We start from the raw sequence: 114,547 nt of genomic DNA, 5'->3' as shown, positions 1-114,547 counted from the left end.
CTCAAACCCCGTAAAGTTATTTTAAAAGATACAAGAACTACTTATTTACAACAAAAATTTCATTTTTTAATGAGCACTAAGTAAAGAACAACCACACGGAATAAGGCAACAGAGTCTCTCAAATCTCTCTAATCTATTTTTACAGATACAAGAAATACTTATTTTACTCAAAAATTGTGTTTTTAATGTGTATGAAGTAAATAAAAACAACACGGAATCAGGCAACTGAGTCTCTCAAACCCCGTAAAGCTCTTTTAAAAGATCCACGAAATACTTATTTAAAACAAAATTGTTTTTTTTAATGAGCACTAAGTAAATAAAAACCACATGGAATCAGACAACAGAGTATATCAAACCCATTAAATCTATTTTAAAATATACAAGAACTAATTATTTAACACAAAATTTTATTTTTTAATGTGCAAAAAATAAAGAAAAACAACACAGAATCAGGCAACCGAGTCTCTCAAACCCCGTAAAGCTCTTTTAAAAGATACAAGAACTACTTATTTAAAAAAAAAATTTTTTTTTTAATGAGCACTAAGTAAAGAAAAACCACAAGCAATCAGGAAAAAGATTCTATAAAACCCATTAAATGTATTTTAACATATACAAAAACTAATTTTTTAAATCAAAAACTTCGTTTTTAATGAGAACTAAGTAAAGAAAAACCACACGGAGACAGGCAACTGAGTCTCTGAAACCCCTTAAAGCTCTTTTAAAAGATACAAAAACTACTTATTTAAAACAAAATACAGGTAAGCAAATTACATGGGAATTCCTATACACACAAGCAAATAACTGAGTTATTTTTACGTCACAATTTTCAACTTAAAACAATTTTAATTATAGCATCCCATTCCTCATACTTAAATTAGTCGTTACGCTTTCTTAACCACCGAAAATTTAACCTACGTAAATTAAGTTATAGACAATACTGGTTTAGAAAAACTAGAATAAAACAATCGATACAGTTTAAATTGCACGCTACCTTTGAATAGGCAATGTGATTATACCCACCTAACCAGATTATACCTACCAAACCAGATTATACCTACCAGAAACCGGTCCGGTACGGGGGCCTATGCAAATTCATTATACCTATTCTACTTATTTCATCTTCAACAGTGCACGTCCACGAAGATGAGCAGGATATTGACCACCTTCCACTATCGCTCTACTTTTCGATTAGAACAAATAGTACAGCCCTGGCAGATTCCCCTGCCTCTAAATGGTTTGTTCGGAGTAACTGGAAAAATGCTAATATGTCACTATATATTTCAACCCTGGCCATACTCCTTGGTTCTTTACGTGTACCCTTTCATTTACTCCAGCTAAGTTTTAGCTCTACAAAAAGCAATTATGAACAATTAAGAGTTAGAATGTTTTGGTATTAACACACACCTATTAGGCATCTGCTCTCCTCCCTAACAAGGAAAGAAACAGAGAGTGTAAGGCAGTGGCGGATCCAGGGGAGGGGCGAGGGGCCCTCCCCCCTAACGTAGTCTAAAGTAATGCAATTTGCTTAATTATCGCAAGATTGCGTTAATTAAACTTGCTATTTTTTCAATCCATTCATTGTTGTCAATTGCTGTCCACAAGTTATGCAAGCTGTCTATTGTTCATATATAAGGTTTTTATCAAAGAGTTAATCGTATAGACTTTGAAAAAAGCCTATTCGATTTCAATTGAAAATTCTAGATCCGTTTTTTAAAGTCAAGAACAATCGTACAGTAAGCAACCAAAATGAAAATTTTGGTTGCTTGATTCGGTTCTTAATCAAAATGGCTTGATTCGGTTCTCCCGTCCTCCTTGACTCAGGCAAAGTCCTTACCGTTTTTTTTGATACTGTAATTGCATCTGTTACGAAATTGAAATCAAGCTCTGTTGATGTTGAAGGAATTAGTGTTTATCATCTTAAAATAAATTGCCCGTCTTTCTTTTTTCATTTACTGCTTTTCCGAATGTGTATTTGTTGTTCTCTTGTTCCTGATAGCTTTTTGTGTGGAACTGTCACTTCTGTTCTTAAACGAGGTAAGAATCCATTGGCCAATCACGGTTGCTTGTAATTTTAGTAAAATTCTTGAATTTATCCTACTTCCTTTCATCAATTTGAATGCAAATATTGGGGAGAACCAGCTCGGTTTTCGGTCTGGTATCGGTTACCAGCACGCTCACCCTTCTCTTGCTTGCCTTCTTAAAGATGTTTCTGCTAATGGGTATGGTCTTCATATTTGTGCCCTTGATCTTTCTAAGGCTTTCGACAGTATTGTACATAGTCAGGCTCTTTGTTCTCTTTATAGTCATGGCATTAACCTTTGACTTATTTTTCTTCTTAAGTTTTGGTATAGTAAATCTTATCTTCAATTTAATACTAATGGTGTTCTTTCTTCTTTTATTGTCCCTGTTCATCGGGATGTGCGGCAAAGAGGAGTTTTATCTCCAAGTATTCTTAAATTTTGTATTTCTGGTATCCTTGAAAATATTTCTTCTATGTGTTTTGTTGGGTTAACTGATATTTCCTACCTTGCTTATGCTGATGATATTCTTCTAATTAGCCGGTCTAAATTCAGACTATCCCAGATGATTCATAAAGATTCTTATTCTTTTACTAAAATCGGTCTTTCGCTTAACATTGGTAAATATGAGTATCTTGCTTTTAATTTTTATCCCCTCCTAAACCTCTTAAGTTCTAAAATTTTTTTCATCCCTCATGTAGACTCGATGCGGTGGTTGGGTATTACACTTACCAAAAATTTAAAAACTCGTCGGGAGTGTGCTGTCCGGGATGCCAAAGCAAAGATCCAGATTGGTTACTCAAAAGTTCTAGCCAATCGAGGCAAATATAATCGCATTGCCCTTGGAAAGCTTTATTTACTTTTTCTGATCATTCTGTTTTTTTACCTTTCTGGCCTCTATCCTATTTTTAGGACTAAGGATTTTAGTGATATTCGAGTGGTCTATTTCCGTTTTTGTAAATATCTTGTCTTTCTTCTTCTTCTACATAGGAATTGAAAAATAATGAGTAAGTTTTGCCTTCCTAATATTACCGAGAAGCTGACGGGTATGCCCGACATACTTTCGGGAACCCTGTATAGCCGTTTGTCACCTCACCATGGTTTGATTTGATTATCTTACTAATTTTTATCTATTTAATGTTTTTGTTGTTTAATTGTTACTGGTGATTTATTGTTTTTTTTGTTTTTTTTGTGCTCCACTATTTATCTTGTGATGTAAGTGGGTTATAAATAAATATATGAAACAAAGTTGGACAGGTGCTGTTAATATTAGTGTTTTGAGTATCGTGTTCAACATGGGTCGGGTCTTTCAGAACCCATATTCAACCATGCTATTCAGGCGCGTTACAATTCGAAGAAACCGCATACAACATGGTTGGAACTCGTTAGATGAAAATGTTTTAAAGTTTTGCTGGGTTAAACACAGAGAATCTAAAAACTATTTTTGTTGAACCCGCTTCAAACCCGGACCCGAAAACACAAGTCTTTAGAGGTCCTGGTACAATGTGGTACGTTTGAAATTTTTGGTACAATCCAAATTTTAAGGTCATTCACATCTCGTGAACAACGTTATTGGTGAAGTTGGTTTCAAAGATCTGTGCAAAATCATCAAGAAGTAGACATTCTCGATAATAGTTGATGAAAACACAGACCTGAGTAACCAAAAGAGCCTGGTTGTAGATGTTCGCCATCTTGATCTGAATGGTGTTGATCGAGAAGACAGTTTCCCTGTAAGAAACTCCTTCTTATGACTTATAGAAGTTCAGTAATGTACAGCTGAAGATATTTACCGGGCCATAACTAAACTACTTTTTTAGGAAATTGGAGCTCCAAAGGCAAACCTAATAGGATTTGTTGCAGACAATGTGTCGGTTATGATGAGGCAACGAGGTAATGTTTAGGCGAAACTGTCAGTAGACTGCTCAAGTTTATTTGTACTTGGTTGTTCATGCCATTCTATTCACATACGTGCTAGTACTGCCGGCAAACAATTGCCAAAGGAAATAGTAGTTTTTTTGTCAAGAAGTATACAGCTATATTTGTCACAGCCCAAAACGGGCCAGTGAGACTATGGAATTGCAAAAGTAAATGGAATTGAAAGAACATCGAATTTTGAGACATATAACAACTCGATGGTTGTCTAGACAAGCATTTGTAGCTCGATATTTGGAAGAGTGGGATTGCTTGACTATATTTTCCGTGCAGAAAGCCTTAAAGAGACCAACAAGTCGGGAAAGGCCACTGCCATACTAAAAGATCTTCTGTCAGCGGTTTTCAAGGCTGACTTTGCCTTCCTGGTGTATATTTTGAAGTATATTAAAGACATAAACAAGCAATTTCAGGCAGAGGACACCCAGATTCATCTTGTCTATAATCGTTTTTCTGAACTTGAACTTTGAACTTGAACTTTGACTTTATTCAATATAAACACACAAATAAAACACAACTCCAGGGACTGATCAATGATCCCTTGGGCCTAAATGTAGTCCCTGGAGAACTCGAATATTCATGCAAATACTATCACTAATTATTGACAAACAATAAATTGAAAAACAACCTAACTTTGATAAAAAAACGACTGATCAATGATCCCTAGGGCCTAAATGTAGTCCCTGGAGAACTCGAATATTGATACAAATACTATCACTAATTACTGACTAGCAACAAATTGACAAACAAACCAACTTTGAAAAAAAAGAAAGAAGAAAAAAACAACGAAAAAGGCCCTGTAAACTACATGAAAAAGAAAGAATCATCCTAAAAACTATTCATCTTTACTAGTAAAAAAAAGATTTTTCTTATAATAATATTTAAATGGTGGAACTGAAATAAAATCCTTTATCTCAAGCGGAATATTTTTCTATAATTTCACGCCAACGTATATGATAGAAAAAGATGCTCTTTGCGTGTGACAAATATCCGAGATAAGAGAAAAATGTGTAGATGACGACGTTGGATAAGCATGATAATATGACAATAAATGAAAAAGGACAAGTTGTGTTAGTCCTGGGGGTGCTAGACTATTCAAGTATTTATGCATGAAAACAGCAGTTTGGAGCTGACAAATTTGTCTCACTGTTAGCGATTGAGATTTAAGAAAAACTTCTTTAGTATTAAGTCTATTAAAATAAATTGACTTTACAGCTCTATTTTGTAAGATTTGGATTCTCTTTAAATTATAAGAAGAAGAATTAGCCCAAACGTAACAACTGTAATGGATATAAGGATAAACAAGAGTAAAATAAAAGGTTCGCAAAGCTTTTTGCGGAAGGGGATTTTTAAGTCTATACAAACTCCCAGCTCCTCTGGCAATTTTTATAGATAATGAATTTACATGTTCTTTCCATGACAATAATTCATCAATGATTACACCTAAATATTTAAATTTTGAAACCCTATATATTAAACATCCATCAGCTGTTAAAGATAGTTCAGTGTTTACCTTTTTAATAGTAAAAAAATCATGTAATTTGTTTTTTTAATATTAATCAATAAACGGTTACTCCTCGTATATTTTGTTAGATTATTCAACGCCCTCTCGATGGTCTTAAAAAGGCTTTCAACACTTAAAGCTCGGAATAATAAAACTGTATCATCTGCGAATGATATTGTCAAACAATCTTTCATCAAATTTCCTATATCCGCGGTATAAATGAGGTAAAGGAGTGGCCCTAAAATCAACACCTGTGAAATTTCGTAAATTATTAGGTGCTCTGGTGATCTCTTTGGTCCAACTATAACGACCCGTGACCTATCTGATAGATATGACTCAATCCAACTAACTATAATTCTCAATCCAACTAATTTATAATTCTTTAACTTTCTAACTAAAAGATTATGGTTTACTGTGTGAAGCGCTTTCAACAGGTCAACGAATAAAACTGGGTTATAGAAACCCTTATCTAGAAAATCTTTCACTTAACAAATAAAATGAGTAATAGCATGACCTGTCGAATGCCCCTTCCAAAATCCATAATGGCTAGGTGGTATTATTCATTTTCTTTCGCAAATTTACTAATTTTATCATGCAGCATTTTTTCAAAAATCTTCAAAATAACTGTAGAATTGAAATAGGGTGGTAATTATTTATCTCTTCCTTATTTCCATGCTTACATAAAGGTATAATACGGCTTTTATTTAGACCTTTTGGAACGATTCCCTTTTGAAAAGACAAATTGATTAAGAAAATCAAAATATGAGATATCACCGGCAAAACATGTTTTAGAACCTGTTTCGGCACATGATCGATTCCAGGAGCCTCTGATGGTCCCAAAGAATTCACTATCTTCTCCAAATCATTTGTGAAAACTGGTTCAAAAACAAAAATACTTCCATCACTATCAAAATTTGAAGAAATTTTACTTCCGTCTTCTATGTCAATATCATTATCAAATAGTGATGAAATGTTTTTACTAATTTCAGTAAAAAATTTACAAACACTATCAGCTATAGATTGATAATTTCCTATTCTTTCCCAATTTAGGTTAACTACCTTCTTAGGGGTCTCATTATCTTTATGTTCATTTGGCCTCAAAATTCGGTTAATTATTTTCCACGTCAGAAACATATCATTCTTCGCAAGTTGAAAAATAATAAAAAAATAATTCGTTTCAGTATCTTGTTTTTTCTTATTGACAACATTTTGATAATTAACATAAATATTTCGATTTTCATTTGACGGTTTCTTCAACACTCTACTATAAAAGCTTGTTTCTTAATTATATCATATTTTGTAATTCCTTTGTTAACCACTGAGGTTTAAAATTTTTTTTCTTACTAGATCTATTTTCATGTGGTCCTTCAATCTTACAACACTTGTGCATTGCTTAGCGATTCTTATCAGAAAACAAAACATAACTTACTTCAAGATCAATCTGACTCTAAACAACACTCTATTCTAGTTTTTTCTAAATGATCTTTTAATTTATTTAAATTTGGTTCAATGAAAACAAATATTTATCTTCAATTTTATGCTGGTCATTTGGATATGATGATAAATCGCTAAACGAAACTGTTACAAATGCAAGGAGATGATCCGAACCTGTCACAATTAGCACATTTGATGATTTCAGCCAGTCACAAATATCTTCACTAATTAATGTATTATCAATAAGCGTGACTGTGCGTTCTGTAATTCGTGTGGGGATGTTAATCGACGGGAAAAAATTAAATGATAGCATAGTTGTTAAAAATTCCGCATTCATATTATTTCCTAGCTCCAATAAATTATAGTTGAACTCTGCCATTAGCATACACGGCTTTTTACACGACCCTAAATTCTGACAACGATTCTCAAAATGCTGAGACGTTTCCGTGGGGTTAGAACTAGGTGTCTTGTAAATAATAGCAATCAAAATTTCAGCATCATACTTTTTTACATTAACAACAAAAGACTCAAACCGACCTTCAACCGAGACACCTAAAGTATCTTCTATAGTTACAGAAATATCATTCCGCATGTAAATTCCTAATCCACCTTTCCGCATCTACGTTGTATTTTTATAATAAAAAGAACAACCTTCTTGTGAATACAAACTTAAAGGCGAAATTTCACTCAAGAAAGTCTCAGTTAGGGATATTACATCAAAACAAAGATTACTTTCATTAACTTTGGTAAGTAGTGTATCAAACGCAATTTCAAGCCCCAATCAATTATACGTGGCTATGATACAATCACTCGATGATTTAATTTGCTTCAGATCACAGGGATCAATATACTTAGAAACCGGAATATTCAGGTCTGAACTCACTTTTTCATTCCCACCATCACGTTCACAAAGGCCTCGTTCACATACATTAGCTAAATTAAAGTAATTTCCTGCAAGATCAGATAGTCTATTAGTCAGCAGACACATTTTGAAACAAAAGGTTGACCTTACTGTCACCAAAGCAGTTTAGTCACTCTCTTGTCTATTAGCCAGAACCCTGGCTTCTTGAAGACGGCTCAGCGATACAACTTCTGATAGGTCCTTAATTCTAACTACTTGATCGCCAGACTTTGCAAGGATACGGCTCTGCACTGACCAAGCATTTCTCATACCCACTGCATCCCTAGCAGCATTTACAACTTCGTGTCAAGGACGAGTAAGGCTTTCACTTACAAAACATTTCGATCCCTTCAGCTTGCTCCGATTTTTCAATACTTCTCTTGCAACTGTTGGGTTTTTAAATCCGACTTCAACTAGGGGGGGGGGGGTTCAGCTCCTACTGGGATTTCCAAAAAAACTAACATCCACAATATTAGACTCGGACACCGATCGTAGACCTAGTTTGTTTGTTATTAAGTCTAGCACATTATTTTTGGGATGCCTTGTTGTTGCATTCAGACCAGGTAGGTGGTAAATAACTACGTAGGAAGACTTACAGGCTTGTTGTATTTCATCGAAGTCATACTGCAGGTTTGACAATACTTGTGCTAAGAAATCGACTTTAGACTCCAGCCCTCCGATTCTGTCCACTAATTGTTCGTGGCTACTTTTAAGTTCCAACAGAACGGATGAATAAACAGTTTGTGTTATTTTCTCAAGATCATCTTGTGAGAGTTTAACCTTACCGAGCTCCTTTGCTACTCCCGACTTCATTTTTTTTTCTTTTCTTTCTTCCTGTTTTCCCTTCCTTCTCTTTTCTTTTACTATAATCCTTATTATAGCCAAACTGGCCTACCGCACTTGAATATCGTATGAAATTATCGCAATTTAAGAAAGCCAAAAGTTCAATTAATGCATTGGACAGAAACTCCAGTCAATTCAGTTTATCCAGTGACGTCACACATTCCACTAGGTTACAAATACTGAATAAATATTTTAATAAATTATAAGACGTAAAAGTGTTCTAACTATTTCGTAACTACTGAAAGAATTCAGTGTCTATTTAAATCCGAATCAAATCCTTTACCAGCAACTGGTTCAAAACTGGGATTAATCCTTTTTAAAAGAATAGATAGATCTTAACTGTTCAAAGACTGAATCAATACAAAGCAGTAGCACCCCACTTTTGTTGCCTAGTTATACCAAAGAAAGTGATTCCCGGCTCTTAAACCCACTTGACACCAACTACTACGTCAATGTCAAGGACGTGGAATGTGGGAGCCGAGTGGGAGTGATTTTGCCAAAGAAAAGGTATCTCTATCTGCTACAGTTGAGTTTAAAATAGAGCGTAGGAAATTTTTGATCGTGCTCTGGGATAAGATGAGGAAGCGTTTTTTCAACTCCCGGTACTCATCGGTAAAAAAAAAAAAACTTCCATAGGCTTCATCCACGCTATACTATGGGACTAGAGTAAAATCAGCCAAACCTGGCACCAATTCTGGCTTGTTTCCAAACTTACTGAGTGACAATGACCTGGAAGATATCGTCCAAGAGTGGAAGAGATTACCCATTTGCTCTGAGCTTGGTACTTTGATTGACTCAGATCCAGCCGTGTTTTGGACTCGGGTTTACAGGCAAAAAGATGTTAATAAGTCAAAGTGTTTTCCTCTGCTTGGGGGTTTAAGTCTACTTGTTCTCCCATACAGTTCCGCTGCTGCTGAGCAAACTTTCTCAGATGAATAAAATCAGCATTAGAATCGTCTCGGTTTCACCACCATGAACGGGCTTCTCAGTGCAAAACAGATCGTCTCAAAGAATTGGATACCACCCTTGAAAACGGTTCTGCATTCAAAGGTTAAGAACTGTGGAAGAGGATATGAAAAGGTTGGGCTACAAGAAGAAACAGCAGAAAAAATGACTAACTAGCACAAATGTTCCTCTTACATCTTTTTTGTAGTGTTTCAGTTTTATTACCTTTATACTTTTCAACCTGATTTCTTGTGCAATATAGTCGGAATACTTCTGTTAGATTAATTTAGTTCTGATTAGTACTATCAACCAAGAACCTATGTAGGATGACCAGTGAATTATGTGGTCAACGCGTAACTCAACGGTGGGTAGCCTAGTCCGCAGACCCATAAGAATCTGTGGTGTTAGCCACTTTCATGGCGTGATGGTTGATATGTTTTGTTTGTAGCTTCTGGCGCTCGTTACTCATCCTATAGTTGGATAATAAGCTGTTTACACTACATTATTGGCCTTCTAACTTTATCCATTATTCGCCTTAATGCCCAAAACTTCGAAAGAAAGGATTAACCCCACCGATCAGATTCGAGAAAACTTTCAGAAAATTTTACTAAAACCTTCTTCTAAAATGCTTTTAGCGGTTTGATTGTGCCTTTTTTGTTAAGCTGAGAAAGTCTACAAAAGCATTCTTCACATTTCAAACTATGAGGTTGCTTCTGCCTTGGGTTTTTTTTTTCTTGCTCTTGCCCTAGAACTTTTTTTCTCTCAGTTTTCAACGAAATCAATTGACCATAACTGCCGGTGAGTGTCGCAAAGCAACGCGAGCTTCGAATTTTTAACCTACTGTTCAGATGGTACAAATTTATCTCTTGTGGTACAACTTTGGTCGGAAAAATTGCACAATTTATCTCAAAGCATTGGCAACCCTAATCAGGAGGGGCCCTTCCCTAGCGCATTATTTCAGAAGAAACAGAAGAAGTTACTTAACCAATGTAATTTGTATAGGCTATCTTATAATGGACAGTAAAATTGTCGGATATATAAATAAGGTAATATCTTCATATAAAATTGTCTCAAATTTTAGGCCATGGATTTTCATGTTAGTATGGCTAGCCTATTTTGCTTTTTCAGACCAGTAGGGACTTGTTCAGTTTTTATGTTGGAAGAGCCATTTTCCTTTGTCACACCTGTAGGCACTTGTTTGGTTGGCCCTTGCTTGCCTAAATTCAGTATAGCCCAATAAAGAAATTTACACAGTACTTCAAGAATCTGCCACGAAGCCTTGTTTCACATTGCCAGAAATCAGGGATGTAATTTGCTATGGGGTAGGGGGGGCAACTGCCCCTTCTAGACCCTGGTTTGCCACCCCAGCTGCAATTTAGTTTCTGAAAAAAAAAACTTGTCAAAACTAAGATAGCCTAAGCCTGCATAGGCTAGCCTAATTCAGGCATCCAGAGAAACAGGCCAGTTTTTTATAATATGTCTTTGCCCATGTGGTACTAGGCTATATGACTCCTTTTCACTTGATTTTGGAAAATTGGCTCCAGCTTTGCCCCCCCCCCTAGTTGTTGACAAAACTACACCACTGCCAGGAAGTGCCATGGTCTCCAGTGCTTAAACTGAATTTACAGCTCAAGTTACCACTAGGCTATTCTACTGTCATCTAGCTTATGTAGTTTTAGAGTTTGTGTAGCCTAACAGTTATCTTAGGCTTAGTCTTAGGTCCTCCTGAGCCACCTGTGGTGCATAGGGCATAAATGAAGCCTTGGTAAATGTCATACATTGGTACTACAGCAAGTACATCCTCCCACTAGGGTTGTAGTGATGTGTGATCACTATGTAGATCACAATTGTATGTGCATCTGAGCATGATTCTCATTCTTCCCCTCTGTTGATGCCCACATGGCTGCCATTGTTGAACCTTGTTCAGGAGTCTGGAGTCCTCCATCTGAAGGACATGGCTAAGATAGTTCTATCTCTTCTTCTTAATCACTTAAGTAATAAGCAGCTAGCCAGTTCTTCTGTGGACCTCAATGTTGCTGACTTTTTTATGCCAACTGATATTCAACATGCATCTCAAGCACATATTTTTGAAAGCTGTGATTCTTTTCTCTGTCCTAACATCTAGTTTCCATTCATTAGCTAAGTAGAAGGTAACCATACCACCAGATGTACCTTTTTGTGGTCTTTCCAAATAAAAGGATAAAAGTCACTTCTGGTAAATTCAGTTCAACATAATTTAGCTAGGATGAAACTGAATACACCAGACAATGCCTTTTTTTTTGCTCTTTCATAGCTCAAGAATTTTTTAAGTGGCAAATTCCATTTTGAGCCCTTAATAGGGCCTCAAATAGGTAAAAAAAGTCCATAATGACTAAGAAGGTAACCATACCACCAGATGTACCTTTTTGTGGTCTTTCCAAATAAAAGGATAAAAGTCACTTCTGGTAAATTCAGTTCAACATAATTTAGCTAGGATGAAACTGAATACACCAGACAATGCCTTTTTTTTTGCTCTTTCATAGCTCAAGAATTTTTTAAGTGGCAAATTCCATTTTGAGCCCTTAATAGGGCCTCAAATAGGTAAAAACAGTCCATAATGACTAAATGTTTAAAAAACTAACTAATAAGAAGAAAATTGCTATTTGTAGCTGATTCAAGATTGATAATTATTTTTCCCTAAGTCTTAATAGTGAAACATTATTAATTTTTTTAAGAATTTCTAAAAAAGAGCCTAGAATCCATTGAAAATGACATCACAGCAAAATTGACATCAGTTTGGCAGGAGGGGGTCTCTAGCTGTATAAAAAAATTCTTGCTAATTTGTTTCAAAATAACATTTACTCTAAAGTATTTGAGGGCATCATAAACAATGCACTGGTCTCCCACATTGAGAAAAACCAATTGCTTAGCAAAAGACAACATGGTTTTCAAAAAGGGCACTCAGTTGATACTGATCTAATTGAGTCATATGATTTTGTGACTAGACTCTTGGATACTGGTCAGCCAGCGGATGTCATATTGCTCAACCAAGCCAAAGCCTTTAACAAAGTTCAACACCAACTACTAATTTTGAAATTAAAGGCATATAGAGTGCATGAAGATATAGTAGCTTGGATAGAAGCCTTTCTAACTGGCAGGACTCAGAGGGTGTTGGTGTACAACTGCAATGGCAATGCTGTCTATTCTGAACCACTACCAGTCACAAGTGGAGTACCACAGGGCACCATCCTGGGGCCCACATTATTCAGCATGTACATCAGTGCAAGCTCCTAGGACTGATGACTGCAAGCTCCTAGGACTGGCCCAAAACAACCTAAATCTATCAACTATACAAGAAGATCTGGACAGACTATCTAGATGGTCATTGGATTGGTGTCTACAGTTCAAAGTCTTAAAATGTAAAGTTCTACATCTTGGACGTACTAATCCAAAAAATGCATATTACATAGGAGACGCCCAGCTTGAGGCAGTCAGTGAGGAGAAGGACCTGGGAGTTATTGTTGACAGTGAGCTGAAGTTTCACTGCCCCACACGAGCTCAAGTGGCAAAAGCAAACCAAGCCCTTGGCCTCATAAAGCAAACATTTACCACCAGGAAGTTGGGAGTAATTACAAAATTGTACAAAGCCATGGTCTGTCCTCACCTGGAATTTGGCATGACCTTAGCCTCTCCATACTATAAGATGGATGTGAAAGTACTTGGGAGTGTCCAAAGAAGAGCAACTAAGCTTATCTCTGCATTCCAAGACAAATCTTATGAGGAACATCTCACCTTACTCAAACTCCCTACCTTAGTATACCATAGGAAAAGAGGAGACATAATAGCAACTCATAAAATGCTAGAAAATGACCTATTAAGTCATGTCTTTTCCCTGTCCTTCTCAACTACCACAAGAGGACACACCAAGAAGCTGCAGGCCCCCCATTTCATCAAGTGAGAGCACCAACAGTTCTTCTCAGTCTGTTCTGTCCCACTCTGGAACAGCCTATCCAAAGCCACCGTCCAATCTGAAACTCTAGATGCCTTCAAGAAAGGAGTTGATCAAGACTGGGCCAATTCTGAATGGAGGCTGAACTGGGATGTCAAATCATAACCTTGAAACACCAACAGCAAGATTTCTACAGGAGGCTCAACACCACCTTATCTCACTGGACATGTGATTTAAGGTAAAACTCATATAAATAATTATTACCATTCTAGAATCACTTACAAATGTTAATTTTTTCTCACTAGCCAGTTTATTTTAAAAACATACTGAAACTTTTGGTTACTATGGGCTGTTTTGAGCCATTTTAGCCCTTTAAGGACTCTAAAATGTAATTTCCCCCAAAAGCAATTACCAAATTATGAAAGAGCATAAAAAGGCATCAAATGATATATTCACTTTCATCCTAGTTAAATTATGTTGTAAACTGTAAATTTACCTCACTTCTTTTGCAAACTTTACTTTGAGCAAAAAGTTACCCTATTCTTCATTGGAAAATATAGTAAGAGTAAAGAGCTACATCTCTTCTGAAGAAAAAAAAACAATATAAAACAAAAAAAGAGTAGCATTCTTATGGGTAAAATTCTAGTTTAGGGGCTTTTTGCTATTTATAAAGCAGTTGAGTTGCAAGAATGAAATTCTTGCAGCATAGTGGTGATGTTTTGAAATAAATGATAAACTCTAAGGTTTGTTTTAGTTAAAGGACTTGGTGTATCATGCTAGTTTTTTTTAGATAGTCTAGTAAAAAATTGAATGCCTAAATTATATCAAGAGATTTTTGGTCCCCCCCCCCCCATTCCTGACCCAAAAATTCTAAAGTGTATTTTTGATCAAAATTCTTGTTTAGGGGATTTTCTATATTAGAAAGTTATTCAGTTTCTGGAATGAAACTTTTACCAATAGATTTGTAACTTATTTATGGCCAGTGAAGATGCTTTACAAAATTGTGTCTAAACAAATTTTGATGCATCTTTTAAAGGTTTCTTTCACCCCCTCCCTCTTCCCCCAACATACAACAAATAATAAGGTTTGTTCCAGTTCAATGACTTTTGCATTATTATATCAGCCTTTACACATAAGCTAATGAAAACTTTACATTTAAATTTAAAGCCTAATGTATGTCCAGGCAGGTGTTTTAGTTCTTCTATTCTATCCTTGCCCTAAAAAAAAATTCTAAACTCTATTTCTAGCAAAAAAACCTTGTTTAGGGGTATTTTAATATTATGGAAAGTAGTTGAGTCATTATAAAAGAACTTTCAGGAATTGACAGTGCCCTACCACCTAAATTATACCCAGTAAAGATGTTCTGACATCTCTGTCCCTCTCACCTATATTGTTACTTCAGGAGTACAACACTACCTTTTTTCATAGTAATTAAAAGGAAACTTTTTGAAAAAGAAGTTTCTCAAAGAAAAATAAAGATCCATATTGAAATCTAAGACCAGCAGAAATGAAGTCCTATAATAAACTTAAAAAAATAACAGAATTTACAATCAAAAAATTAATGAAACCGAAAACAAACATGAATTAAAAAAAATAATCACTTCAATCATAAACATGACAGATACTGATATAGATGAATAAATAAATTCTAAGAAGAGTAAAAATTTAAAAGGAACAAAAATTATAACAAAGTAGAGTTTGGCCACTGTCCCTATCCCCACCCATTAGCTGTAAGCTTTCTAAAGCCTATTGCATCATTTGGGTTTTATTGAAAACTATATGTATTTTGAACAGTTTTAATTTTCCAAAAAAAAAACCACAAAAACAAATATTATCCAACAGTTCATGGTAACAAACTGTAAGTAAGGTCTACTCAGCACAACAGTAAGATAACCACTTGCTTTCAGCATAGTTGAAAGGTCTAATGACTATGCCTCTGGGGATAATATGACCCCCCCCCCTCCCTCCCCACATACACACACAGAGTTCCTTGAGAAAGGGATGTAAGTTATGCATTTTGCCTATTCTTTACATATAGTATTTATTATTGAGAAACCTGCAGACATTTTTCCAGCAGATTTCCCATGGGAAGAATTTTCCAGTTTTTTTTTTAGAATTCTGTTTATCTGTGTTACTTTCCCTTTGGCAGCTCAATTTTATGCATGGAGAGAATGTTCCAGGGAAATTGTTAGGGGGAAATCTTTCCCAGGGGAGGTATTTACAGCATATATTTGGAAAATCATCAGAAGCTAAATGATTTTTTTTTTTTCAAGTGTAATAGAGAATTTTTTAGGGAGAATTGTCCAAGGAAAATTTTCCAGGAGAATTTTTAGCAAGAAGGGAATTGTCCACAGGAAGTTTTACATGGAAGGGATTTTTGTGTGGGGGGATTTTCCATGGAGAGGGAGGTAGTTATGGTTTGTAAACAATCCAAAATGAAATAGTTTTTTTTTTTTCAACTGAAAGTAAGGAGCAACATTAAAACACAAAATAAACAGAAATTATTCTGCATCTGAGGGGGCTGCCCCTTCCCAATCCCTTGCTCTTTTTGCTAAACTTTAAATTTTTTATCAAAATTCTTGCAGAAAAACAGCTGAAACACAAGGGCCTTTGAATTGGAATTAGTTTTTCTTCTTTTTTTTAAGCACTACAAAAATTTGGCTTCTGCCAAATTTGTCATATTTGTATTATTTTAAGTTTGGCTTGTTCATTTGTTCTAAGGTATACTCATATTCAGACTTTATTTTTCATATTCATCTTTATCAATATCTTTTATTTTAATGTTTGATCTAATTATTTATTTTAATTTCTATTTGTTAGAGGTTTTATTTATTCTTGAATAAGAATTTCTTGTTATTTTTTATTTGAATTATTATAGGACCTTATTCTGCTCCTTTTGAGTTTTAATGTGGCCCTTTACTTTTTTTTGAATGCCAAAGTCTTATTATCAGTTGAAATAATTAATTGCTCTCTTATTTTCTGGTTTTTGGCTTGATAGTTTATAGATTGAATTCTAATTTAAATTCTTCTGTTTCATAAGGTGATCTGAGTATTGGCTTTAATTGTATCCAATTTAAATGTTATATATATTAACTAAGATGTTGATTCAACTAGATAATATACTAAAAAAAAAATTCTTAGGAGAATGTTCAAAATATTACACATAAATGAAAAAAAAAACTTTATATAAGAAGCATCATTCAACTCTCTTTATTTCTGACTCTTTAAGCTCTTTTATTTGTGACTGATGTGAGCATTTACTTAAATTGATGTGGAAAAGATGTCATTCTGACAACCTGGAGATACATAATGTATTTGACTGAATTCAGCAATCCCTGAAAGTCCAAACATTATACCCTAGCCATTCTCAAGATAATTCACATTTGCCTTGTGACAATCTGCATGGAAATTGTGGCTTGATGAATTTTAACTTCCACTTAAATGTTCCCATGGAATTTTTTGTTTAATACTCATACTGTTCCTGAGATGCTGTATGTACTGTTTTGATAGCCTGGATTTGCATAATATCTTTTCATTCAGTTCAACATTTCCTAAAAATTTCAACTAAATACCATTAGCTATTCCTGAGATATTGTTGAAATGCTCTTTTGACAGCTGTAATGTACATAGTGTCCTTTGATTTAGTTATAGTGTCTTTTAGTTTATTTTAGTGCCTTTTAAGCTCAGAATCTTCATCAATATTCTCTGAAAGTTTCAATCTAATAGGCTACCCTTAACTGTTCCTGAGACATTGCAGACAAGCCATTTTAACAACCTGGATGCCCATGACATCTTTCAATTTAGTCCAACATCCTATTTTGACATTTTGAGTTTCAACATAACAATCTTAACCATTCCTGAGATGTTCCAACTATGTCCTTTCATCAGCCAGGATGTATGTAATGTCTAAGTTCAAATTTCACCGAAAGTTTCAACTTATTGCCCTTAATTGTTCTTAAAATATTGAAACTATGCTGTTTTGGCAATCTGGAGGCATGTAATGTATTTGATTTAGTTTAACATCCCTCTTATCATTCCCTGCAAGTTTCAACTTAATACCCATAGCCATTCCTAAAATTGATATAGATATGCCTTTTTGAAAACCTGGATGCTCTTAGTGTATTTTGATTTAGTGCAACATTCCCATCAATACTTTCTGAATATTTCAAGTTATTACCCTTATTAAACCTGAAGGTATTGCAGCTTTGCCCTTTTGAGCACCTGGATGGACAGAGTCTTTTGATTTTGTTTAACATCCCCTAAAGTTCTCATCTTAATAACCTTATCAGTTCCTGAGTTATTGTATACAAGCCCTTTGACAACCTCAATGCACTTACACTCTCTTAATTTAGTTCAATTGTGGTAGTAGTAGAGATAGTTGTCACAGTTGCAAACCACAGATGCAAGTAGTTGTAGCTTGCAATCACAAGTAGTTGGTGCTTATAGTTGCAAATAGTTGCATTTTAAGTCACAAGTAGTCAGAGTTACAGTCACTATAGTAGGCTAGTAGTTATAGTAGCCCTGAAAGTTTCAAATTAATTTTCTTAGCCATTACTCTTGGCTTTTTTGGACTCACCCAGGATCAAACGTTTCCCTCTTTCCCAATAATAAGCCTTATATTAACACATTGGGTAAATTATATCATTTACACCCCTTGCCCTGGGGGCTGGGAGGGGGGTTCATGTCATCTCTGGAAACATAGTTATTGGATCTCCTGACTATTTTCAACAAAATGGCCATCTCAAATTTTTTGATCAATGTTAAATGGAGAGATATTTAAAATTGTAAGAGGTGAGGGCTGTTTGCCCCCTGATCAGTTTTCAATAGACCATGAAAATTTCAACTTAATGCCCTCGGCTATTCCTAAGATATTTTGGATATGCCCTTTTGATAACCAGTTTGCACATAGTCATTTTTGATTTTGTTTAACATCCCTTTTTTCTGAAAGTTTCACCTTAATACCCTAAGGTTTTTTGGAGACCCAGGATCAAACATGCCCCCTATCCAAAAATTAAATCCTATATCTAAACTGTGAAGACCTTGCATAACTTATAAAGCATGTCCTAGAGGCTTTGAAGGGGGGGGGGGGCTCATATCATCACTAGTTTTATAGTTGTTTGACTATGTAGACTATTTTATACAAAACAACTATCTCAAAATTCTGATCACGTTTTTTTTTGGAAAAGGCAGCTAAAAATGGGTATGGAAGGAAGGTCGTTTGCTCTCCAACCACTTTTGACTCTTAAAAATTGTACTAGAACTTTCAGTTCCCTATCAGATGAGCACCCTCCAAAGTTTCTATGACTGTCCATATGAAGTGGAACAGAAAAAATTAATAAATAATACTTAGAAGCCTCTTTTGACCTGAATAAAATACTATTCAATAACAGATGAAATGTTACCAAAATTTGTTGTTACCAAAACTAATATTATTTGATAACATCTGGTGAATAAAGTGCTGCCTTTGGTAATCCCCTCCCCCAGAAAGTCATGGATGTTGGCCTGTCTATGGCCTTAATATTTTTAAAATATTTGTACTATTTTGTTGACTAATACTTGTAGATTCTTGATTGTAAAAAATTCCCAACCATTTTTTTATCAGTTATTATATTTTTATAAAAGATTGTAATCACAAAATATTTGGCTCATCTCTCACTAACACTTTCTTCATTACTAGTTTTAGAAAGAGATTGCTTTTATTTTTCAGTTTTTTATTTAGCAGAAAGAAAGAAGCCATACAGAATTCAAGAACAAAAACATGTTTCAATTATAGATTAAATAAAACACAATAAGCTTAAAATATAAATATCTGTATTTAAGAAAGCTTTGTTCTGATCCTCTTCAAGGCTTGGGCCCTGGGAACTCCCTACCTCACCCTACCTACCTCACCAATAAGCTTAAAATATAAATATCTGCATTTAAGAAAGTCTTGTTCTGATCCTCTTCAAGGCATCCCTTGTTATTCTGTTTTGAGATTTTTATTAGTTAAATTGGCTAATTATATCTCTTTTGTTCATTTTTATAACGTAAACCTGTTTTTTGATTTGCAGAACTACAAAAATACTGAAGCTACTAAAAGAGGTGTCAAAAGTGTATTATCTACCTACAAAAATCTTGCCCCCAAGATTCGTAACTATGGTAAGTTTGTCTTTAGCTTTATTAATTTGAAAATATTCTAAAATAAACACAGAACAATGTTTAATCGATCTAAACAACCCCATTCCACCCAATCCAGGGAGTACCTTCTTTTCTTTTTGCTCTACATGGTTGGGTGAAAAGGACTATCTTTGGCGATCTGTCCTCCTTCATCTGCAGAAGATGCTCTAGCTATCTTAACCTTTCTCTCTATAGCCCTAGAAAGCAAGACAGAACCACATATTTTGTACAGCTTACCATTTGAAATATGGTCAGTTGGATGGGCATTCAAAACAGTCTGTAGACGATTCCCCTGGAAAACATCTAATAAATTCTCCTCCATCTTTTGGAGCATTTCAGAACCACACTTCACCACTGTTATCTCTCTAGCTTCCAATATTCTAATCTTGGTTCACAGACTTATGTTAGTATTCTTCCAAACTTTTTTGTAACTTTGAAAAACCTCATGGGCTATGGCTATTCTACTCATAACATCTTCATTGTATCCACCATGTTACTAATAGTATTATCTAGGTAAGTGAAGCTATCCACTTGATTGCTCTTCTCTTTATCTGTACTTATTCCCAGTGTAAGCGAATAAGTCTTCTTAATATCAACTTTCAAGCCTATTCTTGCACCTTGAACTCTCAAACATCCAAAATGTCATTCATTTTGTTAACTCTTCATGTATGATGCTTAAATCATTAGCATATTCTAAGTCTAGGAGAGTTTTACTTTCCCATTTGATTCTATGTTCTACCTTGGCCTTTGTTGTGCTCCTTAGGACTAAGTCCATCATAATGATCCATGTAAATGGGGATAGAACAGAACCCTGCTTAACTCCTGGTTCAATACGAAACCAGCTACTAACCTCATTTCCTACCTTAACCATAGCAATGTTATTCTCGTCCATAGCACTAATCACTTTAATTTATTTTTTTGGCATACCATACAAGGATAGGACCTTTGCTAAAGCTCTTCTATTGGGGGGGTCTGATAGCTCTAGTACTTTTCACCAAGCACGGATCCCGAGCCTTAATTTGGGAAGGGCGGCAGTGCCAAAAGGAGAAAGTGTAACATCCCCCCCCTCTACAATTTTGTTTAAAATAATTGAATTAAGGCTGGGTTTATTATCGACGTAACGTAACGCTACGGGAGATGAACTGGATCACTGCTGCTTGTGCATGGCATTGGGAAACATTGTCAAGGTTGAGATTGCCGCTAAACGTCGTTATCCGTTGGTTCCTATAGAAATGAGACTGAAAAAAAACAACAAAAAAATACAGAAAAATCCTCTCAAAATACAAAATCTGAGAGCGCACCCATTGTTTCAATAACAATGTTTGAGGATGAGGGGATTATTTCTAATGTTCTTACAGGTACTGTTGGTAAAAGTATTCAAAAGCAAAGAAAAATGGGCAAGGAACAAGAAAAAGCCTAGTCAATTGGCTGGTAACAAAGACAAGTTTTTCTGAGGCTGCAAAACTTATTCCAATTAAGGTGAAAAGCGGACGCGACAAAAGATTGGAAGCAGTGGACAACAAATTCCTGAGCCACTTTGATTTTTTGTTCAAAATTTTTCCCTATGAGACTAGAAGAGAACTGAATCAGGTTCAAAATATTATGTAAAAAAAAAGGACAATGGTGCTAGTATACCTGGCCCTAGCAGCAGGAAATGTACCTTCCAGAGAATATTACCACGCAAAAAAACCTCTTTGAGGTACACCAGAAAGAATAGTTGGCCTTATGGTGCCCTGCAACGGGTTCTACCTGTGAGAAAAAATAAGTATAGCCAGATGTCATGTCAAGGGAGATCTGAAATATACTCAATTAACTATTGACATAGACTTGGCTGAAGAAATTGAGAAGCAAAATCTCCAACTCTCAGTTGGTATGAGGCAACACATGCTTCTTAAATCTCTTTATAGTAGGATGCAAAGCCATTCAGCATAAAGAAATGTATAACCTTGACCCTTATAATAGATGAAAAGCCGGTATCTTCGTCACAACTGTAAGCTATTTCAGTGCCACCAAATGAGGCAGACATCAGATTGTTGGCAGATGAATTAGTATCGTTGTCAGGGTACTTCATATAATGTTTTGTGGCTGCTAGCAAGGAGGCAGGCAAACATTTACAGCGTTGGCTCTCCCCAACAGTACAGAAGCATTTCACTCTTGCGTTTATAACGCATAATGTTTTTGAACAATTCTATTGCGTTGATATGTTTCATCGTTTTTATTTCAGAAAACGATTGATTTTTCAGTCCTTACTTCTCGTATATAGTACCCAATAGTATGATTAAGGAAGGATTCTAATAAAATTCGTTTGGTAGGGGTGGTCACCCCCATCCCCCTCCCCTTTGTATCTGTCCTTGCTTCTCACTTATTAATCTGAGAGTAAAAAATCAGTAGATGCAACATCTTCCCTTCATAAAACCACAATGTGATTCTCTTAAAACTTTATATACAACATCTCTAAATCTAAATTGTATCATTATATTAAGTATTTTGCTTCCCACATAAACCGAGCTAATGCCTCTATAATTGCCACACTCACTCTTATCATCTTTCTTTCAGAGGGGTTTAATTAAAGTTTTCCTAAAATCGTTAGGTACTTCCCCCTTTCAAAAAACATTCATAGTTTTCAGTAATACATCTCTAACTTCACAACCACCATATTAAAAAAATAACTTGTTTACCACATTATCAGCATTGGGGGCCTTGTTATTTTTAATCCCTTTAGTACTGTCTCTAATTCTTCCTTGCAAAATAAATGTTCTGTCTTTTCCCAAGTGTCATTAACTTTTTCATTCTTTTCTATATAATTTCCTGTAACTTTGGCAGGGTTTAGCACATTCTTAAAATGTTCTACCCATCTCTCTTTAACTATCTCTTAAAATTTGTCTATATCATAAACTGATGCATTATTTCTTTTTATTTTTTAGTGTTCAATAATGGAGTACAAAAGGAACTTCTATGCCTTGATGGCACTGTCCCTGTTGTCTATAAATGTAAGTATTTAACATTAATAGTTTATTAAAAGTTCCGTTGTTCGAAATAGAAACTTATTTTCTTGCAATAAACAAGCTTTGAGCAATAGCACAGTAAAGTTTTGAGGTGGGATGGCAAGTGCTTCCAACTTTTGTGTTTTGAAAGAGGAGTTCTCAAAAAGGAACTATATGTGTTTTGATCTTAAATGACCAAGCTACAATTCCATGGCTTATAAAATACCCTTAGAATGGCAATAATGATGGCGTGTGTATTAAGAGTGGGTTGAGCTCCTTTCGCAAGGGCACGATATTCGTGTTATCTCCTTTGACATTGCAAAAGCCTTTGATCGTGTATGGCACGAGGGACTTCTTTGTAAACTAAAAGCCTATGGAGTTCATGGTCGACTATTTGACGTGCTTGCTGACTTTCTTCGTTAATGATCGTTGCAAGTTGTCCTCGATAACTTCATATCAAAAGAACACCCAGTTTTATCAGGAGTACCACAAGGAAGTATTCTTGGGCCAACTCATTTCTTGGTGTTCATAAAAGACCTAGGGGAAAACCTTGTAAAAAAAAACTTACCACTTTGCTGATGACACGACAACAAAAGCATCAATCGCAAAAGACGAAGATCCCAGTGAACCCCACAAGGAGCTCCAGGCTGATCTGGAGGAAAATGAGGCGTGGGCAAATGCATGACTTGTAAGTTTTAATGCATCGAAAACGAAAGAACTCTTAATTTCTAAGGCGCGTAATATGAGGGCTCATCCTGATTTCTTCTTCAAAGGAGAGGTAATAACGCGAGTTGATAAACTGCGCCTACTTGGAGTTAATTTCTCTTCTCATCTCTCTTGAACTGAGCATCTCAGTAAAATTAGATCCTCTTGCAACAAGAAGTTGGGAGTTATCCTAAGATGCAAAATTCTTCTCCCTAATGATTCTATTCTGCCACTTTTCGATTCGTGCATCAGATCTGTCATGAAATATGTCGACCTGTCCTCTCTTCGCTGGTGCACCAAAAAGCCACATTGCTCCACTCCAACATATTCAAAATAGAGCAGTGCGTGCAGCAACCTCTGGCAACACGAAAGCTAAAACCCCACAGCTGATCCAGGAACGCTTCGATGTGGCGTCCATGTCGGCTTTTTATAAGTACTTTTATAACCCTCCATCGGAGGAGCAATCGAAGCTCGCTACTGATAAAGCAAAGTCCTTTGCGATCAACTCGCAGAAGTACAGCTCGTCAGGACTACCTTGAGCAAGGTACCCCCGCCAAGAATATCTAAAAACGAGTTCCGTCCGGCGATTGGCTTCCACAAGGAATAGATTGCCGGCAGAGGTAATCCCGGAAAATCCTTCCCTTGACGCGTTCAAGAGAAGGTACAACAAGTACCTCAGTGTTAGAAAATGAGGTAACTACCAGGACTAGCGGCAAATCATCATCTGTGATGGAGCCGTGAAGCCTGTAATAAAAAAAAAGTGTATGGCAATAATTTATTTTAGTTCTTGTTTTTTTTTTTTTTTTTTTTTTTTTGGTTCATTTGTATAGCTATTTTATGCTCCATAAAATGTACCATTTAATAAAAAAAAAAAAAAATGCTATCTTCATGTGAATTCTTTTTTATTATTCTTATTCCTTTTTATATTTAGTCGAACCTTGATTCTAACTTTTGAACATTATCAACTGAGACGAACTTAAAATTTTGTTCCTAAAAACAATATTTTGTTTGTTACGTATTTTTTACTTTAGCCCCCCCCCCTTACCTTCTGAAGCGGATTCAAGCGTACTTTTGGTGTTCCAAATCTGGACCGCATATTGGCACCAATATCCCCAGCATTGCCATGCATAATCTCAAGTGGTTTTGGATGCGCAAATTTAAGAGTCTCTGTAATAAATTATTAGAGAACATAATTGAGCTTATTCAAAGACTGTCAACGGTGCCGTAAGGATAGTCCGTTGCTACTGTTACTATCACTAGAAACAGCTCACTGCAGCACTAAGCCACCTGAGGCCAGCATAGCTAAGCATCTTCTGCCTCCACTCTAATCTGATCAAAGCTTCGCTCTTTACCCCCTCCCATGCCGTTCTAGTTTGTTTTAGATCCTTTCTCATTACCTTTTCCCACCCCATCGGGGTGGGGACCTACTTTTCGTTTGGTCACGATGGATGGCCAAACAGCACAATCCGTGGTAATTTTTCATCTTACATCTGTAAGACGTGGCCCAGCGATCTTAACCTTTCATTCATTTTCAAGCAGTTCGTGGTAACGAACAGCAAGTAAGGAGTGACGCTGCCCAATAGTAACCGAAACTCTAAAAACAGAAGTTTGAAAAAAATAGATACATTAAAAGAATTTTTTTTTTTTTTTTTATGTTTATTCCAAATCAAGAAGATTACCTTCAAAAGCTACAAGCCTGAGACAAGTTGACTGATTTTTGAAAAAGAGGGAAAACATTCCTCAAAAAGCCAAGGAATGTTATTGAAAATTGCACCGTCAGATTCAGTGTATCGTAGAACCTTACTGTAGAGTTTCAAGCTTCCTTCTTTAAAAATGTGAAATTTTGTATTTTTTGCCAGGAGAAAGATCACGGATACGCGTTTATTTGTTGTTTTTTTTTTTCTTTTTTTACCAGGGATGATCGTATCGAACAAATGGTCCTGTCAGATTGGGAGAGGGCTTATTTGGACGGAAATTAAAAGTTCTATGGTTCTTTTTAAGTAACCCAAAAAATTGCAGGCAACTATCCCCCCTCTCACGACCTTTTTTTCCTTAAGGTCGTCTTATCAAAATTTTGAGATGGCCATTTTGTGCAGTATACTTGAAATGGCCAATAACTATGTCTTTGAGGATAACATGACCCCCCCAAAGCCCCCGGAGGAAGGCCCACAAGCTATGAAATTTGACCATTGTTTACACATTATTTGTTATTGGAAGGTATACATTTTTTGGGGGAGGGATTTTCTGGGGATGAATTTTCTACGAGGAGAATTTTCCATTGAGATGAAGGTTTCCGAGGGTAAACTTTCCAGGGCAAATTTTACACTGGGGGAAATTTGCCAAAATTCATATACGAAATTCGTTTTATTTGTCTTACTTTCTCGATGGCGACTTCATTTTATATGTGGAAATGCTCTGGGGCATTGTCAGGCTGAAATTTTCAGTTGAGTTTGAGTTCACTGGGATATTTTTACGCGGAGGGATTTCCCACGGGATAAATTCTCCATGGGGGAAATATCACCAAGAGAAAATCGCCATGTCAAAATTTTTCATTGGGGAGAGAATTTCCGGGAGAATTTTCCTCCCAGGGGGATTTCACCATGAACTGAAAAACGATCAGAAATTAAATAAAAACACATTTTTTTTTCTACTGAAAGTAAGAAGGAACATTGAAACTTAAAACGAAAAGATTTGATTCCGTACGTAAGGGAATCACTGTACCCTCTCCTCTGTACCCTGCTCTTTACGCTAAAGTTCAACCTTTTGTCCAGACTTTTTTTCGGGTTGACGTTCCCTTTGTTCTAAAATTTTAAATGAGGTGGCTTCATGTCTGGAATTTTTTGGCAGGTCAACATGAAAAAAAGATCGTCTCGCACCATGAATCAATACAACCATATTTTTCTTCAAACTTTAAATTTTGATTGGATTTATAGGGGGCAACTATGTAGAGCTTGGGAGGGGGGTTGGTCAACCTCTTCATCACTTTTGACTCTTAAGAAAGGGCACTAGAACTTCCAATAACCAATCGAATGAGCTCCCTCTAGCGTTTCTATTTCTCTCATACGAAAGGCCTTGAAAAAATACATTGAAGCCATATCGATCTCTACTTAGGCAGCGGTATCGCGCTGTCTATGATACTACCCAGGTAAATGAAGCTATCCACTTGATCGAGTTTCTCGTTATCTAACATCTTCCCTGCACCCTCATTTGTTCCAGATCATAGCGACTTATTCTTCTTACATTAATTTTCAACCCTATTCTTGCCCCCTGGACCCTCAAAATTTACAGAAAATTCAACTAATTCGCTAAAAAAAAAATTATCTAGAACACTCAAATCATCTGCATAATACAAGTCTAATAAAGCTTTACCTTCCCATTTGAATCTATGTTTTCCCATAAACTGTTAGGACAAAATCCATAAAAAATCAGTGTAAATGGAAACAATTCTGCGTATATCCTGACTCCACACCGAACCAACTACTAACCTCGCTTCCTGTCTTAAGGACATCAATATTATTCTCCCACATTATGCTAATTGTTTTAATATGCTTATCTAGTATACCATATAAGGATAGGGCCCTCACTAATGTTTTATATTAGGTGTGTCAAATGCATGTTCATAATCTCTAAAACGGAGGACTAAAAGGGTATGATGATTAAGACGCTTCACAATCATTAATCTAAGAATGAAAATTTAGTGGACGTATCGTGTCTTCTTCCTAAAGCTGTATCTATAGCATCTCTAGGTCTACTAAGTAGGATCATGCTAATTAATTTACTTCTCACAGAAATCAAGCTACTGGTTCTGTAGTTACCAAACTCACTCGTAACACCTTTCTGTGGAAAGGTTCTACTGAAATTTTCCTAAAATCACAAGATTCTTCTCCTGTTTCAAAAATATCTTCATAATTGTTGGTAATTTATCCCCAATTTCGCAATCATCATGTTTCAAAAGCTCATTTACCATGCTATCAGCACTTGGGGCCTTATTATTTTTCAATCCTTATAGTAATGTCTCTAGCTTATGGTATGTTAAGGCTGTAAACGAATTTCAAAATTTTAAGCTAGCCAATTTTCATGCGCTATAAATTCGTCAAATTAACGCTCTAAATTGAAAATTATTCTTGTGGTATAGCGCTTGAACTTTCATTCTCAAGTTCTAAAGTTCTGATGAACTTTTCATTCATCTGAACGATGATGTATTTTAGAAATTAAACATTGTTTCTTTCTTTTGTAGACAATACTTACAATATTCCCATAAATATATGGTTGCTGGAGACGCATCCGTTGAATGCGCCTATGGTGTACGTTGCCCCAACCGCTAACATGACAATTAAAGTCTCGAAGCACGTTGATCAAAATGGACTCGTTTATTTACCTTATCTCCACAACTGGTCTCCTGCTGTAAGTCTTGATTATTTATTTTAATTTTTATTCTTTAGCTATTTGCACTCTTTTTTACAGGTATCTCGTTATTTAACCATATGTGGGTTGACTATTAACTATATTAGTTTCTTTTTTTTATGTCTTGAGTTTTATATATTGACTGCTGAGATTATATAACTAAGTGTAGGCTGATAACCCCTCTTGGGCTCTAGGACAAGGGTGCCCGCAGAAATTTTACAATGTGGTTGCACTTTGCTAATAATTTGGCAATTGGATAAGGTTAAAAGTTGTTTTTTTTACCTGGAAAATATTATCTTTTTTCCGAATACTACAATTTTTTCACGTTTTGTATGTCCATGGCCTTCTATAAAAGGGTTTAGAGCGAAAGTAGTCTCCAATAGGTGACCTTAATTGGTGCCTCTGCAAGTTTTATGGGAGTGGGATGTGGGGGACTTGGCTAAAACCTTGGTTATTAGGGAAGGGATTTTTACTTTTTTTTTTTGTAGTTTTGTCTACTCTTCTCAAATTTTTCAGTGAAATAAAACAAATATAATGACAAAAATACTGTTTTCAAAATAACAAATTTGCTTTTTTTGCAAAAGAAAGAAAATAAAGTTCACAAAATGAACAACAATTCGATCCAGTTGAAGATCCTTCTCAGGCCCAACGGCAATGTTGATGAGTATGAGGTAAACACATTTCTGGGGTTCCCTCCCGCAAAAAAGTATAGTCATGGGAGGGCGGAGGGGGGAGGTCGATCTTGAACAGACACTTACTTTGGGTTCCCTTCCTTCAAAAAGTATTGGTATTTTTTTTTTTGACATATTAGATCCATTTCAGGGCTGTGGACTCCCTTAGTCCCTTTCACTAAGAAACTCGATAACGTGATTTAATGGACCGTTTTGGTGGTGAGTCGTTATATGACGAGATAGTGTAGCTATACAGTTTGCCAAAATGTTTGTCTAGTCACAGGTTCAGTTGCACAATTCTGTAGCTCTGCAACCTGACTAACGAAGAAAAAGCGCATCGATGGTTTTGATTCTTACATAAAAATCGTCTTGTTGAGAGTATTTCCATTATCTTGTTTTTGCTTGCGCTCTCCAGCCACTGGACTTTTTAGTGTTTAAGAACGTATTAGTATGACATAATTAAAGTTGTTTGTAAAGTTGCTTTTCCATTTAATGGCAAACACTATTTTTTTTATTATGGAAGAATTGGTCTATATTTTTAGGGAATTTGTCTATGAATTTACAAAGTTGTTTTAATACAGTGCTTTGACACTAAAATCTTACAGTCTTACAAGTGGATGTTGGCCCTTGGGTTTCTGAATACCTCATTTATGCCTCAATATTGAAGAGACCCACGACAATTTTCAGATAGAAATACTATTTACTATTTCTTCTTTCTATTTTTAGAAGTCTGATTTGAATGAATTAATAGCTGTTATGATTGGAGTGTTTGGTGAACAGCCACCAGTTTATTCGAAGCCAAAAACGGAAGCGTTTGAACCACGTAAGTAAAGTATGAAACCCTTTTTCATGGATGGAAACCACTCAGCAGAGATTTGTTTCCCCAGGTGAAAATCGTATAGCACCAAAACAAAAAGCTCCTCTAAACTTTACGAAATCTCAGGTGGTGTTCTGAAAAAATAAATCTTGCCTTTTTCTACCATTCTAAGTAGTGTCAAAATAAAACAAAACGAAACTCTCCCAGGTCTGCAAGTAGACTTCTTAGATATCATGTACTGACGGACTCTTGAATTATCTCCTCGAGAGACTAAGGTCGAAATTTTGTATCTCTTTTAAATGTCCGTGAAGAAGCTCTGGAAAGAATGACCTCAAAGTCACAAGTTTTATTTTTTTTTTTGTTGTTTTGTTTTTTTTTTTTTTTTTTTTTTTTTTTTTGTCTGGTTTTGTAAGTGCCGTAGCAAGTGTATGTAAGTGTCATTCATCAACCAGACTGAGATCAGTCTGGCTGCAGTCCAACTCATAGGTGGGAGAGGGTCGACTTTTTCTGCTCTTCAAGCTTTCTCAAAGTTTTTTCATCTCAACCAAATTTGGCCGAAATCTCCAATTGGGAGATCAAACAGTTCGTGGTAACAAACTGTAAGTAAGGAGCGACCCGGCTCAATAGTAACTGAAACTCTAAAAAAAAGAATTTTAATACCAGTAAATTCATCAGAGGAATCATATTCGTATGATAATTTCAAATATATAAGTTTCATCAAGGGAAGTACCACCGATCATAAGTTACGCGCCTGAGAAAATCGGCATTACTTTCGAAAAAAGAGGGAAACAGCCCCTAAACGTCATAGAACTTTAATGAAAATCACACCTTCAAATTCAGCGTATCAGAGAACCCTACAATAGAAGTTTCAAGCTCCTATCCACAAAAATGTGGAATTTTGTATTTTTGCCAGAAAAAAGATCACGGATGCGTGTTTTTTTTTTCAGGGGTGATCGTATCGAAGCGGGAGTCCTAGAATATCGTGAGAGGTCTCATTTGAAGGGGAATTAGAAGTTCTAGTGCCCTTTTTAAGTGACCAAAAAAATTGGAGGGCAACTTGGCCTCCTCTCACGCTCATTTTTCTCCCGAAATCACCCAATCAAAATTTTGAGTTACACATTTTGTTCAGCATAGTCGAAAATCTTATAATTATGTCTTTGAGAATAACTTAATGCCCCACAGTTCCCGGGGGAGGCTGCAAGTTATGAAGTTTGCCTATTGTTTACATATAGTATTGGTTAATAGGAAGTATACAAGCAATATCAGGAGGGATTTTTTTCTGGTGGGGGGGGGGGGGGGGTCGGAGGTGGGGTTACGGGGGAGGATCTTTCCATGGAGGATGTTCCCTTGGATGAAAGAACGTTTCTATGAAGGGGGCGCCGGATTTCCCAGCATTATTTAAAAACGGTCAGAAATTAAACAAAAAAAAAACAAGTTTTTTCAACTGAAAGTAAGGAGCAACATTAGAACTTAAAACGAACAGAAATTATTACGTAAATGAAGGGGTTCGCCCCCTAGTCAATACCTCGCGCTTTACGCTAAAGTTTTTTTGAGTACTTTCAAAAGAGCTATATGTTCTAATTAACTGGCCTTTGTGATTCAGGGGTTTGTGATTCGAACAAAATTAGAACTTTAGCGTAACTTCTATATACGAATATAGAAGTTCGTTACGAACAAAATTTCGAGAAAGCCATTTAGCAAAAAAAAAGAAGTAAAATTAATATGCAAATTTCGTATAATATTGATCAGTCTAGCAGGAGGTATTGCATATTTTTAATCACAGACAGAAAAATTATATGCTGGATTAGCTTAGCTTGATTTTGTAAGTGATGACATTCAAGCTTTGCATATGAAATTTCGAAATATTGATTATTTATTGGCGTAACCAAGGATGGGAGGTAGGTAGGTCTCGCATCCTTAGGCCTCAAATTAATTGGCCTGTGCGTCTGAAAAAGGTTTTAGAAATTAGGTTTTAAAGAGGCTTTTCGACATTCTTGGACCTCTCCCGCAGACAGTTGTAGTATCCTTATGGGATTATCGTTTCTATACCTTTGATTTTAATCTTCTCAAGCAGGATAATTCTAAAAAAAAATCCTCAAAAGTTGTTTCAACGATTTACAAAAATAAATAATAAAAAGCCATAAAAAACTTCATTACATATATTATGGTATAAAGAAGAAGACAACCTATTTGACTTTATCATGGCGTCGACAATTCCCATGCAAATCTGCATAAAGTGGAGTCTGGAATGACTGAATATTTCAATGCTTTATAATAAACCGAATCTAATAAAGGTGTATTAGGATCTACTTAATGCATTCCAATAACTGGAAAAAAAAATATTGTGCTAAGGGTCAATTGAATAAAATTGATCTATCACTTTATAACTCCATTTTAAGAGCTTTATATGTGGTACGGATATTATTTGGTCATGGATTTGGTATAAAGAAAAAGCAATAATGGAAAACGGTTAATGGTTTTTAATTTGACAGTGACTGTCATTTCGCTCTCTTAGTAAATTTTTTTTACCCGTTTTCTGCATTTTCATTTTGTTTCAATTGTAAAAGGAAAGGCAGTATGATCTAAGAAATTATTTACTCTTACAGAATAATACTGATATTCTTTACATTGAATGAATAGCTACTCCAGGTAATATTGGTCACGCAATATCATATTTGAAACCCCTCAACGAAAGCATTTCGCAGGATCATTGTTATTTCTTTAGCTTACGTTCTTTGTTCTTTTTGGTGGGAGTTAAGAGGAACATAGCTCCAAAATTAAGACCTAAAAGACGGTCCTTTTTATTGTAAGAGCAGTCTTATTTTAAAAATAAATCAATGTATACATTATTGAGGCGTATCTTCACGGCTTATTTGCAATGACTATGATCGAAGTGCTTGCTACCCTACCTCTCCTGAACATCCTAAAGCCCCATTTTCGTTAGGTGTTTTACGGACAAAACTCCAAATGAATCAATCAACAAAAAAAAGTCGAATATTGTTTTGAAGAAAAAAGTTCTTGTGTTTTTTTTTTTTCAGTAGAAGATTAGCTTTCAATTATGTCCATACGACGCCAAAAGTACACCTTAAAATTTATAATACAAAATTGGAAAAGGGCTAATCGTTTCTAGTATTTGCACGAGTAACTTCCCATAATCAAGGAAGGGAAAATCTCTTCTTAAATCTCTGTAACTTTTTTTAAGCGCCAGCGTCGGATCTTAGTGAATTTAAACGTGGAAATCCGAAAATTTTGAAAATTTTCTCTTTTCATTTTTTTTTTTGCTTCCCCAGTTTTGCTTCCCCATCATTTTCCTGAATTCAGTTTTCAACCTTCCGAAGGTTTTGTCCCGCCATATCCTACTCAGTCATCGAGTATGCCCCCATATCCAGTCGCTGCGACGTCTCTGCCATATCCGACCAATTCACAATATTTCCCGAATGGAATGCAGCCAGAACAGGTAATTTTTTTTCTTACTGTTTATTTTAAAATGGTGACTCTTTTTTATTGCTATCTAACTAAATTCAACAAAAAGGATGCTTTATTTAAATTAGTGTTAGCTTATTGCATTTTTTTTTTGTGTGATAATTAACGAAATAACAATTTTAGTGATAACGCCATCAAATTCTCTCTGCTAGGTGATCGATGAATTGCTTCATATATTGTATCGCAGGTATAGGGTGATCTTTATAAGGGAATGTGTGCAATTTTTTGATCTCCCTAGTGATTCGTTTGCTTAACACTTGTCGCATTTGATTATTTTAAAATGTAAACGTCGGTCCTGTCTACTCTCTTTAAACGAGGAACATATAATTAACGAAATAACAATTTTAGTGATAACGCCATCAAATTCTCTCTGCTAGGTGAACTTTTATCTTGAAAACGGTTCCATATTTTCTTTTCAATTTTTTTTATGGTTAATTCTGTATAATAAAAAAATACCTAAAGGACGCCCCCAAAACACAAATTTAAAATTATTAAAAATGATAACTCGTGTGAACAAGATAAAATTGTTGTCCAGTCACCTGAACCATCAATGTTGACAAGACCGGACATGCGACAGCGATAATCAAAACGAGTCAAGGACGAAATTATTTTGTCTGGAGACAAAAAATAAAATATATTTATAGCAATTGCAAAAAAAAATCCTTAAAACCCTTAAGATATTCGAACGGTTTGTGAATCTGCCACGTTAACTGCAAAAAATTAAACTATGCTAAAAATAACTAAGGTTTAAATGCTAATTGTTTCGTAGCAAGGAATATAAAAAAATCCCTATAGGACGACCGAAAAAAACGCAAATTTACTACTATTAAAAATGATATTTCGTTCGAACGAAAAAAAATTTTGGTTCAATCACCTGAACTATCAAGCTTGATAAGATCAAGAGGACGACCAGAAAAATGTAAATTCACAATGACTGAAAATGAAGAACCTAGACCAGCGGTCGGCAAATTTATTAGCCAAAGAGCCAAATATGAACATTACAACAATTAAAAAAAATTGGGAGCCAAGTCTGCTTATTTAAATAATTTTTATTACACTAAATTTTATTACACTAAATAGGTTGTACAGTAAATAAAACTAAATTTAATAATTAATAGATATATATTAATGAGAATAATTTGCTTGCATCTCGTTGAAGGGTTTGAGTAAGTCAGGTTTGTATGTTGTTGTTTTTAAGTTTAGACATGATTCCAAGATCTCATCAAAAAGATAACTTCTCAGTTTACTCTTCATAATGTTCATGCTTGAAAAAGATTGTTCGTATGTATATGTAGAACCGAAAAAGAAAACAACAGGAAATGCGAGCTTTTTCAGCTGATCGTAAGAGCCAGGAATACTATTCCAAGTGTTGAAAATGATCATGTCTTCCTTCTCCAGGTGATTCAAAGCAGACGACCTGTGTTGTGAACTAAGGTTATATTTTTCTTCTCCAGTATTTCCAATTCAACACAAAGACGTTCGAATTTAGAAGGCCATATCTCCTTGTTTTTTAAATCAAGCAATTGTATTTCAAAGCTATCAATGTCAATTCCAAAAGGAGAAAATTCTAATCGGTTATTTTAGCATTTAGAGCATTTTTGACAAATGCTTGAGTTACTCTGCTGTTTTCAAATTCCTGAAACCCGGTGACTTCCCTCATTTGTAAAATTATTGTTTTGAAATAGTGTCTATCAATATAGGAACTATTTTCTTGGCGGTGCTTTAGCAACCTTGGAAAGTGAAACAACGTTTCCCTTTCAGAATCTTTAGCAAAAATGGATAATTTGTTTTCGAATGCTATTACTTCTTCTAACATCTTTAAAATTAAATTTCCTTTCCCTTGTAGTTTAGGGTTAAGCTGATTTAGAGGAGACGTAACGTATACTATGAAATAAAAGTTTTGGAACCACTGGTCGTCTGTTAGTTCTGGATAGTGAATGCCCTTGTCAAGGAAAAATGTTTTAATTTCTGGAAAAAGGGACGCAAAATATTTAAAAACGGTCCCACTTGATAACCAATGTACCTTGCTATGAAGGTGAAGTTCAGTGTACCAACTCTACATTTCAAATAAAAATTCTGTGAATTTACGATGACCATGAGCATTAGCTTAATTGGATTGGTAATGCTAGTCACTAATTCCACAAAGTTTACAGATTTCATCCAGAAATATTTGCGCACAAAGCACTTCTTGGTGAATGATACAATGGTAAACAAGTATCTCATGCTCATGATTAATTTTTTCTTTCAAAATAGCAACAAACCCTTTTCTTACGCTGGTCATACTTTTGGTCCCATCTGCTGAAATCAACACAATTTTATCGAGTGGAATAGGATGCTTATCCATACACTCAATTACAGTATTTGTCATATCTTCTTCACGCGACATAAATTTTACAAAAAGGAAAACTTGCCCTGTATCATTTATGTCTCAAGACTTGTCAACTGCTATTGATAAAGCCGAAACTAATTTCAGATCTTTGATATGCTGGGTGGTTATATTCGAACACACTTTAATTGTTCTATCTTTAATGGTTTTGACAAACAATGGAAACTATTTAATTCTTTCAGAATATCTTATTTGTTGTTAAAATCCCGAAATAGCTCTTTGGATGCATTCAAAAAAAAAAAAATTATCAATTCGCCGGCTGTGCACGGTTTCCCTCTCTTAGCAATCTCATGGCAATAACAAAACTTGCCATAATAATATTGCTGTAATATTACACCCATTTATTAAACACAGAAATTGACGACTCTTGACTCTTCTGAAGCTCCTTAACTGTTTTCTTCCTTGCATCACCGGTAGGATATTTAGTACTAAATGACGCTTGCTTTTTGTAAAGCGTCCCTCTAAATTTGACTTCTTGTTATATGTGATTTTCTCCTTACACATAAGATATGTTGTAAGTCCATTCAAGTTGTGAATAAACGCAAAATTCTTGGTCCACTCGTTTTTAAATTCATGGTTTTCATTTTCCGTTTTTCTTTGCTTTGTTTTCATAGCCTTGTTAGTTGAGGTACCTATAAAAATGTATTTTTTTCTAAAACCACCGGCACAAAATTATTTTACATATTAAATTAAAGAAAATAAAATTGAAAAAAATACAATTTTATTACTATATAAGCGTTCAGCGCACACATAGATTAACTCCATTTTTGAATAAAATATCTTAAATTTAAGTATTAAAGCATATGATATAGTCATAGCCTTTTATACTTATAATAATTTAAGATTTTTCAAAAAATGGAGTTAATAAGTTTGTGCAGTGAACAGCTCATATATAACTGCATAAGACAGGACAAAAAAAAATTAAACAAAAATCTATACATGTTCTCGATTTATAGAAGAATTTTCATTTATCAAAATAAGATGTAATTATTTCTTACCGAGTTTTTTTAAATGAAAATATTACTGCGCCTTCCGTAGATATTTGTGCCAGAGCCGCACTTAGGAGCCAAAGAGCCACATGTGGCTTTGGAGCCTTACTTTGCCAACCACTGACCTAGACCATCAAATGTAACCAGACCAATCCGAGCAGCTAAGGCAAATGGCATTTAAAAAATGTCAGAAGTAATGATAAACGAAAAGGAAGAACAAACAAATATCAGGTTAGAATACTTGCGACAATGACAATCACAATAAGTCAAAACGAAAGTCAAGATCAAAGAAATACGTGGTTTGACGATAAGCGACAGTGAGAATCACAACGAGTCAAACACGAAAGGGAAGAGAAAAGAAATATTTGGTTAGAAGATAACCGACAGCTATAATTACAACGAGTCAAAAACGAAAGTGAAGGACAAAGAAATATCCAGTCAAATATTTGAAATATTCAGGAAAATTGAGCCCTCTATTTTCTCGAGGAAAAAGTAGTAAACGAAGCTGATTCATTTGGAGATTGCTGCTTGCATTGTCAAATTGCAGTGCCACGATGAATAATACAATGGTTATGCTATTGCCTAATTATAGAATCAAATGTAGCAAACCCTGCCAAGTGCCGGCTACGGGCGAAGCCAGGGCTCACGGTACTATAAATATATACCTATTAGAGTTTGTGTCAATTCATAAAAACATTTTCTTTCGGAAGTAAACAGCGAAAACTTGATACAGACTGAATTATTACTTCGTATATTACTCAAGATAACTATCTAGATCTACAAAACTAGTTGAAATAAACTGACTCGTGACATTTTCCAGTATGTGTTGAATGCTAAAAACTAGTGATTTAGTAAAACTACAAAACCAACCTCAAAAAGTAGGATTTTCTCTTAGGAGGACAGTAGTAAGAGTACAATGCATTGAAAACTTACATTCAGACTTACACCTTAGGCATAGATATGTGTGTAAGTTTTCAATGCATTGTACGGTTACCAGGGTCATTTGCCAAGAGGTATCGTTTCTATAGAAGTTATAGCAATTTGAAATATCATGTGGAATTTGCTTGAAGGTATATACTGTGCATACGTGCCCGTACCAAACAGGTTGGTTATAATCTGTTCTGGTTAAAGTTTTTTCTGGCAAAATTACATTAATTTATATTTAATTATAAACAATTTTTTTTTTTTTTAGGTTAGGTCCGTGTCGGACCAACAGCAGTATAGTTTTATTTTTATTTAAATTAAATATTAGTAAGAGAATTGAATTCAAAGAGAATAGTTTTTATTTTCAAGGATATTAGTAGAGGAAAAAAATGAGGGGTTCATTTACATTATTGGAGATTAATGATGGAGCTAACAACAGTGATGTAATTAATTCTTTAGTTTAAGAGATTTGCGAATTTTTTGAGAAGAGGTCTTAGCGTAAAGGTATTGCGTCGGTTAAGAATGTAAGGTATGAAATTTGCCCATTGTTAGCATTATTTCATTGTACTTTCCAGGATGTGTCGAACTTTCTCTTTGGCGACTCAATTTTCCCCGGGGAGAGCTCCCAGCGGACTTGTCCGGGGGAAAGCGACCGCAGGGTGGCCCTCGGCGGGGGGGTTGTGGCGGGGGGAGCTGGGGTATTGTCGGCGGAAGAAAGGCGCCGCGGGGTAATTTTTAAGGGGAGCATAGTCCTGTGGGGAGGGGCAGAGTTCCAGGAACAAATTTCAGTGGAGGGGGGAGTTCGCCAATGATTTGAAAAACAATAAAGTACTAATATAAAAACAAACCTTTCTCAAGTGAAAGTAGGCTTAGGAGAATATCCCAGGCCTAATTGTGCGCCTGAAATTTTCCTGGGGAAATTTTAAGTGAAAATAGAATTTTTAAGGGGAATTTCCGGGGATGGGGACTTTCAAAGGGGGGGAGGGGACTTACCATGGAGGTATTTTTCGTGGGAGTATTTTTCATGGAAGAGGGGGGGGATTTCACGGCATTATCTGAAAAACTATCTGAAATCTAATAAAAAGTTTTTTCAACTGGTAGTAAAGAGCAAGATTAAAGCCTGATACGAACAGAAATCATTCCGTATATGAGGGGCTACCCCTCCTCAATACCTAGCTTTTTACGCTAAAGTGTGACACCCAAATTAATTAAGAACGACTCGCCTGAAACACAAGGCCCTGAAATTAGATTAACAAGCATTTTCGAACTACGAATGTTGCTCCTTAATTTTAGTTGAAAAAATTTCTCTGTATTTAATAGATTAACGGTTAACCAAAATATTCTAATTATGATGATAATTAAAAATTGTTTTCTTTTCAGTTTTTGCCAAAAACTTTTGCATTTTTCTGTTAACCAAATGGAAAATGAGGAAAAAATCAGTTGTCAAAATAATACCAAGAGAGCGTACATACATAGAGTTCGATGGGACTTTAGGTTTTAATTGACAATAGCTGAATTAATGTCGACTTAGTGTTTTACCCTCGGCAGCAGGGTTGAATGAAATTTTGCACGCTCCTGTTACCGCATAGATTAATCCCACTTGTTTATGGAATAGCAACATGGGTTTTGACAAAGAAAGAAATTGCATTCTAGTATAATTAGACGAAAGATATACTATTTTCAAATGTATTCCCTGATTAAGAGAGTTTTACGATGTTAAAAAACAAACTATTTCATCGCATGGAAAGTAAGGGGGAGGCAGGGCGAAATTCTTTGTCCATACTAATTTTTTCTGCTGTAAAAAAGGGGGGTTTCCAGGGGGGAGGGGTTCCGCCGGAAATTTTACCAGTTTTTTTTTTTCCGAAAACTTGACTTAACTTTTAAATTAAATTTTATTTACTTTGTCTTAGGGATTTGCTCCTCAAATATTTAAATTTAAAAATGAGTTTTATTTTATATTATTAAAGAGAATCTTTCAAGATTTTATCATCAAAAATGTGGAATTTTGTAGTTTTGACAGAGTAGAAGGATTTTGTACGGGAATTAATTTTACATGAGGAGGAGGGTTTCCAATTTTTTTTTTCCGGAAACGTGAGATAACTTTTAAATTAAATTTTATGTATTTTGTCTTAGGGATTTGCTCCTCAAATTTTTAAATTGAAAAATGAGTGTGCTGTTCTATTAGTAAAGAGAATCTTTCATGCTCTTATCATCAAAAATGTGGAATTTTGTAGTTTTGACAGAGTAGAAGGAGTTTGTACGGGAATTAATTTTACATGGGGAGGAGGGTTTCCAAATTTTTTTTCCGGAAACGTGAGCTAACTTTTAAATTAAATTTTAGGTCTTTTGTCTTAGGGATTTGCTCCTAAAATTTTTATATTGCTTTTCTTTTTGTCCTTGATTTGATAAAATTTTAAATTAAATTATTTTAAAATAAAAATTGTTTTATTTGTTTTAATGTACATATTATAATTTGTTTGTACGGTTAGTAATATTCAAGGAGGAGGTTTGTTTCCAGGTTTTTAATATAATTTGTGTCCCTTTCCAGATATTGGTTCATTTTTACATCTCTAAATCAGATCAGAAAAATAGAATAACATTTTAAGCTTTCATAAACAATCATACTTTCACTAATTTCTTTTCTTCTGTACCAGGGAGTCATTATTTTATACTAAATTGTTTCTTCTTTTCTAGGAAATCCCCGATTTGACAGACCCAATGAAAAGGGCAAGGACTGATAATGCAACATCACTAAAATGGTCGACGATGCATAACCCATCCATACCTCATCACCCCCCTTCCCAGCCGTTAATTCCAACGCCATATGCCACTCATCATGAGATGCCTGACCCGTTGGGTGATCATATTGAGTTAGAAATATCATTTTTTTGTGACTGTTCAATTTGTACAGGACATTATCATGATTTTGAGCATTCTAATGATTCTACTACAACATGCTTAGACAGTGTGGACCTGGGGATAGACGAGAAAAATCTGGAGGACATGAGGAGAGGAATCATACATGATATGGAGATAAATTTATACAAATTGCAAGTAAGATCGAATAAAAAAAGATTAAATGTGAAAGAAAAGGGAGAAGAAGATCGAAATAAGAGACATGGTAAAGAGTGCTATCTTTACAGAGATATCTCAACATACAGTTTAAAAGACTGTGATGAAAACTCAAAGAAAAATGTGCTTAGTTCAAGATATAACATTGAATATTATGATAAAGATGATCTAAGAGACGAGAAAAAGTGGTTATTAAAGAGACAACATAAGATGTTATTAAATAGAATGGATATGGCAGTGATCTATCAAATGACATTGAGACTAAGAAGGAGATCCCTAATATCACCAAGGAACTTAAAGACATTGTGTTATAGATTTCAGAAATAAAGTTTCATATATTTATTATTATTATTTTCTTAGGCTTAAGGGTCGAGGCTTGAGAATTTTAAGAGACTATTTTCCCTATTTTAATATATTTATTCAGATGACTACTGACTCAATACGGGATACAACCTGATAACCAAATTCAATATTTGTTATCTACCAGAAACTTCATTGGAAAATGAACAGCTCAACATTAACTATTCTACAGATTGATCACTTTCAGACTGAAAAGATCAAAAGATATAAAAACTTTTTATATCTTCTACGGAAAAATTTATAATATAAATTTAGATTTATTTATTTGTTGACTAACTTAAACACTGATGTTGAAGATTTTTATTTTTCTCTTGAGTAATTATATTTGAAATGTAATTTCTTTAATAAAATTCGTAATTGAGTTAACTTTTCATGATCACAGAATAACTTTTTCTATCTTCTACGAAAAATTTGAATCACTACTTTAAATTTTTCCATCTCTATGAGAAAATCTGAACTTACATGAAAAATTTTTAGTGTTTCTTTTAAAAAATTGTCTTTCTATGTAATTTATTTCTCTTTTCATTGATAGAATTCATAAGATACCTTTAACATTTATTCACATCCTTGAGAAAATTTTATATTAATTTTAAATTTTTATATTACTGGACCATATTAACATTCCTAGTATAAATGGTCGTATATTCTACACTAAAATTTAGAAAATTACTTTAAATTTGTTTATGTCTTTCGGAAAAATTACAGAATTAAATTGGAGCTCCTTATCTTCATAGTGAAATATTCATGATCAAGGTGTAACTTTTTATATCTTCTACAAAAAATTTGGATGAACGCTTTAAATTTATGACTTTAGGGAAAAATCTGAATTGAAGTGGAACCTTTTTATATTATTTGGAAAAATAGAATTGATCAATAACTAATTTCTTTTTTTTTATTGAGAAAATTCAGAAGAGAAGTTGAACTTTTCTTCAATTCGTTTAGAAAATTTTAAATTTAAGTACAAATTTGTCTTTCGTGAAAATATTCACACTTGAGTTTTTTATCTTCATTGAAATTATTCACAATCAAAGTATAACTTTTTCTTGCAAAATACAAAATACTTGTTACAAAACCAAAAGATTTCTCACAATATTAAAAATAGTTCTTACAGAATATAAAAGTTCAAACAAAATCAAAAGCAGTTCTTACAAAACAGAAATAATTATAAAAAAATACCAAAAGTTTTAAGAAATCCAAAATAGTTCTTACAAAACAAAAATTATTCGTAATAAATACAAAAATACTTTACACAAATCCACAATAGCTCTAACAGAATATAAAATACTTGGTGCAAAATACCAAATACTTGCTTCAAGACACTAAATTTCTAACAACATCCCAAATAGTTATTATAGCATACAAAAAATTCAAACTTATTCCGAAAATAATTCTTACAAAGCAGAAACAATTCTTGCAAAATAAAAAAGTTGTAAGAAAATCGAAAATAGTTATTAAACAACAAAAACTATTCTTAAAAATAGAAAAAATCCTTTACACAAATCCAAAATAGTTTTAACAGAATTAAAAATAGCTTCTGCAAAATATGAAATACTTGTCACAAAGCACGAAAATTCTAACAACACCGAAAGTAGTTCTTACAGAATACAAAAAGTTCAAACAAACTCCAAACATACTTCATAAAAAACAAAAATCATTCTTACGAAATACAAAAATATTTTAGACAAATCCAAAATAGTACTAACAGAATAAAAAATAGTTGTTGCAAAACTTGAAATACTTGTTACAAAACAAAAATATTTCTTAAAACATCAAAAATAGTTCTTACAGAATATAAAAGTTCAAAAAAAATCAAAATTGTTCTTACTAAACATAAATAATTCTTAAAAAATATAAAAAGTTCTAAGAAATCCAAAATAGTTTTTACAAAACAAAAATTATTCGTAGTAAATACAAAAATACTTTACACAAATCAACATTAGTTCTAGCAGAATAAAAAAAATACTTGGTGCAAAATAGCAAATACTTGCTTCAAGACACTAAATTTCTAACAACATCCCAAATAGTTATTATAGCATACAAAAATTCAAACATATTAAAAAAATAATTCTTAAAAAGCAGAAACAATTCTTTCAAAATAAAAATATTTTTAATAAAATACAAAATAGTTCTTAAACAACTAAAATTATTCTTAAAAATAGAAAAAATACTTTACACACATCCAATTTAGTTCTAACACATTAAAGAATATCTACTGAAAAATATTAAATACATGTCACAAAGCACGGAAATTCTAACAACACCGAAAGTAGTTCTTACAGGATAAAAAAAGTTCAAACAAAATCCTAAAATAGTTCTTAAAAAACAAAAATTATTCTTACGAAATACAAAAATATTTTAGACAAATCCACAATAGTACTAACAGAATAAAAAATAGTTGTTGCAAAATTCGAAATACTTGTTACAAAACAAAAAGATTTGTATGCCTTTCTTGGCACCTTCCAAACGACGGGGACTCCCACTGGTTCCTACACATTGCAAAAAGTGAGCAGTACGAAAACTCCACGTTTTCAACCAGACTGGTTTTTTAGGGACCAAGCGGGAGAGATATGTAAAGGCGCCATAGCTTTATTTCATTTTTTTAAGGTTCATTTAGACCAGGTTCCGGGCGCGCCCGTCCCCTGGTCTAAATGAACCTGAAAAAAATGAAATAAAGCTCTGTCGACCTTAGCTAACTCTACCGAGTGGTCCCTAAAAAAACCAGTCTGGTTGTAAACGTGGAGTTTTAGTAAAGCTCTCTTTTTTGCACGGTGTATGAACCAGTGGGGGGTCCTCGCTCGTTTGGAAAGGTGCCAAGGAAAGGCATATAAATCTTTTTGTTTTGTAACAAGTATTTCTAATTTTGAAACAACTATTTTTTTATTCTGTTAGTACTATTTTGGATTTGTCTAAAATATTTTTGTATTTCGTAAGAATAATTTTTGTTTTTTAAGAACTATTTTCGGATTTTGTTTGAACTTTTGTATCCTGTAAGAACTACTTTCGGTGTTGTTAGAATTTCCGTGCTTTGTGACATGTATTTCATATTTTGCAGAAGATATTCTTAACTCTGTTAGAACTATTTTGGATTTGTGTAAAGTATTTTTTCTATTTTTAAGAATAGTTTTATTTGTTTAAGAAATATTTTGGATTGTATTAAAAATATTTTTATTGTGAAATAATTTTTTATGATTTTTAATAATTATTTTTTTTATATTTTTTAATTTTTTTTATGCTATAATAACTATTTGGGATGTTGTTAGAAATTTAGTGTCTTGAAGCAAGTATTTGGTATTTTGCACCAAGTATTTTTTTTATTCTGTTAGAACTAATGTGGATTTTTGTAAAGTATTATTGTATTTACTACGAATAATTTTTGTTTTGTAATAAGTATTTTGGATTTCTTAGAACTTTTTATATTTTTTAAGAATTATTTATGTTTCGTAAGAACAATTTTGACTTTGTTTGAACTTTTTATATTTTGTAAGAACTATTTTTGATGTTTTAAGAAATATTTTTGTTTTGTAACAAGTATTTCAAGTTTTGAAACAACTATTTTTTATTCTGTTAGTACTATTTTGAATGTGTCTAAAATATTTTTGTATTTCGTAAGAATGATTTTTGTTTTTTAAGAACTATTTTTGGAATATGTTTGAACTTCTTGTATTATGTAAGAAGTACTTTCTGTGTTGTTAGAATTTTATTGCTTTGTGACAAGTATTTCATATTTTGAAGAAGCTATTTTTAATTCTGCTAAAACTATTTTGGATTTTTGTAAAGGGTTTTTTCTATTTTTAAGAATAGTTTTTGTTGTTTAAGAACTATTTTCGATTTTATTACAACTTTTTGTATTTTGTAAGAATTGTTTCTGCTTTGTAAGAATTATTTTTGTAATAAGTTTGAATTTTTTGCATGCTATAATAACTATTTGGGATGTTGTTAGAAATTTAGTGTCTTGAAGCAAGTATTTGGTATTTTGCACCAAGTATTTTATATTCTGTTAGAACTATTGTGGATTTGTGTAAAGTATTTTTGTATTTATTACGAATAATTTTTGTTTTGTAAGAACTATTTTGGATTTCTTAAAACTTTTTGTATTTTTTAAGAATTATTTCTGTTTTGTATGAACTGCTTTGGATTTTGTTCGAACTTTTATATTCTGTAAGAACTATTTTTAATATTGTTAGAAATCTTTTGGTTTTGTAACAAGTATTTTGTATTTTGCAAGAAAAAGTTATACTTTGATCGTTAATATTTTCAATGAAGATAAAAAACTCCAGTGTGAATATTTTCCCTAAAGACAAAGTTGTACTTCAATTTTAAATTTTCTCAAGGAAGTGAAGAAAAGTTTAACTTCTCTTCTGAGTTTTCTCAATAAAAAAAGAAATTAGTTATTGATCAATTATATTCTTCCAAATAATATAAAAAGGTTCCATTTCAATTCATATTTTACCCCAAAGTCATAACTATAATTAGGTAATAAACATTTTTTTGTAGAAGATGTAAACGTGTTAACAGTGATAATGACTATTAAACCATTACTAGCAGGAGCTACAAGATAATTAGGAACATTTCCCGACAGACATAATAACATTTAAAGTAATGTTCTAAATTTTATTGTATAATATAGGAAAAGTTATAGTATTAATGTGAATATTTTACAAGAAGATAAAAAGCTTCAGTTAATTTCTAATTTTCTCAACGAGATGAAGAAAAGTTCAAGTTCTCTTCTGAATTTTCTCAATGAAAAAAGAAATAACTTATAGATCAATTCTATTTTTTTTCCCAGAAAAACTAAAAATTCTTCATTTCAGTTCAGATTTTCTCAAAGAGATGGAAAAATTTAAAGTAGTGATCCAAATTTTTCGTAGAAGATAGAAAAAGTTATTCTGTGATCATGATAAGTTAACTCAATTCCGAATTTTATTAAAGAACTTACATTTAAATTCTAATTTCTCAAGATAAAAATAAAAATCTTCAACATCATTTTTTAAGTTCATCAAAAAATAAATAAATCTAAAGTTATATTCTAAATTTTTAAATAGAAGATAGAAAAAGTTTTTATATATTTTGATCTTTTCAGTCTGAAAGTGATCAATCGGTAGAAAAGTTAATGTTGAGCTGTTCATTTTCCAATGAAGTTTCTGGTAGATAACAAATATTGAAGTTGGTTATCAGGTTGTATCTCGTATTGAGTCAGTAGTCATCTGAATAAATATATTAAAATAGGGAAAATAGTCTCTTAAAATTCTCAAGCCTCGACCCTTAAGCCTAAGAAAATAATAATAATAAATATATGAAACTTTATTTCTGAAATCTATAACACAATGTCTTTAATTTCCGTGGTGATATTAGGGATCTCCTTCTTATTCTCAATGTCATTTGATAGATCACTGGCATATCCATTCTATTGAATAACCTCTTATGTTGTCTCTTTAATAACCACTTTTTCTCGTCTCTTAGATCATCTTTATCATAATATTCACTGTTATATCTAGAACTAAGCGCATTTTTCTTTGAGTTTTCATCACAGTCTTTTAAGCTGTATGTTGAGATATCTCTGTAAAGATAGCCCTCTTTACGATGTCTCTTCTTTCGATCTTCTTCCCCCTTTTCTTTCCCATTTAATCTTTTTTTATGAGATCTTACTTTCAATTTGTATAAATTTATCTCCATATCATGTATGATTCTTCTCCTCAGTTCCTCCAGATTCTTCTCATCTATCCCTTTGTCCACACTGTCTAAGCATGCTGTAGTAGAATCATTAGAATGCTCAAAATCATGATAATGTCCTTTACAAATTGAACAGTCACAAAAAAATGATATTTCTAACTCAATATGATCACCCAAAGGGTCAGGCATCTCATGATGAGTGGCAGATTGCGTTGGCATTAACGGCTTGGAAGGGAGGTGATGAGGTATGGAGGGGCTATGCATCGTCGACTATTTTAGTGAAGCGGCATTATCAGTCCTTGCCCTTTTCATTGGGTCTGTCAAATCGGGGATTTCCTAGAAAAGAAGAAACAATTTAGTATAAAATAATGACTCCCTGCTACAGAAGAAAAGAAATTAGTGAAAGTATGATTGTTTATGAAAGCTTAAAATGTTATTCTATTTTTCTGATCTGATTTAGAGATGTAAAAATGAAAATTAATCGGTAAAGGGTCAAAAATAAAAGTAAACACCTTTACAAACCCCTCCTCATTGAAAATAAATAAACGTAAACACAAATTCTAATATGTACATAAAGAACAATTACACAATTTGTTGTTGAAAATAAATAAGTTTTAAATTATAAAAACTTAAAGACAAAAAGAATATATATATAAAAATTTTAGTAGCAAATCCCTAAGACAAAAGACCTAAAATTTATTTTAAAAGTTAACTCACGTTTCCGGAAAAAAAATCTGTAAAGTTTCCCCTGAAAATTTCACCCCTGGAAACCCCCTCCTCATGTAAAATTAATCCCCGTACAAAATCCTTCTACTCTGTCAAAACTGCAAAATTCCACATTTTTGATGATAAAAGCTTGAAAGATTCTCTTTACTAATAGAACAGCACACTCATTTTTCAATTTAAAAATTTGAGGAGCAAATCCCAAAGACGAAAGACCTAAAATTTATTTTAAAACTTAGCTCACGTTTCCGGAAAAAAAATTTGGAAACCCTCCTCCTCATGTAAAATTCTACTCTGTCATAACTGCAAAATTCCACATTTTTGATGATAAAAGATTTAAAGATTCTCTTTAATACTATAACATCAAACTCATTTTTCAATTTAAAAATTTGAGGAGCAAATCCCTAAGACAAAAGACCTAAAATTTAATTTAAAAGTTAACTCACGTTTTCGGAAAAAAAAAAACTGGTAAAATTTCCCCCTGCAAACCTCACCCCAGGAAACCCCCCTTTTTTACAGAAGAAAAAATTAGTCTGCACAAAGAATTGCCCCCTCCCACCCCCTTACTTTCCATGCGATGAAATAGTTTGTTTTTTAACATCGTAAAACTCTCTTAATCAGGGAATACAATTGAAAAAAGTATATCTTTCGTCTAATTATACTATAATGCAATTTCTCTCTTTGTCAAAACCCGTGTTGCTAGTCCATAAACAAGTGGGATTAATCTATGCGGTAACAGGAGCGTGCAAAATTTCATTCAACCCTGCTGCCAAGGGTAAAACACTAAGTCGACATTAATTGAGCTATTGTCAATTAAAACCTAAAGTCCCATCGACCTCTATGTATGTACGCTCTCTTGGTATTATTTTGACGACGGATTTTTTCCTCCTTTTCCATTTGGTTAACAGAAAAATGCAAAAGTTTTTGTCAAAAACTTAAAGGAAAACAATTTTTAATTATCATCATAATTAGAATATTTTGGTTAACCGTTAATCTATTAAATACATAGCAATTTTTTCAACTAAAATTAAGGAGCAACATTCGTAGTTCGAAAATGCTTGTTAATCTAATTTCAGGGCCCTGTGTTTCAGGCGAGTCGTTCTTAATTAAATTGGGTGTCACACATTATCGTAAAAATATAGGTATTGAGGAGGGGGTCGCCCCTCATATAAGGAATGATTTCTGTTCGTATCAGGCTTTAATCTTGCTCTTTAATACCAGTTGAAAAAACTTTTTATTAGATTTCAGATAGTTTTTCAGATAATGCCGTGAAATCCCCCCCCCCTCTTCCATGAAAAATACTCCCACGAAAAATACCTCCATGGTAAGTCCCCTCCCCCCTTTGAAAGTCCCCACCCCCGGAAATTCCCCTTAAAAATTCTGTTTTCACTTAAAATTTCCCCAGGAAAATTTCAGGCGCACAATTAGGCCTGGGATATTCTCCTAAGCCTACTTTCACTTGAGAAAGGTTTGTTTTTTATATTAGTACGTGATTGTTTTTCAAATCATTGGCGAAATCGCCCCGCCCCGGTAACTTTGTCCTGGGACTCTGACCCGCCCACCAGAAATCAGCTCCCCAGGAAAAGTCCCCCGCGGGGCCTGTCTTCTGCAGAAAATACCCCATCTCCCACAGAAAATCCCCCCCCGACGGTGCCAACCCGGCGGAAGATTTCCCCGTACAATTCCGCTGGGAGATCTCCACGTGTAAAATTGAGTCGCCAAAGAGAAAGTTCGACAAATCCTGGAAAGTACAATGAAATAATGCTAACAATGGGCAAATTTCATACCTTACATTCTTAACCGTTGCAATACCTTTACGCTAATACCTCTTCGCAAAAAATTCGCAAATCTCGTAAACTAAAGAAGTAATTACATCACTGTTGTTAGCTCCATCATTAATCTCCAATAATGTAAATGCACCCCTCATTTTTTTCCTCTACTAATATCCTTGCAAATAACAACTATTCTCTTTGAATTCAATTCTCTTACTAATATTTAATTTAAATAAAACTAAAAACATACAGATGTGGTTCAGACACGGACCTAAATTCAAAAAAAACAAATTGTTTATAATGAAATAGAAATTCAGTTAATTGTGCCAGAAAAAACTTGAAGCAGAACAGATTATAACCAACCTGTTTGGTACGGGCACGTACGCAAAGTATATACCTTCAAGCAAAGTCCACATGATATTTCAATTTGCTATACCTTCTATATAAACGTTACCTCTTTGCAAATGACCCTGGTAACCGTCCAATGCATTGTAAACTTACACACATATCTATGCCTAAGGTGTAAGTCTGAATGTAAGTTTTCAATGCATTGTACTCTTACTACTGAGGAGAATATATCAAAAGTAGTCTACAGAACATTAAAGACTGATTTATAAGTCTCTCAATAGCCTTTCACTGGCAATGATATTGATAACTTTTAGCATACAATTATAATTCTTTAAAAACTCGAGCAAGCTAAGGTTTCAGTAAAGGGCTATTTTTTGTAATTCTGCTGCTCTTGGAAAAAATTTAAGCTAGTTTTGTAGATTTATTTTACGTAATCTGCGAAGCAGTAAAAATTGTTTGTTTCAAGTTTTAACTTCGAACTGTACTTCTGTGAGATTAGCATTACCGTTTTTTTAAATTAATTTTTGCTCGTTTCTTTACGCGTATACACAATAAACCTTTATAAAAAGGATAATTGTTTAATTTAGGCAGTGAAACTAAAAAGTTAATATGGTTTTTTGTTATAATATGACATTAAACATACGTTTTAATTCCTACCCCCCCCCCCCATAAAATTTCCCAAAATATTTTTGCAAATTTGTCGCACAGATATAGAGTCATCGGGGTATGTTGTCACTGGTGTTTTTGAGAATGTACGATTCGTACATTCTCAGGATTTGGTTATTCGTACAGTATGAATAACCAAATCCCTGAGAATCACTGCAACCATGACTTTTTATTCTCTTGCTAGACAGTTTTCTTATTCTCTCGCTGATTATTTTTTTTTTACTAGACGTTTGTAATGTCTTTTTTTCTTGGGCGATTTATGAGGGTTACTCTGTGCTTTTACGCAAAGGTTATTCGTGTACAAAGTTCTTGAGACAAACTGGACTTGATTTAATTGATAGCCTTTAAGTGCTAGTTTTTCTATTGAAAAAGATGTATTTGGATACAATGATCATAACTTGAAGATGGGTTAATGTCCCGAGAGGATGAAATCACCTCTTGAGCTTGTTTCTTGAACACGTTTTCAAGTTAATATATATATTTCATGTTTTATAACTAAAATCACTGAAGTGGCAAGTAGCCCTGAACCAAACAACCATCGCAGATATCCTTATTTTTAAGACAGTTCGGAGATGAACGTTAGGAATACGGTAAAGACATCAGAGTAGTTGTCATTGGCTTACATAGAAGCCAAATTCTTGTACGTTACCTTGGGAAAGAATCTTTGTGTTACAGACAAAAATTTTCAAGAAACATCCACAGATGAAAAATTGATGAACATTGTTGTCTTAAAGGAAAACTAGCTTGACTAAATTGGTTGAAGAGAATGGAAAAAATACACTAAGTAATACACTACCTTCCTTGGCTTAAAAGATGTATTTCGAGAAACTTAGTGAATGAACATTTCAGTAAAGCCATCTTTTATAGCTACTTAACATATATTTTCTATATTAAATGTGCGTCGCTTAAATTTTTATAGAAAGGCCTCCAAATACAACAAATTAACATGCACATTTTATGGTGAAGAGGGCAGTGTTTTAGGACTTGCTACTGTCAGTACAATATTGTTAAGCATGGCTGAATTTAGAGTGTAGTAACGGTATCTACAAAATAGCACAAAGTGTATGAAGTTTTCCTGTTTGAGCTGCCTTAGATAATAAAAAATTTTTAGCGAAAATTTAATAATAATAAAACTTTTTCCCGGGCCACATCGAATGGGGTTGTCGTAAAAACTTTTGACTGACACCATTCTATTGTTGAAAGTCCTATTGCCCTTTCTAAGTGTTTAAAGTGATTGGCAAGCACCCAGCTCCCTCCTGTGCCTTTTTTATTACTTGGGCCACCTGGAATGTCCTCCCTCCCCCGACATTTGATCAAAATTTTGGAAGGACTAGATTGCTCAGAATAATGGCTGTAAGTTATGTAAATTGCCAATTGTTTTTGCATATGCTTTAAACTGGTGTCCAGTGACTTGAAACTTCTAGGGATTGGTCTCGGGTGGAAAGGATCCCACGTTTGTTAAAGGAGAGAAGAGGGCTTAAAAACTAGTTAAAACCGTTTGTCTTTTATTAGTTTGAAATTTCTGCCGTAATTAGGCCATAATGTATCCTAGGGTCCTTGGGCACAGGAACTCTAAGGTGATTTTTTTTTTTTTTATGTACTTTTGTTGATATAATGACAGTTAAAAAATACGCTGTTTGAAATGGAAATTAGATAGATAGGTAGATAGATAATTTTATTGCCCAATTGAAAAACGGTACAAGACCACAAATGGAGTAAATAAATAAACGAGGAATGAACAAAAACTTCAGTACTATACACATACACACTGACAGTTAAAGACGAATCACAATGGCAAGGCTTCTGGACTCAACTGACTTTAGAGAACTCCGTCCGACGCTTAATGAGAGACACAATGGAGTCTGTAACGCTGAACCGACGCGACATTCACTTTTTTTTTGTCCACGGTCGTAAATTAAGCAGAAATTGTGCATATATATAAAAACCTGGCCGCTGCTGTCTTTTATCACTTTTGGAAAAAAATTCTAAAATGTAGACATAGCTAAAAAATAAGGTATAACCAAAGCATTGTACAGCTGGGGTCGAAATTGTCGTGTGTATTTTTTTTTTTTTGATGATACAGCACAATACGCTTTCAGTAAATTGTTTTCAGTAAAGTGTAAATGATGCTCTGGCCTTTAGAAGATTTAGTACGAAGTACCTTTACTCCTGTTTGTGTTAATTTATGTCTGTTTGTTTTAAATTTGACTTAATTATTCATTCGAATTTCTGTTCGTTCGAAGATTCATTTATTCATCTATAACAGTATCTGCTACTATACTGCTTGAATTTTATGGAATAGATGAATAAGAAACGAATTTTTCATGAAACTTAGCTTTTAATCACTAGAAATTTCAAAAAGACTGATAAATCTGTATACTATAGTGAAGTACGTCACTATTTAGCAAATTTGACCTCTTCTCCCACGGCTTGGCGTGCGCTTCATTGTGTAGTGCACACGGTCTTGATTTCATCATCGTGGAACCACGCTTCTATAGCACTGTATCGTTTGTTCTTTTGTTGTGCCATTCTTTTTAGCTAAATGGTCATTGAGAATATGCCGTAAGTTTTCAACAAGATTTAGATCTGATGATTTGACAGGCTAAAAGTCTGGACTAATCTCGAAGTATGACAAGAGGCTAAGTCATTTTGTAATGTCCTGCCAAATGTTTTTATGAAAGGAGCAATTCTACTGTTTAATATTTTGACTGAATTCATCATGCCTGCAAAAGAAACTTAGCTTCCAGTTCTATTTTTTGCAAAAAAAACCTCAAAGAATGTCTTTAGAAGGGTGTTTTACAGTCTGTTGATTTGTATTCCTATGTGTTTCATCTCTGAGAACCGCCTTCCTCTAGGCATCAACAGGCCACGATCGATATTTTGACCATTTTAAATTGTGTTTCAAATCGTTCTTAGTTTGAAGTTATTTTCAATACCACAATCAAACAAATCACTTCTTAGATCTATGCTTGCCTTTCTTAAATTTATTATGCTATTCCTTATTAGAATTTTCTCAGTTCTCGGACTGTTTGCGCATACTTTTTTACTTGCCTATTTGGAGATGGAGCCGATGATCCGGAGATTTCGAAGTCTCGTAAAATCTTCGAAATACTTGATTTGCCCGAACTCTTGGTTTGATTGTTTGATATTGGTCCAACTGATTGATTGTTGGATCTAGGTTACTTTGAATAAAGTATACAAGTAGAATTTATGGCCATTTTATTTGTACGACAATAAATTTACTCATTGTTTAGTTCTGATCCATAACATATAGCGGAAACAGTCCTAAAATATCAAGCACAAGGAAGGTCGATGAGGTTGTAAAATAGGTTACGTAGATGCCATTACAGTAGAAATGGATTATATTTTAAGTTTGCAAGCCGTGGCTCATCGCCTCATGTGGCTCTATTGTTAGAATATTTCATTTTGTAAAGTTGCTGAAATTCTGGTCCTGTTTTATTACAGTTAGTGTGAAATTATTTCGATAGTCTAACGAAGTTGAAATATTTTTTTCAATTTGTATTTCTTTTGGAAAAGTTTGTTTTTTTTAAATTGTAATTTTTTAATTCCGCAGGTACTGGCACTGAGTTTGAAACGAGATAATTTATGAGAAGGTAATTGTCAAGATTAAAAAAAGAAATTGATAGAAAAAGAACATCCCGAATAAACACATAAAGAGTTCAGGAACTTTGATAGATGAAGAAATATTCCAATAAAAAATGAAAGTAAAGCAATGCTTCCTATATTATTGTAACAAGAAATATGAACATGAATGAACAGAATAGATAAGGGTAGGCAATTCCGTGATACAAGAGAGTCAAAACGTTTTGAAGCAATTAAATGATAATGCGTACGCTTAACAGAGTTTATCAGGAAATTGTCATCTGATTACATGGGCTTGGGTGCTTTGAGCTTATGCTCAGCGCGCTTGCCAAAAATTATATGGGCTCTACATAATTAATGAAGTTATCTGTATTAACCAAGCCTAAGTTACGCTATTTTCCTTTAACAACTGTGTCAATGATATACATTAAAAAAAACACGTTATAAAAAGCAGAGTAAAATAAAATACTTTGATGGAGAAAAACTAATAATCTTGATTGCCTGTTATACCTGGTTTTGTTCTTTTTCCTTTGTCCTAAGGCTTTACTGAATCTCTTATTATTAATACTCTAACAGTCGTCAACTGGTACAATTCAACCAGAACATGTAAGGGCGTCGCTTCTGTCGGCGATTGAAGATAAAATACGTCGTAAGCTTGGGGAGATGTCTGCAGCAGCTTTGGCTGAAATGGAGAGCCTTCGAAGAACAGGTCAAGAGCTGTCTCAGGGAAAACATACGCTCGAAAATATATTTGCAAGGATAGAAATGGAACAGGTATTTGGGTAAACTTATTGTAATTTCATTGCATTATGTTGTAGAATATTATGATAATATTCTTGTACCCTTTGGGAAAAAACATTTTATACAAAAACAGTAGTGTGAAGGAGCTCTAAAAAACATTTAAAACCGTGCAAAATGGACGACAAGTTCGAAATATTTTGAAGTTTAGAAAGGAAGTTTACTGTTACCAGAGTCATTCCAATGTCAGGTTTATCTATTGATTTTAAGATCTTGGGGCTTGAATTCTTGAAAATTAGTTTTGCTCGATTTTTATTGTTTATTGGGTGGTCTCAAGGGCTCTTATCAGACTCCAATGCTCAACACAATGATAGAAAAATATGAAAAATGCGGGGTTTTTCTCGTTATGGCAATTTCTGCATAGACGAGGCCAAAAACCTTCGAAAAAATAAATCACCGTCTAAGCATTCAGGTGCTAAATTGGTAATGCAAGTAATAAATACGCTGAACATTTGAAATACTCTATAAGAGAAGAATAAAGAAAATACACAAGTTTATGCCATATAACTGCAATTTCTAGAATGTCTGATAAAATGATTCCCTTCCCTCCTCTCGGCCGCTCTTTCTTTTTTTTCCCTCTCTCTTTCTCTCTTTCATTCTCCATCTCTCCCTCTCTTTTTCTTATCCCTCTCTTCTCTATCTGTTTATTTGTCAAAAATTGTGTATTTTTGTTATACTATCTATTGTTGCTTACAAAAGGTATTAGGTCTGCCTATTTCTTTTATTAGAGCCCTCTCCCAACATTCTACGACCTATGGTTTGGTACGATCACCAGTAGTAAAAAAAAGAAAAATGAGACACATCACTGCTTCCCGTGCCAAGAAATTATTTTCTCTATTGTTCAACATGGGGGACTGTATTTCTGCTATATGAAGTTTTTAGCTACAGTGATTCTAATGGTGCTGGTTTTATTTCGACTCGACGCCCTTTTCGAGGAGTTAAAGACTATTTTTTGAAATTCTCTTAAGTTTGTTTTTGCAGTAAACATTTACCGTTAAGATTAACGGAAATAACAGCCACCATTACTGAATTAGCTTAAAATAGCAATTCTTTCTCATTTGACTTTTTTTTTTCAAAACACGCTTTTAAATTACCTGGTACTGTGGGCTGGACTTCGCTCTTTAATAGATTGCATCTACTGCTTCAATCATGATTCTTCTCCCCTCCCTGACCTGGCTTGGGTTGAAAGTCCAAAAACACTCAAAAAGAGCAAACCTTGTAATCTTTGAGAGGAGAAAAATATGTTTGTAATTAGAGAGGAGAAAGATATGTTTCACTAGTGACATGCGTTTGTCGGTGATTAGTCAAACAAATACAGTTCTGGAAGTAATTAAAATATCTTTTTTATCAATCAGACTTTAAAGAGGAGAAATGTCTCTTCCCTCCTTGGAAAAATTTCTATATGTGTCCTTGAAATGGTTAATTCGGTTTCTCTTTCGGAATTTTTTTTTCCTCTCCCTATAGAAGTTCTATTTTAGATGTGTTTTGTTCTTTTCTCATTGTTGATTTGTTTATTTCTCTTAAAATTTTTCTCATTTGCTTTTATATATTTTGCTTCCGCACTGAAAAAAATCTGGATGTTAAATTGAAATATCAAAATTATAGTCATATAACTGTCCATGTCTGTATAAGGTAAATTGTAAATATTTTTTTTGTTTTTGCAGGTTTTCTTCTGCTTTCCTTTTTATGGGAAAAATTATCAATGGAAGAATTTAAGGTCAGCTTGAAATAAATAGAATTTTAAATTTCAAACTCCTATGAGTTTTTTTTAACTGTTATGAGTGTTTGTAAGCTCCTGGAAAATGATTGTTATCATAATGTTTCATTCAGTGTCAATATGGTTCGAACTATGAAATTGCCGCTTTTAAAACTCAGCCTGGATGGATTTGTACAAATTGGTTGCAAAAAGTCTATTCACAGTGGGATTTTGCTAATACTAAGGATGAGCTTACGCTAATTTGAGCCAATCAGATTTTGTATTAAATTTCTCTCATGACTGTTAAGTCTATGAATAGTTCTGATTGGCATTAGTGATAGCTAAATCTGAATATTAGTAAATATCATGAATATGGGGTAAGGCTAATTATATAGACTTTTTCGATTAATATTTTATCGGTGAGACGTTTTGATTTTTAGGCAGATATAAATAGAAATATTGGATTATTGACAGAGAAAGAATCGGAGCTTGAAAAGCTGGTTTCCAGCCATGGTCATGATGGAGGATGCATTGATGTGGACAACGCCGTTGTCACTACTTCTCCTCTTTATCAACAGTATGATCTCATATTACTCATTCATTTATATAATATTGTTAGACGAAGACTTATTTTAGACATTAATTAATTGAAAAACTTTTTCCACAAAATAAGTTTTTCAAAGAAAAGTAAAAAACTCCATTAAACAAAAATGAGCAAAAATAAAATTAAATAATCTACCAACCGTGAAACTACCACAAATCAGCATCGATAAATAAATGAAACCCAAAAAGAACAGAAATTACAATAAATAACCGAGTCAAACCCAAAACAAGCAGAAATTAACATAAGTTGGGCTTAAAACTCCTATGCCTTCCCAAGGCCAGAACATAATTTGCACTTTACTGAAAAAAATATAAATGTTTTTAATTTTAAGACTTTCATAAATCAAACAATATTAACATTTTGATAACTCAATAAGAATATTGTATATTAAACTGACAAACCACATTTGTTTGTGTTTTTTTTTTCAGTAATGGGCAAATTATGTTCTTGCACTGGGAAGGTAAAGGGGTTTTCAACCCTTCTCAGGTTAATTTCTGCTCGTTTTCAGTTTGACTCAGTAAACTATTGTAATTTCTGTTCGTGTTGGGTTTCATTTATTTATCGATGCTGATTTGTGGTAGTTTCACGCTTGGTAGATTATTTTATTTTATTTTTGATCAATTTTGGTTTAATGGAGTTCTTCACTTTTCTTTGAAAAACTTCTTTTGTGGAAAACGTTTTTTCAATTAATTTCTGTTCGTTTTATATTGACATAGTCTTTTCAGAGAAAAAGAAAATAATACTTTATATCTTTTCGTTTTTTTAAAGATTTATAGTTTGGCCTGTTATTTGTATGCTGGAGAAAACTTTTCAGCTATTTTTAACAACATACACCCTCTTAAAAATCTGGACAGAAATAGAAGTGTTTAATTTAGTTTCATACCTCGTCTAGTTGACCTGAAATTGAGAACTAGATACCATTCGCAAAAAAATAAACTTCAGAGAGGGCTCATTTGATTGAAAATAGAAAGTTGTAGTTCACTTTTAAAGAATCAAAAGATACCGAAAGAAAATTGACCCTCCCCCCCCAGCGCCCTTTTTTCCCCAAACCCATCCGATAAAAATTTTGAGATAGCCATTTTGTTCAAAATAGTTTAAACATCAGATGATAAGAACTCCGAGGTTTAAACAAACCCATTTTTTCACTTTGATATTGTTACTTTGATACCAGTTTTGATACTTTGATGAACATGTAATTTTTCGAAAAAAGTTTGATTTTGAAATAAGGAATTTTTAAAAAGTTGAAACTTCTTGCAATCAAAACCGAACAAAAATTAATTTAAAAAAAAATTCTGAGAAAGAAGTTTTTCAAAGAAAAGTAAAGGATTTTAAACTTCAGCTCAGCAGGTAAAAATACCTGTTAAAATTCAAACTCAAAACGACCAGAAATTACTATTAAAAAATAAATGAAACCCAAAACGAACAGAAATTAAATAAACAATCATAGTAAAAAAACATACAAATATAAATGAGTAATATTTGAGTAACTCATAAATATAAATGAGTAAATAGATCTTAAAACGAGTAATGCTTAGATTGAATATGAAAATCAAGCTCTAAACAAAACAAAAATTTTTCTACGGAAGCTTAAGCGAAACGTAAGATAAACATAAGTCAAATAAACTATCAATACAAACAAACATACAAAAGGCATTAATGTAAATGAGTAAATAAATCTTAAAATAAGTGAAACTTAAATTGGATATGCAAATCAAATTTGAACGAACAAAAATCTCTACAAACAAGAGTTTGCGTATCGCCTCCTTCTCTCACTGTAAAAGTCTAAAACCTACTGCTTCATTGGCGCTTTCCTGAAAATTAAATTTAAAAAAAAACAAGTTTTTTTAACTGAAAGTAAGGAGCGAGATTAAAACTTAAAATGAACAGAAATTATTTTGTATATGAAAGGGGCTGTCCTTTCCTCAACGCCTCACTCTTTACGCTAAAATTTTATTATTTAAAAAAAATAGAGTTGTGAGAAAGAGTCAAACTTTAGCGGAAAGAGCGAGGCGTTGAGGAGGGGACAGTCCCTTTCATATACGGAATAATTTCTGTTCATTTTAAGTTTTAATGTCGCTCCCTACTTTCAGTTATGGGGGATTTCAGTTATGGAGTATTTGGGGGATTAACTCATCCTAAAAGACATAGTTATTATATTTTCGACCATGCTGAACAAAATGGCTATCTCAAAATTTTGATCAGGTGACTTTGGGAAAAAATGAGCGTGGGAGGGGGCCTAGTTGCCCTCCATTTTTTTTTGGTCACTTAAAAATGGCACTAGAACTTAATTTTTGTTCGAATGAGCCCTCCCACGATATTCTAGGACCACTGGGTCAATATGATCACCCCTGGGGAAAAAACAACAAATAAACACGCATCCGTGATCTTTCTTCTGGCAAAAAATCAAAATTCCGCATTTTTGCAGATAGGAGCTTGAAACCTGTACAATTGGGTCCTTTGATACGCTGAATCTGATGGTGTGATTTTTATTAAGGTTCTATATTTTTTAGGGGGTGTTTCCCCCTTTTTTCAAAAATCAGGCAAATTTTCTCAGGCGCGTAACTTCTGATGAGTAGAACTACACTGATGAAACTTATATATTTGAAATCAGCATCAAAATCTGATTCTTTTGATATATCTATTGGTTTCAAAATTCCGTTTTTTAGAGTTCGGTTACTATTGAGCCGGGTCGCTCCTTACTTATAGTTCGTTAACACGAACTGTTTCACTATATGGGTCTTGAACAGTCTTGGAAAGTATAGACAACATCAAATTGAATATTTGATGTATAATGATATTAATTGTTGAAAGATCCATCAGTTCAAGAATTTATTTCACTGTAATAAACGAATAATATAATTCGTTTTCAGTTAAGCACCAATGACGCAGTAGGATTTTGGTTTTTATTTACAGTTAAGGAAGGGGGCAGTATCCAAACTCTTGTTCGTAGTGAAACTATATTCGTCTTGAACAAGTTTAGAAAGAATTAATAAATTAAACTGAATATTTGATGAAGGATTATATTAATTGCTGAAAGCTCAAAAATTCAAAATTTAACTATAATTTTAATGTTTATTTTCAATATTAAAAGCAAAAGAAAATTTTTGTAATAAAATCGGTTTTCAGTAGAACGCCAATGACGCAATAAGTTTTAAACTTTTGCTGTGAGAGAAGCAGGCGATACACAAACTCTTGTTTGTAGTGATTTTTGTTCCGTTTCAAGCTTGATTTGCATGTTCAATTTAAGTTTCACTCGTTTTAAGATCTATTTATTAATTTACATTAATATCTATTGTATGTTTGTTTGCATTGATTGTTTGTTTAATTTCTGTTCGTTTTAATTTTCATTTATACTTCAATAGCAAAATATTTTTTTTTCGTTTTAAGCTTGATTTTCATATTCAATCTAAGCATTTTTCGCTTTTAATTTCTGTTCGTTTTGGGTTTCATTTATTCTTTAATAGTAATTTCTGGTCGTTTTGAGTTTGAATTTTAACAGGTATTTGTATCTGCTGAGCTTAAGTTTAAAATGTCCTTTACTTTTCTTTGGAAAACTTATTTTTCGGAAAGTTTTTTTTTTAATTAATCCCTTGTAAACTCTGTGTAATAAATACTAATCTTCCTCGACTAAACGGATAAATCTGTATTCTTTAACTGATTATTTTGTTTAATTTAGGCTATTAAATGCTTGCGCAGAAGATTCGGCGACAGAAGATGCCATTTATTATCTTGGTGAAGCCTTGAGAAGAGACGTTATTGATATTGAAGTATTTTTGAAACATGTTCGCTCTCTTTCTAGGAAACAATTCCTCTTAAGAGCCTTAATGGAGAAATGCCGACAAAAAGCCGGACTAGCGGTCTAGTGCCCTTTCTGTAATAGTTTCTTTTTTGTATTCTGATTTGTATAAGGGTTTAAAGAAATGTTCTCGTTTGCGTTTGCCAATAAACCATTTATTTGAATTTTAGTTTATGTTTTCAAGTTATTTCCGTACTATGCTTATAATAAATATATGAATATATGTATTAGTTCTGGGAATAGAGAACTGGGTTTTTTGTAGTAGAAAGCCCGCTTCGCGACTTTTTGTAGTTCTGCTCTTCCTACTAGATAGTCTTGGAAATCTGTACATTTTGGTGAATGGAAATTTTAGGCAAGGGTCTACAACCGAAATTTGTTCTAACTTAGACTAATATAACTTAATCTACATATAAAGAAATCTGCTTTTTATGCTATTTTAAATATATAAAATTAATCAAATTTTAAAACGGCCCACAATAATTCTGTAGTTCCTTAAACAGGTTTAAAATTACAGTAAAACCTGTTTGGAATGTGTTTAAAATTAGAGCATAATATACATTCTTTTTCAACAAATGCCCCCTTTATACGTTTTACACAATCTATTTCCTTTTACAATATGATTTAGGTTTGAATAATTTATTTGCCAGTTGAATAAGATTTGACTTGACTTAGAGCTCTTGCTCGGCATCGTTGCCAGCGTAGAGGAAGCCAGATGTCAGTGCTGTTAGTCGTCTCCAGAGTTTTCTGTCCTGGGCGAGGGCTGGAACTTCATTGGGGTCGATGTTCCTGGTAGCTAGTGGACCGCGGATGACGTCGATCCACCTAGTGCGTGGTCTACCTCTGGGGCGTTTTCAGCCAATTGCAGTTGGATCAAAGTCAAAGATGTGACGGGTAGGTGTTTGACAGGGAAAATAGATTACCGCACCAACGCAGCGAGAGAGACTCGAGCTGCTCAGAGAGGGGTGGTTACTTAAAAGACCTGAGGATCTCTGAGTTCTGTACCCTGTTAAACCATCTAACGCGTTCGATATTGTGGATGTGTCTTGTCTGGACTACATCTACCTTCATCGTCTGAGCCATGGGCCACGTCTCAGACGAGTACAGCATAATGCTAGCTACCGAGGCAGAGTAAATTCGTGCTTCTGTGAGGCGGCTGATCTAGGGTTGTGAAATATTTTTCTCAAAAGACGGCATTCGTCTTTCCCGCCCTTGCTGATGTCTCTCCGTTTAGGTTTCTATTTGAGTAGATTGAAGCAAGATTGATGAACTGTTTGACTATCTTAGCATTCTGGCCACACGCTTCTATAGATGTCCGGGGAGGGGGCTAGATGATGTCTTGCCCACAGGCATTATTTTAGTCATAGACCAGTTTACTTTTAAACCAAGTTTTTCTGCAGCAGACGCTTGTTTCCAGTGCAATTTTGAGCTCGAGCACTTGAAAACATGAGTAAGGCTGACCATTTACAATGACAACACTTACGGTGTTACTGTACTGCTCTTTGAACAGATTGACAGTTTTCTTAGGCACACCAACAGATTGAAGTATTACCCACAGTAACTGTCTATCGACTGTATCGAAGGCAGACCGAGAATGAACGAAGGGAATGTACGCCTTATATTCAAGAGTTTTCTCTACCAGCTGTGGATTTCTTCAGTAGTCGGCCTGAAAGGAACCCAGCCTGCTGGGGGGCGACGGAAGGGGAAAGGTAGCTTGTGTTCGCTTAAGGAGTAGCATGGCGAAGAGTTTGCCGGGCCCCAATAGCAGAATTATGCCACGATAGTTGAAACGTTCTGCTTTGCTTCCTTCCCTCTTATAGACTGGCACAAGTAGGCCTGTCTTCCAGTCTAATGGGATCATTTCAGAACGCCATACAATACTTACAGGATTTCCAGCCAGAGGATCATGGATGGACCGCCATTCTTTAGGATTTTCGACGTCTGGCCACATTTTCCCGGCGCTTTGTTATTCTTCAGCTTTTGGGTTGCAGGTTAAATTCCTTCTACTGTAGATACAGTCCCATCGGGGGCAGGTGTAACATTGGCCATAGCAGCAGTAATCTGGTCGTCGATTTGATCAGGTGGCTCTGAGTTTAGTAGTTTCCCGAAATGGTCTTCCCACTGGCGGAGGCACTATGATTGGTCGTTAATTTTCTCACCATTAGTGTTTTGGAGATACGTCTTAGCCCACGAAGGATCTTGTATGTGGCTCTTATGTCCATTTTGTTAGCGGCCTCTTGAAGCTCGCATGCCGTGCTGTCAATAAAGGCCTTGCGGTCTTTGTGCAGCATGCTCATGTTGTGACGCTATTTCCTTAATTGCAATTAATAAGACTCTAATAACACTGCAGTTTGAAAGACTCTCGTATTTTTTTTTTTACATCTGTTGCCCAAGCCAAACAAAAATGCTTGAATATTATGCTTAAACCAATGTTCAAAATTTATCATTCACGATACTACTATGATTTCCTGTTTCTCTGTATTTATCAAAAGCTGTTCTGTCCTAGTCGTAGTCTCATCATTCAAAGCCTATATTTTTTATTGAGGTTATCTCATCTTATTCGAGGGGTTACGTTGAACAGGTTCAAGGGCAACTATAGCACAAAAATGATCAAATATAGCGTATCAGTTAATAATATTGGACATGCACGCAAGATCCTTTTTTTGTGGAGGGAACAACTTCGAAAGCAAAGCTCAAAATATGGAAATTACATGGAATCCGAGAAATCATGCGAAAAGTGGTAGGGTTTTTGAGATTACAGTAAGGTGGCGCCATTCTGAAGACTCCCCTCCCCATATCCACTTACGTTCCTGAATAACAATTTTTATCCTTGGCCGTAGACGTCAAAATAAAGAGTTATCAAACAGTAGCCGTGTTCTACTATACGTGAGTTGGTGCACTATTTTCTGCTTTTGGACCACGAGGCTTTAAAAGGTTTTGAAAAGTAGCTGCAGAATCCTTTTGCTCTTATTTCATCGTATCAAGTTTACAATCGTCACCAAATATTAAAAGTGGGTGATTATTTTTAACCGTTCTAGTTGGATTTCCAACGCAATCTAAAAGATGTGCAACATAACCTGGGGACGTCCTGCTCACAATGCAAAGGACATATCCTGGGGGGGGGGGGGGCAAAGTTGGAGCCAATTTTCCCAAAAGACAGTAAAAACTAAAAAATGAGCCATTTGGTACCACGAAAGTACTATAAAGATACTTTATAGTACTATAAAGTACTATAATACATGTGCATATAAAATACACTAAAGAAAACTGATCCGTTTCTGTTGATGCTTGACTTATGCAGGCTTATCTTAGTTTTGACAAGATTTTTGAAGAAACTAATTTCAGTTGGGGGGGGGGGGGAACTCAAGTCTAGGGGAAGGGGCAAACCGAGGTCGGGGAGGGACAGTTGCCCCCCCCCCTGCCCCATAGAAAATTACGCCCCTGACTTCAGGTACATAATTAGAATTTATAACTGCTGCATTAACTAAATATTTGTGTGCAACTTCGTATAGATAAAGCAAAAATATAAAATTGTGTATGTTCTCAAGTTAACATGAAAATAGTTTATTTGAGTGCCACTTTTGGCTAAAGAAATTAATGAAACTGCGTAGAGGATAAATTGCCAGTCCTAATATCTAGGATCCATTGTTGTTAAGGTTTTAACTATCGTTGTTAGGCTTTTCTCTGGCTTTTTGCATAATGCATGGGTACGTGTATGTTGTTATGTGTGGTATATGGTATGTTATGCAAAATGCAAATCTGAAAAATTCAAATCTGACATAATTGCTCTAACCTCAAGTTTTCTTTGTAATTTTGATTATACGGAGCTGTTTTCCCGTTTTTCAATAAGCCAAACATATGACTCAACCAAACCCTGGTCGAATCTGATATGTAGTTGAAATATTAAGGCAAGTCGATGAAGAGGTATGGGCTACTATGATATGCAGACGGTATCGCTGCACCACAAGCGAAAATGTGGGGGGGGGGGGGGGCTTTTTTAAATTTCCCATTGAAAAATATATATTGATAAAAACTTCAGTTTAATTTTTCAGTTAAGAATACAATTTTGCAGCAACAAAGCCGAGATAGGTTTTGATCAATTAAATTATGTTTATATGAATAAATTTTTGAAGGAAGTGCACACAATTTTTTAAAATGTATACTCAAAATTTAACTCGTTCGTTCTAAAAATATGGTTTTGAGAAAAATTTGGATTAAATCTTAGAAATGAGTGTATAGAATTGTGTTAGAAACAGAATACACAGTCTAAATAATAAACGTAGTGCCTTGGCATATAGAAAAATGCCCAAAATTGAGCATAAACGTTAATTCCGAGAACTCCCATGCAAAAACTCTGTTTGGCAGAAAAAAAGTGGTTTTTTGAAGGTTAAGAAAAAAGGACTTGGTATGGGGTATTGAGTTCAAATTAAAAGATGTCAAGCACATATTTCGGAAACGGTGCACAAGTTACGCCTTGTTAAAATCACAGTCATACAAGGATTTTGGATCCTTATGATTGGACGGCCCAACGATGTTTGATTTCCAACAAGGTTAGTATTTATGATCTTTCTATTTACAAAATATGTGGCTGCAATTGCAGTATAGACGTCCGAAATCAGAAAAATTAAGTACCCACAACTAACACCATTCTTAATAATCCCAAAAATGTTTGACTTGTTGCAGCTTATGGAAATTAAAGTCTTGGAAGTAATTTCAAACAATGATATTGATCAATACGATTTGGGGTGCGTCCCCTATACAACATATAAATTGTATCTTTTTAAACTCGATATGATTCATCCATAATTTAGGGAATAGTCCAAATGCTGAAATGTTAAATCTTAAAGATCGTGCTTAAAGTTGTCCTAAGCAAAAACACTAATTATGTTCTTGAAAAATGGTGCTTAAATTATGTCAAAGGTTTATTGATGTTTGTTTGGGGTGAGGTTTTTGAGGCTAGTATTGACAATATATATATATATATATATATATATATATATATATATATATATATATATATATATATATATATATATATATATATATATATATATATATATATATATCCAAAGTCAAGAACACTGAAACACACATTTTACAAACGGTAGAAATATAACATTTATTGGAATAGAATTCACGCAAGGATTTTCACACCCCCCCCCCCCCTTCGTACATACATGTTTATTGCAGGTCTTTCGAAACATAGGCTCTCTGAAACTATTTAGTGAGTTTTCGAAAAATCCTAAAAGAAGTTCATCTATAATGGAGGAAAAGATTGGAGTATGACAAATGGGAACACACCACGGTCATATTTCCTGAGTATTCTTTGATTCACCCTAAAGTTGACATCGAAGAATGTTATACACATTTCATAAGTCCGATGCATGATTGGAAGACTCAAAACGGAACTCTTTTATCCCTGCCTCATTATATACATTTGTCCCACCTTCGCACATATAGTCATGTGTCTCTTTTGAACCCTTCTTCAGCTTCGTAATGAGATCACAGCATGAGAGACTTCAAGAAAAGCAATCTAAGCTACAAATCTTAGGCTACTATTTCTATATAGAAGTACAAATCAAAACGTATTAAGGACATGTTTCAATAGCAATGCTTCTTTTTCCACCAAAACTGGTACATAAGGATTATTGAAACTGTTAATTACAAATCTGAGGCTAATAATGTTTTATAGAAGTCCGAAATCAAAGCACGTTTGAGACCATAATTCACAAGAAGCGATTGATTTTCCCCTAAGTTGTTCTGTAGTCGAGGAATTTTTAACCCGCAAAAACTCAATGTAGGCACTTCAAAATAAAACTTTTCTGCCTAGTAATTTGTTTTCTGGTTCTTTCTTGAAGCTTTGCAAATTTATCATTTCAACATATGTTTAAAAAAAAAACCTAAAACACCAGGAGCCCAAATTAAAAGCTATATCCAAAAAATACGGGTGGTAGAAAATCTGGATTGCTTATAAAGGATCGATTGGTAATTTTTTAAGCATTTTTTTCTAGTTTCAATAAAGCACAAAGGATTATATCCTTAATAGGGGTTTTGTGGGGGCTAGACTGAGTGTTACCTTTGCTTAATTTCTGTTCGCTTTAGTATCTATTTGTTTCTGATTTCATGCTTTCCGTCTATCTATTTGTTTTAAGTTTCTTATTTATGATTTTATTCCTTCTCATTGCAGGTCTTAATTTAACGTTTCGCAGTGATTTTTTTTTTAGATAGAAATGTTCTCTGATAGATCAAACTCCTTGCGCGTCAAAAGTGCGTGAAATATGCTTTTATTATCAGAACCGAAACAACGAATATAACAAAGTCTTATACTAAGACAAAGAATAATATTTTTTCATCATTAATACCCTTAAAAAAAGGAATCAAATGCATGCAAGGTTTTATTTCCACCAAGGCTTTTTCACCTTTTTCGTTTTGTTATTGCCACTGAATTAAGTCCTATTAACCAAATATTTCATTAACTCCTATTATAAATATTACTAACCAAAATATTTCAATATGTCAAAGTGAGGAGGCATTTTAAAAAATTCAGGGGGAGGAGTAAGAGTTCTCTATGGCCTGAACTGACCTTTAGCAGCAATTTGAAAATGTCCCATGTTCCGAGAAAGTTCTCAAAAAGGAAAACTAAGTCATCGAATGTATGAAGATTTGCAGATATTTTGCTTTCGATCACGAAGCTAAATACCTGCCGTTTTATTTAAGGAGTGAATCTCTGGCTGTTTTCCTTCTTAATTATTAAATACATACTTCAGTTTAGTTAAAAATGCTTAGCAAATTCAAATTCTTCTGCCCCGATATTTAAAAGAACATAGTAGGCTGATAAACAAAGCAATAGTCAGCATAAAAATAAATCCTTCCCCTCCCCATTTAAAGCAACAACATCCTTCTTTGCTTAGCCGTAGGCCACCAAGATTCCTTTTGAGACCAGCAGATTGTCGTTCTGTTGTCACGTTGATTAGCTTAATAAAAGTTAGTAATTCCAGTTTGGCAACTACCTTATTGGTTTTGGGTTTCAGTTTACGCTGTTGGTTCCTATCAAATCCGTTTTATGGTAGCAAGCTATTATAAAGAACATCTTCTAGCATAATATTTTTATAGTCTAAATATGTCTTTTGTACTTTCATTTATTTCCCTCCCTCTCTATTCTCTTTTCTGACTATTTTTTTCTTTTTAGTCTCAAAGAAGGATTTGTGAACAAACACCTACATACAAAGTTGCGCTCATGAAAGGAAAACAAGAGCAAGTGCATCATTTGGGCCAAGTGCATTAATCCATGAGCTGAAATGAGTCAATGATGCATAAAAAAATTTAAGACACTGTATTAATGTTCTTTTGTATCCAGACAAGTCGACCCACAAAGACTCCTAATATTCTACAAAATTATCAATACTTGGGTTGATTAACCGATTGATTTGAATATTTAAGCCCATAGAATGGCACCTATCTAGATGAGAGAGCAGAAGTTATTTTCTCCTTATTGGGATGTTGTAGCTTCTGATAAAGCGTGATGAATTTGGATATACTCTATTTACACAGATAATATGCTGGGTGTTCTAGTCAACAAAAATCAACCTTAACAAGGTCATAAAGAACCTTTACGCATCAATTCCGCCCTTTTTCTTCTTCTCTTTTGAGGAAATTTGCGCTACAAGTTCGTTTTCCTTTATAATCTATAAATAAAGTTTTTCCGAGCGTATTTAGTATTTCTTTAATACACTATCTAATAAATTTTATAATATCATCACCAGGGACAAATCATATTTTTACTTAGAATTTCATAATCTTTGTATAAATTCCCTATTGCTTGCAGTTCTTGCGACGTCCTTTCCCTTCAAATGTGGGCTCTATCATGAATAAATATGGATTACTCGTAAAGGTTCGGTGAACTATGTGGTGAAACTAGTTCACTAACTCTAAAACTAACTACAAACTACTCTGCATATATATAAATAAATTTTAAATAAAAACAGTTTTTCAATCCCAATTAACTTCTAGAAACCCTGCACAATAGTATACAACCCAGAAAAATTAATGTAGGAGACGGCAAGGCGATTATTACGCATAGTTCTTGCTCCAAATACCCAAAGCCTTTGCTGCGACCAGCGTTGGTAGAAATGATCAAAAGAGAAAAATGCAGAGGAGAATAGAAGCAAGAAAACATTTGTCCCCAGCCCTAGACAATGACTCCAAAACAAAAGATTTTTTTTTTTTTTTTTATTAAAAATGTCCTCACTCAAAAACAATTAAGACTGTAAATTTCACTCAAACATAACCGCCAATGATGACGTTACAATGCTGACTGTCCTGTCTTTCCCAAAGCACTTAAAATTTTAAATCTGGCAAAACACGTGTGAAGCAACACTTCATGAAGTTCTTCTAATTTGATAAATGTAGTTTTAACACAGATAGGAAATATATTAGAAATATTTTCCTGGAAAACATCAGCATAGCTAAAGAGTGAATGTTTTTTAAAGAAACTTTCTAGCAAAAATTATTTTTTAACAGTAAAGTAACTTTTACGCTACTACATAGAAGCCACTACAGGATTTTCTTTTTTTCTGTCAAGTGATGAAGTTACATAACATTCAATATAATTTTTCACACTAGGCTATCATAAAAATCCATCAAACCGTCATAATCATTGAAATTAAAAGTGTGGAATGGAGATTCAAGCTATGATCAAGCGCAAAAGGCCATCTAGGAAAAGTACATAAAACTTATTTTCCAAACATAAAAATTGCTATTCCAAAGATTCCATTTTGTTGCTACTCCATTGACCCTTCCATAACGTAACATGAACTGAGGTAACATAAAATTCTAAGTCGACCTTGAGTCTACTCTGCCCTCGTTACACATCAATTTTTTCGTAAGATTACATACCGCACGGTCCTAATTTATTCTAGTGCAAACGTTTTTGCGGCGTATTCGCTTTTTCGAATCGGAAAGTATTAGGAAATTTTTCGAACAGGAAGTCATGGAGATGCTCCATCGAAATTTAAAGATTTAGCTACTTTTAGAGTGAAGAAATTCTAGGATGAACAAGATGGCTTCTTTTAAATCTTTTATTGAAGCCATGGCCTTCTGAAATAGCATCAAAACTAAAGAAAAAGACAGAGAATAAATTTAACAATGTTTTCAAACAATAATGTTTAGCCCAGACACACGAACTTCTCGCTCTCGCTCAACTGAACCTTTGTGCAATTCCATCTCCCTTTAACACAACCCCTACTCAAGTCAATCCCACCCAACTCAGTCCTCACTCCATTCAACCCCCTTGTAACTCAAATCCCGTTTTAATCCAACCCTCCTTAAATTAAATCAACAATGTACTTAGAAAATGTAACTCAACCCGTTTTGTCGGGAGTGGAAAAAACTGACTTGAATGAAATGCACTTTATTCATTTGCTAATTCTTATGTAAGTGTTTTATGCTACTTTAATGCAGAACTATTAATCTCCATCCCCTCTAGAAAACAGCATTTATCCTTCTGTCATATATGTTTGAAATTTGCGAAACTTTTCAAGCCCGGGGTTCGAAAACACAGTATTTGCCTAGAGAACTAACTGGAGAGAAGGAATCATATTAAGAAAAAAAATTCTTCCTTCAACTATGCAGAATAATCATTGTTAACACATTTTGAATACAACCTCACTATACTTTACCCCCCCCCCTAATATGCAAATATATAGCCCAAATTATATATATTTTCAACGCATTCTGCCGCCCGCAACTTGTTTTTCCAGTTTTTGTTTCATCACAGTTGATTTAATTTACAGGTACACGGGTTGAAATAACTGGGACGACTTGGGAGAATAGAAAGCAAATGCTTAATTTGGGCTATATATTTGCGTATAGCGGGGGGGGGGGGGTAAAGTACTGCGGGGCTGCATGAAAAATGTGTTAATAGTGATTATTCTGCATATTATGAAGTAAGAATTGTTCTCTTAACATATTCCTTCTCTCCAGTTACTTTTCTAGGCAAATACCAAAAACAATTTAATCTCATAATGGCAACAAACGGGCTGACTGAACATTGAGTCAGATATGGTCGGGTTAAATGGGGGTTTAGTTAACTGAGGATCGCGTTGAATGGGGAGTTGAGTTAAATAAGGGTCAATGAATTAAACAGGGATTCACTTAAATGTGTTGAGTTGAACAGGGTTCAGTAACACGCCCACCATATTATTGAAAGGCAATGGAAATTTTCTCTCGATACCCTTCTTTGGTGTTTTTCCTGGGGTAGGAAATAATTTGTTGGGAATTAAGTGAAAGCTGTTCTTTATATTAAATAAAAAAAAACACGTTTTTTCATCTGAAAGTAAGGAGCCGCATTAAAACTTGAACGATCAGAAAGTATTACGTATATGAGTGGGGTTGCCCCTCCTCAACATCTCGCTCACCACGTTAAGTTTTTTCGTATCATCAAAAAACATCTCATTGTTCTAATTAAACTGCCCTTGGGTTTCAGGGGTCGTTTTTAAGAATTGGGATCAAAAGTCTAACTTTAGCGTTAAGAGTTAAATATTCAGGAAATAGTTACGTAATAGTTTCTGTTCGTTTCAAGTTTTGATTTTTGCCCCTTACTTTCAGTTGAAAAAACTTGTTTTTTTAATTACTTTCCGATCTTTTTTAAACAATGCCGGGAAATCAGGCCCCCATGGAAAGTTCCTCCCACGTAAAATACTCCTCCCACCAGGAAAATCCCCCCCAGATAATTCAATTCTCGCTTTAAGTTCCCCCAAAAATGTCTTACGGACGATTCCGTAAGAATTTTTCTTATCACATTTTCATTTGAAAAAATTTAATTTCTTACTGTTTTTAAAGTCATGCCGGAAATCACATCTATGGGGAAAATTTTTCCCGCGTCCCTTCCTCCCTGGTAGAAGTTGCTCTCGAAAAAAATTCTCCCTGGAGAATTTATCCCGCCAGAAATCCCCCCATGGAGAATTTCTCCTGTAAAAAATTCTCTCCATGGAAAGATCTTCTAGGCAATTCCAACCCGTTGAAAATTTCCCTCGGGCAATTCCCCTCAACATCTCCATATGTAAAATTTTTTCGGCAAAGAGAAAGTAATATAAATAAAAAGAATTTCTTATAGGAATTCTGCCAAAATGCCCCAGTGTAAAATTTCCCAGGCCAAATTGCCCCAGTTCTGCCAAATTGCCCCAGTGTAAAATTTCTCTGGAAAGTCCACCTCTCGGAAAATGCTACACGAGGACGCTATCTCAAAATTTTGATCGGTTGACTTTGGGGAAAAAAGGAGCATGAAAGGGGGCTAGTTGCCCTCCAATCTTTTTGGTCACTTAAAAAGGGCACCACAATTTTATGACTTAGACCGTTCCCCAGGGGCTGTGGGAGAGGAGGGGTCATGTTATCTCCAAAAGTAGTGACTGAACCTTTCAACTATGCTGAACAAAATGGCTATCTCAAAATTTTGATCGATTGACTTTGGGGAAAAACGGAGCGTGGGAGAGGGCTAGTTGCCATCCAATCTTTTTGACACTCAAAAAGGGTACTAGAACTTTTGTTTTTCAGTCGAATGAGACCTCTCCCGATAATCTAGGACCATTGTGTCGATACGACCATATCTGAAAAAAAAAACACACATTCGAAATTCTTTCTTCTGGCAAATATACAAAACCCCACTTTTTTGCAGATGGGAGTTTGAAACCTCTAGAAAAGGGTTCTCTGATACGCTGAATGTGATGGTATGATCTGTATCAAGATTCCTTGACTTTTAGGGGGAGGGGAGGGGTTTCCCCCTTTTTCAAATACAAGACAAATCTTCTCTGCCTCGTAGCTCGATGGATAACACCAAACTTAATGAATCTTATATACTGGGAATCGAGTATAATAGGCCGATTCTTTTGGTGTACCAATTGGTACCAAATTCCATATTTTAGAGTTTCGATTACTACTGAGCCGCATAGTTTCTTAATGACAGTTCGCTACCACGAACTGTTTGATTTGGGACCAAATCTCGACGGATAATTAGAAATATACTTTGGAAATGATTTCAGGCCTGTATTTATTTTAATTATTTATTCATTTTATCATTAACTTTGACAGGAGGCTTTAGCCCCAGATGTCCATGTTAACAATCTTATCATGCAAAACCAAATTGTTACGAAAGTGGATGAGCAGGCTAAAGTCCTCCAGCGAATGTGGCGTCGTTTAGTTGTTTTGAGTCTCTTTTTTGGCCCTAAGATTTGACATTTTCTTTATCCATCTATCTCTTCATTTGAGACAACTACTTTTCATACATTTTCATCGTCTAACGCCGAGATTGTTACCCTTTTTGAACCCAAAAAAGCCAGTGTTCTTCTTTTCCCTTTGTAGATAGCACTTTTCCTCATCTCATCTGTTAGATCTTCGATTCTTTCTGCTAGTACTACTATTTACCGTGTAAATGCAATCAGCGTCTTGCTCTGCAATCAGAAGCTTGCTCTGAGTTGGGACTAAGTCTGAAATCGAGTGTGATCTGCTTCATACAGACGTGTTTTGCTACCTTTACTCCTGAAATCAGTCTTGAATTTTAAAGAAACAAAGTTTGGAAAATACAAAGAAACAAAGAATGGAAAATGCGAGTCATTCATTCCCTTTATTGGAAAAGAAGAACAAAATGTTTATTCGTCCTTCACGACAGTTCCTCGTTCAGAAACGTAGATACCATCAAGAAATTTTCGGATATCCTTATTCTTCACTTTGGTGGATTGTTGGATGAATGCAGCTAAAACAACAAAATAAAAGTGAACGATCTGAGAAAGATAGACATAAACACACATACACACGCATATATATATATATATATATATATATATATATATATATATATATATATATATATATATATATATATATATATATATATATATATATATATATATATATATATATATATATATATATATATATATATATATATATATATATATATATATATATATATATATATATAAATAAAATATAAATTCTCGTGAATGTCCGAAACTGTTTTTTCTCCTGGGACTTAGTCAGCGTTACCACTCATTTTTTTTTTCAGTTTTATGCAAGGTTTTATGGTGACAGGTTAGGTTGGGTCAGGTTACTAACCTATTTCTGATAATTACAACCTAATTTAACTTAAACTAACTTTTACCATCAAAGCTTGCATAAGACTGAGAGAGCTGATTAGCCAAGCTAATTGAATCTAAGCAGAGAAAAGGGAATTTCAGACATCCATCGAGGAACGTCGACATTAATCAGATTTCAGACATTCACAGTAACAAATATATATATATATATATATATATATATATATATATATATATATATATATATATATATATATATATATATATATATATCCCCCCTGCGTATTCGATAATTGATACATCTAAAACGTCTCAGATATGTAAACACAACTATTAACCATGATTTCTGGACGGGTTTAATAGTCACTGCTGTGCTTAACAAAGTCACATCATTGTCCTTGAAGTCAAGTCTTGTGTGTTCATCACAAGATTCCTAATATTTCTTTAGATCTTACAATACTACAGATAAAGAACGAAAAGATTTCTAATATTTCTTTAGATCTTACAATACTACAGATAAAGAAAGAAAAAGTCATCCACTCCTGCTTCAATAGAGGACGGAGGACATAAATTAACTTAGTGGAAGAGGGAGGAAATAATTTCTATAGGCAATTTTATGTTTATTAATTAGGCGCATTGTATGTGAGACATAAAATATAATAGAGAAAATGTTACAATGATAGATTTCGGAGGACCATAGAGCATAAGGAAAGAAGGTAGAATAAAAGAAACATTTCACGGATTATTATCATTCTCGAAGAAAAATTTTTAACTTATTTAATCAAAGTGGTAGACTAGAGGTTTATAAGTGATTTTTTTATCTGCAACTCTTGCAAGTAGAAAAAGCAGTACGGTTGTATATGTATTGACAATCAAGTAAATAGGATATATTTTGGGCATGTTAAGCATGGCTCTAAATTCCACCTACAGAGAATATTGACTAAAAATTAGGGCAAAACTGCCATACAAAGGCCAAGACGCATTTGCAGGGTTTTGATGTTGGAGACTATGTTAAAAAAAAATATCCCGTGCTGAGATATGAAGGGGCGATGCCAATTTTTTCAGTTTTATGCAAGGTTTGATGGTGACAGGTTAGGTTGGGTTACGTTACTAACCTATTTCTGAGATTTACAACCTAATTTAAACTAACCTAACCTAACTTTCACCATCATAGCTTGCATAAGACTGAAAAGTGAAAAGGCAGTTCTCATTCAAAACGGAAAAACCTGTTCAAGATATGTATGATAAATCTAAAAATGTATGTAAACCGGACAAATTTCACGAACAGTTTGTACTTGTCTTTCAAGAAAATGTTCCAAAAAATGAACAAAGACCAAAGTTGGGGTGAAACAAAGCAAAGAAGAGTACATCTCCTTCTTTTGAAAATATTTAACGAAAGTAGCAATTCTGCTAGAACCTGATTAGTCCGGACTAATCAGTTGAGATGGAAAAAGATTGATGATTATGACTCTTGCCCTTTGGTTCTCCTATCATACTATATTAAAATCCACACGTGATTCTGATTAAAACAAGGAGCAATATTATTTGAATATCGTCAATAATAAAATATAAAATCGCGAACAAAGGAAGAAAACGAGGACAATTAACAGCCAGTGAAAAAATTGAAAAATTATGCAAATATTTCGGTCAAGACCTCTGCTTGACCGTCCTCAGTGCAGAATAAAACTGATAAAAATATAAAAAACCAAACGTTCAAATAAAACACAAAACTAAAATTGGACGACCCTTTCTCACTGGCTGTTAATTGTCCTCGCTTTCTTCCTTTCTTCGCGATTTTATATTTTATCATGATTAGTCAGTGCGGTCTCAGAAATTATTTTTGAATATTGTCACATTTATGCGGAACTTCTAGCAAATTTACTACGCATCCAATTCACTCCACTAGAGTTATAATAAAACCGTAGATTGTTATTGAAATTACAAAATCCCAAGGCTCAACTTTGACATTAATTTTCCACAATTGTAAAAACAAAACAAAAGTGCACAGCATGGTAGTTCTCATTCTTTTAAATCACAGTGACAGCTCTTTTCTTTTTCAATTCCCTCCAACCAAACTCAACTCCAAGTCCTCTAGGAGTGAGCCATCAACTTTAACCTACTGAAATATTGAGTTAAGAAAATAAAATCCCAAGTAATCGTTGAAATTACACACAATTGGCTAACTCAAGAGCTTTTTATTCATTAAACATATTGAATTGCTATTCAAAACTCATACTTTTTACAGTACAAACATATTGACAAAAAGCCTTCTTATTTTTAAATCGGCAATTTCTAATGGATAAATATTAAGAGACTAATAAAACTGACAAGAGAAAGAAAGAGGAGAGAGAGAGAGAGAGAAAGAGAGAATTATGCGTATATAGATAATCAAACCTGATTGGGATACAGCTTCCAGGTCGTTGCCTTGGAGGATAAGTTCGTCCTTAAGAGTTGTTGAATTTACAACAGTTACACCTTCCATCATCTTTACTTTGCGAATGTATTTTTCGCCAAGGAAATTTCTAATTTCAATAACTGAGTTGGCTTCAGATGTCACACAATTGATGGGAAAGTGAGCATACACAGAACGCATTTTATACTCGTATCCCTACAATACAATCTTGAGTTAAGAGCATGACTATCATGTTAACAACCTATTAAGGGAAGAAACTTGAATTAACTTCAAATAAAAACACGTGTCATTAATCCAAAACTGCATTATCTATGTTTAGATTCGCGTTATATTTCCGTTTAGATTTTTTAATTAAAGCATATGACTGAGTTTTAAATCAATACGGCATTAAGAATAATCCCTATACCCTTTTTACTGAATGCTTAGATGTACGGAATGTATTCTCATACTCTAAAGAATAATCCAACACCAAAACATCCTTGTTATGTTTTCACTGATAATTGGTTTAAAAATCAAATCAACCAAACTCTACAGATATCTTTTTCTCCAGGTTTTGTTTATGTTCCTGATCAATATAGCCTACAATATATACAACAATATAAATGTTTTTATTTTTCTTCCTTCCTTGCTGATAGTAATACCTCAGTTTCTTTTGTTTCTTCTGTGCAGGATTTTTTTTCTAATGTTTGATGTTGTACTCATGTCAGCTGTTGATTGCTGTGCTCAATAAAGAAACAAATGTATTTTTTCCCTCTGACAAAGTCAATTCAGTCTTTTGGGAAGGGTGTGTTTAAATCTACTATTTATATTATTTGCGGTGTTATGTATTTACCTATTTATAATATTAAAACTATAAAAAAGGACAATAGTGACTTTATCACCAAGCTAACAAAACGCCAGACTTGAAAGGAAAAGGAAAAACAGTGTATCACTCTTTCTCAAGCAACGGAAAATTATGAAGAAGTAAAATCCGTTTAGTAAAATATAATATAAAAACATACGTTAAGACAGAATCATAAAATAACAATTACAAAATTTTACCACGATTTCAGTGACGATAAAGATAGCATAACATGAATGAAGGAATGATATAAGAAGTTAGTTACGTTCATAGCGAAGGTCCATTATTCCTCTCCCGACATAGGAAAAGGTTGTTTTCTAAATCTTGAGACGGCGATTTCACTCAGAATGATCAGAGATTAAAAAACTTCCTCCACGGGGGAGGGGGGGCACGCAGCTTTAAGGACAGAGGTCCCAAATTATACAATTGGCTCTGATTCTTCAACTACATTTTAGAAGCCTTTCCCGACAAGTCTTGACCTCATTTGAAAGGGTTTAATCTCTATATCGTTTTTCAGCTGAATTAATGACACTTCATCTTTTTTAAAGTTAATGGTTCGATTCTTGGAAAAATGATACTGTTTTGGAAATGGGTCCAACAAAGAGGTGTTTCATCACCTAGTCCATTTATATATGTATTTCTAAAGTCATTAATAATGTAACTCCAACTTATTTTTCTGGGTCTTCTAATGCCTCGTATTCAGACTATACTGATCATCGATCTTATTATCGGCAGAAACATGGAGTTTTTCCAAGTCTTCTAATGACATTTCTGGAGCATTTGTTCGGATTTGTCTTTACTTAAATGTTGATAAGTACGAGTACCTTACTTTCAGTTCTTCACCCCCTTAACTTTCACCTCTGGCATACCAATCGTTGATTTTTATTCTCTTTTTATCCTCTGACATACCAATCGTTGATTTTTATTGAATTTTTATTCGCATCTTTAATGAACATATCCTATATCATATCACCATCAAGAATATATTTTGTCTTAAGATACATCAAATATTTCATAATAAGGACTAGACATTTTTTTTAAGGCAACCAAAGACAAATCCTATATAAATGACCTAGGCACATATTTATAGGAGCAAATTAACAGTTACAAAAAAAAAAACTAAGACACTTTAAAAGATGGAATAAACTGCCAATAGTCAAGGCCGCCTGAAACATGGGAGTCAGGACAGCTTTAGCCCCAGAGAAAACCAGCAATCATGCTAAGGTGATTCGCCAATTCAAAAATTATTAATTGCGTTTTAAAAGCAACATTTAGATATTAAATCTCTCCATTCTCATAAAAAAATTAAATAAGTTATGAATCAAAGCAAATCGTTTTCTCTTAAACACGGGTAATTTGGAGCAAACAAAAGTATGTGATTTTCCTATGATTTTTAAAAATAAACTACATTCAAAAAAAAATTGTTAAACTTTTTTTATTTAAAAACACAAATGCCGGGAAACTTTCTAATTCAAATACCTTTTTTCAAAGACCAATTAAGTTAAAAACTCACAAATAGATACCTTAACTACGGTGTTGAAAAGTTTGAACTCAGTTGGTGCTAGTTTCAGAAATTTCCCATTAGCCGTATAGGGTATAGCTTCCATATTATAAATATATAACATACTTCCTGTGTCATTAAACTGTAAACAAATAAATAAAGGCAAAAATTAACGATGGAAAAAACAATAGAGGCCAGAAATACCTTGGTAACACCTTTAATCATATTTTCAATGTGTGAGCAAATAGTTCGCACAGCGGCAACTTCCTTCTTTATTCCAAACCATTTGTTTACTGTCAATTCTCGCTTGGCACTATCATACTGTAAGTAAACTAGAATTTAGAAAAAAGAAAAACAACTTCAAAAATCTCAAGCACAACAGCAACATCAACAAATCTACTTATTATATCATGATGAGAGAAGGTCATATGATTTTGTTAAAGGATTTAAAATGAGCGTTTGAACCTGAGACCCATTTTTTAAGCAACAAATTCCCCCGACCCCCAAGAAAAAATTAAATGACCATTTCTCTTGATGCTTGTTTCAACATTGTACACTTAATTTTTCACTCATGAAAAAGTCGACCCTTGGATTCAGATCAACCAAGTGAAGCATCAACAACAGAACAACTTTTCCAATAGCCTTTTTGCAAATGAAAGTGGCCAATGATAGTTTGTTTAAGTACACTATAACTGATTCTCCTAAAAGTGCCCCCCCCCGGAGCTCCTTCTCAATTTGCACCCAAACTTCTTTTTCTTGAGATTTTGAACAAGAAACAGAACAATTGAAAGCAGTGCCAAAAAAATGTACTTTCATCAGTTTTCCCCTAACTTTTAACTTGCTGAATACTTTATATCAAATTTTCTCAATAATAATTGCTTAGAAAAATTATTCATCAGGTCCTAGAAACATTCTTACTGAAGGCAGCTAATAACTATTTACTTGTCCTCAGAAACGGATGAAGGTCCCATTAAATCTACCGCTGACACGTTGTAGTACTTATCAAACATCCTGTAGATGACTGGAGTCAACCACAGCAATACCAAAGAAGGACAAAAATAAAACATTATTTTTCCCATTTAAACATATTATGGAATCGACATTTTAAGCCAAAATTAAGGAACTTGGTACTATGAATACTTTGAAGAGTTTGGGAGGGAGGGGAAAATTACAGCTGTTATCTGTGGACCTTGATTAACCCTGTGATATTATTCCTTTGTTTCGCTTATGTTAATGTTAAGACAAATAAAAAACACTGCTCAATATGCAAATCCTTTTCAGTAAAGTGCAAAAAATTCTACAGCTTTTAGAAAGTTTAGGGGGTGGTGGCCCTAGTCCTGTTTGTTGTAATTTCTGTGGATTATAAGTTAGATGTATTATTCTTTTAATTTTTTTGGGTGGTTTTAGGATTCGTTTATTTATCTACACAGTATCTTTTACCTGTCTGTTTGAAGTGGTTATAAATTTTTAATTTCTTTTTGTTTTGTCCTTTATTTATTCTTTGGCAGTAGTTTATATTTATTTTAAGACAGAAATATTACAGGACCTAATTTGTGCTCTTCTTGGGTTTTAATATGGTTCTTAAATTGCGTTTTTGAAGAAAGTACAAGAAAATGATTACAAACACTTTCCTAGAGGCATTGCCAGAGAATGGGGTAGACATTAGAAACTGGTCGAAATTCTGACAATAGCATCAGTATGAAAGGCAAGCATCAATCATAATACCCCAAATTCTGGAGCTCAATCTACAAGAATTCTACAAACCTTGTGGGTGTCGAAGACCTAAATCTTGTTTTGGGAGACGTTACCAAATTTAATCTTCATGTAATTACGTTTTTTGGCATACTCCAGTATATAGCCTATTGAATGATTTGTTTGCACAGACAGATGGAAGATATCATAAGAACAAGTGAATAGTGAAGCTACTAGTCTTACTAACTATGACTAAAGGAGTTTTATTTATTTTATTATTCAAAATAAAAAGAAGAAGCCTTTACATCAGCAATTACCATTGTAAAGGACAATGTGCAAGAAACGGACACTAAACTGGTGTCTAAGGAACACCATAATAGGCAAAGAAAAAGACAATTTGACTATGAATCTAGAGAAAAGACAAACACCTGAATAATCTTTCAGGATAGACGTGCAAAGTCTATTACAGCGTCTTCAACTCCTGGCACTGCCAGCATATTCGTTTTCAAATGGTGTAACTGCATACAAACTAATGTTGATAATGCTAGCCATTAATCATCAGCAAGTGCAGAAAGAAGTTTGTCAAAACTGAAGTTCATTAAGAACCTACTGAGATCATCCCAGTCCAATGTTTGATTGAGTGGATTGACAAAGCTATAAATAGAACACAACACAGCTACCACCCTTGAATGTCAAGAACTCATCATAGTATTTACCACCAAGAAAGCAAGAAACAGTTTTGCTAAAAACTATCATGAGTATTTCACTTGTCAGCTTTTTTTGCTTCTACATTCCTTATGTCTGGATGACAATACCATAAAATAACGATAAATTCTTCTTTTATAATATATAGTTCATTCAGCTTTCTTTTTTTTAACAATGTTCAGACTGAATAACATTACAGAGCTGCAATTCTGATGAAGAAAATTTTCCTAATATCCTCTGTGACATGTCTCAGTATATCACTGATGTGGCTTAATAATTGGTGCTTATGTAACATCAACATCCCAAAAATTAAGTTTTCCCAAAGGCCCTGCACCCTCTTAGCACCAGTCTGCAAGAGAAAATACAAATATTAAAAAGTAGCGTTTGAGATACATTTTACCCAGCACAAAAGTCAAATTTTTAAATTGAATAACAAACAGAGAATCACTATTAATTGTATAATTATTCAAATTGGAATTGTAAGTGCTAAACTAATAATAGCTAAACAAAATGAATACTATTCAAAAACGTTCTAAGCTTTGGAGTGATAGGGCTTCAAATTTGGGAATCAACTCTTCAATGCTAAAAAAGAGCTATAAAAACTGGAGGCAGTATTTTACAAGTGCTGACTTATTGTATGATCTAAATAGTGTCACTTTATAGCTATGACTATGCATAGAAGGCAGTGTTTACTCAGGACTAGAAAAGGAATTGGTAAAGCTAAGAACACTCTAGAGCAAAAAACAACTTGAACACACAGAGAACATATATTTTAGCCCTTTTTGGAAAGCAACAAACACAAAACATTACCTGGATATCTACAAACAGATGTTTAAAGTCTCTAACCAAGACTCCTCTTGGTCCTTTAATTCTGATTTTCCTTGCCCTACATTTTATGTCCACACCCTCTGGTACTTTGACCACTTGGCTAGTAAGAATGGTCTTCATTCTGAAATACCTAAAAGTAATAAATAACTTTAGCATCTGTAACATATTATTAGTAAAAGATTATTACAAACCTATTAACTTCTCTCAGAATTAGTATGAGCAAAAAAGACCAGATGATATAATTACAGTATCAAGAGTGCAGAAGATATTGATAAAAAAGACTTAAGGAAATTATTGCAAAGAGTTCTAATGCTAACATACATCATGGGCCAGAAGCAATAAAAAATGTATCACTGTCAAGGTTATATTAAAATAACAGACTATATATTCACATTGCATAACATGATATATACATTGTGTTATTTTGAATTAATCAGTGATCTTATTATTAACAGTTAACCCATGGCTTACAAAATTAAAGATCATGGCCCCACTTGGCAGTTGTTAGTTTGAGTTCCCAACCAACAGTTCATTTTCTTTTTGTGCACCATCTATTAATATACTTTAGCCCATAGTTCTAAAATCTTAAAACTACAAAGATATATCTGACCATGCAACCTGTACCACGCCTTTCCAACTTACCCTTGCTTTGAAGTAAAAAATACATCAAAACAAAAACATTTTCACCCCTTGAGCTATCTTATGTCTATTCATAACTGAAAATTGTAATTTCTTAAGATTATACTTTTGTTTCCCCCAAAATTATGAAGCTTTTAGGGCAGGGCCACATTTTCATGAGTATTGCCACGTCAAACAAGGACAACAAATAAGCAAAATTAACTCGTTAAATTTGACTATACTTTTCATCTGTAAAAAATAAAACACTAATTATCTTTTGATTCCAAGACAACTACAGTTTCAAAGGAAAGCTCTTTTTCAGAACAGGGGCAATGGGTTCAGCTCTAAAATAATCTGCCACTAGCCCAGTAACAAATATCATTTGGCAAAATAAAATTAAAAGCTGGACCAAATTGGAAATTAACAACATTCTGACTCCCACTCAACATGGCTTCAGATCTTTAAGATTTGTTGATACTAAACTAATACACACATACAACTAAGATTCAGCGCCCATGCAAAATCTGTATTTTTGTTTGTCCTCCAATCTCTTGGAATGACCAAAATAACTATCTTTAGCAGATGCCCAAGTGTGTTTATGAACCTCCATAAGGCATTAGTTTGCCCATGCCTAGAGGTTGGAATCTCCCTGGTGTCACCCTATTTCAAGAAGGACAAAGAAATACTAGAAAGAGTTCAATGATGAGCAACCAAAATGATTGAAGGCCCAAACAAATACCATATGAAGAGCATTTATGTCACTAGAAGCTTCCTACTCTTTCATAGTGGAGGAAATGTGACAACATGATAATGACCCACACAATTATTTCCAAAAATATTCTCCCTAGTCTCCTTGCCCCCCCCCCCCAGAATGTTCTATGACTAGAGGGCATCCAAAGCCAATCTTCAAGAAATGCTCCATAACCCAAGAAAGAAGCTATTTCTTCAGCCAGTGAATAACACACTTGTCGAATCAACTCTCTGAAGATACAGTGGCTGCTGATTCAAGCAAAATCTTAACAAAGAATGGCTACAGCAAGAGTAAGGTAATTTAAGATAAATACAGGCTAAAAATAACTTAATACACAACACAAATATTATCCCCATTTGAATTTATTTTAGAATAACCCCATAAACAGGATACTACAAGACACAAACTTTTGATAGACTCTAATAATTCCATATCAAATTCAAACTTAGCTTGATAGTGTTGATCAACAAACCCATGTGTTATTATGAAATTTAAATTGTGGACTATTGCCTCAAATTGTGAGTCAAAGACATTTTTCCAAACCTAGTTCGTTATTTTCCTTATTAATAGACCCTAAAGTGTTACCTACCTTGGTGTTTTATTCTGTGTATGTTTTTTAATTAGTGACACAGAAGTTTAATTCCCTTGAGATTTCAATGTTTCCAGATTTCAAATTTTCTTTGTTGTTGCGGCTACAAAGTTGCCAATACAATTTTCTTTTGGACGAATTTGAAAATTCACCCAAAAAGTCAGTGAATCTGCATCCTAGTGTTGATTCACAGACTGAGCAAGCAGAAGAGGGTTGGTAACATGCTGCAAGCGCTGGTGTACCCACCAGGAGTAAAATCCCTTAAACTGTAGGGATCAGGTGAGCAGGGATCAATGCTTCCCTTGCTGTGTAAGCTTCAAAGATTCTGTGATTACCTCCAAAATCAAACCAAACGCACCAGTGAGCCCCAAAAGAAGCAAAAGCAAACAAAGAAAAAGGACCCATAAAATCAACCCCAGGAAATGCTAGTATCCAAGAAACTGAGTCACCAACAAGAAAACGAAAAATTTCAGAGCTTCCTCCATCCCTAACTGTTCCACATTATCATATTATATCAATTAAAAAGAAAAACAGAACACTTTTCATAGCAGATGGTCACATATTAATCAGAAAAGCTATTTTTAAAGTAGCCAGAATTAACTTTGAGCTCAGTGTCAAAAAACAGTAACACAGCAGAACTTTATTTCAAGCAGATAAAGTAATTCAAAACTCTAGTTTAAATTCAGCTTACTAACTCAGGAATTGAAGCTGCAAAACTCATCAGAAAAAAGTAATTCCAATATGTATTTTATGGACACAAATATAACTAGGCTTAACAAAAGAAATGGAGAAAGCCTGACGCCAAGTAAGTCAATCTTGGTTGCAATGAAAAATGAGCTCAAGCATGATGTAGATCTGTACATGGCCACACTAAAAACAATTGCCAGTAAATAATTACCTCCTGCTCCAAATGTGGAAAAGACAACCATAACTCAACATCTTGTCCTGCTTCTGAGCCATCCTGCTATTGCAAAAGTTGTAAGACCATAAGACACAGTGCATTTCAAAATGATTTATGCCCCACCCACCATCAATGTGCAGACATTCTGAGAATCTCAACTGAGCAGAATATTCCTTTCTCAATTGTTGCAGGTAAAATACCCAAGACACCAAAGCCAAGTGCTGTCCTCACCCAAATTAAAGAGGTGCAGAAAACCTCCAGCATCCAAGCTTATCATTATGCAAGCACATCCTATGCAAACACCCTTACAGGTAAAAACAACAATGCAGATGTCCCATGAATAACCCAGTTGGCCAAAGGTAAGACCTGGGGAAATAATAATAATAATAATAAACAAAACAATCTCTACCAGATTGTTGAACAAGCTACTAGAGGCCAACTTTTCCAGAGACCAACTCTACTGGACCTAGTGTTCTTATGGGATAAAGACCAGCTTCAGAACATAAATTACTTACCCCCTCTAGGAAAGAGCAATCATTTAATCCTAGAAGTGAATCTGTCATTTTGCAAGATAAAAAATGATTACATAAAGAAAACTTATGTAGATTACAGGGCAATCAGAAAAGAGCTGGAAGGCGTAGTTTGGTCACTTTTACTTCAAGGGGATGTCAACCAACAATGGGCTAACCTAAAGGACAAGCTACTTACACTTCAAAAAAGCATATGTCAGTAAAATTCATGCCAAAGCCCAAAACACTGCCTTTCATGAACCCAAGATATACAAGGAAAAAAACACGAGGGGATGGTACTGAAGAAAATACAAAAAGAGGAGGAAAAGAAGAACACTACCAAAAGTTTGCAAAAGCTCAAAACAAACTAAGAAGCCAAACTAAACAACTTTATACAAGTTACAAGTCCAAGCTAGCTGTTGATAGTAAGAATAACCCAAAGAAGTTCTGGAGGTACATATCTAGTAAGGACCTCAGCAGTGGCAAAAACCCTTGAGCAGATTGTGAGTGGTGAGATTCTGACACATCTCCATACCAATAATATACTTTACCCCAACCAGCATGGCTTTCAGCCAGGAAAATCAGTTGAGACTAATCTCCTTGAGACATACAGCATCATAACAGATTACCTGGAGAAAGGAATCCCTGTGGACCTGATTTTACTGGACATAGCCAAGGCTTTTGACAAGGTACCACAAAACCATCTCAGATTGAAACTTTAGGCAGCAGGTACCCACGTGGACATGATCAATTGGGTCATGCACTTTCTGACTGGTGAGACTCAGTAGGTTTAACTGTTCACAGCTAATGGCAACAAGGTTTTCTCCAAACCATGTGATATTGAAATTGGAGTCCCCCAAGGTACTGTTTTGGGCCCTACCCTATTCCTCATATACATCAACTATATGGTGAACAGAACAGAAAACAACATTACTCTCTATGTTGATGACTCCAAGCTGTTTAGGCCTGCAAATAAACAAAGTCTTCAATGTGACCTTCATAAAATCCAAACATGGGCACAAGATTGGCTACTTGAATTCAACACATCAAAGTGCAGTGTCCTTCACTTTGGAAGCAACAACCCCTGTCACCAGTACAACATGTCTGACCCCATTTCACTGGCTGACTTAGTACTAAAGACAAGTCCTGAAGAAAGAGATCTAGGAGTGCTGATAGAGAACAACTAAAGTTCCACAGCCAATGGCATCAAACAGTCTCAAGAGCAATTTCAATCCGTGGTCTCCTCAAATACACCATAACCAGCCACTCCCATGCAGTCTTTCTAAGGCTCTATAAGGCTATAGTTAGGCCTGTTTTAGATTTCAGTACATGTCTCACCTCCCCTTCCTATAAGAATGATACCAGTCTAATTGAGGGAGTTCAGAGGCATGCCATGAAGTGCATAGCTGGCTTACAAGATCTCACATACAACAAGAGACTGGAACACATGCAGCTGCCAACACTCGTCTTCAGATGCTGCTGTTTTGATATGATGCTGACCTAGAAGTATAATGCACAACCAAATAGCCCCCTTTTTTCCAAACAATCAAGTCAGCACCATACAAGAGGACACTCACAAAAGCTGTCAAAATGTTCTGTCAATACACAAATGTTGGAACACTTCTTCTCTGAGTGTGTTGTCAACAACTGGAATGGCCTTCAAGCTGAAATGGTGACTGCACCCATGGCTGCGTCCTTCAAGTCCAGACTGGACAAGGAATGGAATGATAAGCCATGGATATATGAGTGGGACTGTCTGTCCCACTCAACTACTGACTGATGCCAACTTCATCATAATGAGTGTCTTGCTAGGAGGCTGATGCTGCTTTGGGCTTAAATTGCATCTCTCCAGCAGACCTCTCTTATGGCGTGTCACTGGGCCCTAAAACAGAGACGAAATTTTGCCATCATTGACCCAGAGCACAACAAATCCAGTATGGACCTTAATTTTGCGCCAAAGTGCAAACTAAGGTAATAATGTCCCTTCAAGTATAATTTATTTGTTTACAAATTGAATTGCTGGCAATAATAAAACTTATAATTCAAAGATCCCCTGTCTTACAACAACAGGAACCAATGGACCAACAAAGACATTACCAAAGCATTTGCTATTCATTTCAAAAAAGAGGTCCCCACACTACAAAGAGGAAGGCCTAAAGTGTGCAAGTTTTATAAGAAGATAAATTTCAAGAAGGAACTTGTATGTATGTTTACCAAATCCGAGCTAAAGGAGGCTTTAAGGTTGTCTAGTTCCTCTTCAGCATCAGGAGAAGACGAAATAAGCATCCAATGGATCATAAATTCAGGAGAAATTTTTCATGATGCCTTACTTCATGTATGCATAACTACACATGGGTTACAAAATATTCCCAAGGATATGGAAACAGGCAATTATAATCACAATTAGAAAACAAGGTAAACTTCCAGATTTAATCAATTCCTACAGGCCTATTTAACTGCTACCAGTGCTGGGAAAACTTTTAGAAAATATGCTGAATAGGAGGTTAGAATGGTTTATGGAAATTAATAGAATTCTACTTAATCCCCAGACTGTCTTTTGTAAGGGGCATAATACTGTAGATAATGTAATCCAGCTTGAAGCAGCTGCAAGAAATGCCATAAATAGCAGTCTTAGCTGACTTTGAATCAGCTTCTGATTCCAGCATTGCATGTTGGGCTCCCACAGCAGTCCATACTCAGCCCCTTTCTTTTCTTATTAGTTTTAAGTGAGCTTAGTTCTTTGGTCAGCAAGCAGAGATGTAAATATTATTGCCAATAATATTAATATGGGATTGGAGAGGTTAGCAGCCTTTTCTGCTGCAATTCCCTACCTATCTCCAAATCTAAGACAAATGCAATCATATTCCACAACAAAAAGTCTGTCATACCACTAAAATTATTTGTCAACAATGTGGAATTAGAATGTTGTAGAGCCTGAATTTCTAGCTGACTTAACAAAATCAAGTCAACAGTGTAAAAAAGATTCATGTATGCAAAGGAAACTCATCCTTAAGTGTCTGACAGGGTTAAAGTGGGCTAATTCCCAAGAAATACTCTTTGATTTTTACAAGAGATTTATTCATTCAAAGATTGAGTATGCCATTGAATCATATGGAGATTGTAGTAAGACTAAATTTGCAAAATTAGAAACAATCCAAACTATGGCTAGCAAAATTGCCCAAGGACTTTGTGCTCAATGTCCCTCTAGCAAAGTGAAACAATTAACTGGTCTGCCCTCTATTTTAGAAAGACAGAATAAATGGAACATCAAACGTTGCAGCAAGATACAAGCTATAAGTCATGAGCATGATATTTGTAAGCTTACTTTTGCAAAAGATGGTACCTTGCATATTTCAACATCTATATGGTCATGGAAAAAATTTAACAAGCTTGTCCTATCTCAGAAACTTGACTCACACTGTTTCTGCCATTTTCTTGTCCCCCTGGGATTGCAAATGTCACCTCCAAGTGTTTCACTAGAGTTAATACCATTGCAAAAGACAAATTACCTGCCAATTGAAATTCAGGCACTTTTTCATGAGAAAATGACCACTTTGTATCCAGATTATCTCCAAATTTACACTCATGGCTGTATTAAAGGCAGCAAATGCAGCTCTGCATCTGTTATCCCAAGTTATTCACTGAATACAAAAACCAGACAACCTGATAATACTTCCATCCGCACAGCAGAGCTATTGGCAATAAGAGGCTTGAAAGGTCATCAATATTAATCCACTGGCTTCCAAAGGAGTAGTATTGCAATCAGACTCCAAAGACACCCTTCAGCTCATTGATAATATCCATTGGAGTGCCATAGATACAGACCCAAGGACAATCAGAGACCCAAGGACTTTGTGCTCAATGTCCCTCTAACAAAGTGAAACAATTAACTGGTCTGCCCTCTATTTTAGAAAGACAGAATAAATGGATCACCAAACATTGCAGCAAGATACAAGCTATAGGTCATGAGCATGATATTTTTAAGCTCACTTTTGCAAAAGATGGTACCTTGCATATTTTGACATTTATATGGTCATGGAAAAAATTTAACAAGCTTGTCCTATCTCAGAAACTTGACTCACACTGTTTCTGCCATTTTCTTGTCCCCCTGGGATTGCAAATGTCACCTCCAAGTGTTTCACTAGAGTTAATACCATTGCAAAAGACAAATTACCTGCCAATTTAAATTCAGGCACCTTTTCATGAGAAACTGACCACTTTGTATCCAGATTCTCTCCAAATTTACACTCATGGCTGTATTAAAGGCAGCAAATGCAGCTCTGCATCTGTTATCCCAAGTTATTCACTGAATACAAAAACCAGACAACCTGATAATACTTCCATCCTCACAGCAGAGCTATTGGCAAGAAGAGGCTTGAAAGGTCATCAATATTAATCCACTGGCTTCCAAAGGAGTAGTATTGCTATCAGACTCCAAGGACACCCTTCAGCTGATTGATAATATCCATTGGAGTGCCATGGATACAGACCCAAGGACAATCAGAGATAAATTCATCAGTCTCCAAAAGAGCTTTATTGAACTCTAGTTCCAGCATATCTCCAGCCACCAGGGCATCAAATATAATGAGGTAGCAGACCAGCTAGCTAGTAGCTCCTTGCATAATCCAATTAACCCCAATTTAAAGGCCCAGACCTTCAGGGACAAAATCTGAAGAAGAGTTCCTTCAAACAAAAATGCCCATTCTATCCTTATTTTCATCAGGGGTAGATAACATTCTTTATAATAGAATCAAAAGCAACTCTTTTATAATGAGAAAAGAGCAGTTTAATTAAGATAAACAAGCCAATCCATATTGCAGACTTTGCAACTCTATTCCAGAATTCTTTAAGCACCTGATTTTTGAATGGCAATCCATCCAGCAGGAAGTAATCAACATTAGGAGAATCTTCAGTGAGGCAAACCTCCAGCCTGACATCAACATGTTGCTGCTCTCAAGTCTACCAGCTAACACTGAAAGACATTTGTACAAAAGTATTTTTGATTACGGTATCTAAAACATAATAATATCTGCAAGTAGATCAAATAGATGATAGCAAGACTCATTCCTGACCCATCATCACCTGCAGATTGAAAATTGTTGTGAAGCCAATAGGAGACCAAAGTGGACTCCAGAAGACTTGGCACTCCAAGAAGAATCTGGAGGAAGGAATGATAACTCATAAGAAAGATATTCAATCCAGTCTTTTTTAGAATGGACTAAACAGAAAGAAACTGTTGAATTTATGTTTTTGGACCATAATTTTAATTCTTACTTTTTGTCTAGGTACAGCAGCAGCCTTAGCAAGACTCAGAGTGTGCACAATTTCAGCATGATATATATTTACTGAGGCCTACTTATCTTGCTGATCTAGGTTGGAAGCAGCCTGAGGAGGGTGATAAAGGACTTTGATTTTTGACAATAACAAGTCATACTGACCAGTTAGCAGATAAATAAACTTTCTCCCACTTGGTATACCTTATCCTGCTTTTAAAATTAGCCAAAACACTACTTGGGGTATGCAGGATTTCACAATCATTGAAACAGGGAAATGGTCAGAAAACCCAATGAACTATCAACACAAGAGCAGGAGGAAGCTAAAATCAGTTTAAATTTAAAAACAAAGTCAAGACTTGCTGTTCAGCCACTCTTATACACACACATAAGATCCTGATGAGCACAAGCACTCCATTTTTTTTACTGGGACATATCACATAGATTAAAGCTCATATCACCTGCAACAATAGGGATAACCCTACTGTTGAGACAGTACAAAAGAACTTGCTAGTTTACAACATGCAATGTTGAACCTCTGCTCCAATCTTGTGACATGGTAATCACTACAAAGATAAACTGAATAGAGAAATCCTTTGATTGCTCCTAGCTACAATTTAAGGTAAGATCCACATCTATAAAAGGGTGAGGCTTTTAGTTTCTATGTATTAGGCTATATGTTTCTAAGTTGATGGCTAATTTATTTATTTTATTCAATAAAGGAGGAAGTCATAGGCTTGTTGCATAAACTAATGTCCCAATATTTTTACTACAAAGGGGAATTTGGGAAGAACATTTGCCAAAGTCCTGGATAAAACTATACAAAATAGGATGTCAATAAGCATTAGCAACTTTTCTCTAGACTTTTACTAGCTTATATTATGAGCATACATTAACATTGTAAATGAAAGGTAAAGGTATATCAAGAGTTCTAAGCCCTTCCAATTTTTGATGGGGAAATACAAAGCTTTATTTAGGCACAAAATTCCAAACTATGGAGGATACAACTTCAATGCCAATGTAACCAACATTTTTTGTGGATTTTTTGGTCTTACTGCCAAATTAGTAAGAAAATTTCTGGCTCCATGTTATACCTTTTCTTATTTTGATCCCTATAGTAGCAAAAATGCCCTGATAGCTCTGGACTGTCATTTTGGATTTTGCTGTGTTATATTGTTGCTAGACACTGATAATGATAATTAACAATACTTCATAAGAAATGTATGGGTGCAACCAGCAAAGGATAGGGAAACATTGACAGTGTTATCTTTCCAACACAAGAGTTACTCCTTCAGCAGACATAGAAGACAATATGGCTCCTTGTTTGTGTTTTCATCCTGACTTCTGTTATTAGCTTAGGTACAACATCTCCAATTTGGTTTGTGTGATGGGTTCCAACATTACAAGTTTTCAACCATGCTGGGATCATCTCCCAAAAGAAACAGAGGTAAAGAAATTGTTAAAGAACACTTTGGTGTTTGCATATCAAATCAACAAGTGAGTTTCACAACTCTGTTTCCTAATTCATACACTTGGGGTTGAGGCATAGACCAGTGGGCTTCCAATGTAGATGCATAGCTCCACTGTTGGCAAAATGACTTCAAAACATTGAAAATGCGTAGATATAAGACTTTTTGACAATCCCTTTAAAATTTGGTTAGAAAGAAGTCCCTAAAACAAGTCAATAGGATCCAACTTGTAACTGACATTGATCAGCCATTTCTAATGAATGATGGACAATTTTATATTTTGTGCAGTCTTATTTAGCTATCCCTGACTAATCTACTAGGAAAGTTGTCTGCAAACAATATATAAACTTTACTAGTTATTGAACAAAGGGTAGAAGTGAGGATAGATCAGAAACAATGCAACATGTAGCATATTTAGGCAAGTCTGCTTGTATAATTTTACTGTTTGTTTCTTCTCCTTCTTTCAGTAGTTATTATATTTTTAATTAGGCTATTGTTGTTTTTAGAAATGTCTTTTTTCTGTTTTATTTTGTTGCTGTTTTCTTTTTGCTCTGCCAGTGTTTGATAGGTTTTTAAATTATTACTGCTACTACATTATCATTCTACAAAACAAAATCTGCTTAGAATGCTGGTGCTAGGCCTATTGTAACTTTGTAGTCTTTATTGGGGGTAACTCAGAGCAATATCCTCATGTGTGGATGCACATTAAATGGATGTCTCACCCATAAGAAATAATTATAAGCTGAGAAAAGTATTCCTGACACTTCTAAAAAGTCCATTTATCTGTGGGAAAATTCCTAGCATTCCATGGATGTTTGGAATTATCATCTATTCATTCCTTGTAAAAACCCAAATCAATTTTTTATTTAAATTTATAATTATTTATCATGTTGTTACATGGAATACAATGTTTTAAGGCTATAAATTTAGAATTGTGACTCCTGATAAAGAGATATGTTAAGAAAACTATTCATACTTTAAAATATGTATAATGATCCCAGGGTAAAAGACCTCTTTTTGGGAAAGACCACTTTTCTTTGGCATTCCGGAAAAATAGCAATGGGTTTTTGGACCACCCCTTTTTACTACAACATGAGGCAATGAGAGGGCAGTAACAAAAACCCTGCCTTATTGGTCAAATTTTCACCTATGATTTGTCAGCATATTTTGAAAATATGGTCTCTGTTTTGAAAAGCATTGAAAAAGAAAAATTATATTTAAATATTTGTGATGTATAGAGTGTACATCAATCAACAAAAGTTACATTTTTTGAATCAGAAAAAAATCTGCTTTCTGTTAATATATGAATAAAAATGAAGCACTAAAAGGATATATCCATCAAAATAGGATAATTGGTATTTCCAAAAAGAGGTTCTTGCCGGAAAGTCAATAGATTAATAGTTTCTAGTGGTTGATCTTAAATAATTTGAATAATAACCCTATTGATGCATAGCTTAGACTTTTAGCTATTCATTAATATACCCAATCCTTCTCAATTCCTCTTTGGTAACAAGATGTGAGGGTTTTAGTTTTACATAATTTTGCTCAATTGGTTTTTTATCCTAGTTAACATATTATCCAAGGGGAGAACCTTTAAAAAGTCTTTCCTCTAAAAATCCTTCTTTTTCCAGCTTAAAAGAAAAAAATTATAATATTCTCATTGCTAAAATGCAATGTGTAAATCTTTTGAAATTGCTGCTATGAATTGCCAAATAAGTTGTTCTAGAGATAGCATTCATCCTAGTCATTGTTAATTTTTTTTTACTGAGCGGTGGTGGAAATACAAAATATTAACACAACAGTGGCGAAAAATACAAAATATTGCTATAAATATTCATATACATACAGAGTATATACCCAGAGTATATAGTATAGGTTAAGTTTTTATATCCATTTCATTTCTGTGCATATTTTGTATTTTCACCACTGCTCATTAAAAAAATGGAATTACCAATGACTGGGATGAACGCTAGCCTATCTATAGAACAACTTATTTGGCAATTCATAGGGGCAATTTCAAAAGATTTATGCATTGCATCTTAGCATGGAGAGTATTGACAATTTTTTCTTCTAGGTTAGAAAAAGAAGGATAAAAGAGGAAAGACTTGATGATAAAGGTTCTCCCCTTGGATAATATGTTAACTAGGATCACTATACACATTTTAAAGTAAGAATTGTTTTCTTAACATGTCTCCTTATCAGGAGTCACAATTCTAGATTTATACCGTTTTAAGATGTCAATAGCTTTAGTATTACCTTGATAAAGACTGATTGGCTTCACAATAAGGAAACCTTCTGATTGGCTACACAGGCCAAAGATAATGTGCTCCAATTCTAACATGAGGCATTTCTAGAGACACAAGATAAAGTAACAAAAAGCCTCCAGAGAGGGTAGTTAATAGTAAAACCAAAGCTATACTTCCTAAAAATACGATTGTGATAGATAACCTAAGAAAAATAACCTAACCAATTTACGAAGAATATTATGAGGACTTCTTCTTCAAATGTATTAAGTCTACTGTACAGTGTTTCAGTGCTTATACGATGCGACTTTAAAGGCTCACTGAATCCATTTCGGGCCTTGAGATGCATTACTATATACAAATGGCTTATGCCGGTTGTATATTACTACTTTATCAGTTATGTTAAGTAGCTAATGCTATGGAGCTTAAGCATCGCTTTCACATTTAAATTTCACACATCACACTGACACTTCCATAAGCTCCGCAACGTAAGTTTTGTATAAATTATCTAACTTTCAAAAACAGATATGAAGAAATATTATCCATAAAATATTTTTATCTAACAAAAGGAAGACTTGAGAAAGAAATGAAATCCTTTGAATAAAGTTAGATTAGTTCTGGCTCTACCAACAATGAATTATTTGCTCTGTTGGCTGTTTCCTGGAGCAAGAGGCGGTCAAAACTTAAGAAAAGGATTAGTCTACAATGGTAGTAGAATAGGTGGACTAGGTTGGATGAGCCTTGCCTTTAAAAATTCAATTACTAGATAATGAAAACATATATATCTAATTATCATAATTCAAATAACTTTCTATTTTTGTCAGGCTGCTTATGTTACGGACCTTAAGTTAAAATTTTTAATTTGTGTGATCGTCCTATGTTTCGGAGCTTAATCCGATTAGTAACCATTCACACGAGGCTTAAGCGTAGTCATAGTCGTGCCTCGGCTCCAAGCTTCTTTGTTCGAAAAAGCCACATCAAATGCACCTTATTTGCCGTTTTGAGCCATAAAAAGTACCAAAGGCGACTGGGGTTTCCTAAGAAAAGCAGAAAAGCACGCGTGACTTTGCCTGAAAAAACTATAATGAAGACACGGTTTTATGAATTTGGCGCAAGAATTAAAGATTGAAAAATGGACGAGGAGGTTCAGGAACTTGGGAGCACTTGCACAATAATTATAAGCTTAGAATATAGCTTCACTTTCCAGTAATTCAGTTCAATAAATCCATTTTGTGTAAAAATATGCGTGAGTAAACAATACTTCGAATAATGTAGGTAGAAACAAAGTATTAAGTTTACATTGAATTTGATATAATCTGCTTCAAAGTACTATCCCTGACTAATAATGTTCTTAATCCACTCTTGAATCTGTACCTGAAAATATTCTGGGAAGACATTTTCTTAGAAGAGGCTTCAGTTACTCTGTAATGGCCTTCTTAAAGTCAGAACCAGTGTCAAAAGAGTTTTATTTAAGTAGTTTCAATTTTTGGGAAGGAGCTAAAGCCGAATATTAATAATTCTGGGTGGGAATATGGGTGCAGATATATAAGAACACTTTCTGGCTAAAAAGGAATTACGCAATTTTAGTTCTGCTTATGCTTTTGGAAGAGATTTCTACAGAATCCCCTCATTGTAATTTATTCGGTAAAATACTTTTCATGAACCAGATCGAGATGCTATTCTCTCCATTAAGCTTTGGAACGGCTGTTTTTTTTTTTAAACAAACCATATATGCATCGTACATAATACCAAAGTGTAAATTGATTAACTGCTAATAATCCTACAAAAATGCTCTAGTTGGAATTTTTAGGGGATCATCAATCAAAAACATAAATTATATAATAGACAACAAATTTTATTATTTATAGTACCGTGCCAATACTCAGTTGAAAATGTCTTCAGTGAGCATTAAGGGATCATTAATGACCATTCGTATAAAGCTCAGTTGTGACTAAAACTTTGATAAGTCAAAATCAACATTCTTACAGGTCCAATTAATATAGAATTCTTTGTTTGAAGGATGAAACCTGTAGTAAAGGCACACATACAAGTGTGCCTAGACCTCTAATGAATGGTGGCTGAGCGACATTATGTCCAGAAATATATACAAATAATAATATTTATTCAACCACTGGGCTCAATTACCAGAAAAATTTCCAATTTGCAACTTATGATTATGTCCTATCCAAAATCATTATTTGTCCCTGGTCCAAACTATTAGCTAAAAGTCCTTTTGAGGTTACTCTAAAATCATTTTTCTTATTTTCGGCTGCAAATACTTTTTATAAATGAAAACTTGCTCATCAGTTAGTGTTAGAAATTCCACTTCTGGAGATGAGTCAATTGGCTAGCCAGACAGGGAATTTCGACCGCCTGACACGCAGTTTCACGCAGGGCCGCCGGCTTCCCAATTGGTCGAATCACTATGGGGAAGGCACCTCTTGTAAATATGCAAAGTAGTTTTATCTTTGTGCAGTTCGGTCCAGTTTTGCAATTTAGAAAACAAGTAGGAATTTTCTTACCGTTTACAATGATCTATAGTTTAAACCCTAGCCTAGGTTTCAGGTTTTCGAAGATTTGCCTCAATCTTTTTTTCGGAAAGGTTACTTCTTTTATGTTATTATGGGGATATCTCTTATGAGAGAAGAAATCTGGATGCACGGCTTCAATAATTAAGCCGGCTTTTGAGTATGGATAAAGTTAACGGTTTGGTTATACCTGAGGGATCATAGCCTAGCACTGTGTGCGGTAATCAGAAGTCACGAGTTAGTAGATACGGCGAAAGAGAATTTCGGCGGAAGAATTGTTAGGCTAAAAGTACAATAAATAGAGACGAATGTGTTCGACCTCTATCTACAGCACTATTAACTTGTACAGGTAACACTTTTTTTGTTATAATTTATCTTCTATTGACCCTGAAAATTTAAATAGGGTGCACAGAATGGCATGAAACTTAAATAAAATTAAGGAAAAAAATAGAAATCTTTGCACTAAAAATCAATTTAACTGCGTTTTTTCTTCGGAAGTTTATAATTCTCGTTAAGCTTCATTGGTTTACTCTAATTAAGCTGAAAGCGCTATGGAGGTCGGAGAAAAACAACCTGTGGCCCATCTTGGGGCTTCACGAACCGATACAATCTACATTTTTTTAAAACCTTTTTTCTCATAGGATTTTCCGCCCCAATATACATGCCCTGTTAGTTGCTACCGGATTGGAGACAACAAAACTGGGCCTTTTTTGGGCGCTACAATAATATATAACAATATTTTCCATAGCTTGCGTCTTAATCAGGCTTCTTTATTCCCTGTCTTTATCGCCTGTATGTCTTAGCACATCTGAATCGAAAAAATTTGTTGGTCGAGTATGAGGTGTTACAAATGCAGAGTGGGTGGCATCAACCAGACTTGGGCTCCTTCGTTGGCGTTTTCACCCCTCAATCTCTGTAACTAGTGAAACTTTCGGCCTTCTGGGTGAGGGGGATGAACTTATAACCAACCCCTTGATTCATCCCTAGACAATCAGTGTTTTTTTACGCCAAGTCACTTATTACGTCATATATGGTTGACAATCGGTCAACCATATATGACGTCATCATTAGTAGACAATCGGTGTTAGAAATTAGACTTGCTTCTAAAATCATATATCTTTGAAAAGACTGCAGTATGTAGAGACATCAAAAATACAGTTTTTTGTATAAAGTGATTCTATTTTTAAAAATTTGTTTTTCCGGGTTGCAGCGGTAGCTAGCATCCTAGTAAGAGACGATCATGCCCCATAGTAAAAAAATACAATAGCCCATAACTCCTTAAAATACAGTCTGATATTTACATTAAAGAACAATCAGTAGTCCATTGTAAGTAAAGTGTTAAAAGGAATCATTATATAGATTAATTAAAAACTTGTCAATATAAAACGAACAGACATTAACTAAAAAAACTTTTTCCACAAAATAAGTTTTTCAAAGAAAAGTAAAGAACTCCATTAAACCAAAAATGAGCAAAAATAATATCAAATAATCCACCAAGTGTGAAACTACCAGACGAACTTCAAAGAATCAGGCAGCCAACAAAATCCAAAAGGTGTAATGGTTTATTCTTTACCAGGTTTCAGGCATTTCTACAGCCTTAATACCAATTAAACTTCCACAGTTCCCAATTATAATTAAATAGACTCATCCTTTATATAATTCTGTATTATATTCTAAGCTCCATCTAGGTCGCTATCTGCAGCTGAAACCCAGATATAATTAACTAGACTGATCCTTCATATTAGTCTAATGGTGTGCTTTGTAGTTCAATTATTATAGTCTATCTCAATCTATATGTAGTTAAATCTATATAATCTATTATCAAGGTTGTACACGGAAATGTGGTTTTTGTAAAAATTGATTCTATTTCAAGAAATAATTTTTTTTAATTAAAAAAGGTACTAGATGTAGCAATTTCCTTTAAAATGAGCCATTACACAGCTCTTTATAATTTTCCAGTTCACAGCTAGCTGAGGAGAAAGAAAAAAAAAACGGAAAAAATATACCGTTGAAATAGAATTATCGACGTAGTTGTAGTAGTTCAAGCAAACCTATTGTAGTTCAAGCAAACTTTCTTGTTTTTCAAGCCAATAGATTTTCCTCGTTATTCAAGCCAACGGACAGTTAATCATAGGCAGCGCAATAGTGCTGTGCAAGTAAAGGATTATGTGGGCACAATGTATTATTTACTATTATTTTTTTGGTTTTAGACCAGGGCCCTTCGTATCGAAGGAGTTGTCGTAGGAACTTCAAAAAGGGCCCATTGGATTGGAAATTGGAATGGCTAGTGCCCTTTTTAATAGTCGAAAGTAGTTGGAAGGAAACTAACACCTCTTCCAAGCCCACCATTTGCCAAAACACATCCAATCCCAATTTTGAGATAGCCATTTTGTTCAACGTTGTTGATTTTCGAAAAGAAATTATGTTTTTGAGGAGGGTATTCCCCCCACAGCCCTCAGGGCAAGGGCTGTAAGTTATACCCTGGAGGAATATAAGGTTTTTATAGAAAGCGTTGTTGTAAAACTTCAAAAATGACTCATTCGATTGGAAATTGAAATAACTAGTCCCCTTTTAATAGTCGAAAGTGATTGGAACTAACTAACACCCCTTCCACGCCCACCACATCCCCAAACACATCCAATCAAAATTTTGAGATATCCATTTTGTTCAACGCAGTTGAAAGTTCTGCAAAATTACATCTTTGAGCAGGACACTCCCCCAACAGTCTTCAGGGCAAGGGTTATAAGTTATGCCCTGGGGGCATAATAGATTTTTATTTAAAGCTTTGTCGTAGAAACTTGAAAAAGGGCTCATTCGATTGGAAATTCAAAGGGCCAGTGCTCTTGGTAATAGTCGAAAGTGATTGGAGGGCAACTAACCCCCCTCTCACGCCCACCTTTTCCCCAAACACATCCAATCAAAATTTTGAGATAGCTATTTTGTTCACCGTAGTTTAAAGTTTTGAAAATTAGGTCTTGAAGGATGACAACCCCTCCCCCCAAGCCTTCAGGACAAGGGTTGTAAGTTATGCCCTGGCAAGGGGGGGGGCATATAAGATTCTTATAGAAAGCGTTGTCATAGAAACTTCAAAAAGGGCTCATTCCATTGGAAATTGAAATGGCTAGTGACCTTTTTGATAGTTGAAAATGATTGGAGGGCAACTAACCCCTCCCATACCCATCATTGCCCCAAAGACATTCATCAACCTTTTGAAACATCCATTTTTTTCAACGTAGTTGAAAGTTCTGGAAATTATGTCTTTGAGGATGACGAACCCCCAAGAGCCCTCAGGACAAGGGTTGTCAGTTAAGCCCTGGGGGTATATAAGGTTTTATATAAAGCGATGTTGTAGAAACTTCGAAAAGGGTTCATTCGATTCGAAATTAAAAGGGCTAGTGCCCTTTTTAATAATCGAAAGTGATTGAAGGGCAACTAACCCCCTCTCATGCCCAACATTTCTCCAAACACATCCAATCAAAATTTTGCTATATCCTTTCTGTTCAACGTAGTTAAAATTTCTGAAATTAGGTCTTTGAGGATGATAGCCCCCTCAGAGCCCTCAGGGCAAGGGTTGTAAGTTAAGCCCTGGGGGCAAATAAAGTTTTTATAGACAGTTTTGTCGTAGAAACTTCAAAAAGGGCTCATTTGATTGGAAATTGAAAGGGCTAGTGCCCTTTTAATAGTCGAAAGTGAATGGAGAGTCACTCCCCCGCCCTCTCAAGCCCACCATTTCCCCAACCACATTCAATCAAAGTTTAGAGATAGCCATTTTGTTCAACACAATTGAAAGGTCTAGAAATTATGTGTTTGAGGAGGATGACAAACCCCCCAGAGCCCCCAGGGAAAAGGTTGTAAATTTTACCAGGGGGTATATAGGTTTTTTATAGATAGCGTTGTCGTAGAAACTTCAAAAGGGGCTCATTTTAATTGAAGATTGAGAGGGCAAGTACCCTTTCAATAGTTGGAAGTGATTGGAAGGTAACTAACCCCCCCCCCCTCTCACGCCCATCATTGCCCAAATTACATCCAATCAGCATTTTCAGATAGATATTTGGTTCAACGTAGTTGGAAGTTCTGCAAATAAGATCTTTGACGGTGACACTCCCCTAGAGCCCTCAGGGCTAAGGTTGTACGTTATGCCCTGGGAGCATATAAGGTTTTATAGAAAGCTTTGTCGTAGAAAATTCAAAAAGGGTGCATTCAATTCGAAATTCAAAGGGCTAGTACCCTTTTTAATGGTCGAAAGGGATCGGGGGGCAACTAGCCCCCTGTCACGCCCACATTTCCCCCAAACGCATCCAATCAAAATTTTGAGATGGCCATTTTGTTCAACGCAGTTGAAAGTTTTGGAAATTGAGTCTTTTAGGTGATACCCCCCCCCCCACAGCCCTACGGACAAGGGTTGAAAGTTATGCTCTGGGGGCATATAAGGTTTGTATAAAAAGCGTTGTCGTAGAAAATTCAAAAAGGGCTCATTCAATTGGAAATTGAAATGGCTAGTGTCCTTTTTAATAGTTGAAAATGATTGGTGGGCAACTAACCCCTCTCACACTCACCATATCCCCAAACACAAACAATCACAATTTTGAGATAGCCCTTTTTTTAACGTAGTTGAAAGTTCTGGAAATTAAGTCTTTGAGGATGACAACCCCCCACAGCCCTCAGGGCAAGGGTTGTAAGCTATGCCCTGGGGGCATATAAGGTTTTTATAGAAAGCGTTGTCGTAGAACTTCAAAAAGGGCTCATTCGATTGGAAATTAAAAGGGCTAGTTCCCTTTTTAATAGTGGAAAGTGATTGAATAGCAACTAGCCCCCCTCTAACGCACACCATTTCCCAAAACACATCCAATCAAAATTTTCAGATAGCTATTTTGTCCAACATAGTTGAAAGTTCTGTAAATTAGATCTTTGATGATGACACTCCCCCCAGAGCCCTCAGGGATAAGGTTGTAAGTTATGCCCTGGGAGCATATAAGGTTTTTATTGAAAACTTTGTCGTAGAAAATTCAAAACGGGCGCATTCAATTCGAAATTCAAAGGGTTAGTACCCCTTTCAATGGTCGAAAGTGATTGAAGGGCAACTAACCCCCCCTCACGCCCACCTTTCCCCCAAACACATCCAATCAAAATTTTGAGATTGCAATTTTGTTTAACGTAGTTGAAAGTTTCGGAAATTAGGTTTTTTAAGATGACACCCCTCCCCCACAGCCCAACGGGCAAGGGTTGAAAATTTTGCCTTGGGGGCATATAAGGTTTTTATAGAAAGTGTTGTCGTAGAAACTTCAAAAGGGGCTCACTCGATTGAAAATTGAAATGGCTAGTGCCCTTTTTAATAGTTGAAAATGATTGGAGGGCAACTAGTTCCCTCTCACGCTCACCATTTTCCAAAACGCATACAATCAAAACTTCGGGATAGTCCCATTTTTTAGCGTAGTTGAACGTTCTGGAAATTATGTTTTTGAGGATGACAACCCCCCACAGCCCTCAGGGCAATTATTGTAAGTTTTGCCCTGGGGGCATATAAGGTTTTTTATAGAAAGCGATGTTGTAGAAACTTCAAAAAGTCATTCAATTGGAAATTGAAAGGGCTAGTGCCCTTTTTAATAGTGGAAAGTGATTGAAGGGCAACTAACCCCCTCTAACGCCCACCATCAAAGTTTTGAGATAGCCATTTTGTTCAACGTAGTTGAAGGTTCTGGAAATTATGTATTTGAGGATGACAAAATCCCCAGAGCCGCTAGGACAAAAGTAGTAAGTTATGGCCTGGGGGCATATAAGGTTTTTATAGATAGCGTTGTCGTAGAAACTTCAAAAGGGGCTCAATTAATTGAAAATTGAAAGAGCTAATGCCCTTTTTAATAGTCGAAAGTGATTGGAGGGCAACACTCACGCCCACCACTTCCCCAAACACATCCACTATTTCCACTTTGTTGAACGTAGTTGAAAGTTCTGGAAATTAGGTCTTTGAGGATGCACCCCCCCCCCCCACAGCCCTCAAGGCTAAGGTTGTAAGTTTTCGCTGGGGGCATATAATATTTTTATAGAAAGTGTTTTCGCAAAAATTTCAAAAAGAACTCATTCGATTGGAAATTGAAAGGGTTATTGCCCATTTCAACAGTCGAAAGTATTCAGAGGGAGAATCCCTTCCACGCCCATCATTTCCCCAAACATTTCCGATCAACATTTTGATATGGCCATTTTGTTCAACGTGGTTGAAAGGTCTGGAAATTATGTCTTTGAGGATGGAAATCTCCCCCCATAGCCCTCGGGACAAGGGTCGTAAGTTACCCTGGGGGTATGTAAGGTTTTTATGGGAAGTTTTGTCGTAGAAGCTTCAAAAAGGGCTCATTTGATTGGTAGTAGAAAGGGATCAAAGGGCAAATGCCCCCCCTCCCCCCCAACGCCCATAATTTCCCCAAACACTTCTAATCAAAATTTTGAGATATTCATTTTGTTCAGTGAATCTGAATGGTCTGTAAAACATATCTTTGAGGATAACAAAACATCAGTCTTCAAGGTAAGAATTGTAAGTTATGCCCTGGGGATATGTAAGGTTTTTTTTTTTTTTAGAAAACATGGTCATACAAACTTCGGAGGGGGCACATTGAATCAGTAATTAGACGCCCTAGTGCTCTTTTTGAGAGTCAAAGTGATCGGAGGGCAGCTATCACCCCCTCCCAAACACAGTCCCAAACACACGCACCCACACGTCGTATTGTCCTGAAATACATTTAATCAAAATTTTGAGATAGCCATTCTATTCAAAATGGTCTAAATATCATATAACAATGTCTTTTGGGTTGAGACAACCCCCAGAGATTAGAGGCAAGGGTTGTAAGCTATGCCCAGGGAGCATTTAAGGCTTTTATGGAAGGGATGGTTGTTTAACTTTAGAAGAGAGTCAGTCTTTCTCCCTGAAAAAGACTATGTCAATATAAAACGAACAGAAATTAATTAAAAAACTTTTTCAGCAAAATAAGTTTTTGAAAAAAAAGTAAAGAACTCCATTAAACCAAAATAAAAAAAATAGAATCGAATAATCTACCAAGTATGCGATCACCACACATCATTATCCGTAAATAAATAAAAACAAAAACAAACAGAAATTAAAATAAATAAGAGTCAAACTCAAAACGAGCAGAAATTAATATGAATAGGGTTCTAAGCCCCAAGCTTTCTAAAAGCTAGAATATGATTTATACTTTACTGAAAAAATTCTTTTAAATGTTTCCACTTTTCTAGCTTTAAGAAATAATTAATCAATTAAGATTTAAAGGAATAAATATTAGAATATGTATATTAAACTGACAATGCAGATTTTTGTCAGTAAATCCACTGTACTTCTCTTTTTTTATACGAGGTATAAAAGGGTATTGGTATATAGTGGTATATAGGGAAATTGAACGATGTGGTTCCAAAAGTGTACTTTTTTTATTATCTAATTCTAGTTTTAGGAGTTATGGGTTATTTTATTGTTTACTATCGGGGCGTGATCGTTTCTTACTAGGTTGCTAGCTACCGCTGCAACCCGGATATAATATAAAATCTTGTATCATCTTGTCGAAAGATAAGCGTGTATAAATATTGCATTCACTTATTATGTCATAGTTGTTTAAACCTACGATTATGACGTCATTCAACAAGCTTGAACATGAAAATGCAGTCTTTCTGAAAAAAATATATTCTATTTAAAAAACAATTTTTTTTAATTGCAAAAGGCACTAGATGTAGCACTTTCCTTTAACATGAACCATTAAACAGCTCTCTATGATTTTCCAGTGTCCAGCTAGCTGAGGAGAAAGGAAAAACGGAAAAAAAAGATGCCGTCGATGCAGAATATCGTAGATCAAGCCCCTTATTTTTCAAGCCTATGTATTTTATTTGTTGTTCAAGCCAAGAGACTGTAAGTTTCCTATATAGAAATCTCAGACATGGCGGTTCTAATAGTCTACTTTGTGTTTCGATCTGACATTATTTTAGGAGTTATGGGTTATTATATTAATTAGTATGGAACGTAGTCGTTTGTTACCAGCCTGCTAGGTACCGCTACGACCCGGATCTTACTGGGCTGCTGGTTACCACTGCAACCCGGAAGATGAAATTTATATATTCCCCATTTATAATATAGTCAATCCTTAATGTAAATTAGATAAAAAAAAAACAAGTTCTTTTAACTGAAAGTAAGGAACAACATTAAAACTTAAAACGAACAGAAATTATTCCGTATATGAAAGGGGTGGTTCCCTTCTCAACGCCTCGCTCGTTACGCTAAAGTTTTTTATTCCTCAAAAAATAAAGTAGGGAGACAGAGTTAAACTTTAGCGTAAAGAGTGAGGTGTTGGGAGGGGACCGCCATTTTCATATACGAAATATTTTCTGTTCGTTTTAAGTTTTAATGTCGCCCCTTACTTTCAGTTAGGAAAGCTTTTTTTTATTTAGTTTCTGAACGTTTTTGAATTAATGCAGCTTTGATTTTGGCTCACCGTACATGAATAATTAAAACGAAATTTGCATATCAATTTTACTTTTATTTGGCTAAATGGCTTTCTCAAAATTTTGTTCTGACGTAAATTACGAATCAACTTACGTAACGAACTTCTATATTCGTATGTTTTTATTACGTATATTAGGGAGTTCACCCCCCCCCCCCTCTAGTCAATACCTCACTCTTTATGCTAAAGTTCGAATTTTGTTCGAATCACAAACGCTTGAATAAAAAAGGCCGGCTAATTAGAATAGATAGTTCTTTTGAAAGTACTAAAAACAACTTTGGCGTAAAGAGCGAGGTAATGACTAGGGGATGACCCCCCTGATATACGTAATAATTTCTGTTCGTTTTAAGTTTTAATGATGCTCCTTACTTTCAGTTAAAAAAAATTGTTTTTTTTATTTAATTTATGATCTTTTTTTAAATAATGCTAGGAAATCCGCCGTCCCTTTCATAGAAAGGTCCCTTTCCCCAAGAAAACATCCTCCATGGAAAGATCCTCCCCCGTAACCCCCTCCTCCGACGTCCCCCTACCAGAAAAATCCCTCCTGAAATTGTCTGTATACGTCCCATTAACCAATACTACAAGGGCGGATCCAGGATTTTTTTTTCGGGGGGGGGGGGTTACTAATTTTTTACTCAGTTTTCGACTAATTTTACTGATTTTTACCTAGGTTTTACTAATTTTCGAATTATTTTAGTCTAGGTCAAAAATTTAGGGGGGGGGGGGGAGGGGGGGGGTCAAACCGGGTACCCCCCCCCCCCCTGGATACGGCCTTGCAATACTATATGTAAACAATGGGCAAAGTTCATAACTTGCAGCCCTTCCCCCGGGAATTGTCGACCATTAAGTTATCCTTAAAGACATATCTATTAGATTTTCGGCTATGCTGAAGATAATGGCTATCTCAGAATTTTGAATGGGTGACTACGGGAGAAAAATGAGCGTGGGACGGGGCCAAGTTGCCCTCCAATATTTTTGGTCACTTAAAAAGGGCACTAGAACGTTTAATTTCAGTTCGAACGAGCCCTTTTGGGATATTCTATGACTACTGGATCGATTCGATACCCCTGGAAGAAAAAAAAGGCTCATCCGGGATCTTTCTTTTGGCAAAAAATAAAAAATTCCATATTTTTGCAGATAGGGGCTACAAACTTCTCTGATAGGCTGAATATGTTGGTGTGATTTTCATTTAAGTTCTATGACATTTAGGGGTTGTTTTCTCCTATTTTCGAAAATAAGGCAAATTTTCTCAGGCGCGTAACTTTTGATGGGTGAGATTAAACTTGACGAAACTTATAGATTTTAAATCAGCATAAAAATAAAATTCTCTTGATGTATCTATTGGTACCAAAACTCCGTTTTTTAGAGTTTCGGCTACTATTTGGTTTGGGTCGCTCCTTACTTACAGTTCGTTACCATGAACTGTTTAACTAAGTTGCTAGCTATCGCTGCAGTGCGGATTATTCAAAAATTGAATTTGATATTTTAGTTAGTATTGGATATAGTTTGTTCTTTACTATGAACACCATTTTAAAGTTTTTGGTTATTGTTTTTATAGCAAAGGAATTTTGGTATGGGAGGTTAATATTGAATATAGTTCGTTCTTTACTATGAACACCATTTTAAAGAATTTTTGGCTATTGTTTTTGCTACTATGGGGTGTGTTCCGTCTTTTACTAGGTTGCAGCTACTGTTGCAACCACAGTTTTACTGATAAGGGCTTAAACAGGTCCTTAATTGTATTTTAATTTAATATTCAGTTACAGATGATAGAGTTCGTTCTTTACTATAATTCTAAAAAAGCACTAGATGGAGCAATATTCTTTAAAATGGTCCATAAAGCAGTTCTAAATGATTTTCCAGTCCCCGGCTAGCTGCAAAGAAAAAAGGAAAAAATAGATGCTTCCGATGCAGACTATCATGGTCGCAGTCTCTTTCCTTTTTTTAAAGCCCATGGATTGTCCTTGTTTTTTAAGCCAAAGGACGGTAAAGTTCTACGAAATCATATTATTGAGTTAGGACTAAAGTGAATACATCATTCGATGCCTTTTTTTATGGTGATTACGAATATAATAAGCATTTCTATCGGAAATGAATTTCAGCCCCCCCCCCGATATAGGCCAATTCAGGGTTAGGGTAGGGTAGGTTGGGTTATGTTAGGTATAGCCTATATAGGGGGGGGGGGGGCTGAAATAAAATTACTACAGAAAAGCTTAGTAAATTTTTAATAAGCATAAAAAAAGGCAACGAAATGTGTATTAACTTTATTCCTAACTCAATAATATGATTTCGTAGAACTTTACCGTCCTTTGGCTTAAAAAACAAGGACAATCCATGGGCTTTAAAAAAAGGAAAGAGACTGCGACCATGATATTCTGCATCGGAAGCATATATTTTTTCCTTTTTTCTTTGCAGCTAGCCGGGGACTGGAAATAGCCGAGGACCATAAGCATCCTTTAGAGGGGTTTCGGCCGAGTCAGTTTTAATGGTTTACTTTGTGTTTCTATCTGACACTATTTTCTGGAGTTTTGGGCTGTTTTTTGTTATTATCAGACGCTTTCGTCTCTTGCTAGGTCTGAAACCAATGCAACCCCGATATATTCTACTTTCTAAATTATACTCAAAATTAGGGCATGGTTTTCGCTAAAACCCTAAAAACCCTATTGTATTCTATATAACTATATCTATATGCTGTTCATATTTTTAAAATTAGATATTTTTTGACAAAAGCCTCATCTTGATATGCTAGATGATATTACGTGGATATTAGATTGATTAGTCTTTATAGTGCTATTTTATACTGCAAAAGATAAGTGTGTTACATAATAATGAATGTTTAGTCTTTGCCCAAAATTGCATTTCAATGTAATATTTTAGTTACTATAGGCTAGCGTTCATTCTTTGCCATAAGTTTTTGAATTGCAAAAGGCACAAGGTGTGGCAATTTTCTTTAAAATGAGCCATTAAACAACTCTCAATGATTTTCCAGTGCCCCGGTAGCTACGGACAAAAAATCGAAAAAAAGTGCCTTCGATGCGGAATATCGTGGTTGCAGTCACTTTTCTTGTTTTTTAAGCCAGAATATTTTACTTATTGTTCAAGTCAAGGGGTTTCGGACAGAGATGGTTTTATTAGTGTACTTTTTGTTTTGATCTGACTGTATTTTTAGGGGTTATGGTTTATTGAAGTTTTCACTACGGGACGTAATCGTCTCTTTCTAAGTTGCTAGCTACCACTGCAACCCTGACAAGTATTATACGAAAATGTAGTTTTTTGTGTTAATTACAAACCGTACTAGAAGTAACAATTTCTTTTAGAAATGAGCCATTAAACAGCTCTCTATGACGTTCCAGTACCCTACTAGCTGCGGAGAAAAAATCAGAAAGAAAAAAAGATGCCTTCGATGCAGAATATCGTGGTTTCAGCCATTTTTGTAGTTTTTGGAGCCAACATTCTTTGTTGTTAAAGTCAAAGGAATGTAAATATCGTTTATAGGGGTTTCAGACAACGCGGTTCTATTAATATACTTTGATCTGACAGTATTTTTTAAAAGTTATTAGTTGTTTATTTCTTATTATCGATTGTGATTGTCTTTTACTAGGTTATTAGCTATAGCTGCTACCCGGATGTCCATAGATTATTTCAGTTAATATAGGCTAAAAGTCGTTCTTTACTATATTTTTTTTATATCATCTTGCTTATGATGATTTATTTTATTTCTTCAGTTAATATTGGCTATAGTCCATTCATTATTATAAAAATTACAAACAGAATAAAGCCTATGGCGTTTTGTTAATTTGAATAGCAAGAGACAACCTGGCTAGAACCTATGATTATAACGTCATTTATCAATCTTGTACACGCAAAATGCAGTTTTTCGTAAAAATCGATTATATTTTGAAAAATATTTTTTTCAATTAAAAAAAGTTTTTCACCATATCAATTTCCTTTGAAATGGGCAATTAAACAGCTCTCTATGATGCTCCAGGACCAAGCTATCTTAGGAGAAAAAAAAAGTAAAAAAGATTTATTATGCAGAATATCGTAGTTCAAGCAATTTGTCTTGTTTTTCAAGCTAATAGATTTTCCTCGTTATTCAAGCCAAGGGATCGTAAGTTTTCTAGATGTTTTTTGGACAAGGCGGATCTATTAGTGTACTTCTTGTTTTGAACCTAACCTGAAACTTGCCTGTGAAGTATAAAGGTAAATTATTATTATTATACTTAAACATAAAAAGCAGATGACAAGAATCCCATAAGCCAGCAGCTGATAAAATTTGTTGCCTTCCGTACTCCAATCTCACAAAATCATTATAAGATTTATTGCAGAGTAAATGGATCGCCTTCTTTTTGATAACTCGTGTTGGATTCACTAGTGACGGGCACGTCCATAACCAGACTGAAGAACAATACAAAATATACGGAAGTATTACAGAGAAATACGACAGCCTTAAAATGCGATGCGGGAATGTGTGACTTTTCTAAGTATTCTGATCTTCCGTGGTAAAATCGTAGACATATTTTAACATGTTCCCTAAATAACAAAGTTTCATCAAGCGTAGTACTTCAATGCTTGATACAAGATTGAACAATTCCTTTCAATCTCGCCACAACTAAATTTTAATCGAGAAATCCATGGATTATATGTAGCTGTTCTCAAGAATATAATAAAACTACTCTTAACCGGGTGAACTTGTAGTTTTTTTCACACGCATCCAAGCTGTAACTTTGTATAAAGATTGTTTGCTTAATTCAAGTAACCCATTCTCATTTCTTCCAAGATAAACAAGCAACATGTCACCAGCAAATATCTGTACTGTCACATCTTATGGATCATGGAATAATTCACTGAAATCGTTTTTGACACTTGGCATGCAAATATGCAGAATAATAGCGGACCAAGAAGAGGGTCTTTTGGAACTCCATGTGTAATAAGAAAACTTAACGAACGCTTTTAATTAATACGAACACAGTGTAGCAGTCCTGCTAAGAATGCACACAGAATGTTAAGCCCAGGACCTCTTATGCCATAAAACTCACATTTTATAAGCAACAGGTCATGATCTACTGCGTCAAAACCTTTAATTGTATCTAGAAATATTGCTAAAACCCTGTATTCTTCATCCAGTGATTGACTGACTATGCTGCTTAAATAGGCAACAGCTTTTTCTGTTGTGCAACCATGCCGAAATGAGAATTGGATAGGATTTAACACATTACGACGTCATAAATATGCATTAAGACGATCAGCAAAGTACTTCTCCAAAAATACGTGATAGCACAGGAAAAATAGAAATCAGCCTGTAATTTCTTACACTATTTGTTTTATGAACACCCTTATGAACAGGAGTCACACGATCTACTCGGGAAGAAACCCTCTTTTAATGCACAGTTAATTAGGGACAAAAGTGGCTTCTGGATTAGTGGTAGAATCAATTTAACCACTCTTAATGGTATGACATCACTACCAGAGGCATTGCTTATCATTTCCTAGATGATCTGCTTCATCTCAATTAATGGTACAGGTGCTAAATACATTGACACTTCATATTCAAAATTACCAGGGTAGCCTAATCAAAAATGCTTGGATCATGTTACATCGGAGAGGAATTTAAGAATATGGCTGAGAAGGAATTTAAGAATATCTCCGAGACACCATCACCACTTTTTGACATTTCACCTTCTTGGCTACAATTTCAAGTGGGGTCGTTTTCGCTGGCTGCTGAAGTACTTCCTTAATCATGCGCCATGTTTTTGCCGGACATCCCGATACTTCCCAAAAAAAATCGAAAGAAAAATAAAGAGCCAAATTAAAAGCTATGAAGGGCAAACTTAAAGTCTCAGAATAATTCAAACTCACAGAACGAACAGAAGTTACGAAAAACTACAAAAGAGCTACTTTCCCCTAAACTTCTATAGACCAGTGTGTCATTTCCTTTTTACTGGACATAAAATGTGTTTGAAACATTCTCTCTTTTATATTACAACAATGAAAAATCAAAACTGCCAAGACAGCCTGGAATATATGTTATGACACATTAAATTTTATTACTTTTCTTCTGTAAACTTGATTACAACAACTACTACTAAAAATTCACCGCAGCACGAAGCCACCTGAGGCCAACAAAGCTACGCACACTCCTCCTCCATGACAATTTATTCAAAGCCTCCCTCTTTACAAACTCCCATGGAGTTCCAATTTCCTTTAAATCTTTCTTTATAACATCCTCCCATACCAACCGTGGACGACCTGCTTTCCGTTTTGCCCTAGACGGTTGGCCAAAAAGGACAATCTTCGGCAATCCCTCATCCGTCAACTGTAGAACGGGCCCTAGCTATCTCAACCTTTCCCTCATTATAGCTCTAGAAAGTAGGATTGAGCCACACTTTTCGAACAGCCTACTGTTTGAAATACTGTCAGTCAGCCGGGTACCGAGAACAATTCGTAGGCAATTTCTCTGGAAAATATCTAGCAAATCTTCATCTGCTTTTCGGAGCACCCATCCTCCCCATTTGATTCCGTGTTCGCCCATCGCCTTTCCTGTGCTCCTTAAGACAAAGTCCATCAAAATGATCCGTATAAAGGGAGATAGAACCAGAGACGTCGCTCCAGCATTTTTATTTGGGAAGCAAGAGGGGGTCCACATCTGGATATTCAATGGGCATGGATTCTCCTTCAGGGGAAAGCAATAGTGGTTCTAGCCACTTCGATTCGCTTATGCTTACGCTAAGTATAAATTATTATTATATAAGTATTACAGTAGTCCAATAGTCCAATAAACATTGGGCTGTTAATAAACCAGTGCGGCAAGTTTTTCTTTATGAACAGGACACTTATATTTGATAATACTTTTGAACTCTGGTTAACTGTTTTTGTGGCTTATTTAGAGTTATTTTGGACTCCTGACCTGGTTTGTCTCTTCCGAATAACTATTATGATAGAGCCTGTGCATTCTGCGGTGCTAAATTTTGTGCAGTCAAATATTCATGAAGGGGCGGATAATGAAATTATTGCCAAACACGCGGCTGACTTTTTTGATGAAAAGTCTACTATGATAGCTAAAACTGACTTATGGTCTCTAGTGTTTGTGGGCGAACGCGTGCCTCGACAGGAAGGTGATCTAGTTAATTACCTTCACATAAATAATATAATTAAGACTTTTCAGAAATTTGAGTCTGATGATCTTGTTTTGTCTCCTTACGTGATTATTTTGCCTGCCGAGGTTCCTGTCATTCCAGGCGTTGCATATTCAAGCCTCGCATCAAGGCTTCTCAACATTGACTCCGAACTCAAGCAAATCCGTGAGAAAATTGTGTCTTATGATCTCAACTTTCCTCATATTAATGACCTCGACTTCAGCCAATTGTTGATAATCATACAACTATTGTCATTTCAAAAGTTCCACCTCACCAGAACAATCCTGTAAAACGCCGTGATGTGATTGACCTTATACCTGGCCATGAATGTATTCATAGCATAAAACCCTCCGGCAATAAATTGGTGGTGTGAATTCATGAGACTGCTTCTAAAGACTTTTGCGATTCTGTTCCCTCTGTAATGAGCAACTGTAACGTCAAAGTAAATGAAACAAAATATCTCGGTATTGTGAAAGGTTTATCAAATGCTTTTGACATGGGCATGCTAATTCATTGCGGCGAAATTAAGGACACAAAACGAATTGGCAATTCCGTTGCTGCTAAAATGTTTTTCGAAAATTCAATTGCTCTTGCTAATGCGCTGAAGCTTGGCGTGAAATTTGGTTATGATATTTTCTGAGTTCATGAGTTCCAGCGTCCATTTAAGTTCTCTCATAACTGCCAATTGCCAAATAACCTGAAGGCCACTTGTTATAACCCTAAAGGTTGCTCCTGCTGCGCAGGAGAGCATGAATCGTCCCGTGATTCCCCGTGCTAGGCTACCCCCAAATGTGCTAATTGTCATGGCGATCATGTTTAATTTTCTCTGACATGCTGAATTCCACGTAATGTTGTAGCTAAACGTTCTAGCCAGCTAAGAAAATGACTGTTAAAATTGAATTTTCTGTATCCTAAATCAACCTTAACGGAACGAAGGATAAGGATGATCCTTTGGACCAGAAAATATCTAATTTCGACATTTTGTTTCTACAAGAGAACCTCTTGCCCTTAGTGAGCTTGAACACCCTTCGCAAGAGTAAAGAACACTTAGTTTTCACTGGAAGTGCCCGAAAAATTTCCGGGAGACCTTTAGGCGGGCTGGCCTGCCTATTCAAACAGAAAGTAGTCCCAATATCCCCATGTGTTATTTTGAATATGATTATTTCTTTGCAATCCGTTTTGCTAACATATTTCTTATTAATGTATACCTCCCTTGCAACCAAAGATCCTTTTCCTCTCTAAGAAAGTATACTAAAGTACGTGCATCGCTAAAGACCCTTCTTGTTAGTGTTGAGAGTAAAAGATTGGATTGGATCCTGTTAGACGAATTGAACTGTGATAGAAACTCTACCTCAATACGGACTGATTTATTTTTAAATTCGCTACCTAATGGCTATCGAATTTCCGATGAAGATGCATCAGATTCATAAATACTTGATAGTGGTTCATTGTCTGATATCGATCATTGTGCTGTTTCTTTTAGTGTTTCTCAAAGTAAATAGCGAAGTTGAAACTTAAAACGAGCAACAATTATAAAGTTACTTAATAATTTTTTCTCAAAACTATTGGGGGAACTGCCCCTCCCCTCAACGACACAACTAGATGGAACAACAATGATTAACTCCTGATTTAATACGAAACCAGCTACTAACCTTATTTCCTACGTTGACCGCAGCAGTGCTAGTCTCGTGTATAGCACTAATCACTTTAATGTATTTGTCTGGTATACCAAACAAGGATACGAACTTTGCTTTAGGTCTTCTATCAACAGAATTGAAAACTTGCTCAGAATCTATAAAACTGAGGACCAAAGGTGTTTGATGACTCAGGCACTTCTCAATTATTAACAACCTAAGATTGAAAATTTCTCGGCACCTCCTCTACCCTTTCTAAAACCACACTTTTCTTTTCTTATAGCTTTGTCTTCAGCACCTCTCAGTGTAAAAAGTATCATATTACTAAGTAATTTGCTACCTACAGAGACCAGACTAATACCTCAATAATCATCACACTCGTTCTTATCATCTTCCTTATACAGTATTTTAATTACTGTTTTCCTAAAATTTCTGGGTGCAAAAATTAGACCGAGCATAAAATGAAAATGAAGAAGAAAAGAAACATTACGATATAAGAACAGTACAATCACGATCTTTGACACCAACAAAATGTGGCTCAAAACCCAGTACAAATCTTCAAAGATGCCAAAAACAACGCAACCCTTTATTGCAAGTCCTGGGATCATTCATCGTTTTATATGTTCCCCGGGGAGCCCTCTATTTTGCCTAGGAAGGAGTAGCAAATAAATCTCACTCATTTAGAGCTTCTTGCATAGAATGAAAATTAATGTATATACTAGTTTACTACTTGCCGAGTTTCGGGGCTGGTATCGAAATCGGCTTCATAGTTTTCCTTAACGGGCACATTAACATTTCTGGCCAGTAAATCCGATCTAAAAAGGTTACAACTTCAAGGAAGAATCTGTTTTTTTCCCATTACGGTTGTCTTGATGCCAAGGCAGCAAGAAGAGGCTCATATTGTTAGATAATTATTTTTATGTTCATGTTTAATAACATATTTATGCATATGAGAGGCTCATTTTTATAAACAAGAACTGATTACTTAAATAAACCATTCGTTTAATAGGCATTGCAATATTATTTTCCAGCGTACCCATTACAAGTGCAAGTAACTTAAAGGCATGCCAATACCTGACCTTTTTCTAACATCGAAGCTTAAGCCTGTTGGGCATTTGCATAAGTTATGTCTTCATTATGACTTATTCAGGCGAGTTCGTGCGTAGCTGCTTACTTTTCTGGAATCTCCTGTCCCCATAGACACTTTTTA

General features: G+C 34.8%; 2 protein-coding genes across 3 annotated transcripts; one reads left to right on the top strand and one right to left on the bottom strand.

Annotated features, from left to right (window-relative positions):
- Positions 1–10,466: 10,466 nt before the first annotated feature.
- On the top strand, positions 10,467–60,293 carry TSG101 (tumor susceptibility gene 101). 2 transcript variants are annotated; one of them, XM_089088855.1, is made up of 9 exons: positions 10,467–10,620; positions 19,553–19,640; positions 22,583–22,648; positions 27,585–27,751; positions 29,149–29,245; positions 32,578–32,696; positions 53,812–54,009; positions 56,170–56,306; positions 60,010–60,293. In XM_089088855.1, exons 1-9 carry the CDS (start codon positions 10,588–10,590, stop codon positions 60,194–60,196), a joined length of 1,092 nt encoding a protein of 363 aa, XP_088944981.1. In that variant the 5' UTR covers positions 10,467–10,587; the 3' UTR covers positions 60,197–60,293. The 2 variants fall into 2 exon arrangements, with proteins under 2 accessions (XP_088944981.1, XP_088944980.1); XM_089088854.1 differs by having other exon boundaries at positions 32,530–32,696.
- Positions 60,294–72,723: 12,430 nt separating this feature from the next.
- Positions 72,724–93,780, bottom strand: RpL9 (ribosomal protein L9). The gene is made up of 5 exons (XM_089089582.1): positions 93,753–93,780; positions 81,177–81,324; positions 78,174–78,290; positions 75,609–75,822; positions 72,724–72,871 (listed from the first exon to the last, which is right to left on the bottom strand). The coding sequence occupies exons 2-5, from the start codon at positions 81,312–81,314 to the stop codon at positions 72,768–72,770; spliced, it is 573 nt and encodes a 190-aa protein (XP_088945708.1). The 5' UTR covers positions 81,315–81,324; positions 93,753–93,780; the 3' UTR covers positions 72,724–72,767.
- Between the last annotated feature and the right edge of the window lie 20,767 nt (positions 93,781–114,547).

The sequence above is a fragment of the Artemia sp. Qi Xiang Cuo genome, chromosome 5 (assembly GCF_049724085.1).
Source record: "Artemia sp. Qi Xiang Cuo chromosome 5, ASM4972408v1, whole genome shotgun sequence".
NCBI lineage: Eukaryota > Metazoa > Arthropoda > Branchiopoda > Anostraca > Artemiidae > Artemia > Artemia sp. Qi Xiang Cuo.
This window is presented reverse-complemented; position numbering and strand designations above follow the sequence as displayed.

Bases quoted from the DNA above. Each gene is read 5' to 3' on its own strand.
- TSG101 (XM_089088854.1), top strand. From the start codon at position 10,588: ATGGACAGTAAAATTGTCGGATATATAAATAAG. The intron at 54,010-56,169 runs GTATTTGGGTAA...TTTGATTTTTAG, and splicing joins CAAGGATAGAAATGGAACAG to GCAGATATAAATAGAAATAT. The intron at 56,307-60,009 runs GTATGATCTCAT...TGTTTAATTTAG, and splicing joins ACTTCTCCTCTTTATCAACA to GCTATTAAATGCTTGCGCAG.
- RpL9 (XM_089089582.1), bottom strand. From the start codon at position 81,314: ATGAAGACCATTCTTACTAGCCAAGTGGTCAAAGTACCAGAGGGTGTG. The intron at 78,291-81,176 runs GTAATGTTTTGT...GTTTACTTACAG, and splicing joins ATCTGTTTGTAGATATCCAG to TATGATAGTGCCAAGCGAGA. The intron at 75,823-78,173 runs GTATTTCTGGCC...ATTGTATTGTAG, and splicing joins TGATTAAAGGTGTTACCAAG to GGATACGAGTATAAAATGCG.